The sequence below is a fragment of the Stereum hirsutum genome, assembly GCF_000264905.1.
Source record: "Stereum hirsutum FP-91666 SS1 unplaced genomic scaffold STEHIscaffold_17, whole genome shotgun sequence".
In the NCBI taxonomy this organism is placed as follows: Eukaryota; Fungi; Basidiomycota; class Agaricomycetes; order Russulales; family Stereaceae; genus Stereum; species Stereum hirsutum.
Window position 1 is genome coordinate 1,011,556 of NW_006763147.1, and position 127,220 is coordinate 1,138,775.

Below are 127,220 nucleotides of genomic sequence, written 5' to 3' on the forward strand. Positions count from 1 at the left end.
GCCCGGTTTCATGAGTGGCGAAACCATGCCACACTGTTGTCCCCTCTCCTCTTCCTCTGCAGGATTCGTGAGCGAGTTCGACCTATCTGGAGTACTATCCTCAGAAAATATGACAAGACGCAAAGGGCTAGGAAGAGACATCGTGATAAATGATTAGAACAAATCGACAAAAATTGCAAAACAATTTGATGATAATATGGAGAAAGCAAGACAAACAAATCAAGATATAGGAGTACAGGTCAATAGTCAGTAAAGAGAAGTTAGCTTCTCCATCGACAGCAAAGTTGCGACACATAATATAGCTAGAGTCATCGTCGGGTTCCCGATAGTGAGCGTGGAACAGGGGAAAGCAGACAATATGACAAGACTGTCGAGGTGGACCCTCGTAGTAGGCAAAGCTAAGGCGACAAGGGTAATGGGCGGGAAAGGTCATCAATCAGCTCGCAATCGTGCCCAACCTCTCTGCCATCCCTTCCAAAAATGCATATCCATCCTTTGTCAAGGTCTTGTTTGCGTTCTGGTCCACTATTGTCCCGAATTCCGCCACCATCTTCCCCAGCGCAGCATTGCTTCCCGCCCCCTTCACACCGGTCCGCAATAGCCAAAGCTTGCTCCTCTGCTCCCTCAAAGTCGACCCTACCATCCCCGTACCCGTACCACTCACCCCACCAGCACCAGTGGCATCGCTCGCATTTGTGACGGTTGACCCTTTCGACCGTGTCCGCCGCTGTTTCGTCTGCCGTAGTGGGCCGACGAACGTTGATGGGTCGGACAGTTGCTTGTGTAGCGCGTCGAGGAAGGAGAACGCTTCTTTCGTGAGTGTGCGCGAAGACGTGTCTTGTAACACCCTCACGAAATCAGCAACCAGCTTGGCAAGTGTCTTGTTATCCGACACGTCGTTGGCCTCCCGCACCAACTGGTTCAATTGGCTGGCCTTGCCCAACCTCCCGCGCATCACTCTCAGACCACCACGACTGTCACTCCGATCATCGGAATCATCGCTGTCGAGAATGATGACGGGTTGTTGGCCATAAGTAGGTGGTGTAGGTTTTTTGTAGGGGATGGCAGCCGGAAGCGGTCGCTGGGTTTTGGAGGGACTCTGCTGAACATTCTTCCTGTCGCCGAGAGGGGGTCGGGGGGTATTGAGATTGAGATGAGCGAGATCGTGGAGTATGTTCTGCATGCGATCGTCCGATGCTGGTGGTCCGGTAGGTACAGGTGCAGGTGCTGGTGGGAATTGAGCAGGTACGAGGTTCGGGGCTGGTGCACGCTGGAGTAATTGCGCATAATCGGGCTGCCGAACCCGAAATATTAGTACTCATGCAACCATAAGTGCGTTGAAAGATGAAAGATAGAAACTCACAGCTTGCCACTTGGGTTGAGCACCGGACAGAGCTAGCAACGGGTCCACATAATTCTCTATGTCCGTGAAGCCCCTCTCCCTCGCCAACTCCCTAAAGTTTTTCTTCCACAGCCCATAGTTTGGCTGTTCGGTGAATGTCAACCGTCTGCAGTACCTCAAAAACCCCTCAAATTGCTCGGGCAGACCTCTGCAGAGATCGTCTGGTTTGGTAGTGCGCTTTTGTCGCTTGATATGATCGTGAGCTTTTTCGGTTTTTGGGAGGCCATTGCGGGTCCAGGGCAGTCCATTGGGAGTAAGAAGATGTATGAGGAGAAGAGCGGCGGCTTCGAGATCGTCTCGACGGGAAGAGGCTAGACGTCCGACATAAATCAATCAGTTCCGGTAAGAGGTGGTGGTGACAAAACTTGACTCACCCTTGCCTCGACTATGAACGTTTGCGCTGCTGAACCAGTAATTGCCTGTATTCGTCACGCATAAATAACATTGAATCTATCCTAGAATAAGATCAACATACCGATGAAGCAAACCGGCGGTGTATCCGGTACATGCCTCTTCGTTTTCGGGTCAATGTAGAGCTTGGAGAAGCCAAAGTCGATCATGTAGAACGTTTGTTCATTGGGCTCGCGACCCAGACAAATATTACCCAGTTGGATATCGCGATGAAGAACACCTCTTGAATGCATCCACTCTAACCGGTCGATCTTGAACCGAGTGATACGCAGAGCAACGGTGATTATGTTAGAGGTTACGTCACTCCGTTGTCGAACGTGTATGTCGGAAGGCGAAAGGTGGAAGATGGCAGAAGAATACAAATGATCAGGACTCACCAATTGGATGGCAAGGCATACGGTCGTCCTCAGATCCAGAATCCGCCCTTGTTTCTTGTAGATCCCATCCAAGCTGCTCCCAAGGAGGTCCAAAGCCAAGTAATCGTTCTTTCCCTCGATACCATGAGCCCACAGTGTCGGCATTCCCTTGCCGCCCTGTATCCTAGAGTAGATGTCACGCTCGCGAGCATTCGTCGGATATTCGATGTCTGTTATCATGGATCAAGCACACAAGACCGAAAGATATTTCAGCACGCTATGAACGTGATGTATCCTGGGAGAGGTCCTTTACCGACGTCTTGGACTTTGAGAGCGACGCGCTGGTTGTTATGGATGTGTACAGCTTCAAATGTGGCTCCTGATGGCAGTAGGCTCACATTAAGTAGGAGCATAGGGAGATTGCATAGTCTTCTACGCACCAGAAACACCAGAACCCAATGGCTTGACGAGGAACCAGTTGCCGACGATATCGGGAATAGGTGCAGGCATGTCGGATGTATAGATGATAGATATGAATATAGCGTCGTGTTGATTGGATGTTGAGGTATGAGTGGTCCAGTGTATGTCGGTATGAAAGATGCTTCAGACTGAAGAGTTGTGGTAGGTCGAATTCGGATGTTGCGATGAGCCACGCTGTTACGTAGGCCGAAGTAAGTGTGAGCACGAGACAGAGTCTCAAGTGCGTAAACCAGAGATGTGAGGGGGTCGCGCGCGCGTGTGGTGTGAGTAGGACGCTATAGGAAGATGTCGACGAAAAGGTTGAGGAAGAAGGGGGATACTGGTTGACCGTTGAACGGCCGTCAATCTAATGATCACAGCGTCCTACACGTGATCGCGATGTTCAAGTCGCGTCGGTGGCGCAGGCGGCAGGGATTGTCTTTAGGTCTGTCTTCAAGTTGAATATTTTCTGAGAACCGCCTTTGGAATGATGGTATTGTGAAGCCAGCATAATCGGGTTCCTTTCTGACAGTGATGAATTTCTGTATCGACTACGAGCACTATACTGCGGAGTCGGCCTCTTGTCTCAGCTTCCCCCTCACCCACACCTCATATATGGACCATTCCTCAACCAAGTCCTCCATGAGTCTTACTCTAAAACGCCGCGCATGTTGCTCCGGAGAAGCATTATTCGACATTTTTACGCTGCACTCCTTCAATCGTGTATGTTCCCTTTCCTTCATCTCGTCTGACACAGTTTCAGCTGACGGGTGTAAATTTGATGGATCGACGTCGAAACACATTACTTCTGTTGGTGATTGCATCTGGGGAGTGAACAAAACAACTCAATAACATACCAAAAAAGTCAATAGCAGCCACTCGTACCCATGTATAACCATCTTCATCCGACGATGATTCAAATATGCATGAGCGGAGGATGGCTTCCGTGGCGTCATCTACGAGCCAGACCATCTCTGTTTCGGACAAGTCCCATGATTTCGAGACATCGACGAGTAGGTCTAGAATGACTGCATCGAATTTCTTCGCATCTGTGTGGGTAATGTTAACGTCAGCGACTACCCTGCTCAATGCAGTGAATAATGATAGAAGAATACGAACGACCAAAGCTCCTGAACCTTGTCTCCGGCCTCCCATCGACGGCATACTTTGCAGAATAGTTCAAATACCTCTCCTCCCCTTGCGCTCCCAGTCTCTTTCTATTATTTTCCTCTAGTTCCAACATGCCTTCGGCGTTTTTCGCTGTGTGCTCTACGACGGGATAACCAGGCAGGGTCGAAATTGTCGTTTCGAAGAGGCAAGGTCTGCCGTAACAGGGGCCACCATTGACGATATTTGTGGCATGAGGATAACAAAGCCAACCTCCCGCATCTGTAAAGGCGGCATCTCCTATCGGGTCGTCGGGGTAGCCTGAGGCTGGTGAGGCTCCCATGGGATAAGAGGGACATTTTATGGTAGGATCTCTGATACTTCGCATGTCGCAGTCCTCGATCAAATCGAGATATTGACCCGCTCTGCGCTGTAACCGCATGATGTGAAAAAATCAAAAGCTGGCGAGAGGGAGAGAGAACCTACAATATGACGCCTATTCCTTTCGTCCCCCTCCGTTCCCACTGTGAACGCCTGTCCGCCGCCTAATTCGATCCCTTGATCCACCCACGTTTGAGGCGGCTTTCCACTTCCTTGGAGAACACTGAAGTAGTTATCCGCCATCTGTTTCTCCTCCTTCGTCGCATTCAGAAATTCCATCCTCTCAAGAAATTCGACAACTCTGGAGCGGTGCATCATCGCACCGTGGCCGAGCCAGGCAAATGTCGTATGCATGTCGTTGGAAGTGTGGTCTATGGTGCGGAGGGCTGTGGTGAGATGCTCGTGAGGAGGGAGCAGGTGAATCGAGTAATGAGGCTTCCGCGGACTGCTCGAAAGAGTCCTATGCATTGTTTGTATGATTTCAGGGAGGACGAGGTAATCGTCGTCCTGTGTGAAATTACCTGCGTGAACTCAATTGAAGGGGAAAATAAACGCAACACGAACCTGGGTAAAACAAAAAGTGGTGTTTGCCTGCTCACAGCCCAGAAAACGGCCGTAGAAGTAAGTGTTCTCGGGAGAGTTGTATATTCGTAGTTTGGTTTCGGAGCACGTCGTGTTGTGGAAGTCCTGGAGAAATTACCATGTTAGATAAACCATCCCTAGAATCAGAGGTCATAATTGTAAAGTAGCATACACTGTAGAAGATCGGCGTTGGATTATTGTTCCATATGAAGACTTCTTTTATGACGTGATCTAAGTCAGGGGAGCAAAGGAGCGAAGCTATGCGTTGAACATTGGGAAACCTCGACCAGTTCAGAACAACAGCTGTGGTATCGGGAGGTTCCTTGGATGCATCTGTCCACGATCGACTTGCCAGATGAGAGTAGGATGCGTCGAAAGCTACTGACGCCGAGTCTGTGCGATATGTCAAAGGAGGCAGCCGCGAGGTGTCCTCCACGAAGACTTTGATATCTCGTTTGATATTTAAAGAGGAAAGATCGGGTATAGTTGTGTCCAAATTCTTCACGATTGCTACAGCAAGTGCAACAGCAAGAACAAAGAACGCTGACAGTGTTTTTCCATCCAGCATGGAGAGGATCGATAAACTAGAAGTCTGAGTGTTTTGATGACCCGTCGGCGTGGTGAAAGGGCTGCTCGACGACGTGTAGAGTCAATGGTATTTATCTGATGCGGCTTTCAGGCGAATATCAAGTAGCTGAGCTCCAGGTCGTGCCACGACTCTGAAGAAGACGAGAGCGGGGAAGCGGAGTCGATTTGCGCCACGGTTGCCACTCAGGAGTCAGAACGCGGTCCCGTGACCTCGCCACTCGTGTTTGTTTTCGGCACGTCTTTTGTTCTTGACACGGCGACACTGTACACATTTAATTTACATCCTCTTTTCCCGTACATTGATTCAGGTATCATCCTTTCGCCTCCCAGACCCTATGTCCCACTCGTCATCCAAAATACTCATGAGGATAATATCGTCCCACTTGCCACCTACCCAGTTACACTTTCGCATTCTACCTTCTTCTATGAACCCACTGCAGATACGAAAAGCTGATATTATTATCCAATACCATAGACACACGCGAGGTACTCACATTTTTTCGTAGACGGTATAGGCCGCCTCATTTATCGCAAAGACTTGCAATGAAACCCTATGCAGCCCTAACTCTTTGAACGCAAAACCGAGCAACCACGTCAACACCTCCGTTCCGTACCCATTACTCCTCCAGTCCTTTCCCAGAGCGATACCAACCACTCCATCTCGGTTCTTTGAGTTTTGGATGGTCATCGTGAGTGAACCCATGAAGGCACCGGATTCTTTGTGCTCGATGATGACTGCGAGCTTGTTACCCGCGTCGACAGCGAAAATAACGTCTTCGAGCGTCTTGCGAGTCATGGGGAAGTTGTAAGCGTTGGACATGAGACGATTAGTTTCTGGATCATGATAAAGAGAGAGTAGGCGTGGTATATCGTCGGGTGTATGTGCACGGAGGCGGAGGCGGCTGGTTTCGTACATTGTGCGCAAGTGAGACGACGAGAAGCGCAGACGTGCCAGTGGTAAGGAGGGCCGAAGTATGAATGAGCGGATGAGCAGGTGAGATGACTCTTTATACATTCCTTCCTACTGTCCATTTCACACTGAGCGATTATTGTCTTGTCTCCACTCGACACTAAAGGACCCAGATCGACGTAAACATGTTATCTCCTATTTGCACGTTGACTCGTCTTTGACTTCACGCTGCGGCGTGGTTCACAGTCGAAGATGACCAACGCCTGCAAGATCACCTACGAGGATGGAAAACTGCCTATATGACTGGAAGCGCGAGGCGTGACTGCGGTGAGACGTGAGATATGAACCTTGAAATGACATAATACGGCGTTCACTAGAAGGAAGATGACATCGCACCTTAGCGCAGTCTCATATAGCATAAGTTCGAGTCAAGTGGCTTGCAGCCACTAACGAGACATGTGAACAGTAGTATAATATAGAGCTGTGATTCACCAAGGGAGAACAAACCGTTTGCGTGAGCGACTGGGAAAGCCGCTTTTCAGAATCGGAAATACCTGTCTGAGCAGTATCCCCCCCTTCCATAAGCAAAAAATGGTATCCTAGCGTATCCTACCAGACCATGCCTCGCGCTCCAGCAAAGTCAGAACAGCCTCCCGGGCCACTTACGACACTCGTAATGAACCACAATCTTCGCAGATCTCACATCCTTCTCCTAGCGCTTGTCAAAGCGTCTAGAGTACGCGTATTCGTGCGGGAGTGTGTCTACCACGTCACGGTGCAGCCATACGAGCAACGACTCGATCTCATCGACGCTTGGCCATTTGCATTGTTAAGTTATCAATGTACATCTGCAATGTAGCATTGCCCGAAGTAAGCTTGTCGACATCGCTTTCTACAGATTTGACCTTGTCGAGGAGGACTGCAGGGAATACACAACTCAGCATGCGGGTCCAGAGATGGAGTTCAGATGAAATTGGTTAAATTCGTACCACGAAGATCATCCTGCGCGGCAGTTATGTCCCTGTTCAGCAGTATCATGCAACGACCGTCAGTAGAGGTAATGACCCAAAGAGCGCAATGGACGCACTTTATGAGTTTCTCCTTCATCATAGCGTCTTTAATGATATCGCCGGTGCCACCTGGTTCAGGAGTGGCCCAGGCAGCATTCTCTTCTTCGAAAGTGAGATAGGAAGACATTTAAATCGTGCACGAAAAATGAAGAACAAAGGATAAGCCAGCAGGCCTAGGGATGTGGTGGTGACGACACTTCCACGGACGACAGCTTCTCGGCCCGGCTGCCCCGGCTTCGTGGGCCACAAGGATGTGGCGTAAGTACGTGCAGTGACTACTGACTACTGCTTGCATAACGACCCAAAACACATATATTGAGAAAGGATAGATAGCAACGTTCATGAGGGTACCATGAATAGAAATACAGTGTAAATGAAGCATAGCGACCAAACACGAGAGCAAAAGCAACAGCATGAAAACCGGTGAGAAACTAGATGAAGCGTTGCCTCTCGATGACGGACTTCTGTCTGGCATCCCTTGAGACACGCCTAGAAGAAAACATGTTAGTCTACATTTGAAGTGAGCAGTGACGTTGCGGCTGCCTACCAGTAGTACTCCATGACATCGCTCTGACCTAACTTTCGGAGGAAGTTCTCGTCGTGGGTGATGATGATGAGCTGGAAGTTCGCATGACCCTTGCGCTCGTTGATGATGCTACAAATATAATTCATTTTGTCAAAATCAAGGAAGTGAGCAGATTATAGATGTACGCACTCTATCAAACTCGCGGCGAGGGCGTCGATGTTCTCTGTATCGAGGGCATTCGTCGGTTCGTCCAAGGCCAGGATACCACAATTTTGTCCAAACGAGTCCGAGAGAGCGAGTCGAATGATGATGGATGCCAGCATTTTCTGGCCCGCTGAACAGCGACCTCGCATGTCCATCTCGACCTGGTCCTTCGTCATGACAACCTAGAAGACTTTGGCATAAGATTTGGAAGTTACGATCATGTGTGAAAGGAGAACGAACGCGATAATTATACGATCTCTTGGTCGCACCACCCTCGCTGTCTGAGCGAATCTTGATGCCATCGATGTCTGCGAGCATTGTGAGTACGACGACAAGATGACGCTCAGATGTGAACCCACCTGTGCCCTGATACGTCTTGTTCCACAAATGCCGCATGATGTCGTTCACTTCCTCCATCTTCATCGAGTGATACTTCATAATGGCGCTGAACACAACTCAACTTCGTGCAGAAAACCTGAATGTTCAAACAACACTCACTTGTCCAAGGCCTTAGCGTATTTCTCCAAGTCCGCGTTCGCCATGTCTGCCAGCTGCAATCCAGGTGTTATCATGTAGGCCGAGTATCTATATCCAAAATAAAACTTACCTTGACTTTGATGAGCTGATCCGTGTACTTCTGGTTGATACCTTTGAACTCTTTGAGGTCCGATTCGAGTTGCTTGACCTGGTCCTTAGAAGCCTCCAATTGTCCACCAATAGCAGCAACCTGTCGGAACGTGATTAGCGACTGGCTACACGTTGGGCATTGTCAAATAGGACGACAAACCTTGTCTCCTGCGTCCTCTTCCTTCTTCTTCTCGATACTGTACTTCTCCTCAAAGTTCCGCTTAGCCCTAGCCGCTTCGTCCATATCAATAGCATCGATGTTCTTCTGCGCCTCCGCGATCTCACTCTTGAGCCTGCGAATCCGTTTGTTTTCGCGCAGATGGAGTAGTCGTGTACCAGCTTCATTGAGTTCCTTCTCGATCAGCACGATGGCCTCGCGAATGCGTTCCTCGTTCTTGGAGAGCTGCGTGATCTCGGCTTCCTGGGACGTAACCTTGTCTTCGCATTCTTGCAGTCGGCGAGCTTGCTTATTGCGAACATACCTGTATCATGGGATGAGCGAAGTGTCTTGAGGCAAGGGAGTACGAGTCTAGGCAGTCTTACTTTTCGATGGCTTTGGAGGTCTCGAGAAGCCTGTCAACGCTGCGATTGACTTCCTGTGCTTCGTTCATCAACTTGCTCAGCCGTCCCTGGAGGTCACGCTCAACCTCCTTGAACTGCTGCTCAAGAATCTGGATTGGCGCAGTGCTCTCGGAGATCTTCACATCGAGTTCCTACAAGGATATGAAAGACGTCAGGAATTGTTGTGCATTCGGAAATCATCCGACTTACCTTCATCTCTGCTGTCAATACCTCGATTTCCTTGCGCTTGTCCTTGATGCTCTGTTCCCATGCCAACTTATCTTTCAGCTGTCCCTGCTTCTGGCTCTCCGCATACCGCAAATCTTGCCATTCGCTCAGGTATCTCTGAGCTAGAGTCTGCTTTCGTTGATGTTCGCCTTCGAGGTTCTTGAGGTCCCTGGCCATAGAGGTGCTAGTGATGGAAAGTCAACACCACGAAGCCCTGCCAAGATGGACGAAAACATACTATTCCGCCTTATTCGCTTCGATCTCTTCCTGAACTTCCGTTGAAGACTTGGTAGAACCACCTGCGACTGCCAAATCACTCTCAAGGTTCTTGATCTCTCCCTCGAGACGTTTGACATCTTCGTGGAGTCGATGGACACTGTTGGCAACTTGCCGCAGAGCGGTGATATCCTTCTGCTCCTTCTTCGCAGTATTCACTGCCTCGGTTGCCTGTAGAATTCGCCGTCGTTGAAATGGGCAGATTTCGAAGCGCTAGGATGGTGTAGACGAACCTTGTCTGCAGCCTCCGAAAGCGACGGGACGAGGGCGTCATATGCTTGGATCTGCTTCCGCAACGATGGAATCTCATCGTCCTTCAGACGGTCCCTTTGTCGCTCGACAGGGATTAGATTTTGCAATGACTCCACCTCGGCCTCCGCGTCTCTGACATCTTCCTCTTTTTCCGCAATCTTTTCTGCACTCGTTGACTTCATCAGGGTTGTCAACTGGACACAACCACGGACATTTTTAGTACCGCAAGAGCAAAGGACGAAGCAAAACACGTAAAATAATAATATGCTTACAGTGGCCTCGTAAACAGCGAGTTCTCCAGGATGCATGCGGCGATCACAGAGTCTACACTTCTGCTTCTCCTTGCCTTTGTCCAGGAAGAATTGGTACAATTGGCGACCGCCTCGAGAGATTCCAAGGCTCCTATAGAACGGTCAGCGTCGCGCGCCAGAGCAGAGGTTGCGGACTCTCGAGACATACTCCTTCAGCACGCTGAGCTCGTTGGTGGCAGTCCTCAAAGCAGCATCGACCGACGAGCCACTCTCGATGTTGTTGTCTCTTAGCTGTTTCTCAAGGCCTGCACAAGTGGGCTATCAGCGCATTAGCGCAAGATCATATAAATGGACGACAAACCCTTAAGCTCGATCTCCTTCTTCTTGACTTGAGCTTGAAGATTGGACTGTGAGAGCTCCGTGTCGCTGAGCTTCCGCCTAGCATTGCCCAGTTGCCTCTCAAGGTCGACGATCTGCTGCTCTTTGTCTCTACATGCAAATTAGGGTTATGTCGCGTAAACGTCGAGAAACAGAGGAGATGACACACTGTGAGGCATTTGCAAGCTCTCGCTCCATCGTCTCGGGTGTTGCATCCTTGCCGGTGAAGCCCTTGAACTTTGAATTGTGGGTCTGCAGACTGGAATGGCACCAAGATTCAATCAATACCCACAGAATAATCAAGTTAGAGATGATAATAATGCAAACGTACACGATCCTGATCTCTTGCGTCTTAGCTTTCACGTCCTTCCTCTTGATATCCACAGATGCCCTCGACTCAGACTGCAAGCTCAACGCCTTCTGCTCCTCGTACAATTTCTCACGCAGTTCCTCATTCGCCTTGATCTTGGTCTGCCACTCCGCAATGCGAATCGCATACTTTGCGTCAGCGATCTCCTTTTCCGTCTTCTCCTTCCTCGAGTTCTTCTCCTCCATCTCAGCAAGAAGATTCTGGATCTCCGACTCAAGCATCTGAGAGGCCTCGACGGAATCTTCGAGTTTGGTGACTTCGGATTGGAGTCTCGTCTAATGTGAATGTTTTTCAGTAGCATATCAGCGAGCGAATCATAGGAAGGAAGATCTCACTTACGACGCGGTCACGATTTGACTGGCGCTTATGCTTGTAGCCTTCGAGAATGTTAGATAGCTCGCGAGCCTTCTTGTGGTACTCGTCCGATTTTGTCTTGTTCTCAATCTGCGAGGAAGAAACGAGATAGCATCGACAACACACATCAAAAACAAATAGATCCAGGGCCTGACCTGCAAGTCTTTCTGCTCCCGAAGCTGCTCACGCTGTAAAGCCTCCATACGTGCGGTAAAGTCGGCCACCTTGTCCTTGTCCAGCGGCGTCACGTCGAAACCCTTGATATCATACATGCTGGCCATGTCGTGGATGAGCCGTTCCCGGGCTGCCAGACGGTCTTCTTGAGCCTATCGTCGCATATTAGCCAACAACACAGGGAAATGAATGGGGGAATGGCAAACCTTAGCTTCAGCCGTAAGCCGCCCTTGCTCGTTGATGAGTTCCACGTGAACTTTACGAGCGGCAGCCATCTCGTCCTGGAGATCTTGCAGCCTGTTCTTCTCCTCTTGACGGGCCTGCTTCCTCTTCCGAATATTATCGTCGAAGCTGTCGCACTGTGCGTCCAGTTCCTCCATAGTACCTGTCATACCGATTCCGCAGACGTCAGCCAACCATCCAGAGAACCTCCTTCTGAGCACGGAGACTTCTCCGCATAGTGAAATCACGCGTACCTTCAATCTCCGGCGTATTCATCTTCGCCTCCTCCAAATCCCTCAACCGACTCTTCTTCTGCTCCTCATACATCTCCACATCCGCATACATCTGCCTGAACTTCTGCGACAGCTCGATGAAGCGCGTGTTCGCTATGACCAGCTCCTCGCGATATTGCCTGAACTTCTCATGCTCGACTTGCTTTGCCGCGATGTCAGACTGGAGGTCCTCGAGCCGTCCCTTGACTTTGTCCGAGTGTTCCTTCTCTTTCTTCAGCGACTGAAGCCGCTCCTTGTCCGCCTTGAGGTCGGCAACGCGGTCCTTGCGCAGAGCCTTGATGTTGTCGAGGGCTTTGGTGTACCTGTAAAGTAAATTGAATGGACGGGTTAGCGGTTGACGTAGTGTGGCGCGCGTGATGCGGATACGAAAACGAACTTCGTTGCCTCAAAGATATCGTCGAATTTCTTCTTGAGAGCAGCAGGCTCGGCCAGAGGCCAATACGAGTCCTCTTGGTGACAAAAGATGACATTCTCCAGTACAGACTTGGACACTCCCAGGAGGTGCGGAATCTCCGTATCCATCTCCGCACACTTCGTAGAGATGAGACCTCTCTGCATGCACAAAAACCAGACCCCAAACACATTCCAAGACGTTGAGTTAGACCACGTTCCTTTCGCATTCAAAAATTTAAAGAGAGGCGAAAAACGCACCTTGCCCCCCTTATCGACCTGGTCCGCAATCCCCAATATCCCCTCAAGCGTCTTCATACTCATCGTCCCATTCTTCTTCAAGGTCACGCTCAAATTCCTCACCGCCAACATCCTCGTCCCATTCGCCGCATGAAACCTCAACTTCACCTGCGCCTTCACCTCCTTCTCATTCGCCATCTTCGGATCGTGGATGAACGCGCCCCCGCGCGTATTCGGCGGCTGGTCGCCCGTGGTGGCGTACTTCAGACATTCGATGATCGTGGTTTTGCCGGAGCCGTTGTGGCCGACGATGACGGTGACGGGGGAGAAGAATTCGATGACCGCTATTTGTTTGTCATCGAAGGAACGGATGCCGCGGATGGCGAGTTTATTCAGACTCGACATGGCGGACAGTGACGACCGTTTTTTGAGGAAAGCTTTTTGCCTAGTGATGTTCGTGGGGCGACGAAGGCAGGAGAGAAGGTAGCGGCAAACTGACGAGGTGATAGTTTGGGTCTCGCTACCCGAGTCAACGCGGTCGGACTCAAAAGAACGCGCGACCGCGATGAGTCGCGTAGCGTCACATAAAGTGACATTGTGACATTCGTGACATGTCGCGTTTGAGGGTAACGCTGACAGGGGCCCGGGTAGCATAGCACACAGATATCAACAGGCGGAGAAGTCTATAATTTTATTAAGTTACAGTAAGGCATGGAGGGGACGTAAGTAAAGAGTATAGGTGCCTAGGAACAACACAGCCGACACAAGGTTACGCAGCGTCGTAACTGACCACAAGACTACGACAGCGAGTATCGAAAAACCCTGTCCTAGAAAATAGCCAGCCGAGACCTAGTCCACCGATTATAACGAGATAGAGATCCAATATTACATAGACCGCATTGCGGCTCTTCATGACTTCACACCAAACGACGACCTCCAGACGATAATCCATGAATCCCGCTTACTCGCCGGCTACCTTCTTCGCCACAACCTCTCCATCCACGCCCTCCTCATCATCGTCCCCATCGCCCTCCACATCCACTCCCTCTCCATCCCTCACATCCGCATCCATCATCGTATGATTCCCATGCTGCCTCTCGTCCTCATCCTCCCTCTGGATCTCATCCCGCATATGCGCAACCTCCTCGTCGACACGGGGAGTAACACGTTCCACGCCGGCGGCTTCTGCGAGCGAGACGCGAGCGCGGTGTTTGGCGAGGTGGGCGGAGCGGCGGGGAGGACGTTTCAGGCGGCGACGAGCGACCATGACGGGCACGGAGCATTTCTGGGAGCACACCAAAGTATTGTTAGACAACTTTGACGAGCAGTATGCGGGGCGGACATACCTGGATGAGGTAGTGAGAGGTTGAACCTAGGAGGATACTGGGAGTGAGGTGTGCAAAAGATTAGTTTTATGCTAAGGCGACTCGGGAGTCGGAGACGCGCACCCCTTGATCTGGCCTAAACCTCGAGAGCCTACGATGAGCATGACGGGATCGACGTGATCAACGATATCTAATCGCAAAAAACATCTCAGTAACACATTTCATAATGAGTCTATGACCAGAAAAGACGCACCCAAGAGCATATGTCTCGCATTCTTCGCATGCCATGCTTCACATTGCACCGTGACATGGAGCTTAGTGCGCTGCAAGAGACTGGTAGCCTGGCGACACAGTATATACGCCATGCCTTGTCGCTGATAGACGAAAAGTGGCAATGACGTCAGTTGGATAAGAGGAAGATGGTTTCATGATCAAAACAACCTACTTCTTGCTGAGATCTCAGCTTAGTTGTACGGTCGGCGTTATTTGGAACGGGTGGGTCGACCTTGGCCTCGTTCTCAACAACAGTGACGATCAACCTGGATAAGAAGACATACGCCACATCAGCAAAGGCTATGATGGACAAGAGAAAGACGAGGGACGTACAATTCGTCACCATCGCGCAGCACGGTTCCGATGCCCCATTCAACCGCATATCGACTCTCATCACTCATATCACTTCCAATAATATATTTCCTGCTCCTCCTGCTTGATGCTGCAAGCTGTCCCACTGGATCGCCGTTCGTGACCGTGATAGTGCACCTATCCCTCTTGAACACCGGTCTCGACGTCGCGAGCGGCAACGGCTCTTGTCTCACAGACTTACGTCTCCTCGGGTTCCTCCCGCTGGTGTGATTGAGTGTCGATGGGAAATATGGCTCGGGAGGAATCAGCACATTGACGCCCTCGCCAAGAGGATCAGGAGCATCCAATCCATCAGCGTCAGGCATGTCGGCGGGCACCACGAGCGCATTACGTTCAGTGTTCCGCTCAGTGACCGGGTCAAACTGATCATCACTCCAATCGTCCTCCGACTCGTCCGAGTCAAACTGCGACTCTCCCTCGTCGTCGGAAGTGTACGCATTCCGGGGACGAACGCGCGAGGGTTCAGAGTCGGATTCGGCGTCGGATTGGGAGAGCGCGCCGACGGTGGGCGAGGGGTCTCGTGTGCGGTTACGACGGAGTCGAAAGGGAGAGGTACTGCGGGAACGTAAGGAGGTGGTTGGCTCGGCTGGAGCGTCTCCGGCTGCGGCATGTGATGTGGACGAGGAACGAGCGCGCTGCCTCTCTTCTTCTTTACTCTTGCGTCTCCCACGATCTCTATCGTCGTTGGTGCTGGTGCGGGAGAGTGAGAGGGAGGAAAGACCACCCATCATGGAGGAGAACGACATGCGGCCAAAGGAGCCCGAGGCGCGAGTACCACTGTTCACGTCGGCAAATGAGGCGGATTTGGGGTCTGTCTTGGATGAGGTACGTTCAAGAGCATTCTGGTTAGCCTGCTGTTGTTCAATCTGCTCTTTAGTCAGTATGTGGGGACTGGACCAGCGAGCGAGGGGAGTAGTCGGTCGGGAGGACGGTGGAGTGGAGCCTTCGGAAACGCGGGAACTGGCGCGGGAGAGAGGTGCACCAGCGATGGGGGTGAAGGGGGTAGGAGAAGCAAGGCTGGTGGCAGAATTCCGCGAAGTCGAGGCGGCATACGAGTGGAGCTCTTCACCCTCTTTAGGTGTGACAAGGCCACTGGCGGATGGGTCCTTGCCCTTGTTGTGGAAGGGCTTCCAACTGAGCCTGCGCGGGACCGTTGGTCTTTCCTTTGGTCGGTCGGTCATAGGTCGGTGGTAATCGTGCATGGATATGGGAAAAGGGAAGGGGAGATGGGAGAGGATGATGGGAGGAGGAAAAGAAGGACTGGGTCAATGGCTCACCTGTGCCTTTGGGTAGACACCAAGCAAAGACTGGAACAGGAAATGAAAAGAGAGACGTCAGCTCCAGGCTTGGCATATTATAATCATGATTCTCGTTTGGGCGCTGAAACCGTTCCCTCGCCCGTTCCCTTCATGACAACCGACGAGCCCCTTAATTGGCTCCCGCCATTCGCCGTCCAGATTGAGCCAACCACTTGTCCTCCTTCCATCACAAAATGGACTCCCTGTCCAGGCTGCCCCGCCCTATTCGCAGCCTCGGCCTCCCACAAACTGGGGACGAAACAAACGAAACGAAACACGACCAGAAAGGATATAACTCACCGAATCCGACGCCCTCCCCTCTGCATTCCCAGCCCTTTCGTACCCGTTCTGCATCTCTATATCGTGCCTAACTCTTCGTCTTGTTTCCGTAAACGACTTCGCGTACGTTCTTCCCTCTGATTTCCGTAGCGTTTACCCTGAGTCGAAAGTCGGCACACGACGAGCGATTCAGATGATACCAGATTAGGGCGCCCGCAGCCCTCGCGGCAATTCGCGCGACGATCCGGCACATCCCCACGCCAAGCCCTCGCGGGGCCAAATTCTTGCCGTCATCACCGTCCTCCGGGCCGCGCCGCAGCGTTTCCCCGCCTTTGCACGGTTCAACCTGGTCCATCATCGGGTCCGCACCGCACTCAAGGGCCAACGCATATCAGCCTTTCCCTCACCAATCCTCGTCTGGTTCTATAGTACTGACCCTGTTGCGTATCGAGGCACAAACCGACTCTGCCGATGTTGGCTTGTACACGCTCATGGGCATCTTTTTCTCCTTCAGGATAAACATGATCCCCATTTTGATGAGAACTTCGACGTGTGGCCGAGGACGAGAGGGGTTTCCCGCCTACAGGCTACACACCGACAATTGACGAATACTTACCTAGCCCCCCGCAACGCAACCTCTCCACGAACGTTCGATATCACAAGGAAGTGAAACATGAAAGAAGATGCGATATGTGGATGCTTGCTATTTATACAGAAATTGCTATGCACACCGTCCACTGCGTCGTTCGTCACTAGAGCCCCGTCACCACGCATCCACCCGTTTGTAATTTACCTACCATACCCACCCCATCCTGATGCTGATAATAGAACGAACCGCCGAAACTCTCACCAACGCACACAAACCGAACGCACGGTCCCACCCGCCAACCACGATTCGCCGGTGGGGAGATTCAGAAACGGGAGAATTCGCGGATGCGGATACTAACTTTGAACTACCATGTCGGTGACGGGAGGAATTTTTCGGATGCTAACCGCCAACTTGCAAGCTGAATGGAATGGAAAGGTTCGTTCACACTTCACAGGCTAGCAGCAGTCGAAGCCTCCGTCCCGAACATCTCCTTCATGAACGCCTCCGAGTTTGGTGGCCTCCCAAGGAACGCCTACATAAATTAGAATTAGAACGACCCGACGATACGATACAGCCTATGTTTAGCATCGGAACAGCCCAGAAGTGTACGATGAGTAGAAGACGAACTTTGAGTGATTCCGTTTCTTCCCTGCTTCCTCCCGGCTTCAAGATACACTCCCTGTACTTCATCCCAAGCGCAGGATCCAACGGATCCTTCTTGAATACCGTCGCATACATATCCGCGGCGAAGACGAGGGAATAGGTGTATCTATATACCCGTCCAACCCAGTGTTAAGTTTTGCCTTCCGTGCTAGAGCTTAAAGAAAAGGAACGCACCCGTAATACCCAGCGTCATATCCGCCGACGATATGTCCAAAGCTTCCCTGTCCAGGCCCTGGCTTACCGCCCTTCACGAGCGAAATATGCTCACGGAGATTATTCCACAGCGCTGTGTAATCTTCCGCTTCTAGACAAGCCAAACATTCACGAATGAGGAATTAGATCAACACCAGGCCAGAAACACGGAGGAAGAAGTAGGGGAAGATGGGCCGAGGAAAGGAGAGACTGACTGTTGTCGACGTGGACCTTGAGGTCGAACTTGGCGAAGAAAAGTTGGCGGAGGTAGAACAGGCCTACGTTCACGTAGCGGCTAAAACCCCGCAGGACGTGCGTGAAAGTGTGGGTGTTAGTCATTTATCCGTATGGGTTGTCGGCGCCACAAATGGACCGTAAGTGGACAAAAGACGAGGAATGAGTGAATAGGCGGGTAAAGTGAGGCATAATCGTGTCTCAATCGTGGGAAGCGATGGGCGGAGATGACGGTGATGAAGGAGAGGATGGGATGGGGGAAAAAAACATGTGCATTTTCAAAATAGTATGGAGCGCGGAAGAAATAACGGGTTCAAGGGGATATCGAGGGCAATACGCTGTGAGTGGCGGTAGATCAACACGCACCTCTTCACAATCTTTTCAATCAGATCCGCCGAGAGTGGTTTGCTCGTCTCGTAATGGCTTGACATCTTCTCCAGCACTTTCGGCTCCCAGCACCAGTTCTCCAACATCTGCGAAGGCGCCTCGACGAAATCGCGCGCCACACTAGAATCGACCGAGATTCAGTGACGATTGAATATGCGCAGGCAGAACAGGAAACAGACGGTAAAGGAGAGGAGAACGTACCTCGTCCCATGGAACCTCGCAAATTGGGTCTTGCTCAAAAGCCCGTGGAACACATGTCCCATCTCATGGAAGAATGTCACGACATCATCGTGCCTCATCAGCGCCGGGCGATCCGGCGTCGGTTTCGCGAGGTTGGCCACCATGGCTGCGATCGGGTACTGTCGCTTGCCTGAGGAGAGTTGGTAGCCGGGGAGAAGAGGCCAGACTGCTGCATGGGAGTATTTTGAGGCTACACAAAGGGTCGGATATATCAGGTCCAAGAACAAAACGACGACCATGGTGAAGAGGAAGAGGCGGTAGAGGAAGGCTAAGGACGTACCACGGGGGAACAGATCCAAGTAACAGTACCCCACGAACCCAGTCTCGTCCTTTGCACCCTCCTGCCAAACCTCAAACATCTGCACTTCCTCAAACCAGGTGCTCGCTTCCTCCTTCTTGACCTCCTTGAACCTCACGCTCAGCAAGCTCTGATAGATCTCCAAGATCACCGGCACGACAACAGATACAGGGAAATACTCCTTCACGAGCGAGTCGTCCAGAGAAAGGGACTCTTCGATAAACTTGCGGTCGTAGTAACGGTAGTCCCAGATGTTGAATTCACCGTCAAAGGGCAGACCCTTGGACGTGAGCTCTTCTTTTTTGAGTGCGAGGAGGACTTCGCGTTCGCGAAGGCCAACAGGACGAAGACGCTGTTCGAGATCGTCGAGGAACTAACATCGATGAAGGTAGGTGAATGAGTGGTAGCTAGACACGGGCAAGAAGACAGACCTCTTCGACACCTTGAGCATTCTTGATCATCTTGACCTCCGTGACGTAGTCAGCCCATGTTTTGTACCCAAGCAAGGCGGCGATGTTGCGACGGAGTTCCAAGGCCTTTGATAGCAAAGGAACATTGATCGAAAGCCTGGCCTCGTAGCTCTCGTGCGCTCGTCGACGCGTATCGGCGTTCTCAGCGTACTTGAACTATCTCATCAAGAAATTAGAACACCGCGAGTTTCAAATGATGGGAGGAAGCAAATCGGGAAGGACATACGACAGGGAAGATGTCAGGGGTCTTGTGAGTGACGTCGTAGAGTTCTTTGCCGTTTTCGGTGCGTTTTGTGTAGCCGGAGACGACATCGTTGGGGACGCCCTTGAGCTCCTCGAGGGTGAAGCTGACGATACCCTGATGAATTCTGTTCAGTCACACTTGCCCACATATACATGTGTGAAGATGATACACACATTCTCCTCGTTGAAGTTTTTCTATTGCACAGAAGTCAGAATTTACACCAAAATCTACGTAGCACACGCATCACCACGACGACACGGAACGCTCACTCACGCTGAACTCCAAGCAAACCTGCGACAACTCTTTCTTCAAACCCATCAACTCTGTCCTCTCCTTCTCCGGCAATGCCAACCCAGCCCTCCTGCCTTCCAATAACATCTTCTCCACTAGCCTCTGCTCCTCATCGTTCAGTTTCTTCCCTGAAGCTTTGATGTTCGCCTCCGCAGCTTGCTTGGCGGCAAATACATCGAGACGCATAGATGCCTCGACGCCATAGTCGCGTGTGAGCACTTCAGCTTCGTTGGAGGCGTCGCGGAGTTCCTTCGAGGGTGAGACATTTTGGTAGAACGCGAGCGGTTCGGCAATGTTATCGAACTCGGCTTCTTCGTTGGCGAGGGCGAGCTGCGTATGTGTTAGACATGTATGATCGTAGGGAGTTAGCGCCCCTATTGGGCAATAAAACACTCACGAATACCTAGAAAACGATCGCGCGATGTTCATGAGTACGAGCATAGAAAGAGTACAGACGACGATGGCTCACTGTCTCAAAGTTGCACTGATCCTTGGGCAACTTCCCGATCCTATCCATAAACTCTCTATCCTTCTGGATCGCCTCCTTCGTCAACTTCAAAATGTCCTCCGCCGAATGGTTCCACTTCGGCGCAGACTGCGGCGGGGTCAACGTCAGATCGGCCATACTTGAATCGCTTCTTGGGTTGAAAGTGAAGGTACTTGAAGGTAAGGAAGAGAGAAGCGAGCAAGAGGACGAGAAGGCGCGTGTCAGTAGAGCAGGCGTGACAGCACGGCTATATCCAGCAATCGATGTCCAGTGCGCCTTGGGACCTGCAGTCAGCGATGGAGCATGGGAGCCATGGTACGTGGCGAAAGCGGCGACGGCGACGGCTGCGCTCCAGCCTAGCAGAGGTCGTCGGTGTGCGCTTGGAGAGCGAAGACAGGCAGACCGCCCAGCGCGTGAGGCCAACGACATGTACTTGAGCAGCAAGTATTTGGCGGAGAGTCGAAGAAAATTGCAAATTGGTGAGTGGTGTTTTTGTACCACACTGCGCCACAGTGGCACACAGATGACCTGAATTTAAGACTGAATATATTGTAACAGATCTCTGACGACTATGTATGCTAGTATGAGTGGTGATTGTATGTGTGGTAAAAATGAGCATGTAACAAACAATGCAAGAGAAAGCGTATGGGGAAGCAGGATCATGACGATCCTTCCTTAGGCTCTGGGGTCGGTGAAGGCGACGAGGATGCAGGTGATATCGGAGAGGCGGTAGCTACTTGAGGGCTCTCTGCTCGAGGCGGCTCCTGATCATCAGCCTTCTCGACAACTGGAGACTGAAGAGGCTCTCCATCCGTGACCTTCGAATCGCTGAGCGGCACATCCTCACCATCAACCTCCTCGATAACCTCCGATGGTTCCTTCTCCGTCGCGGCAGCGGACAATGGTTGATCTTCCGAAGGTGCCGAGACATTGTTACTAGAAACCACGTTAGAGTGTGTGGCCTCGGTACTAGGCGTCGAACGATCCACCGTCGAAGATGTGTCGGAGGAAGAAGACGTTTGTTGGTCTGACGAGGAGGAAGCTTTGTCTTGAAGCGACGAAGTCTCTGGATGGGAGGATTTCTCTTCGAAGTATTTCACCGAGGTTTCCGCGAGAGGCGCGAGCTCTGCATCCGTGGTCGAAGTAGCCGGTGTATCAAGGATATCCTCAGCAGCACCTCCCTCTTTCACAGATTCCTCCGCCTCCGCCAAACTGTCAAGCCCCTTCTGCTTTAACTGCGCCACGAACTCCATAAAACCCGCCCGATTCGACTCTTTTCCATCTTCATACAGCATGGCCGGCCCGATGACCCCCCTCTTCTCAGCCTGCTCCTTCGTGCCATCCGCGTTCGAATTCACCGGCTCTTGAGTTTGTCCCAGCTGACGGTCCGACGAGAGCGTTTTCCCGAGCGCCAACAATTTCTGTCTCCGTTGCCAGGCCTTATTCAACCTCTTCATCTCCTCCGACTCGTCACCCAACCTCTTAAACTCCGTCCTGCCCTCCCCCTGTTCTACCCCCTGTCCCTGAGCCCCTTCCACAATCCCCACCTCCTTCCTCTCCTTCGCCAGCAATGCCTCCCTCGCCATCTCCCTCAACTGCTGAATGCTCTTCGTCGCCTCCATCCAATTCTCCGGCACAAACGGCACCGCACTAGCCAAATCCGGCGGTTCTGCACCCCCAAAGTTCAAGAACTTATGCCAACGCTCTTCTGCGTCCGCTAGAGTAGCGCCAGTGGGGAGGAGCATGTATCTGAACTGGCGCATCCGGGCCATGCTCATGTTCTGCTCGATTTCGCGTGGTGGGAGGGCCGCAGTGGAGATGGCCCAGAGGATTGTCCCTGTTGAGTTGCACGCGTAATTGAGTTCAAATAGAGGGGTGATGAGTCAGAAAAAGAAGGGAAGGGCTTACAAGGATCTTCGGTCTTGGACACCGCCGATGAACCGCGGACTTCGTTGTCTCCGCTATAGTTGCTTACGGAGACGTCAAGTTGAACGGTGGGAATGTCCCCCTGTGTTTCCTTGTCCCAAAGAGCAGGCTGGAGGAAAATGTTCATCACGTCCTTCTTGTCCTGCTTCTCGGCTAGCATCCGTATTGACTATGATCGGCGTGACAGCATCAGTATGCATACTGCCACCCTCAGCCAGCCATGAAGACCGTGAAACTGTGTAGCGTACCTGCCTCGGGAAGTGTTCCGCCGCCTCTGTGACGAGGACCTCTAGCAGCTTCACGCACTTCTCGAACACCCTGTCACCTCTCCCTTCGGCCCCGAACAACCTATCGTCCATTTCCGAAAGCGGTATGTACTGGAAACCGAAGACCTGCTCTATGTTGTGATACGCGACGAAGACGCCGTCCATGTTACCTATCCGACATTGGAACCTATAGCGAAACGATCACCATATAATCAGTATCGAGGCCCCGAGTAAAATCAAGGGCAGGAGGAATGAAAGAGAAGTAAAAGCAACTTACTGATATTTGAGGAACGCCGACCTGATCATGTCATAGTACTCCTTTTCGAAACTGTCCAACGGACCCTGGATCGCCTTCAGTGTATATCCAACATACGCGTCGTAATTTATGTTATCGTGACGAATGGGATACACTGCGCGAGTCTTGAGGTCGAAGACGCCCGTGCCGGGAAGCCGAGGATCTACACAATCGAGTTGCGAGCGCATGACGAATTTATCTGACTGTTTCCGCATCGCATCGCGTTGAGGTTATTCATAGGCGTAAGTACTCGATGAGGAGGTTAGTGGGGATGGTTGAAAGAGTGCGCACCATAGCGTAACGGTATGCTTCGCGCTTAGGCTTGCCACCTTCACCTTCGGGGACGAAGGGGTTTTCTGACTTGCGCGTGAAACGTTCGAACTCCTCCGGGGTCTTCGTGAAGAAGTTCTCCATCAGTGTGCCCTGTATACCGATGTAGCGGGGGGATTAGTACGTCACGGTGTGAGTTCCGGTTCATAGACCGCGAATAAAAGGCGCACTGACCATCCACGTCAACACATTCTTCTCTGAGATGTCATTCAACTTATCAGAGTCGATTGTGTAGACACCGTCAAAGTAGTTGAGCACAACACCAGCAGGCATACGCTGACCCGGCGTAAAGGTAGTTGGCTACACAAGAGATGGAAGATAAGCATGCATATGTGTGACGTCAAGCAAGTGACGAAGGAATTAACTTGATATTACCTCGTACTGGAAATGCCTGCTCAGACTCGTTGTGTTCACATCCTTATCCGACGAAATAAGGAAATATATATGACTGAGAAGACCAGACAGAGAAGACGTTGATCCAGCGAACGTCCTTCCTTCTCGAGTGGCAATTGTGCGTAAATCCTGTTCAGAATTCATGTTGTGAGAAGAAGGAGATAGAAACGGATCTCAGTACCGGATTATTGCCAGTTTAAAGTTTGTGGTAATGAGAAGGGAAGAAACTAACCTCATCACGCGAACTGGGAATAAAACCAGCCAAACGCTCGAATGCGAAATCCTGCGGTGGTGGAAGCTTCTCAAGGTAGGATGAGAAGTTATACACCTGCGTACGGAAGTCTCGAAGTAGATGTACGCCGGGGCTGTATATCTGGTGTGAGACGAGGGACGGCCGTATACCAAAATTCGGGATGAATCAAGACGCACTTGAAGAGTACACGATCAAGGTTATGGCTGAGTTGTGCAATGGGGTTGTGCTCGCTTGGAGGGAGAGTGTCTGTGAAGCGTGAAAAAATCAACATATGACTATCAAAGCAGGTGTGGCGCAATTATGCAGACGCAACTCTGTGCATGATGCGCAAGAGTTGACATAGGCTTACCTTGTAAGATCGAGGTATCCATAGGCGGAACGATGCCTTCGACGCGTCGCGTGTAGAGCAGAGTGCGTGGAAGGTGAGGAGCCCGGTCTTTGCTCAGGTTATCACGAATTCTTCCAGTCTCGACCGATGCGACTGAAGAATCCCTCGACCCAGACTCAGTACCCATTAACTCCTTCCGCGTTATCGACTGACTCGATGCGCTCTTCTGTCGATCTATCATATGGTCTCCTAACTGCTGGGATAACAAGTTTTTCTTGAGCTTCCTCCTCAGCTTCTTCCTTTGATGTTTTGTGAGTGTTTGGGGCTCTTGAGGTTTGGGCGGGCCTTTCTTGTCTTTGGCCTTCTGTTTGTCTTTGGGTGTCTGTTTCATTTTGCCATCCTTGAGCATGTCGAGTACATGACCGGAACGATCATAACTTCCCCCAAAGGCGAGCTCTGACTGGGAGAGGACACTGGGATCTTCGTCCGAAAGGCTGCCCTCGACCATGATGTTGCGAAGGCGCTCGCTAGCGGCTGCCGCAGGTGTAGTCGTCCCATTGTTACTGCTAGGTGCAGTGTCTGTTTCGGGTACAGGAGCAGATTTCTTGCGCTTGGAGAGTGGTGAAGACGAGTGGAACAACGCAGAGCTGGAGCCGAGACTAGGCGAGTGGTTGAAATGTGATGTGAAGAGTCGTCGAGAGCAGGAGCGTTGCAGAGCTTTCATCTGAGCGCAGCGTAGACAGAGTTTGCTCACCGTCAAAGTCGACGAGCACAGGCAAGACGCGACTTGGACGCGAAAATCCAACGAGAGGATCTCGATTGATGGTTGGCTTATGTCAGCAAGCCTTCAGCACACTGCCACAGCAGCGATGATGATGGCGACTGCTCCCCGCCATCCTTTTACCTCATCGCCTTCTCCGCTATGTCTGGCTTCTTCACAAATCTGTTTCAATGGTTCAGCGGGTACGCTTTAGCTCTTATGTCAAGCGGTTGCAGCCTTTGATTGAGCGTGAATAGGCTGTTCTTCTCCAAGAAAGCGGAAATATCCGTTGTTGGTCTTCAGGTACGCAGACTCCTCATCCTCAAGCTGCATGCTCTGACTGGCTTCGTGTCTGTTTAGGCATCTGGGAAGACTTCGTTTGTAAATGTCATTAGCTCAGGTCAGGTGGGTATACGTATAAGCCGTTTCAAAGCGCGAACCTAGGTTGACTTGCTTGTGTGGCGCGAAATGTGCCTCAGTGGAGCGAGGACGTCGTGCCGACAGTAGCCTTCAACCTGAGGAAGGTGAGGAAAGGAAACGTGACTTTCAAGATTTGGGACGTTGCTGGTGCGTGCTCTCTCTTTGGTAGAAGGTCTCGGATGCAATATTTACCTTTGAATGTTGGGTGGCGCATCCACGTAGGGCAACCAAAGTTCCGCTCGATGTGGGAGCGGTATTGTCATGGTGTTGATGCTGTAGTGTGCGTCCTTCAATGTTTTATACCCAGGCCTATTGCATTTCTCATATTATCGATCGAACAGTTTTGTCGTTGACTCAACAGACGTTCGTCCCACCATTTACGTCCCGTACTATCACACCCCCTGACCACTTACACATTCATAACAGCAAGAGAAGTTCGAGTCTGCCCGTTTTGAACTTCACTCGCTATTGAATCAACCAGCTCTCTCCGGTGTACCATTACTCGTCGTAAGACATTATCACCTGTTTACCTCCATCATTCCAGTCGGTCACAGAATGGCGCTCATTTCATCATTCGCTCTAGCTCGGAAATAAGAATGACATCGATGGACATGCTCCTGTGAATGAGCTGATTCGATCGCTGTACGTGCATTCTTTATTACCATAAAACGCCGGTGAACTGGTGATAATCTTCCGCATGTAGGGAACTGAGTAAGATCCAAGGACGACCTGTCTCCGTGAGCTCTCCCTTATTCCTCTTTGCCTTACTCCTCTCTGACTGTGGTATTTTGAACGATACAGTGTTATTCCGTAAGTCCTTCATTTTCAGCGCCACATTCTCACAAAATTCACAGTCTCTTCAAGTGTTCTATGAAGAGCCAACACAATCTGTACGCCCCTCTCGCATTGAGTACTTCTACTTCTCTTTGTTATCCTTACAACCTCTCCCTTCCCTACCCACAGAGATATTGTGATGCAGTGGCTTGCTGGCCGCAGCCATTGATCTCATTCTCCCATGTTCTCCACATATTCCTCGCCCCTCGCCTCTACCTCTCCCTCCAACGCGTTGCACCTCTGTCATCTTACCCTTCCACTCGCTCGATATACTCTCACGCCGATTCCCTCGTACCTTTCATAACACCATCTAACAATCCTTTACATCGTCTCCTCTGTCTGTTTGTATCTTACTTAGCGCCTACACACATGTCAGTGGCCCTTATCGTGTCTCGCCTGGGTTTTCTTTTATTTGTTTCACGGGTCATGACGGAATGCATGCATCAGATTGTGCATCGCCTCCATATCTGGGAAGTTTATTCAAGATGACGGAGAATTCGAAACACAGAGTAGCTTGGACTACAAGTTTTTGAAATCCGACTTACAGTACGCCGCAGCCACGGTTACATCGTACATCAATATCGAAATCAACGTGCAGACGCTCAACGCTCAACCCACGCCAATACGTTATATGTAGCCACTAGACTCTCAATCCGTATCCATACTTTCACCCTCTCCGCCCCCCTCTCGTCCCTGCTCCGCAACGGCCCTCAAAAATGCCTCGACGCCCAACCCCGCTTCCTCCGGCAAACCCAATTGTCTCACCAGACCGCCCAACAAACCCGTCCTCAGTGCCCTATCCAGGCTGACTACAGCTTGTCTGAATTGCGGACTTGATGTGATGTCGCGGAGGACCTCGGGGGAGGGTGGGGTGGGTAGGTCCGCGGGGAGGTGGGGAAAGAGAGTTGGGATTAGAGTTGGGTGGGAGGTGAATAGAGGAGCGAGGTTAGCGGGGGTTAGGACGTCGGTTAAGGAGAGTTCTGGGAACACAGGTGAGGTGAGACTATGGTCTATAAAAAGTACATTGGGAAGGGTATAGCGAACCTGGTTCAGTGGATGCTCCGGCACCTGTGGACATTTGAGAGACAAGAGAGCGGAGCTGGGCGAGTTGGTCAGAAGTAGGTTGCCCGACACCACCCGCACTGTTAGTACCAAGATGTATCAGCTGGCATTCCGTGAATAAATAAAGTGGTTGTGTGGATGGTCTTACCTAGGAGAGGTCGAAGTGGAAGCTTCGGGCTGACCGCTGGAGCTACCACTTGGGGTAGCGGTGTTCCAGACAGGGATGTATCCCGGAAGACGGAGGAGGTTGTTCAAGTGGTAGACAAACTCTTCGTCCTTCTCCGCAGAAGCATCCTACACAACGGGAGACAAATCATGTCCGGTCCACCGGCAGTGTATATGCAAGAACTGGCGTACCTGCATCCAGAACTATAGAGTTTGACGTGAGTGAGAAGTATAGAACAAGAGAAGATAGAACGGCGTACGAAATGCCTCTGGTTCGAGCTCGAGAACTTCAATACATATACCCTTCCGCCGTCTCCTGCTTGCGACACTTTCACGAATGTCGCATCCGACGGGAAGAGTATCAAATCCTGTACCGCAACAAATAATTCCGTCAGCATTCCTTGCGCATTAAACTCATTCCAGAAACACAACCGCATTAAAAAGAAAAAAAAAGTGAACCTCATCGGTGATTCCAGTGTCCCTATTCTTCCAATAAAAGTGCAATAGCTCGTCCTCTCCGCGATCAAGAACGATGGCACCTTTTGCCGGGTTAGCCTCGACGGTGTTGGTACCTTCGCGGCGGAAGCACCGGCCAGCTTTGAAAGCTAAAATAGTGTTTTCGTCGATAAGCGACATGATCTGTTTCGTAGTTGAAGGAGTGTGAGGTGGCGAAAGACGCGACGCGACGCGCGTCCTGTTCAAAGGTAAGATCCCGGGAAAACGGGCCGGGGCTACCGTTCAGCTTCAACTTGCAAGCGCTCCGTTCAGTCCAGCTCTTTTTCCTTCGAAACCTTGATGTCCGACCAAGAACCAGAAACACAATCCTCTGCCCTCGGGAAACGCGCTCGAGATGGAGAGGCAGACGGGGATAGCACCATGGAACCACCGGCAAAACCTTCCGACAATGGCGCGGCAGTCGACGAGGACAGCGACGACGACGATGTGGGTCCCATGCCTATGCCGGACACTGGAGCTGCTGCTGGAGGGGTGAAGAAGAAGCGGAAAGGTGCGTCCTGTCGACGGATATGGCTCGTTGATAGTTATACTGAAGTATTGTGTCGTTCCTCATAGTCTTGCCACACGAACGGCTATACCTAGACCATCTACCCAGTGCTGACCGGTATTACAAGAGTTTCATGCACCGAGACACCATCAACTTCTGTGTAACCACAAAGTGTGTTCATATCTGCTTTTCATTATATGTGATTACATATGAACGGACCTCTATAGGACAGACTTTCTGATCACCACATCCGTGGATGGGCACCTCAAGCTGTGGAAGAAACAAGACAAGGGTATCGAGTTCGTCAAGCATTACCGTGCACATGTCTCCCCTATCGTTGGGGTCTCTGCAAGTGCCGACGGACAACTGTTTGCGAGTATCTCGGATGACGGACATGCGAAGGTGTTTGATGTCATTAACTTCGGTCCGTCTCAGTCGCTCACTTCCTTTCGAGCTTCAGAACCACTCATGCATTACTGGACGCGCGTAGATATGATCAACATGATCAAGCTTGGGTATATCCCAAGTGCGTGTTGTTGGGTCCATAGGCGAGGTCAGGCGCAGGGTCTTCTTGCAGTGTGCGTCCCTCTCATACTCCCTTCCATGACGTCGCTAACATGTCACGCGAATATTTCAGCTCTGATTCGACCAATGGGACCATTCATCTCTATGATGGTCGTGGAGATGGAAAGCCTTTGGAGACTATCACGAAACTTCACAGGTCCCCTGTGCACCTTATGACCGTGCGTATAAGTGTTATTATAGCGCCGAACATCAATACTGAGCGAGACTTCAGTATAGTGACAGGTATGATTGTGTCGTTTCAGCCGACGAGGCTGGCTTTATCGAGTACTGGCAACCATCAGAACCATTTGACCTACCGAAGAACGTGCCGCATCTGTGGTCATTCAAATCTAAAACGGACCTCTACGAGTTCAAAAAGGTAACAGCTCGCACCTCCTATATCACAATATATTCTATCTCCAACTTTCAAGATCTGAAATATGTCACAGAGCAAATCAACACCCACATGCATAACCCTCTCACCCGACTCTTCCTCCTTCGTCACCTTTTCCCTCCCAGACCGTCAAATCCGCATCTTCTCCTTCCTCACGGGCAAAATGACGCGAAAGTACGACGAGTCACTCGCTGCGATCCAGGAAATGCAGCAGGCCGGGACGGCGGTGTACAAGGTTGAGGATATGGAGTTCGGGCGAAGATTGGCGATGGAGAGAGAACTCGAGCTGCCACCGGCAGAGGGAGGGAAGATACCTGGGAGTTGGATTAATGCTGTGTGGGATGAGAGTGGCGCCCTTGTGCTTTATCCGACTTTACTTGGCATCAAAGGTGCGTCTGGACGTAGGGCTACATATGGATTGCTCTGACCATTTTCTATTTGTTGGGCAACAGTGGTGAATACCGTGACGAACCGGGTAGTGAGGCTCATGGGAAAGGACGAGACCGTGCGGTTCTTGAACCTGAGTTTGTATCAAGGTGCACCAGCGAAGAAGGGATTCACGACGGCTGCGATGGCTGCGTCTGCCAACCCCATCTTACAAGAGAAACAGGGTCGCGATCCTACCCTTTTCTGTACCGCTTACAAGCGCCAGCGTTTCTACATGTTCACTCGGGACGAACCAGAGTGAGTCTTCCATCCCATCCGGCCCACGCCAGACCATGAAGTAATGCTGACCCCGTCATTTGCTATATCCATCAGAGACAATAAATCCGGCGACCGTGACATTTTCAACGAACGTCCCACTCGCGAAGTCCAAACTATCGCCTCCTCAAACCATGCCCTCGCCAAACCGCTCAGCACTACTCTCGCCACCTCCGCCACCATCCACACTACCCTTGGAGACATTCATATGCGCCTCTTCCCCTCCCAGGCTCCTAAAGCCGTCGAAAACTTCATCGGGCATGCGAAATCAGGGTACTTCGAGGGCGTCATCTTCCATAGGGTCATTCCGAAGTTTATGATCCAGACGGGAGACCCGTTAGGTGATGGGACAGGAGGAGTGAGTATCTGGGGAAGAGAGTTCGAGGACGAGTTTGACGATGACTTGAAGCATGATCGGTGTGTATTTTCTTTGACTGCATATTGAAGTGGGATAGAGGGCTAATGGTGCATGGTTAGGCCTTATACCGTTAGCATGGCGAACGCGGGACCCGGAACGAACGGCAGTCAGTTCTTCATTACGACAACGGCTACCCCGTGGCTGGACAGGAAACATACCATCTTTGGGAGGGTGTTGAGCGGGCTGGAGACGGTACATGCCATTGAGAATGCGAAGACAAACAAGACCGACAAGCCGTACGAAGATATCAAGATCACCAATATTGACATCGAGTAGGGCGGAGATATTTTATGGTTGTGGATGTGATGTAGTGAAGTTGCTCCTAGTTAATGGCAACGACGAAGTGAATAGCGGGTAGGAGGTCACAACGCGACGCGATCGTGCACTTCGGTGTGGTGAGACACCATGACCGTGGCATCTAGGCAAGCTTCAGCTACGCGAGAGGCGAAGTGATTTTCGATCCGATGTTTGAGGGCGTCTGGCCTGAGGTGCAGATATTGGTCCGAGATCGAACGCGGACAGGAGAATTTGAGGAGAGTATGACCGTTCGGGATCCATGAGCTGTCATCGCCGGCAGTGGAAGTAGGATTGATGGTGCATTCGTAGACGTCTAGAGGCACCCCGCTCAAGAATCCGGTCAGAGATGGGGGAGGAACATAGGCGACAGGATATTCGAGCAGAACAGCTGCAAAAGGGACCAAGGATTCTCCTTCATCGTTTGTTGCAAGCTGGATGGTCGTTGCATCTGGGTTGTTCTCGATCGATTCATACAACGCAGTGAGGAGACGTGTGACGTGCAATGGAGGTGTAGAAACCTTTAAATGAGGTTATTAACCATTTCATGCATCCCATCAATTAGCAAAGAGTAGCTTACTAGCGTGGGTGAATCTGCAAGGTCAATAAAAGAGTAGGCATTTAGAGAGGCCAGTTCGTAGCGTAGAGCCTGCAGCAAGACCGTATTCACGAAGAACGATTGCTCTGAATGCGGATCGTATACATGGATCACATGCATAAACATTGGAATCTTCTACGCGGCCATACTTCATCAGCAAGGGTGTAATTATCAGGGCGGTGAAAAGAGCCCAACCTTACGAAGATGCGTGAGCAACTGTGAGGCATCTTTTGGAGGGTCAACAAGCGAGAAGGCATCAAACAGATAGGCTAGTCTAGAGTATGCATTCATAAGCCAAATTGATGAGTGAGGGTTCCATTCGTCGAGCATGCAGAACCTCACCGGATTCCAGAAGCTACCATACAGAGGTCAGAGCAAAACAAACGAAGCCTCGAAAGAGCAGTTTTTTTGGCCAGAAGCAGACTCCTGACTTCATTGTAGGCTGCGTGCATGATCAAGTAGTTCTGATGCCCACATTGAAAGTTCCTGGATAGAGAAGTTCCCGTATGGTATCGTACCGCGATGGATGTCGATACGTAGCTACAAGCTGAATACGGATGATCATGTTCTTTGTGAGCAGCGTGGGAACCAATCTCGGAGCTGGCCGGGATGACAAGTTGTGGCGAACACGGTGTTCTCTCCGTCATTCTTGACCACCAACTCGAGGCTGCTCAGCTCTCTCATTTCTCATCACCAGGGAAATCATGGAATACTACACGAGACGGCCAAATGCGAATTTTTCGTCTATCACGTCCAACCCTTCGCGGTCAGCCTCTGACGCTTCTGTGGAACTTGAAGACGATGCTTTAGCAGCTGCATTCGAGCAATCCATGTATCTCTTCCCCAATCCGCCATCTGCACCACCCAGTCCCGCACCGTCGTCCTCACGCGCATCAGCATCAGCCGCCATATATTCACCTCCTCTGAGTCTCTCAGTGTCTAGAGAACGAAGCCTGACAGAGAGTTCTGGTGCTACTGGTACGACCAGTGCGGGAGAGTGGGAAGATGTAGGCACGCCATTGAGCCTGAGGCCTAGCGATGGCGGGTCGCCTGTACCTGACTCTCACGGGCAAGGATTGTTGGACAGAAGTGATTGGGATTGGTCGCCTATGGATGAGGCAGAGGCTTCTATGCTGGAGGAGCAGATAGTGAGGGCGAGCAGGTGGGATATGGCTGCTGCGTTGCGCAGGAGAGTGGATTCCTTAGGGGATGCAGAAGCGAGGCGCAGAGCTCAACTGCAACTTCAGCAATCATTGCAGTCACAGCAAGCTGTGGAGGGAAGGCTGGACTCGCGAAGGATATCCTATGTTCGCTCGAGAACAACGTCGACGGTGACCACTCATGGCCCGACGCCACTCGGTCCTACGCCACACCCGCGAATATATATTCCGCTTCTGTCTTTCTTCGCCTCGCTCCTCTCTCTCGACAGTTCGACGCTTCACTTGTTATCGCATACCCCCGCGCACTCTATCTTGTTTCCTGGATCCTCGATTGTCGGGGACAGTTCACCTGGTGTGGAGGACCCTGGTTGTTCACACGGACTCGGGAGCTTATTCACACCCGCGAGTGAGCGGACGTCGGTCAAGGAGGGACTCAATGTCGTTTGTGATCAGGATATCGTGCCTTCCAGCCCTTTCTTGATTTCTCCGTTCAGCTTGAGAAGTATCTTCGGGACGGCCAAGGTGATCTGGCCAGGAGAGCGGACTTAGACTGTGGTGTGGGGATCGTCGGACAATATTCATTAGACTGCATCGGACTTTTTTTCACACTTATGATGCTATCGTCTCATTGGAAGTCGGCTGTTAAGGTCGCTGTTATATCTTGCTTCAGTGATGTTATTGCCCGGTGGTCTGTATCCTGCAGCTATACCATCATCTGCTGTCTCATCATTCTCTCACTTCTGTTCAACCTGTGTATCACTAGATGTGTAAGGTATCACTGTCATAGTCTCGTTTCGTTTGATGGATCCCTGCTCAATACACGTAGAATACAAAATCCTCGCTTTCACCAGATGACTTGCAGCCAAATACATCAAAAGATACAATGTACATAGATCTGATCTTACCCATACACCTACATCCTAGCCTTTTATCTCGTCTAATTGAGCTCGAGTAAGATCTAAAGCGGGGTCGAACCCCTTCGGGAACACCTGCCTCACGTTCACGTTTATTCGGGTCGTCTTCATATACTCCGCATATGGTGCCCAGTCCCCATCACCGTCTTCGTTCCAGTTCAGCGCTGGTGAAGAAGATGAAGGGTCGTAAGCAAGATGTTCTGGGAGGGAGTTTTCCAGTATCCGTGGGACGCCTGTAAAATGGAACCGTAACCGACAAAGTCAGTCTACATTTGAGCAGTCAGGCTTGAGAGAATCGGACCATGATATGCTCTCCGACATGCTGGGCCTGACATGATGAGGACATCGCCTGATCTGAGAAGGACGGGTACGGGCTCTACGTCGCGGGTAAGACCTCCTATAAGGAACACGGCAGCGTTCCCTAGTCTACATTTTATGCGGATGATCGTCAATATTAGGTTCACCCGCGAAACCCAGACAATCCAAAGTACACATACGATATCGAGACTAGAGGCGATGTGGCGCAAACTTCTGACCGATCGACGTGGCCCATCAAAGTGTCCTTTGTCTGGTAAAAGTTCACGATACCTGCGTCTGGCTCTGTGTTGTGCATTAATTCAGCGTGTTCGGCATAGGACTCAAGAGAAAATATCCGGCGTACCGTAACTATCCGTCCACGTATGCCAATCCTGTTCACCGTCGCCCCAGCCCTCACCACTGGCCACACCGGATACGTCTCCGGCAAAGACCTCTTCCCATTTAACACCTTCCACGGCATGCTTACAGAGGTCCCTCACAGTATTTCCGACCTCTTGTTTTCCTTTGCTAAAGTCGTATTGCTTCGTTCCCCAATGGTAGAACCATCCGATATTTGCCCATCGAAGTTTCGGGAGTAACGAGGATGTTGACAAAGGAGGGACCGTGGGGGAGGGAGCGTAAGGAAACTTTTCAGCGGAGGTGAGAGATTGAAATGTTGAGGGAGAGGCGGGAGTGTTGGATATCAAGGTGCGAGGACCCGGTGGCGAAGAAATTGTCGGAGCAGCGGATGGTGTGGCTTGCAACGAAGTCGAGGAATCAGAGGATGCCCGGGGTTGAATAATTTGCTCGGGCCCAGCATTATGAAGATCACGAATATAAGCGTTCCAGAGACCTTTTCGAGGAAGGATATAATGCGTGTCGAGGTTGGTCTCATTTGGTTGTCGAGCATGATCGCGAAGAGACCACTGAACGAGAGTCCTCTGCTCGTCATGCGAGATGAAAGACGGAAGAATGACAAGACCTGTATTAATTCAGGGCCCTAGCATACGTTAGTCAGTATTCTCTACCCATGAGTGCACTGCATCACCCACCTGGAATCCTTGACAAAATATACGCCTTCCTCCCGCTCCCCGCTCCAGCGAAACTGACCTCCCTGTATCCAACATTCGTGCCTTCAAGCCCGCCTTTCCAGTGACCCTTTCTGATCTCATCCTCCATTTTCTCATCCAAGAGTGCCAAATCCAGTACTCCTGAGAGATCGGGCGGCGGAAATTTAGCTTTGTACTTTTTCTCTGCGGCGCGGAAGGGAGTCCATTGATCTTCAATGTCTTTCGGGCGGTTCCTTGTGGATTTAAGGAACTGACGGCGAGCTCTCTTATAGGCTGGAGATGTGAAGTTGGCAGTTGCTGAATTGCTTTGTACCGGTTGTGATGAAGGAGTAGCCAGTGTCATGGTAGTGGATGAGACAAAGCAGTGTGGCGCTGGAAGCAGGGGCAAATAGAAGTGGCGTGTCAATGAGGTCAAACCCAAACGGGGCGACGATGGATGTAGATCTATCTTGCTCTTGACTTCCACCTTCCGGTCCCCAAGAACACTCATCATCCACTGGCTTTATCTCTATTGCTCGTAGATCACGTAGCGCAACATCATCAAGTGCTATAACACGATGACCTCCACCTTTTCACGGTAAGGCGTTCACTCGTTTCTCAATGTCCGTTGCGTCTTACGACATGCCCGTGTTCTCAGTGAGGATTTTTGGCAGGAAGCGAGAATCTCAAGAATTTGCCCGCTCTTCGAGGGCGCTGGTAACCAGTCAGAGCTCATAATTAAAGCTTGTGATGACGAGATTGCCATGGCCCAAGCGTACATCCAGGCCATCAGCGCTCGTCGCAATGCCTTGCTTCCCGTCAACCTACTTCCGTCAGAGATCATTGGGTCTATCTTTTCTCAACTTCTTCCTGTAATCAAAGTGGAGAACCAACACGATCCAGCTTACGACGACACCGCCAACGAAATAGCTTCAGCAACACGATCCATCATCGCCGCTTCCCATGTTTGTCAGTGCTGGCGCGCCGTTTCAGTAGGAGTCTCCGCTCTGTGGGCGGTTCTCTGGATGGGTAATGGGCCATGGATGCGCGAGATGATCAGACGTTCCAACGATGCGCCTCTCACTATCATACAGGATTCTCGATGGGCCCACCATCCATTCCGAGTGTCACGAGGATTCATAGAAAATCCTCGCTCTGTACATGTAGACTATCTCGAGTCCATCTCTGCCGACCTATTTCGCAGCAAACAGCCGAAATATCTATGTGTAGAGGCTCCCCAGACCGGTGGTACGTCGAACTTCGAAGAGTTCATCACACGAGCCGCTCCTCGTCTCGAAACTCTGGTGTTACATGCTATGATATCGGACGGCGATCGTGGCGCAATGTCTATTCCTCGGGATCTCCTTGGAAGATGCGCCCCAGCATTGACGACCTTGGTCATCAGGGGCTCTTTTACCCATGAAGCCCTATGGACATCGCCTGTCCTTAGCGGGCTTACTAGTCTCACACTATACACGCAGCCCAGTGCGACTGTAATGATGGTGCTGGGCTCACAAAAAGAAGTAAGCCTGTGCGATGTTCTCGATGCATTGCGGAATATGCATAAATTGGAAACTCTATCCATCGAGTTTCCCTGTCTCAGTGCCAACATCGCCCAACCATTATATTTTTCGCAGTCCGGTGTAGTCGATGGCGCTCGGGTACACCTCCCTCGACTCTCAACCTTGCGTTTAATGGGGAATGAAACCGATGCCGCGCGGCTCACAAATCACTTGACGATACCCCCCACTTGTTCGATGCGTTATCGTGTAGATGCGCACAAGGACCGCCCCGCCCATTGGCCCAGCATGATGTCCGCTGTCGTCAGCCCTGCTGAACCACTTGGACCGATCGGCACTGTCGAGCTTCTATTATTCTCTACCGCCAGCCATCTTCTTCAGATAAGATGCTGGAACCACGATGCGGACGAGCAAATACGATTGGCCCTGCAATTGCGTTTAATTCCTCAGCCCGGCCAACAAATTATTTCAACTACGCCAGCTGAATTCATGCAGGCATTTGATGCGATAACTGCGAGCCTTGACCTCAGTCGTCTGCACCAACTCCGATGGGCATACAGTTGGCTCGACTTCGTCGGGCCTCCGGTCCAACTTGGAATTGACGATTACCGCCGAGTGCTCGGAAGGTTCGAGATGGTGGAGAGCCTGCATTTCGATAGTCTTATTGGCCATCAACACGAGTTGGACGCGGTGGCCATTGACCGCACCATTCTTCCACGAGTGAAGAAAATATGTTTTGTTGACAAACGTCAAATATACGATGACCCTGCTTGGCAGTCGGCCTCGCCCTTCGACTCGGAAGGGGACCTCAACGTGGAAGAGGAAGTGCAGGCTCTTGTTGAGGTACTTCTTCGTGTGGCGCAGGCTCGCGATCTCGAGACGTTGGAGTTTCGTGGATACAAGCTTAGTGAGGTCCAAGTGAACCCTTTTGTGGGTGTCGTGCGGCATATCATCATGACATGATGATCAGACCTTCGGTTGAATGACGATATTGGGTAAGCTTTCGTCCTACGTTTATTTATTTATTTGCGTATCTTGTTAGCTGATTTTGCTAGTCAGATCTGTCTTATGTGCACAGAATGCTCCTTGTTCCAGAGAATATCAATGCCGTGTGGGCCTGCCTGTTTGGATGATGAAGCTGCGTGTCGTCTTTTCATGTATATTAGCATGTATCTCCGGTAGAGTATCATCTCAACGTCCAATGTGTATCATGGCACATTAGGTATGTCATGATGGCGTCTCCTCTTTCAGACGCGTAAGTCGTTTAACCAAGAGCTTGGATCTAAGGATAGAGTGCGAGGAGTACGCTCGAGTTGGCGCTGAATCTAAGAGAGTTCGCGGCGAGTGTCTAAGAGCGGCTCTTCTGTTTGAGAGGTCTCCATAGCAGAGAGCGTGAAAAGAGAAGCTCAATGACACTCATGATATTGACTCGAAGTATCCAGGTTTAGGGCAGAACGGATAATAACTTTAGCTTAGAACATTTACTCTGTTGTGGCACGGTTTTGGTCACAGACCGATCGAAGCGAGTCAAAGCTTCCAAGTGGCTGCGCGGGAATTCCCGGAAGGCGTTCTCGGGCATAACCACGTCACCGGTAAGGGTATTTGTATGCCGGTGGGCAAGAGGCCTCCTGTGTGCGCGGGTTTGCAGAATGTGGTTCCTATTTCTCTGTGCCCATGCTTGTGTTCCGCCGTGGTCCATTTCTATCCTGTCGCTCTTTCTCTCGTACCACCACCATCTTCCATCCTAGGCAGAGCTCCTCCCTCGGTCAAACCACTTACAAAGCTATGTCTGAGAACGAGACAAACGCCACGCAGGACGTCGTCGCTGCACCTGAAGGTGGGTGGCGAAACGGCGGAATGTTGGCTCATGAATAAGTAGTGAGCTGATGGTGCTCTGTTGTTGTTGCATTTACCGCGCTAGCTGCCAGCACGGCGACACCTTCTTCTGGGTTGGTAGTCCACCATTTGAACAATTCGAGGTGAGCCTCGAACTCAAGCTGTGAACTGTCCAAAATGATCCGAGACTGACCCGATTTCGTTGACCAAAAATAGGTCTCAGCGTGTTCTCTGGCTCTTGGTCAGTTTCCCAGATTCTCACGGTTCAAGCACACCTTGTCCAACACATTTTCGTTTATATATTATTAGGAGGAGCTGCAAGTTCCTTATGAGATCAAACACTACCACCGTACGCCCGAGATGACGGCACCCAAGGAACTCCTCGAGGTCCATCCTCTCGGAAAGTCACCTGTGATTACTGATGGCCCGCTAACTCTGGCCGAGAGTGGGGCCATCGTGGGTAGGTTTCCTCTTCGTGAATAATTATCATATGCCCGCTCAACCTTTTCGTCCACAGAGTACGTTATTTTGAAGTACGGAAACGGGAAGGGAAAACCGATTCCTGCTGGCGAAGTGGACAACCTCTACTGTAGGAATTATCTTGTTTTGTTTTCCACCGTCATTGCTGATCGATTTATCGGACTAGTCACTCATTATGCCGAGGGCTCGCTCATGCCACTGGCTGTGATGAAATACATCTTCCAACTCATCCCCAACCGCCTCCCCTTACTCATGCGTCCTCTCATGCGACCCGTCTTCTCCGGCATCAGCTCCCGGTTCGTGGACCCGCAACTCAAGAAGCATTCCGAACTTGTGAGTGCCGCCTGCCACAGAGAAAGCCGCTCCCCTTCGGACTGCATTGACATTGACATTTCTTTGGTTTAAAGATCGAGACGCACTTGGAGAAGACACACGGTGATTTCTGGGTAGGTGGCCCGGAGCCGACCTCCGCAGATTACATGATGCTTTTCCCGTTGGAGGGCTTCACATCTCGCGCCCCTGAGATTCTGGGTCCTAAGACGAAGGCTTATATTCAGCGTATACATGCTAGGTAAGCAAAATTCGTCTGCCCTTATTCAAGGATGTGTCTCACTTTTGCGTTAACTTGTGAATCATGCAATAGGGATGCCTATAAGAGGGTGGGTTGTAATTTGCTGCAAATATCACTTAGGAAATACTGACAGGATACAAACTTGTTTTCTAGGCTCTCGAGAAAGGCGGCCCGTACGACTATGCGTAAAGCTAACCTTATCAATATACACGTCGGTGATCGCTGCATGACCCGTCGTATTCTGTGTTTCCCAGTACTGTCATATGTGTTGCGTTGTTGTTGATGATATGACCTTGTCTGATTACCTGTGATATTCTTGCTTGGAAAACTATATCTGTATTCACAATTCCAGTCAAGTTCTGAGCCAGGCGGCATCAGTGATCACCGTCGGCATAGACATAGATTCCTTGTCTCATGAGTATATGTTGAAGATATTGCTCGGCTCAATGTACACCGTCATATATGATCGAAAATAATCCATTCTGAGCCAAGAGTTAGACTATCCACGATCAATGTGCTGTTGTAGAGATCTCGGGACACAAGCCATTGACCTCTGATCCTAACACAACCAAACAACCCATTCAAAGCGCGTCGACTCGGAATTGCGAATTCGGCGCGACGCGTCACTTGTTTCCCCCTATCACGCTCGCCACACTCAAGCTTCCGATCCTTCACATAAGCTGAACCTCTAACTTTATTCTTTAAACTCGGCCTCCACGTTTTATTGCAAGACATGGGATACACTCTACCGTCGCCAACGAGCCCTGCAGAACGAGTACGGACGCTCATAGCACGAAAGGAAAACATCGAAGCCGAGATCGACGCGCAGCTTTCGATATTACAGACGAATGGAATCACGGACATGCGTGCGCCTCTCGTCGACGCGGAGGGGTTTCCTCGTGCTGATATCGACGTCTGGAATGGTCGGTGCATCTTTATAACCTTACTACCATACGGATGAATCTAGGAATGCTGAAACGGTGCGTAGTGCGACAGGCCCGTGTGCGGATTATTGAGTTGCGGAATGACTTGGATTCTTTGATGGGTGATATTGGGAAAGCGTTGGAAGGAGTGTATAGTCCGACTGTGGATGGTCAAGCCTCAGAGCCTGCATCATCATCGAAACCTGATGCCGCTCCCGCATCGAAGGACGAAACGATGTTACCATCGGATGAGGAGCTGTTACCGTTCGCGAAGGTGAATGGTGTGGCTCCAGGGAGTCCTGCAGCGGATGCGGTACGTCTCCCCACTCTGTTGCTCGTAATGCATTAGAGGTTTATGTATACCGACTGAACGATAGGGATTGCTCCGAGACGATCTGGTGGTGAAGTTTGGACACCTTCATCGAGGCATGTTCACGGGGTCGGCTTTGCAGCCTTTGGCGAGTTTGGTTGCTGCTAATGAGAACGTATGTGCTTTTACACACCTTCTGGTTTCGGGAGGTTTCTCATGGCGTTCCACTGCATTCCCAGAAGGAAATTTCTGTCTTGGTGCGAAGAGGAGAAGAAGGAAACAAGCCGCTAAAGTTTACCCCGAGGCAGGGATGGGGAGGGCGAGGAATGCTTGGGTATGTCGCCTACGACAGCATCTTTTCCCTTGCTTATTGATGAGACTAACGTGCCGGCTCGCCAGATGTCATATTGTTCCATATTCATCATAATTGGTTGACAACTTCGAGGATGTCTGGGATCCTCCTAATGTACTACCACCATCGAGAGATTGAGAACTCAATTCTTGGCTGTAGCACCATGTACTTATAGCATCGACCTGTATCTCGTACTCCCTCTTTCCTGTCGTACAAAGGCTTACAGGCTTATTGTGGCCCTGTGCGGCTGTCTCGAAAGGCACCCGCGCGACGGCGCCGGGGCCGGGACTGGTGATTGAAATTCGGGTGGGAAGAAGGACTTGGCCGGAAGGGGGAAGGACCGAGCGACGGTCACAGCAGCATTCAATCTTGGCTTCGAACACCGTCCAGCACTGGCACCGTCTGCCACACCGCTACCAGTACACTATCTTCTTTCCATTCTCGTCGACTCCTTTGTCTTTCTCCCTGCCGCTTCCTGTCCACTCTTTTGTTCCTTCCTCTGACACGCCAGGCTCGTATCCGACCTTTACATTCCGCCTTCTCTTCTTTGTTCCCGTCTACGCAGCTACTCCCACAGCCTACCTCGACCACACTACAACCACTACCACCACAACTACTTCAACACCTAAACAAGCAGCAGCTATGTTTCGTACGTTCCGCAAAAAGCCCAGACAGCAAGAAGACGCAGAGCCGCTCCGGACCTCTCCTTCTCTCCCCGAGCTTTCTTCACAAGGTGTCGCCTGGCCCGAAGACCTCGTCGACGTACGCGCCATCCGCAATCAAGCGTCCGAGAATGACCAGCTTCAGTACCAACAACAGCAACAGGCCCAGTCGCCCACACATGGTGCGACCAAGACTTCTTTCCAGATCTCTCCGAGTAACCGTACGCCGATACCCTTTCATAAACCCTGGCCTGGCGGTGCCCCTCCTTTGACAGACCCGAATGCTCCTGTTCCTCAAGGTCACGGTCAAGGACCAAATGGGACAATCTCATCGTTGTATATGAAGCAACACCACCCGCCGAGCGCCTTTGATAATAGGAGGCAGTCCGTCCAGAGTCATGGCAGTCGGACGAGGCAGACGCAGAGGAGGACGAAGGTCGCGCCGACCTTCAATCTCATGGTGCGTCTCTTTTGTTTATACTCTCACCGTCGTCGATGTTCCTTTGTTATGATGTCGTCGGACCCTATGTATTCTATATCATGGGCGCTCAATTTGCATTCACGCGTCATGTTTGATCTTTTTTGATGCCAATCGCTTTTGCAACAATAGGTCGTAGGCGGCCAAGGAACCGGCAAGACCTCCCTCCTTCGTCTTCTCCTCGATACCGCAGACATCTCTCCCACCGCCACACAAGACCAGCGCATCGCCGTCGACCGCTTCATGCGCGGCGGAGCGAAGCCCACCGAGACCATACAGGCTGCGTGCGTCGAGATCTGCGAGTCGCGGTTCGACAGGGTGCTTTTTTCTGTGATCGACACGCCTGGGCTGGACTTTCAGGAGGGAAGGGAGTTGGTGCTTGAGAGGCAGTTGGGGAGAGTGGTGAGGTATCTGGACCAACAGTATGCGGATACGATGAGCGAGGTGCGTCGGCTTCTTTTCATCTTTATTCTGTCTGCTATTTCGACTGTCAATTCCGAGTGCATTGAGGTTTATTGTGGGGAGGGGACCGTTCACCGAGACTTCTTTTTCGCTTGCGTTTACAGGAATCCAAAGTCGTTCGCCAGAGCAAGGGAGACCAACACGTTCATCTGTACGCACCTTTTCTGATTCGTTCTCCCTTCTTCCGTCTCTCTTAACGCGAATTATCCAGATGCATATACATAATCGACCCGAACACCATCATGTCCCCCCAAGCCCGCCGTCAACTCTCCTCCCTCCCCTCCAAAACCCGCTCCGAAGCCACGATCTCCCGTGCCCCTCCTCCCCCCGACACACCCACCCTTCCCTCTTCTTCCTCCCACCACTCCACCTCCGACCCCGACGCCGAGGACGCAGAGGACAACGCCCCCGAGGCCACCCTGACGATGTCGCCCGCCGAAATCCGGGTGATCAAAAGGCTGAGCGCGCGGACGAACGTGTTGCCGATCATAGGTCATGCCGATTCGTTGACGGATGAGAAGTTGGAGAAGGTCAAGGAGACGGTGAGGAGGGAGTTGGCGAGGAGTGGATTGGGTTTTGGGGTTTTTGGGCCGGCTAGGGTGAGGAAGGGCGATACGAATGCGAATGGGGCTGCTGGAGTGAACGGAGACGAGGCCGATGATACGACGCCGACGCCACAGGGGAGTACGCCCGCTTCGCCTCTGGACATTAACGGGAAGGCGATCGCGAATGGGAATGGGAACGGAAATGGCCACGGTCGAGTCTCGTTCAGCCAGAACGGGCACATCGCCTCCGAAGACAATAGCGACAACGAAGACGACGAGGACGAAGACGAAAATAATTCGCATACTCCCTCCGCCGACGCAGGTTCACCCGAACCCGAACGTCGTTCCCGTCCCGTCATCAAGCTCCGCACCGGGCGCGGAACCACGACCTCGCATTCCAACAATGCCAGTCTTCGCCGGTCGCGTTCGCGCCAGCGTGAGGCCATTCGCGGTGAACTCGAGCCGACGACGCCGGACCCGACGGATATGGAGAGCGTGCCGAATGTGAGGTTTTCGGCGCATATCGTGGCGAGGGCGGATTTGGGAGAGTTGTTGCCGTTTGCGGTTATTGCGCCGGAGGGGTGGAGGAAGAGGAAGGGGGTGTCGAAGGGAGAGAAGGGAGGGAAGAAGGGAGAGGCGGCGGAGGTTCAGGCGGAGGGCGCGGAGGGTGGTGCTAATGCTGTCGATGCGAATGCGAGTGGTACGAGCACGCCAGTGAGTCCGAGTTCGCGAAGCGTGAACCTCAAGGCGACCGCGGTGCCTTTGCCGTATTCGGGTGGACCTCCTGAGGATTTGAAGGGCATTTTTGTGAGGAAGTTTAGGTGGGGGAGCGTGGATGTGCTGGAGCCTGCGCATTGTGACTTCGCGGCGCTGAGGACGGCGGTGTTGAGCACCCATCTGAGGATGCTGAAGACGCATACGAAGGAGGTGCTTTATGAGAAGTATAGGACGGAGAAGTTGTTGGCGAGAAGGGCAACGAGGAATATCGGGGAGGTGGAGGCGAGGAAGTTGTTGGAGGGTGAGTGGCTCGCTTGAGTGCTTTCGTCTGATGCATCTGTGCTGATTGATTGACTTTTGATGATTTGTTTTTTTTTTCTGTCCCATTTTTGGGACGGCTTCTGTTCTCTGTGGGCATGCAGATCTGGGGCTATAGCCTTTCGGCGCTTCTGTTCCATCACCGACTCCACCGGTCTTCTCTCTTGGGGCTTCGTCTTCGTTAAATTTGGCCCAGTACTCCCGATCACAAGTGCTCCATCGTCGCCACTGCCACTGCCACACGTCTCGACGTCGACTCAACTGCGTTCTCACTTCGGGCTCTTTTTCCCTTGGATTTATTCTGGATTTCGTTTGGCTCATCTGTTTAATTGTTTACGTATATGCCCCGCTTTGCTTGATTGCTTATTCATTTTTTTAAACGTCTCATCTATCCATCTACTATGCCCCAACTATACCTATTTCTTTCCCTCGATCGTTTGATTTTCCCCTAGCCTGAGGCCTACCTTCGCCCACCAATCCACGTCTCGTCGCAGCTGCGTCGAGCTTAGAATCCGATCGGCGTACCCTTGAAGCTCGACATCTTGCCGCGCTATTCGCCTACTGACGAGACCCTGATACCACACGCCGCACTTGGCCGCTTTCTTCTCATTCACCCGTTGTTCACTGTCCAGACGCATCCATCCTCGCCGCTTCCCTTCACCGTGTACCAATTATCCTTCTCACGCGCGTGTGTCGTCTGCGGGCCAGGATCGTGCACGGTTTGACCTTTTTTGTTAATTCCTGTATGCTCGTATCCCGGGCTCGCGATACTTTGCTTGAATTTTAAAGTCCACTGTTCCCCTCTTCTGAATCTCTCTTGTTTGCTCGAATTGGTTCTCGGTTGGTTATTGCAGACTACGTACTTATACACTCTTTGCGGCTTCTCTGTTCTCATTGTTTTTCATCGATCGGCTTGCTTCATGTCTACTGTGTTCCTCTGAATATCGAGCATCGAGTTGCGATGATCGCTCAGTCCTTTATTCTCTTATAGCGCTTAGCCACGCTCTGGATCCGCCTTTCTTCTATTTCATTCGCATTTCCATTCATACATACACCTACTCCATCCGAGATATGTCTTGAATGACCCGGACTGGCCTCCTCATTCGTAAGTCCACCAGCTTGAAGCTTTGAAGCCCGCCGCTGGCTTCACATGGAGGATCCGCCTATGCATGAGGCATATGAGCATGGAGCTGCTGTTCTCGAAGCTGCCTCGCGTTTGCTGATGATCACGGCGATGACAGTGTGTGTGGTCGTCCGAGGAAGCTCTGGGTAAGTTACATACTCCTCGCGCCGGCCGCGTCACTTTCCTCTGAAGGAAGGCGGAGACTCGGATCCCAGTATTACTACTTGGTAGGGAAGTTTTGCAGGTTTTCCCCGGGCTCGAGGTCTCACTGGGCGAGTCGATGAGAATCGATGGGTGAGTTCGGAGTTGAAAGCTGTGGTTGTTCTGTTCTTCACCTTTTGATAGCTTAGCGTCCTGCGTCCTGCGTGCTCCGTGAGTAGTTGAGTGCTTGAGTGGGAGAGACACTAACCCTTAGGCCTCGTGTTTGAGTTAGAGACGGCGCAGCGGCACCCTCCGTCGTCCCACCGCGCAAAGTTCTTCCTTTCCGATGTCTCTGAGTGCGGCGAAGAGTGTCCCGATCGGTGGTTGTGAGAGCCTAACCATAACAACCTTAATTTGGATGTACAGACTCTGCTTTAGGACACCGCTGAAGCTTTCCGGTCCGGGCTCTAGCGAAGAGCGTATCCCTGGTGTTGGCAGCAAGTGGCAGTTGGTCTGTTCGTGTTGCGTTCTAAGGAGGTAAGCGGCATGTTCGTCGGCAGTTTCCTCGGGCTATGTGTAAGGACTGATACTCTGTGGACTTTGCATTCTACAGCGGCACTTTCTCAGGGTCCTCAGCCGACTAGCAGCACTAGCTGCTGCCAACGGATGAGGCATCACCTACTCTAGCGGTGGGTGCGAACGTCCAACTCCGTGAAGCTGGGCGGCGGCACCTTGAGTAAAAACTGTTAGGGTCTCTGTGGTCCATAAGCCTCTCCGCGCCTCGAAAGGTCTCGGTATACCTCTTCTCGGCCTTCCTAACACGCCATTGGCGACGTTTACCTTGATGAGTCCCGTACAGGGACGTTTTTATTATTGTGGACCCCAGACCCGCGAGCTATGTTTGGCTTTACTCGGCAACGCAGCGAGATGTCATATGTGGTGGGGGACGGTGCAAGTGTGGACAGGTTGGAGCGCCCTGCACTACGTCGATGTTTATAAAGAGTGCTCCCCGTGCTGCTTCACGCAATCCACTTTCCCCTCCTTCTCCTCCCGTCCTCCTCGCTCTCTTCTCCGGCTCACACCTCCATTGCTCGCTTTCACATTCGACCCTCGCTCGATCCTCTTTCCTTGTAAGGCGAACACATTCTAGCTCCGTATCGACCATTCAAACTGTCCACAAGTTCCTCATCGGTCCGTTACGATGCGCACCGCGCAAGTCGCGCCGCAGAGCTCTCTAGCGCCTGGCGCCCTGGCGTTCGTGGGGGTGGTCGAAACCGCTGTCGATGCATTGCGCCTCGTAGCAGCCGCCAGGTGAGCTATAATTCCCTCCGACACTCCACACACTCCGTCAATCTCATCGTGGCCTGGATATCCGTCACAGGGCGGGCCTCATCCCTCGGATCGTCCGACGCCTGAGCGACGCCGAACGCAGGTCGATGATCAAGTCTGGCGCCGTCTTCGTCTTTAGTGTGGAAGAGAGTGGGGTGAGGCGGTGGACGGATGGGCGAACATGGTCGGTCTTTCAATTTTCCTCCATCTGATAGGGCCTACTCGCATGTGTACTGATATAGATTCAGGTCACCCTCGCGCATTGTGGGAAACTTTCTTGTATGTGTTGATCATCCCTCCGTATTATACCAGCGTCCATGAATGACTAATATCAAACCGCTGCCACCACTTCTACGTCCTCCGAACCGAACTGGATCCAACGTCGATAGGTGTATCGAGAGTATGAACCGACCGGGCGTAATGTGGATAGTGGAGAGGTCTCGGCGCCACAGACATCCCAACCGGTGAGGGCGAGCTGGTCGGAAAGGAAGGGCCACTGTGCCGAGAGACCAAATGGACTGTGCAAGAAGGTGAGCGGTTACAGCGGCCATCACGGTCAAATATTCATCCACCGGTTTCTTTGCAGACCATCACCGTCGTAGCTGACGGGACGGATCACCATGTTGTATCTTACTACATCGAGGATGACGTCCTATCCGGTCGGCTGCAGAGACCTGCGAGTAGAGCGGATCTAGCCAATGTCACCGTCTCGCCTTCGATGGTCCGGGCGACCAACTTTCGCTATCCACCTCATATTGAGATCGGGCTGGACGGTCAACAATACGTGTGAGTACGAGCCCCTCTAACGCCGACGAAGTAATTACCTTCGCGTTCACTAACGACCGGTGTCTCGTTAGTCGTGAAAGTGCTCGCGACGAGGACGAGGTGCTGGAACATGGGTCTCCTGGGAACTCTGTTCCTAGTACTCGACGAGGCTCCCTAACTAGGCTATCAAATGATCGAGTGGCCGGTGGTACGACAGTGTCGCCGACGTCGTCGCTTCACAGGGTCGATGCCGCACCTTACGCACTGCATCGCTGGACACTATCGTTGACGAACAACGTTGAACCGTTGAATCCCTCTCCCGCCACCCCGACGACGAACAGAGCGTCGTATATAGACAACCAGATCAACAACAACAACAACAACAACAACAACAACACTCTCGCAACCTCCTCCCCTTCCTCCCACGACAGATATTATCCGACCATTAACGATCATCACGATCCATACCCCGTCAGCTCTGGGTGGGACGCAGCCCAAATATCCTCCTGGACTCAATACACTTCTCGTTAACCGCCTTCCTCTCTTGGCCGTTGGGTGGCTACACTGCAACACACGCCATGATCCGAGTCACTACCGCCGGGGCCGTGAAAGGACTAGTACACGCATGTTCCGGCAATTGTTTTTTTTTTTACTGAGATACCACCAGCCGTCATTCAGATTGTACTACTACGTTATATTCATGATAGAGCTCCATAGGACACCCTATGAGCTACGACCACGCAATGCTTTCAATCATGGACTCATCTGGTGATGATAGGGATAACTACGCGCCCATCATGCGTCGGCGCTGCTGTATTATTTTCTTACGGTTACTACTGTATACACGAGGGTTTCGATGGACTTTCAGCTTGTTGGGTTTGAGACTGTATAGTACCTGTTGTGAGATTTGATCGTCATCCATGTGCTAATGTAGATAAAAATTGAAGAATACTCCATATGCACCGTACTAAATATCATGTACATCGTATACTTATCGTCGGCTGGGGCTCACCGTTCCGACTCGTCCCAATATTAGACAGCAAAGGCTTCTGTATACAGGCTAGCCCCCACAGTTCGACTTCCGCTCGACATCTGCATGCATATGTTGTCGGAAGCACAGAAACCCGAATTCATAGAAGGCTCAACATCAACAGTGGAGCACCGAGAGCAAGATCGATGAATACACTCAAAGAAGAACTTTACTCTAGCGCCTGACTAGCTCGAACTTCCTCGTTCATTCCGGTACCTCATCCACACTCCCCGCCTTCGACAGCCTCTTACTACCACCCTTCGCCATCGCTGTCGAATACCCCAGACTCCGTGCCCTCAGTCCTCTTTCTCTTCCAATACTCCCGACCACCGACGAGCCCTTCTCCGTCACAGGGGTCTCAATCTCACTGGGAGCTCTGCTGTCGGTCGTGGAAGGATGGTGCGCGGAGCTCTCGCCGAAACCGAGGGGGCCGATGACCCAGTAGGATTCGAGGAGGGATTTGATGCTCCATAGCCAAGTGAGGACGAAGATGGGAGTGCTGAGGAGGACGTTGAGGACGGGATATAGGTCTGGATATCGATTCGGGGGAGAGAATAGTATCTCGAGGACGTGGAGAGTGATGCATCCCAAGTATACCGCCTATGAAAGGAGGCAGCATTGGTCTCTCAGTAATGGAGGAGGGACGTGGAGACGAAGCAGGGACTCACAGCCGTAAAGAGGTCGAACAGGGTGGACTGCCTTATGCGGAAAGGATTGTGGCCTACGAGTCGGTTCCATAGTAGTGTGAGAGCGATGTAAGGTACCGCTAATCCGTCTCTGTTCAACAGAGGCCACATGCTGTGTCCTTCGTCAGCCCATGTTGTACGATAAACCACAGCAGTCAATTCATTATATGAAATGCTCACCTGAATACACCGACATTGTTAGCTAAAGCACCAATCTTGAACCCCGTACTATCCTGGGGCGCAGTCGACATCAAGAGAGTCAACGGCATCAACGGGACCAGGATCGTCTTTTCGTGCACTTGAAAAGAGAACAGGAAGAATGACATAGCGCTAGTCAACAGCGCATGCAGCAACACGGGCTGCAACGTAACCGGGACCGCGACAGCAGTATCCATCTTAGCCTTGGCATCTTTGTCCTTGTCCTCGTCTGTGACAACTGTCGAAAACTGTGGTTGACTTTGCCCCAGGCGGATCCAGGAAGCGATCGCCGCAACTACAGCTGGCGCGAATCCGAGCGCGGTGAGTAGGGTGGATATGCGAACGAGCGTGGCGGCGGAGGCTTTGAATTTCCACTTCATGAGGACGTTTGATGCGCACCAGAAGTTGGCGACCTTGTCCTCGAAAATGCCACGGTTGAATGGGAAGATACGAGTGATGGGATCCATGATGGCACTGAGAGGAGAAAATGGTGGAAGGAAGGGTAGGAAGAGAGCGACGAAGGATGCGACGGTGACCACTCCTAGGCGAACGAAGAGTTTGGTGCTATAGGGGGGATAAAACGTTGTTAGTCACGGTAACGACACCACATAAGAAATCTGGCAGATACCCTTCTTTTGGGCCTAGATGAAGGCACTTTCCTATGAGATACGAGCCTACTGCGGGTGCGTAATATAACGCCATTTGTTTAAATCCCAGGCTGAGAACGAAGAACACGGCTCCCAGAAGATCGTATCCAGAGATGAAGCAGTTTATCGCGAGTATAGCGAAACCTGGACGTAGAGCGATAATTGGTTTCGGCTGATGTGACCATAAGAGAGAAACTCACCAAGCATGACCGAGTTGTATTGAAAATGCCCGTTGTCGATGAGAATCAGCGCAGGCTGCAGAAGGAGTACTAGGAAGGCTAGATTCTTCCAACCGCCAAGTCAGGGGACAACTCAAGCGCACTCAAAAGGCATCGTACCTGTGTCCTCTTGGACCGAGTAGCATGCCAGGTTCGCGAGAAGAGGTAGAGTGCGGGGATGTATACCATATAATCTAGAGCAAATACAGTTGCACGCATGTAGATCTTGCTATTCGGAGACTCGATACCGCGTGATTCATCGAGAGCGAACCAAGAAGGATTGATGTGGGATCCTCTGTAAGAGCCATGGTGAGATGTTGACGGGTGGTACAAGTGAACGCTCTCACAAGATACCGCAGAGCCAGGAAACGTATGCGGTCAATGGTGGGTAGTCAAGGCCCCAGTATTGAAGGTCGTATTTGTACCAGAGCTGGGTAGGCAAATGGATGGTGAGTTCCATCCAGTGTCGTTGTGCCTCATAATCTCCATACATGGGTGGTGTACCGTGGCCTACACACCTCCGCAACCTCAGTACCCGAGTGCAGCCTCGATATATTCAAAGCGAGAACAACGCCACGCACCTGAATAGGAGCCTAACCCAGTGGCCCACCGCACGCAAGCCGATGCCAGTAACGCACTGGGCACAACCCATCTCCTCATTCCAAGAGAGTGCATCCATCTCACCCAGCGCTTTCCCAAACCTACGTCCTCCCTTTCTCGCTCATGCCCTTGTCCCAACCCATTCTCGCTCTCCCGCGTGATTCCATGTCGAGCCTCCAGTTCCATAGCAGAGCCGAAACTCATAGGCCGCGGACGACGATGTCCCGTCCGCGTTGCAGTCGAGTTCGCTGGAGATATTCCTCGTGATGAGCTAGGTGAGGGCGTCCGTGCCCAAGCTGGAGACGCTAAGTCCGGGTGACGACGTGGAATAGGTGCAATGATTTCCGGTCTGAAGGAGTGGATATTGTTGAGCAAGGCTCGTAGAACAGAAATGAAAACTGACGTTAATGTTGAAGATGAAGGCCAGTCACGCTGACCAGGGGGCCTGAGCCGTGATTTCGTGGTATGGCTACCCAAGGAGGACTGCGAATTGATGGAAGAAGTTCGTAGACGTAGTCGCTTAGTGGACTTCTCAGGAAATACATCTTCAGCTTCGTCCATGTGATTTTAGATTCGATTAGATGCAAACGAATGTGGACCAGTAAAATTGGGAGGAAACGCAGGAGTTTGAGGCTCAAGTGCAGGTCCAAGTACAGCTACTGCGTCTGCTGTACAACGCGCTTCCTTTGAACCTTCATGGTTCACACGCGCCTCGCCACACAACACGACCATCGCGCATGTTTATTCGCATATAACAATTCTTTCTAGGTTATTGCGAAGCTATCTAGGAGGATACTCCGAGCAAGTTCCAGCCTCAGAAATAGTCCGAACAATCCACGCGTTCCGTCTCTGTACGATGAAACTATTAATCAACATCCTTGCCCTCAATGACCGTCTCTCCGTCTGCAGAGAACTTGACATTGTCCTGGGTACATAGACAATTAGTTTTGCGCGCATTGAACGATGAGATAGGAAGACACCAACCGCATGACCAACGGATTTGCCGATGTACTTCGTGTGGTCTATAATTTCAGTGGCCGCAACGTCAGCCGAGCGTGTTCAGACATTCAAAAACCGAAACACCACTCACGACCGAAGGCAACCAGATCACCGGCAGGATTCGTGAAGTCCACTCGCGTATACGCCAGAGATTTACCTTGTCGCCAAAAGAAGCCGACCGTCAATGACATTGACACGAGGAGGTGCAAGAGTGTGGCACTCACCCATTCCAGTCACCGTGGCCGCCATGTTTAGGATGTCTCCCGGTTTACCTGCTGGCTTCACGAAGGTAGCCGCAAGATCGGTAGAAACGCCAGTCATGTATTGGCCTTTCGTGGCGAGTGCAAGAGATCCCATGGTGTCCGTCAGAGACATGATGAGTCCGCCGTGGACAGTCTGTCCGAGGTGTTATAGAGGCTACTTTAGTGATTCCATGTAAATCAGGGAGTAGTAGTGCGCACCCCGACTCTATTGACTTCGGTATCTCATAAGTATGGGAGTAAGGTGTCATACACACGAAATGCGTACCATTATAGGGCTCAATCTTCAAAGAGGCCTCAAGGGTGCCAGGATGAGCACGGTGAATGTTTAGCTGGAAAGATTGGCCGGATGAGTCTTAGCAAGTAATTCTCCTTGACTAAAACCCACATTCGGGAAACATTGAGCATCATGACCTATAGATGTTCTCCAGCCATGAGATATCCATGAATATCGTCGGTAGGGGCAGAGAAACCTTTATTATCCAGGAATGACTTCCAGACCTTAGCATATCACAGTTTCAGCGATTCGAATGCGCTAACACAACAAGCTGCAGTACAAACCCGTCGAGTGAAACGAAGACAAGCACTCATGGTTTGGTTCGAGGTGGACAGTTCGAACGAAGTCGCGACTCAGGGGTCGTGTGAGCCGCCATCGAAACCATTGGGCCAGCCGCTCGGGCAAATTCGGAACATTCCTTCAACCTGGAAAGTTGAATCTTTGAGTGACGGTCGCCATCGCTCACACTCTCCAAACAACTCAATGGCATGGCATTTTATAATGCGTTGGGGGCGACTTCTACAACTAACGAATACTATAATATAATGCTACAAATCGTCGACGCAGACGATGAACGAATGAATGTAAGGAGGCAATTACTGATAGATTAGTCCACTGCTCCGACGCTCTAAGGCATCACGAAGTACAAGAAAATATGAACGCAACTCGTATCTGCAATACGACAAAGGCTCGGATAGATCAGGATGAAGGCGGTGGGATCTGCTTCTGGGAAGAACCCTTCCACCACTTTCCAACTTTCTCTGAGGTGTACCGGAGTGTGGTCCCGAGACCGCCGCTCACTATGCCTTTCAATGTCTGTATCGTAGCCGGGTAACGAACGATGTTGCTCATTTCTGCGGGTACGAAGGCTCCAGTCAATACAGGGACAGGAGCACATGTGAATTGGGATGACATACCTTCCCTCAGAACAATCGGAAGCTTCTCGTCTCCTGCCACCTTCGCCCAATACGTGCTATCGTCCACGTCTCCCAGCTCCCTCGAGTAATGCGTCTTTAACATCGCGTTTAACTCCTTGGGCAATTTCCTCAAATGTGCCGCCCTCGTCTGTACACTCGTATCCTGCTCTATCCTGCCACTTCCCGATCCGTGCGGCCAATGTACTCCAGGCAATCCTGCCACCAGCCTCTGATACAACTCCTTGAACTGCGGCGCCTGCTTACTCACGATGTTGCCTACTTTGCCTCGGTTCTCGGCGGGAAGGACCATACGAGGATCGCCACCGTATGAGATTCCAGCGATCGTCTCGAATAGTTCGGTTTCAGAGAAAGAAGATGGGAGGGTGAGAAGGGCAGCACGTGCGGCGGAGGTGAGATTGACTTGTTGTGTGAGACGGACGCGCGCGTCATCCTTGATGATCCGGAGTGGTTTATGCATGCGGCCGGCAAGATAAAGGGAGTTCCAGTTGAGCAAGTCCGAGCAGAGGTCGTCAACGCTGACGACTCCGTATTTAATGGTCTATCAGGGGCCAAAATCGCCGATATATAAGGTTCGTCATCATAGTCACGAGACTCAAGTAATTTCCAAGGACTCACCACACCTTTCGTCTTGACGAACGCGTTGAACCACACGCCGGGCTTTACAGCCTGAACTCTCGTTACGAAGTCACTCCCGAACATCCTTGCGTGCATAGCGTAGTGGCTTGGATGCTGGTGCATATTGATCGAGTGAAAGTGGTCGGGATGCGTCACGGCGAACATGAAGTCTAACATCGGACCCTTCTCATCCGGAGTGTACCCGTCCTGCTCGAACACTCCGGAGCCGTAAGCAAATGCGTAGCGTATAGGGGCATCGAAGTCGGCCACTACACTTTCGAGCAGTGCGCGCGTAGAATTGGATACGGGTAGGAGCTGGTTCTGACCGAATGTGGGAGGGAGATTCGGTGTTGCTTGACGCCGGCGTGAAACTGCAGGGCGAGGAGAGGGTGTAAGATGACTACGTTTCTTCGGCGCTGGGTGCTTTGATGGAAGAGGCGGGGGTGGTTGAGGTGTGGATGAAACATGTTCTGTAGAGGGGTAGTAAAGGGTGGCGGCGCTGTGAAGGAGGCGGCGACGAGGAGCGCGTACTGCTGCTGCGAGCATGATGTGTAGAGAGGGAAAAGGAAGGGTATGGATGAAAGAGGAGACTAGGAAGATGCAGGGTGATGAGCGTCAAGACGAAGGAGGGAACAACGACGACGCGGCAAGCCGTCACGAACGGCTTCACGCCACACCCACGTGCCCTGTTCAAGCCTGGGCCCATCAAAGTGGCGTTCTCAGGACCCTCATTTATTCTGTCGGGTTTCTACGCTGGTATAAATTTATGTGAATCGTGCTGAAATTGACGCTATTTCTCGTGTGATTTTGTTTATGTACGGATGTAACGAGTACGAAACATTGATACAGACAGAGATCAACCAATGGTCAATCATCAAATGTGGCCCACGATTCCCACGATATCAAAGCGTTAGAAACTGTTAGAAACTTACGCCACACCAGCATCCTGTCTTCAACTTTTTTCACCTCCTCGCGTTCGAGATTCTACCTCATTCTACCCGTCTTTCTCTATTCTGAATTTGTATTAGACACCTTCTAGGACTATAAGGGCTCGATATATCTTGGAGAGGCTCAAAATACCGTCATGCCCATGCCTCCAGTTGCAGAGCTAACTATCGAGGACGGCCAATTTGACGATGCTCCTGAGGAAGTCTCTGGTCTTCCGTCATCTCAACCTACTGTCCAGCCAAACCTACGTGACGGACACAGCTACGTCGACGAAGCCATCCTAGAGTGGTCAGATGAGAGTCCCGATGAAGTGGAGGACACGGAAGACGAGGAGGGATCGGATGAGTTCAACAGAGTCGAGGACGAGGACTGGGAGATCGCGGAGAAAGGTATGTCTCAGTCTGGCGATTTTCTTTCATCGTTGAGAAAGGGTTGAGGCCCATCTTTTACGAATAGATTTTACGAAGCAGTACAATCGACTGAAACAACATCTGGCCGTGCATTCTGGCAACGCACAGGGAACTACGTCCGCCACGAACCATTCCTCCGCCGTGGCTTCTCTTCCTGCGGTCAATCGACCACGAATCGCGCCTTCCTCCAACCCCGTCACTTCGCAGAAGCATGACAAGACTACCGATCAGCTTGCGGCGCTTGTGAAATATTCTTCGAGGCTGGCGAAGATCGAGCAGCCGTACCAGATGGGTGTGGGTGTGAATAGGAAAGGACCGAGTTCGTATGCGAATCAGAAGGATAAATCGGACAGGGCGACGAATGAGCAGGTGTTGGACCCGAGGACGAGGATCATTCTGTTCAAGATGATCGGAAGAGGGTTGATCCATGAAGTCAATGGATGTGTGAGCACGGGTAAAGAGGTATGTGGCCCAACCCTTAACCGTCACAAGCTTTACTCACGACTTACATTGGCAGGCTAATGTATACCATGCCCTGACACCCGAGTCGGCACACGTAGCTCTCAAGATATACAAGACGTCCATCCTAGTCTTCAAAGATCGAGACCGCTACGTTACGGGCGAATATCGGTTCAGACGAGGTTACAGCCGTCGTAACCCTCGCAAGATGGTCAGGCTTTGGGCAGAGAAAGAGATGCGGAACCTCAAACGCCTGATCACCGCCGGTATTCCCTGTCCTGAGCCAATCGAGGTTCGGGAGAACGTCCTGGTCATGACCTTCCTGGGGGACAAAGAGGGCTGGTAGGTACCCTCCTTACGCCACTCCGTCAACTCTCCAGTGAACTAATTATAATAATAGGGCATCACCGCGGCTCAAAGACGCCGATATCGAGCAGTCAGAATACACGTCTTTGTACGAAGAACTGGTCCTCAACGTCCGCAAACTCTTTCACCAATGTAAACTCGTCCACGCCGACCTCTCGGAGTACAACATCCTCTACCACGAAGGCCACTTGTACATCATCGACGTCTCGCAAAGCGTCGAGCACGATCACCCCTCCGCCTTCGACTTCCTCCGGAGTGACATCAAGAACGTCGAGGACTTCTTTGGCAAGATGGGCGTGCGGTGTCTCGGGATCCGGAGATGCTTCGAGTTCGTCATCAGCGAACGATTGGGGTCGGGGTCTGGACAACAGCAACAGGACGAGGATCCTGCAACCGTGCTGAAGAAGTGGTTGAATGAAGAGCTGTCGGAATCACCCGCGGGCGAGGGTGAATTAGGACCTGGGACTACATCTACGGGTGCTGACGCTGCTTCCGCGACCTCGAACGTGCCGCCGTCCGGCTCGAACAAGGCACACGAAGACTCCGTTTTCATGCAGTCGTATATCCCTCGTTCCTTGAACGAGGTCTATGACCCTGAACGAGACGTGGATGCGGTCTTGCGAGGAGAGGGTAAGCAGCTCATATACGCCGACAGTATCGGGCTCGTCGACACCTCGTCTTCGGCTCCCGCTGTCGTTTCGTCATCGGATTCGAGACCGGACGGGGAGAAAAAGACGTCGAGAGTAAGGTTTGGAGGTGACGTTCCAGGCGGGAGTGACGAGAGTGAGGAATCTTCGGAAGGCGAGGGTGGGGAGGAAGAAGATGAAGAGGGGGAAGAGGACAGTGGGAGCGAGGACGGGGACGAGACTAAGCCGTTTGAAGAACGGAGGCCTAGAGGCCATCGACACGAAGATCGAGAGGAGAAGAAGGTTCGTAATCTTATCTATCTTCTGCACATACATACTCTCAAGCAAGCTTACTGACGTACGCCCTTTATCGTGCATTCATTTCACGTTCACAGGAGAGAAAGAAAGCCGTCAAAGCGGAGAAGAAAGAGAAGCGGAAACATAAGATGCCCAAAGCGGAGAAGAAGAAGAAAATGAAGAACGGTCGGCCATGAGCGGGTCGAGCATCCACGTTTTAACGATATACATAGGTTTGGAAGCGAAGTGACGGAGTTATCGTCTCCGACCTACACTTTTCTTGTATCACATCATGCATCAGGGCCCGTCCGTCTCGTTTGTCAGCCTCGCCTCACTGTAGCCTAACACTATTTCACTATATTGTATGTCTAGAGTACCGTGCAACTCTATTACAGAGTTTTTTTTGTGGCCCTCGCCCTCCTACAGCGACTACGAACGACCTCCTCCACGTGCGTCCCCGAGCATGAAGCATGAAGGTTGAACACGACGGATGATAAGAATACCCCTTAAGATCTACGCCGAGCCTATCCATGCATCCGCGCGCCCGTCCACCCGTCCACCCGCGCTCCCACTCACCCAATCAAGCTCAATCCCCTCCAACTCCAACTCTCAGCACTCACGCATCCGTAATACACCCATGGCTCGCATCCGTCACGAGCTTCGTATACTTATACAAAGTGCCCTGGTTAACCTTAAGCGGGGGCGCCTTCCAGGCCTTCCGTCTCCTCTCGAGTTCCTCCGCGGGAACGTCCATGTCCAGCGTGTTCTTCACCGCGTCGATGTTGATGATATCCCCGTCCTGGACGAGCGCGATCGGACCTCCGACCTGGGCCTCCGGGACGACGTGGCCAATTACGAAACCGTGGGAGCTGGTGATGGGTGATGGACGGAAAGGGGGTCGTGGTTGTGGTCGTGGTCGTGGTCGTGGATTGAGGCGATTGGGTGGGTGGGTAGATAGATAGGCGGTGGAACGATGGTGACGAAAGACGAAGACGAAGACGATTAGAATGGGGATGGGATGGGAACGAGCGGGAGTTCATATGATAGTGACGGAAGAAGTTGGACGTTAGTCAGTTAGTTAGCTCATCGACAAAGATACGATACGCAGAAGCAGCAACATCAGCAACAAGGGAGGGAGCGCAAAGCGGAACGGAACGCCAACGCGACCGAAAACGTAGAACGCAGAAAGGACCGAGACCGAGAACACCATAACAAGAGGCAAGGCACGGAAGCGGACGCAGCCAGCGCGAGAGTGTGTACGTAGGAAGACGCGTGTGAAGGCGAGCGCGGACGTGGATAGGGATAGCGAAGATAGAGTGGGACGGAGGGAAGCGCGGGCCTGGGTATTATCGTTTACGGTTCATGGAGGGGTCATGGCTCGGGAGATGTTGTAAAGTAGCGTAAGAGCGTGACCGGGGAAAGTACTCGTGTGTGGGAGTCATATGTGAACGTAGAGTGCGAAGGTCAAGCCAAAAACAGGCCTCCTCCGGCCATGAACGAAGGAAGGAAGTGCAACGCGACGCAACGAAGATGTGAAATACATGAACTCAAGGACTGCAAGCACTCACCCTCCGCTAAACCTTCCGTCCGTGAGACAGGCGACGTCGTGACCGAGACCGGCGCCCATGATCAGACTCGTGGGCTTGAGCATCTCCGGCATGCCTAATTTCGCGGAAGTCGGACATTCCACGGAGATTGCATGTATGTATGGAGGCGAGGTCCGGAACGTATGTCGTTCAAGCCAATCAGGTCCACCGTGCGAGGAAAAGAATGAAGCGGGACGAGAGCGAGTCAGCGTCCGTTCGGTTAGTCGATCAACATCCAGGTTCGGCACCCCAGATTCAAAGAGCAGAATGGAGAAAGAAAAAGATAACGGGTAGTAGTAGGGAACGCAAGCGAAGGAAGTGTGATAGCCTCATAAAGGCAAAGCAGGAGTGTATGCGTGTGTGATAGGGGATAATGCTGAAACACGAGGGAAAGCAAGCAACCAAGCACATATAGAAAAAAAAACAAGGGCAGAATAAAACACGCACCAGGACCTCCCTTCGGGCCGAGATACCTCAGCACAACGACCGTCTTCTCTCCCTTCTTGATAGACCCGCTCTCGACCGCATGCACAAAGTCGTCCTCCGAATCGAACGCGCGCGCCTTGCCCGTGAACCTGAGGCCCTCTTTTCCTGTGATCTTCGCGACCGCGCCGCCCGGGGAGAGGTTGCCTTTCAGGATGCTATGGGCACGAACACAAGTCAGTTTAGACGGTCACCCTCGATCGGAAAGCAAGGGTGGTAATGGAAGCAGGGCGAAATCGGCTCGCTGGCCAGAACGCTGAACGAGACTAAAACCGAAACCGAAACTGAACATGCACACGCACCGAATGTGTCCAGTCTCCTTAATAGGTTTATCCAGAGGCCGAATCACCTCTTGGTTGGTCAGTGACAGCTCGCCGTGCTTATGAACCCATCGCTCGAGGTTCTCGCCCATCGTTTGTCCGGTCACGGTCATGCCATTACCGTCGATGAGGTTATTCTTCATCAGGTAATGCAGGATCTCTGCTCTCCCGAACAAGCATTGTTGGGTGATGTGATTAGGGGTGGTGAGTTAGAGAATGGGCCAGACGGGATCCAAAGCGCAGTTTTTTATTAGTGAGATGAAATAGACGGAGGAGAGCTTCGTTCAGAGTTCAGGTCCAGAGTGTTCAAACGCTCCGATGGCCAAACAAGAGCCTTCATTCGGCATGGCTCCTGATTGGCCCACGAAGGAGTGTTTCGCTGCCAACTCTCCGAGACTTATTCAAACCCTGTCGTCAGAGTCTCTGAACACTCCCTCGACCCCAACTCCGAACGAGGCTAACGGCAATAAAAAGAGCGATGAAGATGGAGAACGTACTAGGAATACCACCGATCTTATAAACGTCCTCAAACACATATTTCCCGCTCGGCTTCAAATCCGCAATGAACGGCACCCTGTCCGACACGCTCTGGAAGTCATCAATAGTCAATTCTATACCGACCGAATGTGCGACGGCGATCAGGTGCAGCACGGCATTCGTCGAGCCGCCGAGGATGATCGTCAGAACCTAAAACCCCCCGCAAATCACCCAAAAACCTTGTGAGCGAAATTGAACAGCGAAGAGAGGTGGAGTGAGGGGAGACGACGTACCATAGCGTTTTCGAAAGCGGAACGGGTCATGATATCCCGCGGAAGGATGTTTTTCTCGAGAAGGTTGCGCATGACAGGACCAATGGAATCGCACTCGTCTAGTTTTTCGGGGTATTCAGCAGGGAAGGATGAGTCTCCGGGGAGACTCATGCCCAGAGCTTCAGCGGCGCTCGCAATCGTGTTCGCGGTGTACATCTGATGAACCCGTCAGTACCATGATTAGTAACTCACAACTCTGGAGATGGGGTAAGGAGGGGAGGGGGGAGGTGGGATGAGAGGGGTGGGATGAGTGTGTAAGAGGGTGCTTACACCACCACAAGCACCAGGCCCAGGACAACAATTCCGGATAGTGCGCGATCGTTCGAGTTCGGCACTCTCTGTCTGTCCGTCCTGGAGGTATTTTCCATATGATTGGAAAGCGGAGACGATATCGAGCTGGGGTGCGCCTTCGCACGAGCCTGGCCGGATCGTTCCTCCGTATACCATCAATCCCGGGCGATTCAGCCGTCCCACTACCAACCACCCAATCAGCCTCGAACCTCTAACCGTCGACGTCGAACGCGATATTCACAAGAGGGAGGAGGAGGAGGAGGTACTCACGCGCCATCAAAACGCCCGGCATATTCTTATCACACCCCGGCACCACAACCATCCCATCCAACCAATGTCCCCCCGCGGCCGACTCGACCTGATCCGCGATGAGGTCTCGGGATTGGAGGGAGAAGGACATGCCGCGGGTGCCCATGCTGATACCGTCGCTGACGCCGACGGTGCCGAATTGGTAGCCTATTATGTCGGATTTTGTGAGGGAGGACTTGATGCGCTGGCCGAGGGCGAGGAGGTGGCGGTTGCATCTGGATGGAGGGGGGTGGGATGGGGGTGAGGAGGAGATGGAGAGGAAGGAAGGAGGAGAGGGAGAGGAAGAGGAAGATGGAGGGAGGGGGAGGGGGAGGAGTGGGAGGGAGAAAGTTGCGTACGGGTTTCCTTCATACCTGTTGATGAGTCGTTGAGTTGAAGTCAGAAAGAGAATTGAACATTAAACGCGAAGCTATAAATGACTCACCATACACTCGCAACACCAACCATAGCCTTATTGAAGTCCTCCACCGTATCCACGCCTTCCGTCGCGAACAGCATGGCCTACGTGCCACAATACAAATCCAACAAATGGCCATTAACAACTCTCGTAGCGGAACGAGAACGACTGGACTGCAAGTAAAGTACTCGCCTGACTCGCGCCCTGATCCTTCGGCTGCGTAATAATCCTCGAATACCGATTCATAACCGGCTTTTCCTCCCATCTCGACACCGAAGTCGACAGGGAACGTCTCGTTATAGACGCAGCACGCAGGGGGTGGTGGCGTGTCGAGGAGGCGAGCATCATGCTGCTGCTGTGTGGCGTCAAACAAGAGTCCGTCCAAGTTCCAACAAAATTGAGCGGAAGAGGACAGACGCGCGCCAAAACACGGAACGGCGCGAGAAAATCCGGATGCCGTAATCCATCACCCATATCCATGCACATATTCCCGGCGACGCGATTGGGCCGTCTCACCTTCGTCGCCCACGTGGCCGACCATGCGAAATTATTTGATTTTCTGAGTTCGGCCGTTGCAAATTCGAGATCAGAGCGTCGGCGCTACCTCTCCGGACTCGGAGGAATGCTCCGGGGCGGTGCTGCTGCTCTTGCCAGACGTCTGACGGTCGCGATCGTGCAGTTGCGTGTGCCATTGCCATGCCTGGGCTACTACGCATTATTTCTTTTGTTTTGTCTTTCTCGGGCTTATAGACTTGGAACGAATGGTACTCATCCATACGATAAAACACGCTGATCGGAGTACGTGCTCTCAGACTGACAGACCGCCTCCCAGACAGGAGCTTTTGCTTTGTTTTTTGTTTCGTTTTATCGGAACAATCAACCGTCTCCATTCTAACTCGCCGAACCGCGGTCATATGGGCATGCCACGGGCTAGCACTTACAGGGACTGCGACGTGCGTGGAAGGAAGAGGCTTCCGAATGTGCAGCTGGTTGAAAATTCGTCCTCGGCGTCTGAGCATGACCTCGAGGCTCGAGGTGAGACAGCCGTAGGCTGGCTGACTGGCGATGATATTTAGTGTGATGGTGCCAATGGCGGGTTTGGCCTGAACGAGGAGGATGTTCTCAGGGGTTGCAATGAAGAGTACGTGGCTTGGACAATCATTTGTATGGGTGTAAGTAGACGACGGCTGGAGGGGATACTTATAAAGGAGGGAGCGAGGGACAGAGAGGGAGGGAGGGAGAGACCGGCGGGCTTAGGGCCCAGGTATAGGACATATATGAGGAATAGAGTTGGTGATGGGAACCGGGCTGACGGTGCAAGTTCACCTGTTACGGCACTGGCTTCTGCTTCTGTAAGGGCAAGAACGAATTCTCGAGGAAGGTAAGATCGAATTCGCAGTAGGACGTGCATCATGTTCGACGTTCGAAGGAAGAACTCTGCCTGCCTTCCCCTCCATTTGCGCTCGGATCCCGAATACGCGAAAAAGCGAGCGAGGCTGAGATATGGATGTGGATGTGGATATGAGCGGAGTGTAAGTCAGTCTTCGCCTATTCCCTTCCCCTCTAGTCCCCGTCCGTTCTTGTCTGTCTTCGTTTCAACTAGCGTGCCACACGGATAGCGACGTCGGTCAGCGAGCAACTGACTACCAGGACTACAATACTCGCGTCTCTTGTCTCTGCTGTGATACATCCGTCTCGTTTGTCCGTTTCGTTCGTTCGTTCGTTTGTCCGTCCGTCCGTCCGTTCCTTTTGCCCCCCGTGCCTCGCTCCCCCGTCCTCGCGTCTCATCTCGAAACAAAAGAGAAGTAGTAGAACCGGGAAGTAAAAAGGAGCGGAGGATCGCAAAAGAAAGTAACGGATCATCTTAGTCTTAGCTTTAGGTTGGCGAGCGAGCGACGGAGCAGGACAGGGCCCAACCTCGGTTTTTGCGTCCGCCAATGTCATCGGCGGAAGCAAACCTTACGGAGCGATTTGACTTGATCAGTCGACGTCTTCCGTCGCCGCCCTCGTCTTCTTTCCCTGCCTGTCCTTGCCTCCCTCGAGTCCTCCTCTCCCTCCCTTTTCCTCTTCGTCGACGTCGACCCCGTCTCAGCCGCCACTATTACTACTGCCCACGGATGTCCCCCCTCTCTAGCTCTACAACAACAACCTAAAATCACCCATCCTTCCTGGAGCATAGCCATCACAGAGACCAACGAAGCGACGCGACGCCGCTGCCGAAGCCGACTCGAAATCGATCGACGTTCCAAAACGGGACAAATCTCGAGATGGAGCGGCGGGAGATGAAGAGGCCTATTAGGGACGAATCAGCTGAAGAAGAACAAAGGCAGCCGGCGCAGAGTACTCAGAGTCAGAGTCAGAGTCAGAGTTCACAGAGCTCATCGCTTCCCAGCAGTCTCATCAGACATCTCCGTTCGCGGCCCCAATCTCCCGGAGGCAGCATCTCGAGCGCTACCGCTACGGATCCGCCGCTTTCTTCCGCTGTCGACAGTGCGGATGAGGGCGAGCACGAGCACGAGCACGAACGCGACATTGGAACAAACGAACAGAACGACGGATACGAGGACCGCGACGATAGCTACAACGACAACGACGACGACGACGAAAGAGAGGACGGGGCGGAGCGTGGACATCGACGCCGACACCGACACCGACACGAACTTGTAATTGACCGCACACGGTTCGAGCGATCGCCACCCGCCGCCTCGGCGGGCGTGCCAGTGCCACTCGTCCCTTCAATTCGAGCAGCAGCACCGGTGGTCCCAGTCCCACCTCCGCCAGACTATAATACATTCCCTGCAGCAGGCCCCTCCCGCTCCCGTCCCGTTTCTTTTTCTTCCTCTCCTCTCATGTCCGCCTTTCCTCTCCGTCCCATTGTTTCCCCGCCCGTGACGACTTCTTCCCCGATTTATTCACAAGAGAGAGATACGGATAGAGAGACGGACACGACAAGGCGCATAGACGCAGACGCGCCTGATACAGCGGCGGTAGACTTGGCGGGAGTAGAAGCGCACGAACACGAACGTCCTCCTCTTCCTCTTCCTCATTCTCTGCCTCCTCTTCCCGCCAGCTCCAGCACCAGTACCGAACGCGTCCGTCCCGGAACCCCCCCTTCTTCCGCCATGCCACACCATCTGCCTCCGCATCTCCACGCTGCTCACTCTTCCATTTCCTCCTCTTCTTCGCATCATCATCATCATCAATTGAATCCGCCCCTGCTTCCTCCGCATTCAGTCAGACAACAACATAATCCGCCTTGGACAGGAGACGTCATCCCGAACCAGAATCCAAACACGAATCCGAATCCGAATCCGAATCAGTACGCTTACCCGTATACTTTCCCGCCGCCCACGCCGCGTTACTCGCAGACCGCCCAACATCCCGCCCATTCGCAGCTTCCCCCGCCGCCTCCACCTCCACCACCACCACCTCCGCCGCATCCACATTCAGCTTCGAGTTACTGGTCCGACGTCGATCCCCACGCACACAGCAGCGGCGGTCCTTCGTCCTGGCCACCTCAACCGCAAGCCTCGAGCAGTCGTTTCGTGCCCGAGTGGCGTGAGCCTCATTCGCTCGGTGGTATAGGAGGAGGAACAGGAATAGGAATAGGAACAGGAAGTGGAATAGGAGGAAGTGGAAGTGGAAGTGGAGGAATAGGAAGTGGAGGAATAGGAAGTGGAAGGATGATGAGCGAGGAGGCGTGGCGGAGTATGCAGCAGTGGGAGGAATATGATTCGAGGATTGGGAGGGCGGAGAGTTTTAGTAGGGGCGAGGCGTGGAGTCATCATCATCAGCAGCAGCAACAACGAGAACAGTTACAGCAACGAGAACGAGAACAATTGCAACAAAGGGAACTTCAGCAGAGAGAGAGGGAGAGGGAACTGAGGGAGAGGGAACAGGAGAGATATGGGAGGGTTGGGGATCGGAGGGGGAGTTTTGGGGAGTGGGGGATGTCTGGCGGGGTTGGGGCGGGGTCTGGGTCTGGGGCTGGGTTCGGTGAATGTGAGTTGCTTCTCTTCAATTTTGACGTTTGGGTGGATATATGTGCTTTGATTTGATTATCCCAGTCAACGCGTTCACTCACTCACTGATTTTTTTTCTTCTTCCTTTCCTTTTCCTTCTCGATCGACAACAAAAAAAACGAAATGCAAAATGAATAGTACCTCCCTACGCAACATACCCCCACACCCGTCCTCACTCCCTCCAACCTCCCCCCATCCAACGCGGAATACCATACGACTACGCACGCTACCAAGCCTCCCTATCCGCATATCCCGACCTTCCCCCTCCCCCTCCTCCTCCCCCTCCTCCCCTTCCCCTCCCCTCCTCGTCGTCTTCTTCTTCGTCCCTCGCACATGGGATGCATGATCCGCGTTCGGCGGGGTTGAGCAGTTCGGCACCGCCAGGGCCGGGTGGGAGTCATTATTTTGCGTATATGCAGCAGCAACAACAACACCTTCAGCAACAACAGCAGCAGCAGCAGCAACAGCGCGCGGGATCGGGAGGAATGGGCGATCCGTACGCGTTCGGTCCGTATTCGTCTGCACAGTTCGGGCCTGGACCTGGGCAGGCTGAGAGGGAGAGAGAGATGTATAGAGAGTATAGAGGACGGATGATGTCCGGGGAGGATGATTATCTCAGAGGAGGAGGAGGAGCGGGAGGAGGAGCAGGACGGGGTGGGTATAATGATGATGTGATGTTCGTGGAGGGGTCTTCGACGGGTTTTCAGGCCGGGTCTTATCATGCACATGGACAGAGGCGCGGACATGGACAACGTGCGTCGGCGGGATCGGATTTGGAAATGGGGAGTGAGGGGGAGAGGGAGAGGAAGCCTGTTATTTCGAGAGGGTCGGGTTCAGGTGGGGGAGGAGGAGGAGGAGGAGGTGGGAAGAAGACGAAACGGAAGAGGGTGAGTGAGGACGCGAGTGCGAACGCGAACAGGGGAGGTAATGATAATAATAGTGGAGGAAGTGGAAGAGGAAGAGGGAGGACGAGCGCCGGAGCAGGAGGAGCAGGAGCGGGAGGAGAAGAGGACGAACCGACGTCTGAGCCGACGACGAAGAAGAAAACGGCGGTCGCTTGTAATTTCTGTAGAAGTGAGTTCTTTTCTTTTCTTTCTTTCCTATTTCTGCGTCTTCCCTTCCGCTTCGAGCTCCTCGCCTTCTGCATTGGAGTGTTCGCCTCCCGCATCGGGCATTTTGCCTTTTGGCTTTGAGCTTTGAATTTGCATGCCGCGCGTGGGCACACAGCCAGCCCGGATTCGTTCATCCTACTCCCATATCCCGTTCCCTCCCTTCCATTCATATATGTAACATCCCCCCGCGCTGGCGTTCCGAGGATTCGCATTCGCGCGTGGCATGCCATACACGTAAAGGACGTAAAAAGATGCAACCGATGAATGGATGAAGGGCGGATCGTCTGACTTGTGACTAACGTGTGTGGTAATGGGTGATGTGTGGCGTTTTCTCCTGTGGCGCGCTTGCCCTTTGATTCAGAGTGAACTTTGATTGATTGAGATGGTTATATATTGATACTGACGAAATCGCTTTTCTTTGCTTTCTTTGTTTGCGCGTTTGCTTTGATCACCGAATGGACCGACTCGATCATATCATATCATATCATGATTTTCGGTCTCGTCATCTCGTCACTTTGACACTTGGACGATCATATCATATCATATCATCTCCCCGCCACCATCATCATCTCTCCACTCACTCACTCACTCAACACTCACTCACTCACCTTCCGAACACCCTTCAAACAACTCACCCACCCCCACCCACCCCACCCAACACAGCCCGAAAACTACGCTGCAGCGGCGACAGACCAACCTGCACCTCCTGCGTCCGTCACGAACAGGTATGCGAGTACGTGCCTGTGATACGCAGGCGGGGGCCGGGGAAAGCGCCGAAGGGGACGAGGAGGAGGGGGGTCAGTTCGGGGGCTGGGTCTGGGGTGGGGGGTGGGGAGGGCGGTGGGGAGGGTGGGAGGGGAGAGGAGGGGAGAGGAGGGAGTGTGCAGGGACGGATGGGAGGGGAGTACGTTGGGATGCACTTTCAGGGTGGCGGTGGCGCGCCCAGTCTCGGATCAGGATCAGGATCAGGGCATGAACAATATCCGTATCCGTATCCGCATTCGGGACGAACGTACGCGCAGGAGACACAGGGACAGGGACGAAGAGGGGGAGGAGGAGGACCCCCGTTCGCGTTTGGACCTCGGTCGGCTTCTGCTTCTGCTGCTAGCGGACCTTCTTATGGCTATGCGCACGACAACGGAGGGGAGGGCGAACGTGGGTATGGATATGGGGAAGGGGATGGAGAAGCGGAAAGAGGGAGAGAGGGGCAGGGACGGGGACGGGGAGGGGGACGAGAACAGGAACGCGGAGGAGGAGGAAGAGGGATGCAGGAACGGGGACGGGGACGGAGGGTTGGCTCGGGGGTGAGTGTTCCGGGGGGATCGGGGCGTGGGAGAGAGATGTCGGAGGAGGATTATGACGACGATGATGATGGTGATGAGGATAGTCAGGGAGAGGAGGAAGCTGAGGAGAGCGAGGAGGAGGGTCGGGGGAGGAGTGGGCGACGGAGGGGACAGGGACAGGGTAAGGGCAAGGAGAGGGCTGAGGATGCGGAAGAGGGCGATGATGGGGAGTGAGTGGCCTGGGAAGCGGAGAAGCGGGAGAGTGGGAAGTCGATGACGGAGGTCTGGACGGTGACGAGAGGACGGAGGATGGTGATTCGCTCGCTCGGAACGTCGGATGTGACGGGATTGTTTAGGTTTGGGACGCTCGGTGGGGAAGGAGCGGACCTGGGCTGGGTGGGTGTGCTTATCGCTTTGGCTTTTTACGTTTACGTTTCGGTCGGACAGACGGAGGGGGTGTTGATCGCTTCGCTTCTCCCAGCCTTCGTTCCTTTCGATCCATGCATGCACGCAGATGTCTTATTTCTATTCTTATTCGCCTTTCTGGACAGTTTCTCGCCGTATGTAGCCGCAGTTGACAATGACGAGCCCCGCTTTGAAGGACGCACACGAGTCGATTGGCCGGCGGACGGGGGCGGGGATGAGGCTCGGCGCGGGCTTTGAAGGGGAAATGAAAAGCGAGGGTGAGTTTGGGCGGGGGCCTCGACCCGATCTTGAGATCCGGGGCCGATGGAGCGGGGTGGGAGGTGAGATCCGCGCGGGAGTTGTGATTTGGCAGCTGAAGGGAGGCCTGGCTAGGCACGCGGGGTCTTTCACCAACCGGGTCCGTTCACCGCCTGTGCGTTTCGTTGCGGGGATTCGGAGTCGGAAGATCGAGCGTTGTTCGTCGAATGGCCAGGCCCTCCCTGAACACTCACCGTCCTCCTGCGTTCCCTCCCTTCCCTCCCTTCCCTTCCCTCATCATCATCATCACCGCCGCCGCCGCCGTCACCATGGACGCCAACGCCTACACGCTCATGGTCGCCGGCCACAGCGCCGGAAAGACCGCGTTTCTTCGTCTTTTACTTGATACCGCCGACGTTGCACTCTCGGCCACCCATGACCAGCTCACGGACCTCGCAAAGTTCGTCCAGGGGTCCGCGAATCACACACAACACCTCCGTTCCGTGTCCGTCGATGTCGAGCATCCCGATGCATCGCATGCGACGCCGTTCACGCTTACGCTCGTCGATACGCCGAGCCTCGATTCGAGGGAGGAGATACAGGCGGAGAGGACGATTGGGGATATTTTGAGGTTTGTGGATGAGCGGTTTGTGGAGAGCTTGGAGGAGGTATGTATTTTGTTTTGCTACTTGGTTTGCTTGTTCAGTGGGTACGAGCTGACGCGAATGATAGGAATACTTTGCTCAGACGGGCGAGCACCATGTCCACCTGTGCGTACCTACCGCCGCGCCCGGCACATCCCGCTTCTCTCGTTCCTTTCAGCCAGTCCAGCCTCTCACTCACCCACTTATGACTACAGCTGCATCTACTTTCTCGACCCGCATCAAATCGTTCCTCCCTCCGCCACCGCCACACCAGCACCTCCCCCCGTCCCCCGCACCCGCACCAACAGCCTCTCCTTCTCTCACTCTCACTCCCACCACCCCTCCCTCTCTCACCCGCACTCCCTCTCCCTCTCCCACCCCGCAGACGACCCCCCTCTAATCCTCGAACCCCCCGTAACGACGAACCCCTTGCTCTGCAGGCCCGTACTCCCCCCCGCCGAAATCACCGCCATTCGAAGACTGAGCGCACGCGTGAATGTCCTTCCCGTTATTGCGCGCGCCGACGAACTCACGAATGAGAGATTGGCGGCGGTGAAACATGCGGTTAGGCGGGATCTTGCGGAGGCGGGGATTGGGTTTGGGATATTCGATGCGGATTATCCGGCACCTAAGGACGACGAGCACTCCCACCCCTCCAACAACTTTGTAGGGTCGTTGCTTAACGGCCAAAGTTCCGCGGCGTCGTCGAGCTCGTCGCCTACGAGCCCCGTCGCCCCGTCGTTTTTGAGATTACCGTACGCGCTCATTTCGCCGGATTGTTATTCGCATGGGGATGGAGTGCAGAGGGCGGTGGTGTCGAGACATGAGATCGTGGGGCAGTATACGCCTATTGGTGGACATGGGCATGGACATGGACATGGGCATTATAGGTCGACGAAGTTGGTTAGGGGACGGTTTGTGAGGCAGTATAGGTGGGGGTTTTTGGATGTGAGTTTTTTATTATTATTAGTGACGGGTGGGGACTGAGGAGGGGGAGAGAGAGAGAGAGAGAGAAGGGTGCTCATGTGTTTGTTTTTGATTGTTTTGTTGTAGGTCCTCGATCCGACGCATTGTGATTTCCTTGCGCTTCGACAGGCGGTGTTTCATCATATGGGGGTATGTGTTCTTCCACTCCCTCCGCCATCTCGTTCCCTTCCCTTCCCTTCCCTTCCCTTCCTCCCCTCTCCGCTTTCTAGCACTTTTCCTTCGTCTTTCCTCCTTCCCTTCCTTCTTCTTTCTTCCTCCGCTTTTTCGCCCCTTTTTCCTCCGTCCTCCGCTGATCCGCTTTTTCGCCCCTTTTGACGTATAACTCCCGCTGATCCGCTTTCGTTCCCTCTTCGTTGCGCTAAATGAATGACCTAATTGGACGCGACAACAGACACTGCAGAAATACACGCGCGAATATCTATTCGATAAATTCAAGAACGAAGTCCTGAGGACGACGGTCGACTCCCATTCACGAGCACAGTCGATCTCCCCGCACGGACATCTTTCACTTTCTGGTGTTCCTATCCCCACGTCTTCTGTTCCTGGGTCATCCTCCGCTGTTAATGGGAATGGGTCATCGTCAGCTATGGCTATGGTTCCCGTCCCTATGTCCTCACAGCTCGCACTCCCCCACCATCCCCACCCCCACCCACATCCGAACGCACCGCGTCCGATATTAGCCATTGAGGCGTCGAGGCCTTCTGTGCCCTCATCACGACATAGCCATGGCCATGGCATGGGAATGGGCGGGATATCGGGGATGGGGATGGGGGCGGGGATAGGTATGAGTATGGGGGGGATGGGGATAGGGATTGGCATTGGGATGGGTGTGGGGGGGATGGAGGATGAGGAGGGTGCGGGTGCGGGTGGGAGGAGTGGGTCTGCGAGTTAGTGTTTTTTTTTTCTTTGGTTCTTTCTTGTTGGTTTGATTGGGGTTGGACGGTCCACTGATGTTCGTTTTGCTCGCTATCATTTAGAGTCGACCAATAATGGCAACAACGGCAACGGCAATAACAACGGCAACGGCAATAGCCATAACAGCGGCAGCAATAGCAATAACAACAGGCAACGCAGCAAAAAGATCACCGTGGCGTGTAATTTCTGTCGATGTGAGTGTCTTTTTTGTTCGAGGACGCACCGCACAGGCTTTCGTTCTTTCTTCGTTTTCTTTATTTCTCTCTCTCTTTTGGACAGTCCTTTTTCTTTGCTCGTACACACCGAGGTCAGCCTGGGTCATTCGGTCTGCGTTTCACCCTTCGGTTTTGGGTTTTAGGTTTATCTCCCCGTCCGCACGAATCGCTTGTGCTCCTTGGAGCAGGACACTATCGAGCGTTCTGAGCGTTTCGTGTTTCTGGATTTTGATTGCGCTTGTGCTCGTGCTCGTGCATGGTTTCTTATGCGGTTGCGGTTCTTTACGCGCGTGCGTGATTCCGAAAGCACTTGTGCTTATTTGCTCGTTTCCGAGCAAGACGAGCGTTCTGAGCGTTTTTGTGTTTCCGGCTTTTGATTACGCTCGCGCTCACTTGCGGCCTCTGATGCTGTTGCGGTTTTTTACGCTCGTGCGTGGTTCTCTACGCACTTGCGCTCATTTCCGAGCGAGCGAGAGGAGCGGACTTTCGTGTCCTCCGTTCATTCCTTCGAGGAGCACAAGCACAAGCCCAAGACCTACATAGGTCGTTATCGGACATCCGAGCGTTTCATGTTTCCTATTCTCCTCTGCGGTTCCTTTCCGCACTTGCGCACTTGTGGTCATTTCCGAGCGAGGCGAGTGGGCGTCGTCTCCTCCGTATGTACCTTCGAGGAGCACGAGCACGAGCACGAGCACAAGCACGAGCGCGAGATCTAGGTCGTTATCAGGCGTTCTGGGCGTTTTCATGTTTCATGTTTCCGGGTTTTTGCTTGGGCTCGTTTACGGCCTCTTATGCGGTTGCGCTCATTCGCGGTTCATTTATGCACTTGCGCACTTATGGTCATTTCCGAGCGAGACGAGCGGATTTCATTTCCCTCCGAGCGAATGAACCTGCGACAAGAAGAAGAAGGGCCTAGGCTCTCTATACCAGTCCGTGTTCATGCGCTTTTTCATTGTACATACACGATGATGCCCGTCAATCGAGTTCAACATTCCGCGAGGAAGGAAGGAAGGAACTTGAAGGATGTTCAAGCTTTCGCGGGTCATCGAGTTGAAGCTTTCATGAGTCATCGAGCTCAAGCTCGCGAGTTGATCCGTCGCTCGAGATCGTTTCTTGTCTCTTTTCCTCTTTCTTGTCTTTCCTCTTCTTGTCTTTTTCTGTTTTTGTCTTTTTCTGTTTTTGTCCGTTATGAATGAACGAATGAACGAACCCCATCGACCGATCACCTTTCGATTCGATTCATTAATCGTTGAAGCCCGTCTTCCATCTCCGTGCCGCCGGCTTGTTTGTCTCGCTCGCGTGTCGAGTGCACGACCAGACACACTCTTTGAGCGTGTTATGTCTTTCTTTGTGGAACGTTTGATAGCGATAGCGATTTCTTTGAGCTCAGTCTCCAGCCTCGGAAACGATTGGAACCGTGGCTGAGTGCCGAGGTTTTCATGTCTTATTTTATTTTATTTTCGTGAAAGGCATGCCTTGGCTTTGGTTCGATCCCTGTACTTGCTTTTGGTTCTCGCCTCTAACCCGCTTTTTCTTTTCTTTTCTTCCCTTGCCCCTTGCCCCCTCTCTCCGCAACCCCTCCGCAACCACCCACTTACCAACCTTACCCGTTCAATAGCCCGGAAGTTGAAATGCGACGGAGGTCGCCCAGCATGCCAACAATGCGTCAAACGTTCACATACGTGCGATTACATGCCGGCGCAGAAACGACGGGGAGGACCTCGGACGCGGAGGGCGTATGGGAACGGGAGCTCCGGTTCCGGTGCCGGTTCTGCTCCTGGTGTCGGTGCTAGTGGTGCCGGTGCGAGTGGTGAAGGGGGAGGAGGGGGTGCTGGTGGTGCGTTGAGCGTGAATGGGAGAGAGAGCGGGGATAGTGAGGGGGATGGGGAGGGAGAAGGGGGTAGCGATGAGCAGGAGCATAGTCGTGATCATGAGCAGGAGTATGAGCGCGAGATGGAGGGCTCGGCGGGGGAGATGGGCATGGGCATGGGGACGGGCACGGACGCGTCGTTGAGCCCGGAGGTGTCGTCACGCCAACAGGTTCCGTCGTACCGAGGACGCCATTCCCATTCGCTTTCGCATTCGTCACAGGCGGAGAATGGAGGGGGGTATGAGTTTTCGGGTGTTCGTCATTCGCATTCGCATTCGCAGTCGCACCATGGAGAGTTTAGCGGTTCGCTTCCGCCACCACCATCCCAATCCCAACCCCAATCACTACCACCACCACAGCAGCAACAACAGCAACAGCCAATCCTCTCACTCCCGCCCATGAACGTCTCCCCGCTACAAAAATCGGACATGGACGTCGCTTCGTCATTGGAGAGGATGGGGATGGGGCCCATAGGAACGAATCTGAATATCACGTTGCCACCTGTGCCGAGCGCGACAGGGATGGGGACGATGGGTTTGTCGTCGTCGTCTGCAGTGGGGGGTGTGAGCGCGATGTCGTCGGCCATCACGGGTTCGAGCGCGCCGTTGCCCCTGCCTCTGTCGGGGAAGACGAGTCCGATGTCTGCGATCGGCAAGACGAGCCCAATGTCAGCTATGGGCAAGACGAGCCCGATGTCCGCGTCCGCGGTATCGAGCGGAGTGCCTGTCGTTCCCCCTCTCGCGTTCCCTGGCCCGCATCCGAGTTCGTCGATGGGGAGGGGTATGGGTATGGGTATGGGTATGGGTCTACCGATGATCCGGACGGCGGACGAACGAGAGCGGCAGGAGGAGAACGAGCGGTTGGCACATTCGGCTTCTCCGTCTGCGGCTTCTGTGGGCCATGTGCCAGCCTCGCCGCCGACGGTGATGATGACGACGATCTCGTCTAGGAAGAGGTCGTCGACTATTTCGGGGGGTGTGGCGGCGGGGGGTGCTAGTGCTAGCGCCAGTGCTGGGAATGGGAATGGGACAGGGACAGGGAGTGGGAGTGGGGGAGGAGGGAGAGGGAGGGCGTCGTCGAATTATGGGCCGAAGGTTGTTGCGTGTAATTTTTGTAGAGGTGAGTTTTCGTTTCGTCTTCGCTTTTTTTCTTCTCTCTCTTTCTTGTCGTGTCGTGTCGTGTCGTGTCGTCCTTCATTCGGTCTTTCCTTCTTTCTTTCGTTTTTTGGGGTAACCACCCGGATTATTGGATGGGGCTCTTTTCTTGACTCGAGCCTTCACGGATAGACTTTCGTGATTTGATATCGGCGAATTGACGCTGCCGATCAGCTGCTTGTTTCGCTCCATGCTGCAGTTGACCCTTCTCCGTCTTCTCCGCCTTCGACGTTCTGCCTTCTCCTTCCCTTCTCTTCTCCATGATGTCCATCACGGGATCCGATCGTCTGATGACTGACGTCTGGCGTTCGTTTCCGTTCTTTTTTTTTGTTTCTTTAGCGCGCAAGACGAAATGTGATGGCGCTCATCCGAGCTGCTCGAGCTGCGCGAGAAGGTCGTTGGCGTGCAATTATGTGAACGATCCGAATGGAGGGCCGGGGAGGAGGAAGTCTAATGCTGCTGCTGCTGCATCCGCTTCTTCTGGGGCTGGGGGTGCGGGATCGAAAACGGGGAGCACGACGACGGCGTCGAGTTCTGGATCGGGATCGGGACAGATGTCGTCTTCGGGGAGTGGGGGGAGTGGCAGTGGCAGTGGGGGAGTAGGGGCGTATGAAGAGGCGGAGAAGGAGAAGGAAGAGCAGAAGAAGCAGAAGCAGGCTGGACCGTATGGCAGGGGCGTTTATGAGGATGTTACGACGAGTGTTAATGGGAAGAGGGGAAGGGACCAGGAAGGGGACCGGGACGGGGGCGATGATGAAGACGATGATGAAGACAATAGAGATAATGATGAGGAAGACGAGGATGAGGATGAGGATGAGGATGGGACGGGTGGGCTCGGAGGGATGAGGGGATTGCCGCCGAGGGTGAAGGCGAAGGTCATGGAGAGTTCGAGGACGACGAGGCCGGCGATGAAGAGGATTAGGGTGGCGGGGCCGAACTCGATGAGCTCGCCGGTGGAGGTGATCAGTGGGGTGCGGTGAATTGGTTGGTTGCTCGTGTGGTGTGGACGGACTCGACGGACTGTGTTTTTTTCCTTGCTTTTTTATGTGTCTACCTATCTGTGTGTGTTTCTCTCTTCCTCCCCTGCCTGCCTCTCTGCCCTTGCCTCATTCTCACCTATTCTTTTACCGTCTCGAGCGCGCGTTAGAATGTGCCTGTCGGTAAAATACGACACGATGGGCCCGCGCGTCACGTCGTGGCTGTGATTTCCTTTCTTCCCTTTTCCTTTTCCTCTCGTTTCCCCTGCCAGTGATTCCTTTTCTTTTCTCTCGATTCCCTCTCTTTCCCCCTGATTTCTTTCTTCATCTCTGGGTTACATAGCCGGGTCGGATTAGCATTCATCGTATTGCATCGCATCGCATCGTATCGCTTTGGGATCCATTTCGAGATTTTTCTCTTTCTCTTTTCCCTCTCTCGGCTCTCTCCTTGTTATTCTTTCCTTTTTCGTCATTTCCTTATTGCACTTCAATTGATTTTCTCTTATTTCTGTTTGTGTCCACGAATCATCATCCCGGATCCCCCTTTTTTCCTGTCTCATTCCTAGTCTGCCAGTGCGCTCCGAAATTTCGACCACCATTTCCCCGTTTCCTTTTCTTTTTACATTGCCAACACCCACCGTCCACCATCCATCACTCACCATCCACCATCCACCATCCACCATCCATCCACCAGGTCTTGGTTCAGGTTTCAATTGTCGCCTATATCGACCTCTTTTCTACCGTCGTCCCTCGTCCGTTGCCCCATGCCTGCTTTTTCTCTGTCCTCTGCCCCCTTTCTCGCCTTCAACTCGTCAGTTCGCCTTCAACTCGTCAGTCAGTCACACGCTCCACGGACTGTACTCGGTGTACTTCTAGTTTTATTTCTCCTTTCTTCTCCTTTTCCTCCTTTTCCTCCTTCGTTTTTTCCTCTTTGCTAGTGATGTCAGGATAAGTAGTTCGGACACTGTTTGATAAGTTCTCGGAATGGCTTGCGATACAACTTATATTGCGTGCCCGCCGTCTGTGTTACTTTTTACTTTTTCTCACCTTTTACTACTCCTGACTTTCGGGTTCTTTGAGGAACAAAACGAGTGCCTGAGTGCTTGCGTCTGTCGGTTTGCGATTGTGAGCGGTATGAATCTTGCCATGATTCGTGAGGTGGGGCTGGGGCCACGGGAGTGCAAACCTAGGAAGGAAGCCGTGAGAACGAATGTGTTTACGCCACTTCTTGAGTTCTTGTTGGACACATTTAGACCAGCATCGGGTTGCAGGCTTTGGTCAAGTAAACCATTATTTCTACATTCTGCTCGGTAAAATTGACTACCGGCACAGCGTGCTGGGCAGACGAAAAACCGTGTATGCGTTGTGTAAAACATTTCAGATGCTGTCTGCGATTCGTGTAGTTCTGTCCTAGGCGTTCATATACATTTATTCGTATACACGTTTCTTTTTTGACAACGAGACCCGTTGAACGAGTCATCAACGGTGGTCTCTGTGGAATATTATGGTTAACAAGAAGAAGGGTAGTACGAAAGAGCCCAGACGAGAATACAGCTCAGAACATACCCAAGGTTTTTCGACATCCAGCCACCATCAAAGTTCCCAGACAAGTTCCTTCGCGATGCCCTCGAACAAATGGACGTCTTCCCGGCGAATGAGTCTTCCGCGCAATTCGAGGGTCTGGATATCTCTAGTTTCCGCCAAGCGGCGAAGTTTGGTCGCAAGCTCCCGAAGATGCTCCAGTACCATCGCCTCCGCGGCTGGTGATAGTGCAAAAGGCCGCTGTTGTTCGCGGGCGAGCTCTTGTGAGGGACTGAAATGAATATTGGAAAAATGGGGGAGAAGGGTGCTATCAGACACCAACACCTGTATAATTCCTTTGCAGTAAGAAGTGTCACCGAAGAAGAGTCGTTTCGTATTGGGGAAAACATTCAACAGCTCGTTGTATACAGGTTCGTAGGCGTCGATGGCTACGTCCGAAGCATATGTTTTTTGCAAGTCAGGATGGCTAGTCCACCGTAGGTCGCGTACTTGATCGAAGGGTAGGCACAATGAGACCATGTGCAAGATTTCGACGAGCTTTTGTATTCTGCGTGGTACAGTCGGGTCTGGTCCATAGTATCGAGATAGGGAACGGATTCTGAAACTAACTGCAAACCGTGGCTCGCAAAAGTTTTCAAGAGAAGAAGCATCCGTAGGGAGAGTATGGTCCCAGCACCGGACATGCAAGGTGCAGTCGCTTTTGCTCATTAACGTGAGCTCAGAAGTCCTCAGTCGTGAGAGTGGAGGGATAACAGGATGTAGGAGCTGTGCGATGTCCTCCGTGAGTCCATCATGAACTCGGTCCTCACGAAGGGTCACCGCGTATCGTATGGCGGCCCCACGAGGAACGACCAGGTGTCTTGCGAGCGCAGTGATGTCCGTCAAACCCCCAAACAAGCTTAGGGATGAGAGTCGAGGAAGCTGTGCGGGAGTGTGCTCCTGTTCGCAGTGTGGAAAATATGGAGGCCTCTCCGGTGATGACTTGAGATAAAGCGACGGGAAGGTGAGAAAGAGTGCCTCCAGCTGGCGCATTTCTCGAAGTGCGCCGAGTACGACTCCGAGAGGCACTCTAGAATACTCGTCGGTACTGTTCGAGCCTTCATCCAATGTCAAACTGACAAGTTGACGAAGGATCGCTGATGACCACAGAGCCTCGCATGAGAAACACCCCGCCAAACACAAGTGCTTCAAAGCGGGTGCACATCTGCTGAACAATTGACCAGGGATGGACATTACGCTGGTGTAAAAACGTCCAACTATTTCAAAGGTCTCCAGATGAGGCGCGGGCCGCAGCAGCACCTTGTCCCAGAGCGTCGTCATATCCGCGTTGAGTGCGGGTGACAAGTATAGACGTTTTGGCTGGATTTCATTGAATAGTCTGGAGGTCAAAAATTCTATGCAGCGTAACGGTTGCCGTGACTGTATGATGATAAGAGGAGCACCCTTCGAACGGACGAGCATCTCGCGCATGCAGGACGGATTTTGAATCCATAGGAGGGTCCATAGCGCAGAGTGCTCGAGCGCTACATTGCGCCATCGTCGACAGACATGGGATGCCGCAATAAGAGACCGTGTGCCAGCAGCAATCTTGGCGTCGACGTCTTCGCACGGTACGTCAGGAAGGTGTAACTTGAACACGGGTAGTAGGAAGCGGAAGATATCCCCAAGGATTTCGGAAGGGAACTGAACGACGGAGAGCAGGGTGTTCCGGCGCGCTCTGAGGCCTTGTATATAGGCCTGAGCGAAGGCGATCTCTTCATCGCAGGCTTTGATCGCGAGTTCGGCGCGTGCGACAGAGCGTCGTTCTCCATTGATGGATTTGTTTCTCAAAAAGGCTCACATGGACTCGGTTTTTATCGTACCGATGAACTTCAGGATATTTAGAACTTATCGAGAACTGATCTCTATATAGTTCAGGCCCGGTCCTTGATCCGCTGCAATTCGGCCGTACAGCTCCCCTGCCTTTGGTATCACTCACAAAAAATGTGGATACAGGATACTTGGACACATATCAAGCTCATACATGAGCCTAGCTCATTGTTGTAAGGGAGAATCGTGCGGTGCGGGTTTGAATCAAGGAGAGGCTTTTTGTGGCGCTCGGTGCCATACCACCTTTTGATCTTCCCATAATGCATATCCACCTCGGGGGTACCCTGTGTATTTTATTCTGAGGACCATAAATAATAGGTACTCTCAACCACAAAGCCAACAACTCGAATGAGTATGGTGAGGGACGTGAGAAAATGATTTGACCCAAAGTGGCGGATCAATGAGTGCATGTGGGCCTACACTGTACAGGTTACGTTCAGCGTAAATTCGTTATCACGCATCCAAATATTTCCTAGAATAAGTTTCGATGAATTCAAAATATAGTTAACGCTATGACTGTCGGGGCCACAATATCTTCTCGCATCTGAACTTCCTTTGGCCACAGCCATGGCCTACGAGGCAGTCGCCCCAAACCCACCACCTCGACTCGCCGAGAGCTCCTGGCCTAGCTTATATCCTAGCACCTAAATCACATCCCAGTCCACTCAGTCGAAGCACAGGGCAAACAAACGGGGTGGAGTGAAGACGAGACGAGACGTACCTTATCCCAATCGATTTTCTGACGCGTCAAAGGCAGAGCTCTCCTGAGCCCCTTGAAGGTCTTCTCTCCCATATCCTGATACGTATTGTTCAACGCTGTCTGGTACTTGCTTTCTTCATCTTCGATGAGTGCTAAGATCTTCGAAGCCGAGGGACCAGGCGAAGAGGAGGATATTGTAGGTGGGAGGGAGATGGAAGCGGTGTGTTGGGTTTCGAGTTGGACCTATCGGAGATATTTAACTCAGTTTGAGTACCGAGGGAGCTGAACGGACGAGTGGAAGGAACGTACATTTCCCTGCTCGTAATAATGGACGTTCAGCAGAAGCCGACCCGAAATTGTCTTCGCCTCCAGATCGACAACGTACTCTGACCGCCACCGACCTGACCAGTAGTTGTTAGGGTTGTACTTGTTCGCGACGACTTGGATAGTGAAATGCGTAGATGATCCTGGGGTAGAGAAGACGGAGGCGACGCCATCGTGGAAGTGACCGAAGAGATAAGTGAGTGTGGAAGATTCAAGTGCGGCGCTGAACAAATGTACACCGCGTTAGATCACGAGTGTATGGACCCAGGGATTCTAGGACAGAATGTTACCGGAATGGCTCTGATTCAGGGTTAGGTTCATGGGTCTCCGGTTCTGAGGATTCCTGATGGTGGACGTCGATGAGTACAGTAAATAGGAGAGATAGTAGGGGAGACGCACTAAAGCTACATGGTCAAACACAAAGGTCGTCTTCGATCGTGGATCCAAGAATCTGTTCTCCTCTCCTTCAACCTTCGCAGCGGTGCTGACGATCGACTAAACCAGAAAAGTTCCATCCTCAGCATGTCATGCCAGACCTGTCAGCAATGCGCGTACTTGATGGTTGACGCCGGGCACATCTGCCACAATGAATTGTGCGAGGTTGTACTCTTGAAGGGCGGGGTAGACACCTCCTTGAAGACTCTCGTCGTCCGAGATAATATTCCGAACGTCTATGGATAGTTCACGAGTGAGTGAGACCTTGAGACAGCGTGTACGCGCAGTTGCTGACCGTTTAGCACATCATTGATCTCTCCCGGCGGAGATTGGAGAAGAAAGCGGGAGACAGCCTCAATTCGATACTCTGTATCCATGATTTACGAGTGATAAGAGACTGAAAGCAAGTCGAGAGAGCGGAATTGGAGAGCGTATGTGGTGGTGGTGGTAAACAAGAAACAAGTCGCGCTCCGAACGGATCTAGTCCTGCATAGCAGTTTACCTATTTAGGAGAACCCATCATGTCTCCGCCTCGATTCCAACGTCCAAGTCCACGGTGCATGCCGACGAGTAAAGATAATGTCGTAAATCTGCACAGTGCCGTGTAGATGATCAAGGAAAGATGCAGCAGAAATTACAGTACAAAAGATGAACAATTCCGACTCTACATATACATGTGGCGCGCCACGCAATAGAAGACAAGTCCATGCACGTCGACGTGGCTCTACCGCCTCACATCTTACTCTTCGAGAACTGCTCCTCCGTCACTCCCTTACCCATGGCCGCAGTAGACGAAACACCGCCCGTGACCGTCTTGAGCAAGCTGTCGACATACTCTGCTCCACTCCACTATTATGCATCATTAGCTCTGTGGCCCAACTGAAAAAGTAAAGAGGGAACGGCAGGCTAACCTTCTGGTGCGTCAACATATCCGTGCCGAGTTCTCGTTCCTTCCTCTGGACAAGCTCGACGTAGGCCTTCATACCCTCCTTCGAGTACTGTCTTGCGAACAGGTCCGAGATGTAACCGTTCGAGTGCAGACCACCGAGCTATCACGACCAAGCAACATTATCAGCACACGTCACGACAAGCCATGAAGCACAAGAAATTGAGTGCTAAGAACTCACTGTGATGAACTGCCAAACGAAGCCAAGCTTCGCCAACTGCCACACGTAGTCCTGCATCTCCGTAGTTCCCAAGCCCGCCGCGTCCCAGTTGAAGCTCGGACTCAGATTGTACGCCAACCACTGCTGCGGGTACACGCTATGCACACCCTCCGCGAACTCTTTCGCCTGCGCCATAATCGGACTCTTCGTCTCCATCCACAAGAGGTCGGCATATGGGGCGAAGGCGATGGCGCGGTTGATAGCGCACTGGGTACCGCCCTGGTAGCGGTAGTATCCCTCCGAAGTCCTAGGCGCGTCCCAGTCCCAGAACGGAACAGTCTTCAGCCCGAATTCTTTCTGAGCGATGGCGAGAGCGGTAAGGTAAGATGCGTGGGAGATGCGCTGGGAGAACTTGGAAAGTGTGTCGGGTGAGGCGTTGGTTTGGGATTTGAGTGCGTCAGCGAGAACGGTGGTGAAAAGTTGAAGACCAGCTGCCGCGATCCACTCGTCCTCGATGGCTTGCAGTGTGTCGCCAGTCTTCCCCTGTGCCTCAGCTTCGATCATCGTCGTCACCAATGGCTTGAGACTAGCGTTCGTAGAGCCAAGAATGAAGGCGTGGTCCCGCTCGTCGACGTTCGTCGTGATTAGCGTCGCCGCCTCCGAGTCCGTACGCGCAATGACGAGGTTCTCGACACCCATAATATCGAACTGGAGCCGGATCGCCACGAGTCGGTTGATGTGCTCCTGGATGGGTACGAGCACCTTTCCAGCCATATGACCACACTTCTTCGTTCCTGCGGCCTGATCCTCGATGTGTATTCCGGCAGCACCCTTCTCGACGAACATCTTGGCGAGCTTCATGACGGCAGTGATGCCTCCATGACCAGTATCGGCGTCGGCGAGGATAGGACGGAGGTAGTCGATGGGTGGTGTGGAGGAAAGTTCGGAGTCAGACATGCGAGAACGGGCTTCACGTTGTTTTCGGTCGTGGAACAGCTGAGCCATGAAGAGGTGCTCGACTTTGCCGGGCACGGTACTGTATGGGTAGTCTGAAGGAACGAATGATGAGATTTCTTGAATCGCTGGACGACATATTCCTGTGCTTACCAGCAAGATCGGGACCTGGCTCATTCGAACTCGAAGCAGTACTCGACGACTGCCAACCCGAGACATAGACGGTCTCGAGGTACTTCGCCATCTGCGTAATCTGCACCGGATCTAGCCTAGCAAATTGTGCTCGGTATCAACACTCTATTCAACGAACGATGAAAGGAGAAAAGAACGTACGCTCCGTAGGTATGCGATGGTGTCCCATTCTTGAAGTGTTCCGAGAAAATACTGAAGGCCTTCTTGCCTTGGAGATCGGACGGGTAGGATATCGGGATCGTGCCACGCTTTGAGACGACTTGGGCAGCAGTATAAGGACGCTTGACCTTAGCGAAGCGAGGGCTCTGTATGTTCGTCGTTAGCCATCAGGGTGATAATAGCATTTGTAGTTTGGACGCACCTGCCACCATTGCTCCACTTGCTTCACCTCCGCTTCGAATTGTACTTTTTCAGCGTGCGACATGGTTCACGATACTTGCTTCAAGATACCCGAGGAGTGTGTGATACAGATTTGGGATGTGCAGAGAGTTTGTTGAGCCAGAGATAGGAGTATGGCCGGGAGGAAGGATATTCGAGTCGTGGAGGGGTAAGCGGGTGTGCCATAGATCAGAGCGACTCAGCCTTATATACAAAGCACTCAAAACCATGTCCACAGATGACCGAATCCCTCGTCCTGTCAGTGAATTGCATCTGTTTCCGGTTTGTGGGGTCTGGTGCGGGACCAGGCTGGAGGGAGGCATCCCGCATATGGCATGTGATTCCTCGAGACCAACATTCGCTCCTTTACCCCGCGTCAGAAAATTTGAAATTGGCTCGCTGGTGCGGAGATTACCCTTGAGATCACTTCCGTGGGTGCCACAACGCGCCCCGCATCCCCGTCCCCGACCGTGTGCGAGGGAGACGCTTCCCCAGTCCCGCTCCTTGCTCCTCCGCGATCGTGGGCGGGGAGCCGCATGTCTTCGATAACCACAGAGCCATATCCGCAGAATGTTGGAGGCAGCCGTGAACGCACTACTTCATGAAGTACACGCTCCATAGTCGTCGTCTGTGGGGGCGAGAAACAACGCCCGAAACAGTGAGAAAAGGATGCTCTCGAGAGCGTCGCATGACTTCTACGCCCACCTGTCACTGCTCACAGACTCAAAAGCGTCACCAAGTAGGACGGAACCAACGATGCATATGATACTATGAAGTACTCAATTAGGCAATGCGGATAAACGGAAAAGGCGTGCCGTGGTTCGTGCTCGCGCCTCAAGAGTGAGAGTTCCGAGAGCGCCCGCCCAGAGAACCAAAAGAGACGGAGACAAGAAACCATGGGTTTGAGCGGCGCGAAAGGACATCGCGCTCCGCAACTTGCCCTCCGCCAAGTCTGTTCATTATCTGTAGTCGCACAACCAAGCATGCACACGCTGTCGTGCACTGAGCGTATATGAACGTGACAGCAACTAGAGTCGTTTCGTCAGAAAGGAGCCCAGTCACTTTGCGCCCCTGTGGCGAAGGCTGGAGCGGTCTTCCGAATGAGTCCGATCCCGATGGCGATCAGTAAGGAGGCCCGACAGAACAAGGGTAAGGAAAGGAAGGCGTCAAGCGAGAGTCCCCCGGGAAGACGCGGACGTTGTCCGACTGTACAAGAATGCGCGTATAATGTATTCCTTGGTTCCGTGAAGAGGAAAATCATCACCGTCTGTCTCCGTCGTACACCAGGCCTGCCAATCCGTATCTGACCGTAAACGCAACCACACTCCCCGCGATCTGAAACAACCGAGCGTAAGCGTCTTGACTGCACCCTGATGTCCATAATGGCGAAGTGTGTAGATAGGTTCACTCGCCTGGACGCAAATTAAGACTTGCACGAGCCTCTTCTCGCTCATAGGCCCGAACCGTAGAAGTAAGAAGTTGAGGATCGTGAGATTGGTAGCTTCGAGGATCTGGCCCGTGCTCGGATGAATCGTGAGTTCCGTGAGGCGGAGAGCGGAGAGCGTGCGGAGGACGAATGTTGTGAGGTTCGAAGGTGCTTTAAGGAAGAGGACCTTAGAGGGGTGGAGGACGTTCGTGTCTGGGTCGAATCTGGTTGTACCGGTTCATCGGATGATTCGTGTACCAAAATACAAGAGTACCGGAAAAGAAAAACAAGTATGACAGCGGTTGTGCCGTCAGAAAGATAACGGTGGATAATATGGCCAGTGAGCAACTCTTGGCTCTTCTACCGTGAGAGAAGGGAAACCTGACATACCGTGGGACACGATGGCGAGGACAAGGCACCAGTCCGAAAAGCTGTGGACATGAAAGCACGAAGTTGAAAATTTGTGGGAGGAAGAACAGCAGGAGTGTCTTGGAGAAGTGGGCCTGAATGCCAACGACTGAAAACGCCATGCCGGTGACATAGCAGAGTGTATCTCCTGGGAATGCACGAGCGGGGTACCTACAAGATCCAGTCATGTCAACTAACTGGCTAACTGGTGTAAACAGAGAGGAGGCTAAACGATGAAAGACTACGTACCAATTGTGGTACAGGAATCCCAGGCAAACACCCACCAGTGGCAACATGAAATAAAGACTGAATAGATGGCGTTCAACGAGTTCCTTGCTCCCGTAGGACATGCCCGCGCTCCATACACCGCCGACCTCGACTTCGGACGGGCTTCCGAGAAGGTGCATGGGTATGCTGAACCCAAATGGCCAAGGCAGGTACAGAAGGTCATTCAGAACGACAGAGAGTGCGATGATCAAGGCTTGCGAAACCTCAGATCCATTGATTCCCGCAAGGATATTGATGCTGTTTGTAGTGAAGGTCGAAAGGAGGGCCATGTAGGCATAATATAGAGGGCCTGCAAGATCATGAGAAATGCGTTCAATTAGCGGGCACATATTAGTGCTTACCTAGGTTTAGAAGTGTGCCAAATATTCCACGAAGAGGTATTGGGACAACCACGTTGGTATTACCTTTCTCGGCGTAATATACCATGAGGAGAGGGATGGAAGCGATGATTGGTATGGGTAGTTTGTGGCGCCACCGAATGTCAAACACATCGTCCAGGAATCCCAGTAGAGTCGAGATTAGGAGAGACAGTAGGGACGAAAGATACACAGAGAGCTACCAATCAGATTGACATCAGAAGTCGGACAGAAATAGCAGAGTGAATCGGTGTGGCACCCACCTGGTAGTGAGGAAATGTGTTGATGATTATGCCTTCGTGGACCGTGAATTGTGGGCGAGATTCCGAGAGTGATATGGACGAGAAGGCGAAGGGTATAAATATAATGAGAAGTAGAATGTACACAGATGCACAGACGAGGCCCAAGCTCTCTGGGCTAAGAAAGTACTTCAATGAAATCGTGTGGCACAACAAAGGGCAGACGTACGCACATTTGGGTGTTATAGGTCTTCAACAAGTCTCTTCCTCTCAGGTTAGCATTGATGAACGTCGGCCCAAGAGCAGGTACGAGATAAAGTGTTGCTAGTAAAGCAAATATCGACAAGCCGATCGAAATGTAGAGGGCTGGTACAGAGGGAAAAGGCTCTATAAAGGGCCGAATAAAGAACCATGATGCGACTGGTACCAAGGAGAGCAGCAGAACTGAAGACAGTTGTCTAGGTGCAGTTGGACTGCCCATAGTCAACTTTCACCAGACGAAACGATGGTTGTGATGGTCCAGATGCAAGAAATATCTGAAGAATTTCGCAAAAATAACGTTGAAGACGTGTCTGCCACGTCGCGGACGCGACTTGTCGAAATACGCGTTTTGATCACCTGATGTCAGACCTTCTTCCCACCACCATCGCCGACGACGGCAAGCTTTCCCAAACAAAATCTCCAAATTCCGAAAATAATGCGCTCGAACATCTCAATAAGACAGGCTGCTATGTCAGGAGTGTAGAGGGAAAAGGGAGAGGTGTTTTTGGTGTGCTTTTCCTACATTTATTCCCCCATGATGGCATACTCAAGCAGTTGATTTTTTTTGATATTTTGGGCAGCGTCGGATGTCATACCAGCATGGACGGTTATTGAAATAAGCCCGGTCCTTTTTTTCTCGCCAGAAGAGTATGACTTGCACGGAAGGCATACCATATTAGACCACTATACATTTAAGTGGCGAGATGGTCGGATGGCCTTAGCTCTTGGTCTCGGTGCGTATGGGCATATACTCTCTGAACGAACTGTCCATCTAACCCAGGCGGCAGGATCCTTGTTTAATCATTCGCAGTCACCCAACGTCTCCTTCACCCTCGATCCGACGACGGATTCCATTAAGTACACCACCAGTCGTCAAGTTGAGCCTGACGAAGAACTCTGCATCTTTTACGGCCACAAACTATGGTTCGATGCGATCGATGCCGGTCCCAGCTCCACTGCAGTTTTATTTCAAGAACCAGATGACGGTTGGGGAGGTCTCGGTCCTTTGAGCGATGCCGTTGAAGGTTCAGATCTCGACGAAGACGAATCGATGCTGGACGGCAATCCTGACGAAATCATCCTCGAGGAAGACCTTCCGTTCTCTAGAGTCAGGATCACACCAGATGAGGATGAAGAAGAAACTCCTGAATCCATACGCACAAGTATGTGACTGGATGAATTTATTCGATGTCAATTGTACTGACGAGAGTAGTGCAGGTATGGGTAGTAGACATACCTGACCCTCGGCATCTAGCTGTCATGTTAAGGTACAGCCTAACGATAGCTTTTCATCCACCTGCAACCACTGACAGCGTGTTATTAGATGGCTTAAAGAAGCGAAACTCGACGCGCCCGAGCTCTCGCATCTCAAACGCATCCGCAAAGACCTTCAGAAGGGAACATCCACTCTCCTCATCAGCACCTCCCCTGATTCTCCAATGCTTCCATCCGACGCTGGCTTCACTCTCCCTCCCCCTTACCAAATAACGGTTCCGCGTACCCCCGCCCTGACACCCAATTCCTTGAAGCTGAAAACTGCACTGTGGCCCACCATCTTCACTCCTCGGCGTAAAGGCGAACCGGAGAACTGGCCGCGCGCAAAGTTGCGCTGGGCTCGGCGGGCCATGCGAGTCGTCGTCTCTGAAGCTCTGAAAGCTAAGGTCAAAGGAGAGGTACGACTTGGATCTTCATCCTACGTTCAGAGTGCCCTTCCGCTCATACGCCGTAATTAGTTGCCGATTGTGGCCCATGTGCCTACACCTTATGAGGACTCCAGCGAAGAACCGTTACCGTCGTTCACTGCACATGACACACGTAATTCAGCGCAACATCCTCTGCGGCACTCTGTACTCAACGTCGTCCGTCAAGTCGCTGACTTCCGTACGGAATCAAAAGCCACCCCACTCCTACACTCGTCACCTCCCCCCTCGCCTCTCTCAATGCCGACTCCGGCCACTCTTCTGGATTCAGCCCCAGAGACCTCACATTCCGTCACTACACTCTCGTCCACGCACTCGGGCGCAGGACAAACCGACGCCTCATCCAAAAACGGCCAGCACTACCTGCTCACCGGCCTCACTCTCTTCATCTCACACGAACCCTGCTTGATGTGCTCTATGGCGCTCACACATTCAAGAGTGAAAGAGGTTTATTATCTGATCCCGACGAGCAAGACGGGAGGGTGTGGTGGTGTGGCTTGTGTGCCGAAATTGGAAGGGGTGAATCATAGATTCTTGATTGGAAAGTGGAGGAACGATGAGGGGGAGACGATCAAGGGGACAGAAGGGCTGGTGATTGGAGATGACATAGACGCGTAAATTGTGTCGTGGCGCGCAGACCAACCATTGCGAAGGTCAGAGCGTGCTGGTGCTCAATCAGAAGTTATTATCAATCCCGTCATTCATCAGCCTCGTCTATCGTCCTGCATATCAACTTAAACTGCCTAAGGGCATTCTGCTCTGGCGCTTGGCGTGTTGTGTGGCGACTCAGTTTTCGGGACTTTACGCCTTGATCTCAGCCCATGTTCATAAAACGTGTCCACCAGATGACCGTAATATGGTGTCTATGCGGTCACCTAGATAATCGATAGAGCTTATTTCCACAGCCGTGTTTCTCATGGATCTATATTTGGACTGTATATATGCCATGCTCTCGAACGGGGTGCGCCACAGTAATTCGTCGCTACTCCCGCTTCTCGAGATCAACGACAATGGCTCATCCTCTTAACTTCCCTCGACACACTTATTTCTACCCCGTCGGAAACACATCTCCGGTTTGTCTTACTCAAGATGTCGCCCCAGAGCAGTCAGCCAGTATCCTTCTGCTCGGATGCGGCGATCCAAGGAATATACTCTTCACCTTGTACTCAGCTGCAGAGGCGCAGAATAAATGTAAGTGCAATCTATACTCTCCCGGTATACGCTCTCTAATCACGACTCCTCAGTCTCACGCACGTTAGATATAACCTGTTGCGACGTCGAGCCGGCAGTCCTGGGTATGTGATTCGAGATACTACACGATTCCAATGCAGTGGACTGAGCACGAAGGGGCTTTAGCAAGAAACATCCTCCTATTCACGCTCATCATGGATACTGAACCCATCCTCGATGGCCCCCTATGGTCCATATTCTACGATTTTTACATCGACTCCTCTGCCATGCGCCTGCTAGTAGACCAGTGCCGTCGGCTCTCAGAAACCTCGACGGACATTGGCGCCTGGCATGCGAGCAAATATGGCTCGCTTCTCAGAATTTGCACGCAGCAAACACTCTCAGAACTTCGTCGTCATTGGGCCTTATACGCAGGCTTCGAGAGCTTACCTACTCGGAGAAAGGCCGCCGTCGAACGTGCATTCTCCACTGCGCTCAAGTCTAAATCCGACACATATGAGCTTAACATTTCTTCGGCTCGCTCAGCCGGCCCACTCCGCCTAAATGCGCTACGCCTCGTCTCAGACCATTTCAATCGATTTTGGTCCTCCGGCGTGAATACACAAGACAAGGAAACGTTGGCGTCTGCTACTCTACTCAACCCGACGTTTGTATACTCCATCACCGGTGAAGGCTTCTCTGTCCACTATGGCACCGACGCATTCTCTTCCTTTCATCTCGCTCCGGCCTTCGCGCATTTGGAGGGATCAATGGATAGCCCCAACGGCGAATCCGCTGCCAGTCTCTTCAACTTCGTACGAGGCACATTCCAAGACTGGTGTCTCTCCTTCAAGGAGGTCGCAGAGAGAAGAACCTTGATCTTACGGTTCGCGGCGGGCGATGCTCTCGCTTTTTGCACGCTACTCCACCATCGCAACCTTGATCCTCATGCTGAAAGCACAGTGTACGCCACTCGTTGGAAGGCTGATCTACTCGAGCTCGATGGCGGGGACTACTCGTCCGGTGCAGACAACGCCGCGCCTCAAGTGTTCGATGTTATTGAGACGTCCAATCTCACAGATCATGTCGGACTGCAGAACATCTTAATCATCACACAACCCATCCTCTCGCGCACCCCATCGGCCGTCGTCTATACCGAAACTCTACTCCCAGCTTCGAGGGACTCTATCAACGGCTTTCGTGAACTCATCTGCGGCGATATTACCACAGTATCTGTACTACTCGACCTCGTTCCATCATCTTTCGTGTCCAAGTTCACAACCCTCAATACTGCGCAGGAGGTAGTCTCACAGCACATGCATGCCGATGCCGGCCAATACCACGAACGAATGACATGGAAGGTCATGTCGCTCTCAGAATCGAACACATCTCCACCAAGATCTCCCACCATTTCCTTCGAGCCAAAAGCGCTGGGCTGCTTACTCTTTGACCTCTATCTTCGCATGTTCAGCGACGAAAATATGAATCCTTTGATGCAGTTCCTTTCGGGAAAGGGGGACATCAGCAACGTTGTGTCAAAACGCATCCGACTCATTCACAACACCAGAGCAACCTTCGTTGAGTTCGCGAGGATCGTCAAAAGTAGAACCACTACAAACTGGGCCCCAATCATGAACGCTTTCTTGGACCTCGTATACGCGGACAAGACTCTCCTGACAGGTTCCAACTACTTTCAGGACATGGCTTGCCAACTCCACCTAAACGGCGTGCACTCCGTGGACGTGCTCAAGCCCAACCCTTTGCGTGGCCGAGTAGCGTCGTTGCCGGGCTGGACAGACACACCGTCTATTGTTTTTATCGTTTTTCAGATACCTCGCCATCGGTTGAAACCACTTGAGGACTATCCCCTAGAAGAATTAGGAACACCAATCCTACAGTGCGAAACTCAAGGTTCCAACTTTCACAACGCCTTCATGTCCATTCAGACGGCTTTTGGTTCTGTTACCAACGCTGCCAAGGCCGGTCAGGAACCGTCCCTCATTTTTCAAGCGGACGACGAAGGGTGGAATAGTGCGGCAGATCTGGTAGTCACTTTCGCGCATCCAGCCTGGATTCTCACCATAGATCCCATGAGTACTCGCATCAGATTTGGGCTCAGATCGACGCCCGCAACCGTGCATCTCACGGCTACCTTGGGCTTCGAGCTCCTCATCTTCGATACCTCTATCAGTGACGAGCAACACGTCTTCCTGAGTCGTTCACGCTTCAGCACCCAGAGGCGGCCGGACACAGTCTATACCATACCACCCACCATGAATCCGCCCGTTCCTTCTGCAACAAATCACTCAACTGTTACCCTCGACGGTAGCTCTCAGAAAATCGCCACGTTTACCGTGAAAGCAACCATAGACGATCCGCGAGAACAGGCAGTATTGGAGGGTCCCGCGCAGGTGAAGGTTGCTAGCACACAGATCTCGCCTTGTCGGATAGCGCTCAAGTTCGGTCAAGTGGAACGTGTTGTCCAATTTCCTTTTCCCGTTGACGGGACGCGGACCAGATTGCGAATAGCCAGAAAATCTCACTACATTGAGGTATGTGACCTCTTTTGAGAGATAAGTCTCGTCTAACTGGTGCCTTTTGACAGGCCACCGTTCCTCCTGCCGGTCATCGTACTCCTGGCGGTTTCTTCGTCAATAATTTCCCTCTCGTGCTACAAGGTGTTACGCCCATTCCATGGAATATACACAGGCTCGTCCTCGATAAACTACCGACGGTCACGATCAACAAGCGGCACGAGTGGTTCAATCCCAGTATTTCGCTCATGATGAGCGATTACGACCGTTCGGTTATGGGGGGAGGACAGAAAATTACGCAAGATGGATGGAAAGCGCTGGCGGACCTCAAGGAGTCAATCCATAGTCTCTTCGTTCGTCACACTGGAATCCAGGGCAATGGACGCTTTTCCATGTTCGCATTACGAGACCCATCGGTTGGCCCTTATGCTGTCGTCTTCATCTCTGACGTGCGATTCGACCTCGCTTCGCACACTTTCGTCCTGAATGGGTACCTCCTCCCTTTCTCAAGAAAACCAACCGTTGTTCGCGCGCTCGAAAAAATATTCTCCAGTCCTATCTGTTCGGTCAACACGGCTGGAGAGGAAGTCGTCATGTGGCGCCGGCTCCTTCCTGCGTTGGCGGAACGCTGTCGCCAGACGTGGAGGCACCGTGCCACTTGCGAATACATCAAGACGGGCAAGGTCCCACTTTCGCTCCTACCTCTCGAGAGTCCGATCTGCAGTTGTGGTGAAGGCAAAGACGTAGAAGGGATGCATAAAGTGAAAGGTTGGAAGGAGTTCGCTCCCCTCTGCACACGTATCGCCATCAGTCCCCTTTTCGCTGTGCCGTACATGGAGAGCGTGGCAGGATTTGCTAAGGATGCAGGTGCAATGTTCTCCGCGTTCCTCAAGGATCAACAGGGAAAGGACGCAACTGGGTCGGTGGATGGCGAAGATGCGACGAGACGGGCTATGGAATCAATCCAAAGGTTCGCGGAGGCGTCGGATGCGATATCGTCCCAGAAGAGATGCGCCAAGTGTGACCTCGGCGGGGATCTGAAGGTCTGTGGTCAGTGTAAGCAAGTAAGTTATTGTTCTCCTGCTTGTCAAAGACAGGATTGGAAGAAGCACAAGCAGCAGTGCCGTCGAGCTTGAGTCTGAGGCCGTCGTGGATGTACTTTCGAGTTCGTACTATACAATGCGGGTCCCTTCGAATATCTTGGCATGATACAGAGGCATTTACTTAGTTCATCGAGCACGCTATTGCAATCCCTGTAGTGTCTCTATATTTGTCCTATATCTCAGTCGGATGAAATTGCCGTAGAATCCCAATTAGCAGTGGTTCGCGAGCAGGCGTACTACGGTATATGGTGCAGTAGTTCCCTTGTGGAGACCAATAAAAACGAGACCGTCTAAGGATGGTAAAGCCCGAACCGAAGCAGTACAAGTAAAGAGAACACACGAACAGTGGAGAGCGAGACTCGAAGATTCGGGGCCGTGGCCTGTCAGCGATTCGAACCGAATCTATAAAACCAGTTGATTCAGTATCTATGACTTTGTGCTCGCCAGCTTGAAACTGAATACCATTTCATGACGACGAGGTGACCACGGATGCCACGACGCCACACATTATAACCACGCATACCACCAAAACACAATCAAAAATTGCGCATATATCCCAAACCCAACAGCGTACTAGTACAGACGAAAAGAGAATCCTGAAGTAGTACAACGCGTATAGTAGATTGTACAGTACTCCACCTGTAAAGAGAAATAAATTGAAGACCGTCTGAGGATGGTAGAGCATAGATATAAATAGTTCGAACAAGCACGCAGAACGAAGCACCACAAGTGTATCTCACAGAGTACGTCAAATATAAAGCGAGGTAACAGAGCAAAGAGGAAGGCAAGACACAGGCAGCGAGCGAGCGAAGCTTCACATCTTCGTGTCACTCTTGCTAGGCTGGGGGCTCCACATCTGCTCCTTGATATACTGCAGCAGCACATTGTCCGTCACATGCCTCAACTGGGGCGAGTTGTCGACATACTATTTCACATCGTCAGCTCTCCAAAAACAAAGAAGAAGAAGAAGAAAAAAGACGACGAACCGAGTTCTGCGCCGCCCGTATGACCGACATCGCAATTTGCGCACTGATATCTCTAATCCTGTCCAGTCTGGGGTACACCAACCCGGACTTCGTCTCCTCCTTGTCCAACGAACCAGCAAGGGCCACAGAAGCTTGTTCGATCATCGAGTCCGTTACGCGAGACGCCTTGGAAAGGAGAGTGCCGAGGCCGATGCCTGGGAAGATGTACATGTTGTTGCCTTGGCCTGGTTCATGGGTCCTGCCGGTTGAGGGGCTGAAGTAGGAACGGTAGGGAGAGCCAGAGGCGAAAATCACGGAGCCGTTGGTCCTAAGGGAGGAAGCGGATGAGAAGACATAGTACAATGAATGGGAATGATGTGGGGACAGACCATTCGACGGCGTCTTCGTAATCTACCTCGCTCATAGAAATAGGGTTGGACAGAGGGAGAACAATAGGGCGAGCGTTCAGCGCTGCCATGGATGTAATAACTTCTTTCGTGAACGCATTCTGAAGCGTGTACCACCGCGGTCAGTACACGCCAACACTCGTCACGAGAGTGTAAGAGAAACAAACACGAATGGTGCTCAGTCCGAGCAAAGCGGTCGGCTTGACGTGGTTGATGATGTCGATGAGGTTCGTGAGTGGAGGTCCTTCATAATTGGTCCTCGCGAAGTCTGCGAGATATCATAGTCAGCTCACAGCGCACTGGACCAGGGAATCTCATCGGGCACTTACACTTTTTGTGTTCTTGCAAGCCCTTTCGGTCCGCAGTGATCAATCCTTTCGAGTCCACCGTCTAACACGACCACGATTTCGTCGTCAGCATACAATCGGACAGAGCACGATGCGAGTTTTAAGACGTGTGACAATGCTCACCCAGATCTGCTTCTTTGCCTCCTCCTCACTCATGCCCATGAACTTGAAGAACGACGTCAACTGCTTCGCCACACCGATGCCTGCAGAGCCTGCACCGAAGAACAAGATCCTGTGGTCCTTGAGTGGGAGACCGGAGGCTTCGGAGGCGAGTCTAGCGGCGTTGAAGAAACCGCTGAGGACGACGGCACCGGTGCCTTGGATCTAAACGAAGAGTCCCAGTCAGCAAACGTGTGGCGCGCCACAACATGTTGATACCAGACGTAGCAGGGTAGAATGGGTGGGTGGACAGAGGATGGAGAATATACGAACATCGTCGTTGAAGCATTTGTACGTGTTCCGGAACTTATCGAGGTACTTGAATGCATTGTCGGTTGAGAAATCCTCGAATTGGACGAGCAGGTTGGGGAAGACTTCCTTCATCGCTGTCATGAACTCTGTCATGAACTCATCCATCTGTTACACCATCAAGTGGTTAGCACGTCGAAGGAGGTTGCCTTATGGCACAAGTAGGGTATAGCGAAAAGGTTGGAGACTCGGGGACGAACCTCTTTGGCATCCGGACGCGGACGGCGGACACCGATATAGAGCGGGTCCTCCAGGTATTTTTTAGTCGAAGTACCAAGGTCGAGACATATCGGGACCTGCGACATACAACGCACACGATCAGTCAATGCTCAGAATAATGATAAGTCCTCAGGAAAAGAGGGAAAAATATAAACTCACCGTCGACGTCGGCCTAATGCCGGCACCGGCAATGTACAAGTCTCTGCATACAGTATGCATAATCAGAAACTGAGCATTGGATGTTGGCCTGAAGGGCTTACAATTTCCCGATACTAATTGGTAGCCCATTCGCGCCGAGGTCTCCCAATCCCAAGATACGACTGCCTACACATCCATTCCATCAGTCATTTCAGCGACCAATCCTAACTAACACATCATGCCTCCAAGGAGGAACATACCATCCGTGACAACAGCGATCCTAGCATCGCGGAGGTTAGGCCAAGTAGCGAGGACCTCACGAATTCGACCTTTATCCCCAATGGAGACATAGAGACCCTCTGGCCTGCGCCAGATGTGGGAATAGTTTTGGCAAGCATCACCGACCTAAGTACACGGGGAAATGCAAAACGTTAGCAACCAAAACATGATTCAGCAGGAACATAGCATCGTGCCAGCTTGACAGTAGTAGTGGTTCAAGTGACAGATGGGGATATGACAAGAGAGTTGCTTACGGTGGGCGTGTAGAGGATGGGAACGATTTCCTATGGGCGTCAGATGTTTGATCAGTACAAGTCATCAGCGGGGATATAAGCGACCATGCAGTGCTTGCGTTTTCAAGTGAAGAAGACGACTGACCCGCATGTTATCGTACAGAATACTGTAAAACAAGTTCGGGTCCCGTTCTTTCAACCCGTTCAAGAAGATGTACTTCTCCAGCCCGTTGCTCTTGCTTCTCAGCTGCGTGAGACATCTGGCCCTGTGCGTGGCGCTAGAAAAGTTCGGTGGCGGGATGCGTGCGAACATACGGGGGAGAGCACGAGAAGCGACATTAAGCTGAGCCTGCATATTGAGCTCCTTCTGAACCTCGGTGGTGTTGCTCGCAGTGTTGGTGACAGTGGATGTAGCGCCGGGGCGGAGGTGAAGGGGGAGATCGGCGGGGGCTGCTTCAAAGATAGAAGCCATCGTCAGAGTGAAGTGCGGGTATTATATGTGTTGGCGGTCGCAGCGGACGGTGAGATTCAAGAGATGCGATGAGACGCGAAAAGAACTGAAGCTTGAAGAAGCGCTGATCCGTGTACACAGCTGGATTTGCGAAACGTGGTGCGATTGGCTGCAGCTGATGTTGGTGATGTGTCAAGCTATAAGTAAGGGCCAGAATAACAACCGAGCGGTGAGTAAGGTGGTCCAAGTTTCGGGCGCCTGTACCTCCGTGCGGGCGGGAGGATTGCAAAGGTAGTGCAGGATGATTGAAAATAGGGAAATGATACGATACTCACTATGATACGATACCGCCTGGGATTGAGACTTAATTGAAGATATGGGGATGGGATGTGGTGTGGTATGCGGGGAAGATGCTATAGTCTTTGGGGCAGCGGATTGGTGGGGATGGAAGGGCGCAAGTCCGATGACACAGTACCGTTCGTGTTGTGCGGTAGCGAGATCTGATACACGTCTCAGAGCACAAGAGATAACAAGGTATGGTGGCGAACTCGAAAGAGGAAGCGAAATTGGGAAAGGCTCAAGAGCGTGGGGGTGACACGAGTCTTGGACGATTATATGTATGCAGGAGAATTGAGACGCGGAATGAATGACCCCTGTCTGTCCTTGAGCGGAGTCCCTCGGGGGCTCCTCATTCGTTCTCACCGCGCACCCGTTCGCTACGTGTGATGATATCATATGTTTTTCTGGCTCACAGTAATTGATTCACGATCCTGTCAACGCAACGTCGAGTCAGCATACGAGGAATGCTATTGGCTACAAGCGCGGACGAGAGTGCGGACATACTGTACAACCCAAGTCAGCGCAAGAACATGCGATACTTCTGGACCCTCCGCGTCCCGGCGCAGGTCGGAGAGCCATCCTAAAACAGGAACTCACAATGTCCTGGGCATCGAGAATAGGAAGGAGGACAGGCGTTCGTGGACGATCGAAGAACACGGGCCTGACGGATTTGGGGCTAGTCTGAGAAAGGCTGAAAGGACGCCGTGGCCCGATTAGGGTGATGGTCGGGCAAATCAGTAGACCAGAAGCAAACAAGCCTCCGAGTCGAGTTGTAAAAGTGGTCGTGTGCTCTGTCTGGCTAGAAAATAGATGTCAGTTGACTGTGAGGGCGAGTCAATGTGCGGAGTGAATCGGAGAGGCATCGCGTGTCTGAGGCTTGTGTTAGTTGTCAATTGTGGATGGAGAACGTTCAGGCCTGGTCAGAATCATACGATGAACCATGAGAGATGCACGTCAGGTCACATTCATCGTCTCAGTTTCGTTATTCTCACTCCTTGTGCTTCCGGGGATGTGCTATTCCAACTGGGGCACGAGCGAAAGTGACTGAGATAGATAATTGTGGCCCCTGGGCGTCACGGCGGCCTATTTGGGAGCTGTGTCCTGTTCTCGAGTGACGACCAAATCTATAAAGAGGGGAGAGATAGTTGGCGCGAGAGGTGTTCCTTAGCCTATCTTGCATCCTGGAGGTGCTGTGCAGATGCAACGGCCGCAAACAGTTTAGTAGCGGCCACAGTGATGCAAAACGGAGGCACTCACAGTCGTCAAGATACATACGAGGAACCAGAACACTCACGACTGCAGCCGCCCAGGACTTGGTGATAAAGTCATATCGTAAAGGCCCTTGATGCAGGCAATCCGTCGATACACTTCCACAAGGAGAAGTCAGCTGAGACTCGGATGGAGAGACGACTCAGAACTAAGACCTCTGTCAACTGCGATGTTGATGGAAAAATATGAAAGTCAACATGTTGTTTGTGGACGATGTTGCGGCGAAAAGCTCCGGCAGAACGAGGTACTCACCCAGCCAATAGAGATTAGGAGATTATGTGATTGTCACTGGACCAAAGAGTCGACGACTGGGCTTTAGTTCGTTCTCGGCCTAGTGGACTTCACTCCGTATGGACCCGACTAACTAATTCAACGAATTTGCTGTGACGAGCATGACACGAGACCTGTTCCACAATGCTTTCAATAATAGTGTCTCTCGCACCCGACATGTTCGCACCCGACATGTAATGTCACTAGTAACCGCAAAGAATCAGCGAAGCAGTTTGGAAATTACACGTGCGAAGATATCGTACCTCCCAGCTCATGGACGAGCATTTGTTTTAGATGCAAAGGCAGGCTCTCCCCGGCGGTCGCTTTGCACAAGCCGAAGGAGGAGAATCACGTAGATGGTTGTACTTCCCGTAATTGTACCAGTATGACGACGACTACGACGCCACGAGACCTCTAATAGTAGGCAGAAGGCTGGTTCTTCAGCACTCTCGCCAACCTACTTTGCGATACCGATACCCATTAAGCCGAGAACATGACTGCTCGAGCCGGACCCTATTCCAGCGAACTCAACGCATGCACATCCGTACGATGGTGCGAAGGGATTGTGGAGTAGAATTATATGGCCCGATCGGCGAATAATATTGTGAAAGTACCAAACAGTGCGGCACGAGGTCGAGTACTGAAATACAACCTGTTTGCGAGCGGCTGACCGAAACACCACTCAAAATGGGAAAAAAAGGTTGAGCGACGATGGAGCATGGCAATGAATTGGACAAACACGCGACGCAAACAACATCTCTCTCCTTCCCTCGTCCTATTGTGCATGAGTAGTCCAGTCTCCACCTCGAAAGTCCCCACAACCAAGAAACCTATGGCCGACTTCCCGCAACCCGCATCCTCCAAAGTGAGATCACCAAAACTCCTTCCTCTTCGACCTGATCTCCTTCGCAATCAACTTCCTCTCACCCCACCTGCTCCTCATCTTCTCATGGTCTTTATCCCTCTTCTCCAACGCCACCCTCTTCTGCCCCTTCGAAAGCCTCGCAAACTGGCCCACAAAAATCGGTGAAACGTTGAACTTCTCCGCCAACTTCCCTCTCGTCCAGAGATTCGGATTTTGCGCCCTCAACTCCTTCATCTGCTCAATATCCTCGTCCGAGAGGTACTGATATTCCTTCACCTGGCCTTTCTTCACTGGTGGGGGGAGCGGTACGTCTACGGTCGATGCCGATACGGCGGGTGGTCGAAGGAGTGGTGAGACGGGGTTTGTGGTGTATGAGAATGGCGATGGTGCGGATGGGGGTGGGCGGTGAATGAAGACAGCATTATCGGGGAGTGTGGTGGTAGTAGCGTTTGGGCTGTTTGTGAGGGGGTCTCCGTGGGTCATTGGTGGTCTCTCGGAGCAATGAGACGCATTTCGGGGGCGAAGCGCGTTGCGGCCGTGCGTATGCCTGTTTTCTGTGGCATATGTCCGCGCTGATGATGGGCGGAGAGGTAGCCGTAGCTGTTTAGACAGCCTGAGGGACATCGTGGTGGGTTGCTCGAAGAGAGCAGAGCGCGTCGACGACGAACGGCGGCGAAGCTTGAAATTCCCACGGTGGAGGACCCGAATATTTACTCGCCACAGAAGCTGCAGTAATATTTCGCGCGTCACTCTGCGGACTCGGTTCTTGTACATAGGTCATGATAGTATATATCGGTCGTAAGCCACATCGGATACACAAAATTCCATCCAACGCCGTCATCCAAAACAACAACAACACATACTCATACAGACTACTCATAAGGGTTCTGCTATGGCGCGCCACACTAGTTTCGTCCATCATTCCCAGTCACTCCCACTATCATCATCATCATCCTCCGTCCTCCTCGCCCTCTCCTTAACCTTGACAGGAGGTTCTCCAACATTACTTGTGCGACTGCTTGACAACATGTCGTAACTCTCCTCGCTACTCTCCCTTGGACTCCCGGTTCCTGGAGTGCTGGCGGTAGCGGGAGCGAGAAGATGCTGCTCTGTAGAAGGGGCAGCGGAATCACCTGCAGTGATGGCGGTCGTAGAGGGGGCTTCTGATTTAGCTTCTTCTTGTTGAGATTGATTGCGGGAGGGGCCGGTAGCTGTGGGAGAGGTAGCCTCATCGTCATCGTCTTCCCAGCCGATGTCCTCTTCTTGTTCAATAGAACCTAGAACCAATGTAAGTTATAGAGACCAGGTGCATAAAAGAGTAGTATTTACCTTCCAAGAGTGCCTTCCGCCTCTCTTCATCCTGCTCAATTTGGTATTTGCGGAAGAAATATCGCATCCAGAACTCGTTCTCAGTCAATGCTGGGCCCTCCTGTGATGCTGTGGAAACCGTCAGAATTCCATAAATAATGCAAACAAATGGACCGTAAAAGATGGAACTCACTCAAGGTATCCCTCGTCGCCGTCAATGCATTCATATCCGTCTCCAGCTCCTTCTGTATCTTCTCAATCCAAGCCTCTCCCTGAACCGTACCCTCCAAGCTCTCCACGTCCTTGCTCTCCCACTCCTCAAACAAAACCTTCGTCCTCGGCTCCGCCCTCGGATCGACCTTCAAAATATCCGGATTCGTCCTCAAAGTCCTCAATATCGCCTCCTTCCTCGTCGCTATCGCCTTCACCTCCCCACTCTTCCTCGCCTTCGACCCTCCTGCATCCTGTCCCTCGGCCGCGGACGTAGGTGTCTCTGCACCTGAACTCATGGGTATCATCCATACGTCCATTCCGTCCCACATAATACCTTGCACGCCCGAACCACTAGAAGCACTCGCCTCATCCGGGGGCACGACTTTAACAGCCTCCTTCAAGAACTCCGTCGCACCTCTCAAAAACTCCCTACTCTCGGCCGTCGCAGCCGTCACCGCCGCGCTTGACTTGACGCGCTGCAGTTCGTCGGAGAGGGCAGTTCGGAGCTGGGCGAGGTCGACGCGTTCAGGAGCGTGCCGAAGTTGCTCTGGGAGGTTCTGTTGGACTTTCTGTAGGAAGTCGGGGGGGATGGAGGATTGGAGGCGGGTGAAGAAGTTCTGGGATTGAGAACGTTGGTGTGACTGTGATGATGATGGGTCCGGGGAGTCAGGGGAGTCGTGTGCGGGGAGGGTGGAGGTCGATGCAGTCATTGAAGACGATGAAGATGATGTGGATGAAGGCCCTGCTATAGAGGCTTCGCCAGCATCCCCAGACAATTCAGAGCCTCCATCCCTTGTGGTCGTAGAAGATTCTGCTGCTCCAGTCGTGTTCTCCGCCGCCGTAAGCTTCGTGAGCTCCTGCTGCGCTTGTGCCACATAACCGCCCAAGTCCTTCTTTGCCGCTTCCAAAGCTGTCTGACTCTACACCCATAAACCGACATCGTCTCAGATATACTTTCATATTCAAGGATAGAAGCCGAAGTGTAGTAATACGCACCTGTTTCCTGAATCCACCCCAGAACTTCCCGAGCTGCCCCATCACTTCAGACACCTCTTCGTTCAGGCTCTGTTGTTGCGGCTGGGCAGCCTGCGGTGGTGGTGTAGGCGACGCTGCCGGAGCCTCGAAGGCTGCATCGAAGAAGTTCATAATGCAGGGCTTATGGGGAAGGAAGATGAATACTTGTCGAGGTCAGAGGTGGGAGGGAACTTGGAAGGGACCGTGATTAGGTTGTGGCGGCTTTGCCGTGATGTTGAGCCAGGCTATCGGTAGTGCTGCCAACCGGAAAGGACGGTCTTTTGCGATGAGGCCTCGTAACCACCTCCATCTTAGTTTTCGACTTTGTAGGCGTCTGTGCTTATCTTGGGGGTCTTTCTCCGTGAAATCGAAGGGAGCTGAAGGACTCGTCCGCCCACAAATCTTAGCTCAGCGGACTCGACGTGCCTACCATCGGCATATTAATCGCCTCAGGTCGAAATATTCAAGAGTTTTGCCCTAGTCGTGACGGCAGTGGATTGGACTCGTCCCTTGCGCCTTAGACGACGCCCGGATCAGTAACACGACATAGCTAGTCAGCATACATCTCCCCAAAGCGCCGATTCGTGTTTTCCACACGGGCAGAAACGAATTCACATGGGCTCTAGTATGTCGTCTAATCGGTCGTCTGGAAATTCACGGCATGCCTTTTCACTTTATGCTTGTTAAAGTAATCAAGGAGGGTGTAACGCAGTCTTATTACTTTGACACTCTCACAGAATGGGTACCGAAGGGAAGAGGTTGACACCGGGCCTAGACAACTCGCATGGTCCGTGCGCTTGCTCCTGCTTGCCGCCAGTGCTCGTGTACTGGAGTGCCATCTCCATAACTTGTTGGCACATAAAGCAGGCCGCGTCGTCTCAGCAACCGCGGTAAGAAGCGCTCATCCAGGCGTGAAAGTCCCAAAGCCAGTGCCCGATTTGGTCACGGATGCGCGATCGATATTGCCAGACTGTTACGTACGTTGCATTGGCACGAACAAAGGACCTTTGTCTGCAATGTGGTCATTCGTCGCCTCGTGTATTCCATTGCTTCTCCGTGTCAGGTTCTGCTGGCATATATATAATCTGTCTGTCCTGCTCCTTGACTCTTCTCAAACCCACAGCCAGCCTCTGCAGTCGCCTCTCGCCGACCACCTCTCGTCACTAGCGCTCCACTTGTATCACTTCACCAACGTCTATCTCGTCAACGATGTCCAAATCGCTCTCACCATTGTCCTCTCTGTCTTCGGTATCTTCGGAGTCGTCTGTGTCCTCGTCCTCGGAATCGTCTTCGAAGTCATATCCATATCAATCTTCTGACTGGGCCTCTGAAACCTCTTCGGAACCGTCCTCGGAATCGTCCTACCAACCCACCACCACGGACTATGAAACCTCATCAACGTACTCCCCCGAGCCCAAAATCCGTAGCCACGCTGCAATGCCCTTGACTCAAGACCAAGTGGACACGCTTCGTAATAGGTTCGAGTACTGCTCCAAGATGCCGAGCAAGAAAATTCGCGAAATATGGGCAGAGCAAATTGGGCTGTACGTGTCATCTATTGCACGACTCTTGGCTTCCGCGACATGAGTGCTGACAATTGGGAACTGGGGTCTGTGTACATGTAGACCTGGTCAGGAACAAAAGATCCGCAATAAGTACAGGAGTGAATCCAACAAGGGCGGCGAGAAGGCCGAAGGGCTTTCGGAGGAGGATTTGATGGGCGCGTCGATTCTTGCTGGAATTATGTGTTCTGCTAAGAAGTATGCTGATGAGTCGGAGGCTTAGAAGGATGGCTGGGCCATTGTCTCTCTTTGCTCTTTTCGTCGCTGGTGACGCGTGTGTTTCTTCCCACCGGTCATCCTGTCTTATATGGTGCTGTGTCACGGCATCTGCACGCCACTCGTTCGATATGTTTTCCTTTCAATTTCCATATATCCAATCCTCCATGCTGCACACATCTATCCCATCACTTGCTCACCCAGAATACACTTTACCACAAATACATATCTGTCCTCGCTTTCCGCCTCCGCTGGACGAGTTTCGGTATGACTGCACGCATATGAGCCGTGCTGTCGGGCCCTGACACAAGCCGGAACAACCCGATCCTCGAGGCCACATCATTTTTCGTTCCTTTCTTCGTGACCTCGCGTTGGGTCGCTCCTCCCCCGATTCGGCCCAAGTTCATCCACACCCTGGAACTCCGGAGTACGTAAAGTCCCAATGTCCTCCTCGAGGCACTTGCTCGATGAGGCCAAATAATCATCGGAGGCGAGTACAACTGTAACGGTCGGGCTTCTTTTCGAGTCACTTCGAACGCTGGCACGTATCTATGATCGAAACGCATGTTCGTCCCCGAGGCTACGTTTTTTTATTACAACATCAATTTGCTTCCCATCTAAACAAAGAGCCAGGAATGTTACCATGGACGCGAGATCCACTGCGTCACCGACGGGTTCATTGCCGGTCAGGTTGCGAAGAGTAACGTACTTATTTCCATGCGTACACATCTAACGCCTCATGGCTCGTGCCAACAGATCTGGATAGGTCACAGTGCTCGATGCTGACCATGACTATCACACAAACGGGTCGTGTTTGTCTTTGGACACCGTCTTGAACGAAGAGGCACTCAGACGTGTTGAGAACTGACACCAACGACTCAGAGAAACAAAATGGTTGTCGATCCAGGATTTCTAGTCCTTCGCCTTTAAATTTGGTGTGCCTCGGTTCTAGTCGAATGCGCTGATGTATACACATGTCTTGTTGGAGTATTTTGTAGTACGCTACACCATGAAAGGTATATTTTTGGCCCTTACGGCAGACAGTTCTTTGTCCTGATTATTCTATCTCACACCGATATCAGACACGTTCCTACGAACAAAGGGCATGCTCGGCACCCTGTCATCACCGGCACAGACGTCGTACGTGGCATCGAAAGGCGCGTCCTAAAACGGTCGGAGGCGTGTCTCGTGAGCCTCATCTCTACGTAAAATGGGGACTACGCTCTTTGTTCTGTATTGCCTCGCCTGTTGCATCTGACCTCCTGTTCAGACACATAAATACCCACCGTTGACGATGCTCGGATCCCCCAACGTCGCAATCTCCCCATCACCTGCGGTGGACTTGGTCGTCTCCCACTTGGTCTTGTACTCTTTCTCGCCGGCCGATATATTTGCGGGTATTTCTTCTGCCGCTGGACTCGTTTTTATCATACCTGCTATGCGATCCGCATCTTCTTCCGTTTCCTCACTTTCCCCCATCTTCAAGGAGACCTCGCTCTCGTCCTCCCGGCCGCGGTACGGAGACCCTGACTGGGATGGACGCAAATACCCTATAGCCGAAGATAAGAAGGACCACCTGAAACTACTAATGGGGGATAGGAAGGACAGGCCAAGCCACGATGAATTTACGAGATGGGCCGTTCAAGTCGATGAGTATGTCTCTCCACTTACTGATCTAGCTATCCCACTCTGCTTGGACTTAACTCTTCTCTCGCAGGCCCTTGGAGAGAATCCAAAATTGGTATTATAACAGTATTGCGGCCCCTCGAAGGGCTGCTACCCGCGCCTTCAACACTGCGAATAAGGTGCTAGCGAAGGCCAAAGCTGACTTACAGGCTGAAAAGTCCAAACGTAGGACGGGCACTTCGGCGATCCAGCATCATGCGAGGACTCTGGAGCTCCAGTCGGTCGTTTCCTTACAGGAGAAGGCGGTAATGGAGGCGAATTTCCGGTTGGAGGAGGTAATGGCGGAGTGGAAGGAGCGGCGAGTGAGGAGGTATTCACCGAGGAGGCCAAGGATGTCCAAGCGAGGGAAGGCTGTGAAGCAGTATGGAGGGGCTATCGCTGATCAGATAACTGTGTTTGAAGTTGAGCCGAGCGAGGATGAGATGGCTGCTGTTACTGCTCTTCTCAATCTGAAACATGTATGGGTTATAAACCCATGAGTGCTTCCGTGTGAATCTAGTACTCAACTATCACTAATTTCTTGGATTTTTTCCGCTTTGTACGCTCATACCAATTTTATTTCCACTTCATTCTGACTTCTCGATAACGTTTGGATAGACGAACTGTTGGGGCGCGTTATCAAAATGAAGTGCCATAGGCTCAAAGACTGATCAATTGAGGACGTTTCTCATGGCTGGCCGCTACGCCACTGTGGCGTGCGCCGTATTCCCGGTTGGGTCGGCGCATGTTCTTCCAAAATCTGGGGCTAGGCAGCGTGAACAAAGAGTGACGTAGGGATTCGCCCAGAGGAAGGGCGACCTCGAGGCAAAGGCAACAGGCTTCGCTGATGGCGCCGCAGAGCCGGTCAGCAGGACGAGACGCGAAGTTTGCGCGAAGTCGTGAGTGGCGCACAGAGTCAAACTAAGTTTGCGAGAGCTTGTATCAAATCGCAAGCTCAAAGTAAGGACAATAAGTATGAATGAATCATTAATACTGCTAGATATATACATATGTGTTGTGAGATTTGTAAATTCAACCATGAGGAAGCTTGATTTGCATTGAATTTGCGGCTCGACCGGCGTGTGGCCCAGTACCTCAGTTGGCTGGATGTTCATAGAAAGGGAATAATGCACAGCAATGCTATTTAAAAAGACTCGTGAGTGGCTAAGTTCTCTACACAAGCCTCAAGCTTAATCTGTAGTACTACAGAGTAATACGTATATACATATTCAAAAACTTTTCACGGACATCAATGTCGCAAAGGACGAGAAGGCTCTCGGTAGAGAAACTCAGGGCAAAGGTACATAAAAAGCGTGAGCATGGCAAGGGTTCGAGCCAACCACCTCATGGACAGCACGGTAGTCACAAGCGTACAAATAACCATTCGGCCAAGAGTTCTTGTTTGACTACCTCGCGTAATTTTGTATAACCGTCATTCCATAGCCATGAATGATGTGGTTTCTCCACCCCCCCAGCCCCGAGACCGACTTCAGGCCATTTAAAAATATTCACTTTTCGCAGAAAGCGACATTTTGATTTGTTAGCAATAAAAGTACCCAAAATGCCCGTGACAAGTCTCGGCCAGGCCATCCATGAGCGAAGGAAATGGCAAGCCCAAAGCGGGCGGAGGGTGGCAGAAACTGTCAGCCCGCCATTCTGGCGATGCCTGCAGGCAGCTGCAGGCTTGCGTCATACTTTGTTCACGCTCACTTACCAAAATCTGGCGCGCCTTGTTTTCTTTTCGCTCCCGCTACCTGGACGGTCTGTTGTCTTGCTCACCTTCGCTTTACGAATTGCTTGCATCGAATGTTTTATCAATCATACCACTGTCGGGGAACGTCGAACGATTCCGTTACACAAGCAGTTTTCACGAAAATGCTGCCGCCAGACCACTTATGCAAGGTTCTCACACAGCGCCACACAAATACCTTTGCAGGCGTCGACGTTATGTATCTGAGGCTCCCACCATGGGCGTATTACGCTATCTGAAATGTGCTAATGACCACGCTTCGATGTCCACGCCGCGCTTCCACTACTTGGACAGTGCTGAACGTGTAACACCTTACCCTCATCTTGTTCGTCGCCTGCTCTTGCTCGGAATTTCAGAATCTTTTGAACTGTCAAGTTTCAGATGCCTCTCTGCACACATTTCTCTTCTGGACACTGTCGCTTGGGCGATCGCTGCCCGCTCGAACACACTCGTATAACCGATATTAAAGTGCGTAATTTGCATCATTTCAACTCTTGATACTGACTAGTACTCTCACTAGGTGATGCAGACGTCTCAATCCTTGCAGTCTGAGGTATTCAGAAGGGTCCACATACGGAAATTCTTCGCCAAATATCCCGTGTTCAGATACGACGGCAATCAACCCATCATGGCTCAGTTCTATACGATGTGTGCGTTGCTGCAGTGGAATACAGACGATCCTGAGAGGGAGGACGCTATAGTCGGTCTTCACGGAGCGGTTGCGAACACATTCGACATGATATACGGCATCGATGTAGACGATCTCAGTGCCTGGCAGAAGTTGCACATGGCGTTGTATGATGGACCTGTGCCGGAAACCTTAGAGGATTGTCGCGACGTGAGTTGTCTGTCCTTATTCTCCTGTATTGCTTAGATGGACAGGTCGAAATCTCCCCGGTGTAGGCTGTTACCAGCACATATTTCAACATCTATGACCTTATCGATGCCACCTGCTCCTGCGAAATGACCGTATCATTCGGAACCCAGGACGACCTGTTGCAGCATACAAATTCCACTGGACAATGGTTCGACTTCGAAAAGCAGCCTCTGAGCGATCTTCTCCGCTTTCTCCTGGAGCACATAACTGTCTTCGAGGCCTCCACGTCAGACGCAATATATCTGGAAGAATTATCTGCAGAGCGTGCCAAGTTCATCTATGACTATTCGCAGCTCTGCATGCAGAATTTCTATCGAATGTGTACCTTTTACGCCTGGAGCAGGAACTACGTGGGAATGGTGGCGGGTAACGGCTTTTCGGGTGCCACAGCACTAATTCCTCATATCGCCCCGACTCCACCGTTGCCTGCGACGGTCCAGAACAAGATTGACACTAAGGGCAAGAACAACGAACCACATGTACGTCCAAATCCCCTGTTTGACCGAATAAGTGTGCCGCCCTAATCATGGCTTTTCCCGCTCGCAGCGTGCTGCACCCCTCCCCTCTTCCCTTCCCCAAGCCGTAAGAATTCAGCAGCCAGCAATACTACCAAAAGCAAAGAAGGGAAAGAGGAACAAGAAGGTGCGTGTTTAACTTTTGTGGTCTGGCTATCTTGTCGCTGAGCTTCCGATAGGCGAAACCTTCGCCACCACCTTCTCAGCCCGCGAGGGTTCACATTCGACATTTCTTCGCAAACCATCCTTGGTTCAGCTACGATGTCTCGCAACCCGTCATGGCTCAGTTCCATACGATGTGCGGCCAGTTGCAGTGGGGTGACGAGGAGAAGGCAGCTGCTGAGATGGAACTCAGGGCAGCGGTCGTGAAGACGTTCGACAGGATATACGGTACCGACGTTGACGATCTTAATGCCTGGAAGAAGCTTCATAGGACGATACACGACAATGTCGTCCCAAGCGACTTGGAAACTTGCCGCGCTGTGAGTAACTTGCTCCTATCCTATAATTTTTCCTACTCGTGGCTGAAACTCTGTTCTTATGATATAGGCCGTGATAACGGCATACTTCAACATTTATGACCTTGTCGACGCTGGTGCAGCCGGGGAACGAGTCATATCATTCGACACTAAGGCCGACCTTCTACAACATACAAATTCCACCGCGCAGTGGTTCGACCTCGGCGGGCAACCCCTCAGCAGTCTTCTCTCTTTCCTTCTCGAACACATCATCGTGGAAGAGGATTCAGAGTCAGATACCAGGCCAGGTGGGCTATACCTCGAAGACTTCTTCGCCGAATATCCCGACTTCGACTTCGACCCTTCTCAGCCCGTCATGACGGAGTTCTATCGCATGTGCGACTTCTTCAAATGGCGCAAAGATGACCAGCAGAAAAATGCAGCTCGCCAAGGTGTTCGAAACGCCATAGCGCTCACGTTCAATGAACTTTACGGTACCGACTTGGACGATCTCAACTCATGGCAGGGTCTTTGTCGGGCGGTACATATTAACTCGATACCCGACGATGTGCAGAAGTGTCAGACGGTGAGCTCGGGCTATTCTCCGCGCTATTCACAGTATCGCTATCTAGCCTTGATCTCATCGTGAACCTGACCCTCCAAAATGGTAGCTCATCGATGCAACCTTCGTCAACATCTGTGACCTCGTCGATGCTCCCCGTACCGGAATACCAGCGGAAGTCTTCGGGTGCGAAGAAGATCTTAGCGACTACACCAAGGCCACTGGGAAGTTCTACGAGAGGGAGAATGCCCACGCTGGGGGGCTGCTTCGTTATTTGCTACGTCGCATCATGAACCCACGGAGGGGTCTCGAAGGACAAGCTAGTTACATCAAGGCTCAGGGAGGGTCAAAAGGTCGGGGTGGAAAGCGACGACGCTAACCGGAGTTTGAACCTCCACTTTCATCAAAGGTCTCGTAGGCTACATAGTTTCCGTCCGAATCTGAGTAGTAGTCGCTACTACCCAACTCTAGTATTTGTCAGTTTTCGCTTTCCAGGGAGCTTCATTATGTGTTGTGTGATTAATGTAACACTTTGATGGATGTCTTCCCAGAGTTCTATCGACAAAAAATTGCTTGAGAAACTTGCAGTATAAACGGGTGTCAGAGTCAAGCCACGATTGTGGCCCAGTAACGCCGATGTACCGGTTCCAACTCCGAGCATTGCATGTGCGGAATTTTCCGTTGAGGTTGCTGCTCAGCGCCATCTCATGCTTGAACGTCAACCTCCTGCCTCTCTCTTCCATGCTTAGCTCAATTCCTCGGAGATATCTCCTCGTGACGACAGCGTGTGATTATACGTGTTGCCGCCCCTTCATGATATCCGAAGGAAAGCTAGTATTTGGATAATATAGTGAGTTGTCGTTCATATGGGTGCTGATGATTTGTCTCTGAACCATCGACTCGGAACACACATAAGTTGAAGGCCGTCCTTCTAGAATCCCTTACTGTACGGTCCATGGTCACGTCCTTGCTTGTCTCCAGTGGCAAGAAGTACCTACCGTAGCTCATATAGCGCCACCGTGGCTTATACCGATCCTGCCTCGCCTGCTTACCAAAGCGTCGACATCTTGATATCAGCCTGCTTGTGCATAATCCTGAATGTGCTTGTGCGGCGTGTTCGCGCATGCTGGCACTCGAAATAGTGGTATTGACTCCAAAACGCCCTTCTTGCTCACGACTTATCTCCTGGTCTACTCCCATCCTACACGCATCATGTCTCTCTTCTATACAGCGCGCAGAGTCGCGAACATTCTCCTACGGGGATCGATAGAAATTAGATCTTATAGTACCTCTGCCGCTGGGCAGAAAAAGAATCCCAACAGCAAAGCGAATGTGAAGAGCAAGAAGAAGGAGCAGAAGAAGAAAGTACGTTGAACTCCATCTCTGAACGATATAAGTACTTCGTTATTGACAACAACTAAATTCCTGGGCGTGCCAGAAGCCTGATCCACCCACATACTTCGAAGATTTTTTTTCCCGTTACCCTGAATTCAAGTACAATCCCTCGCGACCCATCATGGAAGAATTCTATCGCATGAGTGACTTCTTTGCATGGCACAAACGCAGCACAGAGAAGAGGGAAGGACTCCAGGGTGTCCGAGACGCGATTGCGAAGACGTTCAATGACATCTATGGTACGAACGTGAGATGCCTTCGTTCTTGGCATAACCTTTGCCGGGCCGTATACATCGACCCTCTTCCTCAAGACATACATTCGTGCCGCAAGGTATGTTTTCCCTTGACCATCCCTGTTTCTTGTCCCTCGGCAGTGGGATGGCGGCGTGCTCTCCGCCATAATGATGAGTTCATATTGTTGATTTACGTAGCGCATGGATGCTATCTTCGTGAATATTTGCGACCTGGTCGACACGCCACGTACCGGACAACCAGTGAAGCTTTTCTCGTCCGAGCGACTCCTTGCCATGTACAGCAGAAATCGACAGGATCGGAAAATTTACCCCCGAGAGAATGCGTACGCGAGAGGTCTCCTTCGCTATCTTCTACGTCATATCATGAACCCCAGGGAAGGTCTTGAAGGTGAATCTAGTCACATCTTAGCGCAGAAAGGGAGTAGCAGGTCTGGGCAGAGCAGGAGACGACGCGGCAAGCGCTGAGTATCTGAAGTGCGTGCTCTGCCTAATAGGTTAGGTGAGTCGTTACAACCGTTCTTGTCAGGTCAGTGTACACTACGCTCATTCTTCCTCTCGTATCTTCGGGTTATTGCGCGGACGTCTTTAGGCAAATTGGTATTGCGTCCTCTCGTTCTGCGATCTTGGACATGTATTTATGCTGACGCCTGTTGACTTCGCACCAAGGTTGCATTTGCAACGTTCACTGCTACCACTGATGTGATCACTTTACTTCTCTCTTCTCGTCGGTGCAGGTTATTGCTGTTCGATGATCGACCGCGATCATCGTACTATAGAGGCTCTTAGACTTTCGCTTCTCTGACCGGCGCCATTCAGACAATATTCAGAGTCATGCGATCTTTTCACACGCGACGGCTCTGGAGAGGGAACTGTTGACCGAGCCCTCTCAACCCGCTCCCACATAGCGCCACAAAATACTGCTTCTGGCAGTTTGAGCAGCTTGATGCGCATGATGATCCTTCGATAAACTCTTGTGAGCGTGCAAGTGCGTTTACTTCACCCGTGCTGCAATGATGCTGGTCTTCGATTTCCACGCAAGGTGCGGAGCACCGTAACATCGATATAGACCTGCTCTGACCATCAGCGTTCGCTTCCCGTCCCTTTTCTATCGCAGCTCTTACTGCCATGGCCTACCATTCGACTACTGTCCGTCACAGCCAATCTGGCCAGGTTGACCAGCGTCGTCCCATATTCATCGGACAACGACAATTCGGGACCGTGCCAGTTCGTCCGGCAAGCCTGTCTCAGTTTGTAGTAAACCCTCCGGTAAATCAACGTCAACTGGGCCCGCTCACCTGCCAGAGCTCTGCAGGGCAACTGCCAGCTGCTCCGTCAAAAGGGAAGAAAAAGAAGACAGTAAGCCATCCCCCTCTTTCGCTACTCTCACTTATGATTCTCATATGTTCGGTATGTGAAGGTGACACCCCCCTTCCCGCCGCCGCCGTCGCCTCCCTCCCTCCCTCCACCGCCGCCTCCCCCTCAAAACTCGAAATATGTTCATCTCCAACAGTTCTTCTCTTTCTATCCAGAGTACCGGTACAACCAGACAAGGCCAGTCGTGGAAGAGTTTTATTCGATGTGCAAAAAGCTAGGCCTGAAACCGGACGAGGAGGCAGAGGCTGTCAGGGATCTTCAAGAAGCAGTAGCGAAGACCTTCAACATGCTTTACGGAACTGTAATCGACGACTTTTCAGCCTGGGAGAGAATGTACCGGGCGTTATACGCCAACCCCGACCCAGTTGATCTGAGTGACCTTGACATATGCCGTTACGTGAGTTGGCATCCCAAGCCGGAATGTTTTCTGCTTCCAGTTGCGTTTGCACGCTCATCTGTGTTGTTCCGCAGAGAGTCAAGACGACGTTCTTTAATATTTACGACCTCATCGACGCCAGTTGCCCAGGCGAAATCGTCCTTTCCTTCAGCAATCTGCAAAAGTTAGACGAACACACGAACACGACCCAGCAGTAGTTCAGCACCGATACACAGTCCCTCAGTGACCTGCTCCGCTATCTCCTCCGCCACATAATCACCGCTCCCAACTCTAACCCCGAAGTGTACATAGAAGCGTTCTTCGCTCAATATCGCCCCTTCAAGTTCGAGTACTGCCCCTCGATGCCCGTCATGGCTGAGTTCTACCGGCTCTGTGAACACATGCACTGGACTCGTCGTTATCGAGGCCTCGTCTTCGGTGGCCCCACGACTTCGATTGAGGACGAGGAACAGCAGAAGGTTAAGGACGAGGAACGGCAGAAGGCTAAGGAGGGCATACAGAGCGCTATTGCGAAGACATTCAATGACACGTATGGGGTCGATAGGCACGACCTCCGATCTTGGCAAAAGCTATGTCGTGCTCTACGTCTAGATCCCATCCCGACCACCTTGAATGACTGCCATGATGTTGAGTCAATTTTCCCACAACGGCTTGTTTGAGCGATCGTGCTTCAGCCAACCTCATTATTGTACTGGGCGCTGACATATCCCCTTCTCTTTTTGTGCTGTCATATAGCATATCAGGGCGACTCACGTGAACATATGCAATCTCATCGACGTCCCTCGCACTGGGGAGCCGCCGAAGCTTTTCGAATCCGAGAAAGCTTTGAGCGAATACACCAAGAGGACGGGGGAGTATTTCCCTCAGGGTCATGCAGAGGCAGGTGGAATCCTTCGCTTCCTGCTCCGATATATCGAAAACCCGAGGGAAGGTCCCGAGGGAAGGTCCAGAGGGAAATGCAGGTCATGGAGTCCCTAGATACGGACAGGGGCCTAAAGTTCGTAGGAGAGCGAGGAACGCTGCGAGGGTGCAGTCGTGAATCTTTTGGGACTGGTGGACCAGTTTGTGGCCATCTCGCTCTGTTTTTAACTTTAGATCGACGATGCTTATATTACATTCGCTTTTAACAGCTGGTCCTACATGGTAAGCAGTCGCTTATCAGGGCGTTCGCCCTTCAAGCTTCGATTGTCGCATTCGACGGTCGTCGAGAAGTGTACTACGGCAGTCCCCGCTCTCTACGCAAGTAGAAACGGACACGGAAGAGACTCATTTAGTGTCTTCTGCGCTCGCGGACTTCGTCGGAGCACAGATGTCGTCTGTTTTGCACGGGTAGAATCTGCGAGCGCAGAAAAGAGGATACAGGCGGGGGAGAGATGACCGGTGTTGTTGACACGGTGGAGATTCCCTTCTCGACTGTGTATACGAAATTATGCGGGCATGCATGTTCACCTTTTGAAGATTTATACACGCATATTGTTACTCGAACAGAATCAGCTCTAGCATACGCTATAATTGATGCGCAGGCGTCACGGTTGAAAGGCCAAGCGACGAGGACTCAAAGAGAGTCGCTCGATTCGTGATAAATTAGGGTATTGGTGCAGACATGATAGAAATACAGTGAACGAAGCAACGGCAATAAATACGAGAAGAATGGGCGCAAAGAGCTGAATGTCCTTCTTTCTCGCCACAGGTGTCAACAACACCTTCACTCAAACCTTTTGATCGCCTACCATAGATCCCGGCCGTACGAATCCCGACGGACCCATCACAACACCATTGCTGGTCCCCTCATACGCTGGCAACCCGGACGCATCGCCCATCGTACCTGCCGCTGCCGCCGCTACAGACGCACCAGAACTCACTCCCGAGCTCGAGCTCCTGTTCCTATTCGTGAGCGTAGGCGGATTCGAAGGTGTAGCAGCAATCCCAGTGGGCGGTCCATATCTCAGCATCAAGCCCTGCTCCGTCGGTATCATCTCCTCTCCAACAGGGCTCGTCAATGCATGTATGCTGTGCGTGTCCGTCTGTGTGGCGTACTCTGGTGGTGGAGCTTGTGATGCGAGGTGGTCTTGTGGTTCCGGCCCAGGTGGAGGTACGGAGGCGTAATTCGAGACGTCTGTGTCTGTGTAAGAGGAAGGCGCCGGCATTGGCATTGGCATTGGAGGTGACGATGTTCCGGGAGGTGGTTGGCCACGATGTCTCGCTGGGAGAACAGTCACACCATTCGAATAGAAGTCATGCGTGAATGTCTTGCCTACAGCCGTGACCGCTATAGATGCACGCAGATAATGCGTATTCGTGATCGAGAACGAATGGTACGTAGGTGCGAGTTGAGGCATTCTCGGTACTTTCACCCGAACCTCGACAGGGACATCAGGCAAGATCTCTACCTCGCGTAATGTCGAGTTCGAGCCCAGCGCGGATGTATATGGCGTCGGTGCAGGATCTGGATTCTTGTGGGTCCAGTTCGATTGGAGCGTGAAGGGGACGGTAGTGTCTCGGACTTTGTCAGAGAGGCCAAGGAGACCTGACTTTGTGGCGCGCACCGCAACGTCAGCTTTCAGACGCACGGATTCGACTTTGACGGTGAACCGTGGTGGTGCGACGGCCGTGGATGCAGAGTCGTATGTCAGGACGATGATGAGTTGGAAGGGTTGGCCGATGACGATGACTTTAGGGAGCGAGACGTGCACGTAGAATATGATAGCGGGTGTAGATGAAGAAAATGTATCACGCATTAATTCTTTGAACGAGCGCGAAATATCTTCATGGCCTGGTTGTAAGCGTGACGACGCATACTGAAAGGGCATCTTGGTTGTGACGAGGGATTCGTCCGGGATGGCTTCTTCGCGGAGGGGAGAAAAGGTAAGGTACAACTCGTCTGCGAGTGGTCGGTACGATGGACGGTTGGTCGTGGCTTCCAGTCCGTATTGAATGTAACCGTACCCGTTTCGGACTTCGATATGAAACGAGGGTGGAAGGGGATGTGGACCGGGGACGAAGTCGTAAGGAAGATGTCGAGGGTTTTCGCATTCCTGAGTACGATCGAACATTGTCCATTCGGGGAAGATGAAGGAGAAGGGCCATTCGTAGACCGTGTTTCGTTTTAGGGTGTAATGGTTGGGGAAGACAGGTTGGGTGATTCTGAAGAGGTCGAACCTATTACGGTAGTAATGGGTGGAATTATTAGACCGAATAGAGATCTTGCTCTTGCTCCTGCCCCCTGAACAGGGGAAAGGAACGAGAAAGATCAGCAACATTGCTATGGACACAAATTGGGATGCCGACGCACAGAACGTGATAGCTACATTGAAGACTTCCTCATCTTCCGGACTATGCAGCACAACTTTACCAGATACGATATCCCCAGGATAGAACACCCCCGGAGGTCTATCCATGACGATTCTGAACTTCTGAGACATAGTGAACGGCACAGACTAGGGAGAAGTTGATGCGACGACTCAGTGAGGGAAGGGGTCGTCGAGGTCGTCCGTCGAGGTCGTCGAGGTCGGGTCGCTCGCTAGAATGGTTGTGGTACTTATACTCTCGGAAGGCGGTGCACACTAGCGCTTGGGGTGTTTGATCAAATATTAGTATCAACAAGAATGATTGATGGAGGTCGTCGGCAAAGTGACGTCAAGGTAAGAGCGACTCGGACATACTTGATATGGAACAACATTGAACCTGCATATACACTTATAACTGTAGATCTACAGCTCACCGTTGGACTTCAGGCTCGCCGTCTGGCTAAGAGTACGGGCAACGTTAACTAACGACGAAAACATTGACTCGGAGGTGCTTCGCAGTGTGGCGCTGTTGATCTGTACATTGTTTGGTCGTGTTAGGATCGGAGGCCATTGCCTTCCGTCGGAAGGAAGGAAGGAAGGAATTATATTCAGGACCAGGTTTCACCGACTCTGTATGACTGACTGAACTCTACCGGTGCCACAGCTGTAAAAGGCCGTACTTTCCCTGACGGTGCGACACCTCGTTCTGCATGGAGGACAATCCGTGCAGTAACTCCTTTACCTGTTTAAGTCTTACATGAAGTAATATGGTGCATTTATAACTGTGTGACACCACAGGCTGGGAATATGACGACTCGGGCGCCCTATAGCGTATAAGAACCTGCAGAAATAGCTCAGCGTGAGCGAGTCTCCTTTGACCCACATAGACCACCTCTCTTTGCGCAATATACCGATGCCGGACGCTAATATCTTCCCTTACGCAACCAGCGAAGCAGCAAAGACGGCAGAGAAACACCAGGAACCGCAAGATCTTGTGTTCTGGTCAGGATGGGTAAAGTGTGCGCACTGTCCTCCCCATTTCAGTTCTGCTGATACGATATAATGGCCAATAGTTCTGTCCGTACAATCAACGAGTATGGATCGCCCTCGAGGAGAAAGGTATTCCCTACCAGTACAAGGAGGTTAACCCCTATCATAAAGAGGAAGATTTCCTTAGTTCGTCTTGTTTATATGCCCTCTGAGAGAATAGCCGTCAATATCTGTGTCACAGAGATCAACCCTCGAGGGCAAGTTCCAGCATTGGAATATAAGAACAGACCAATCTATGAGTCCCTGATCATCTGCGAATTCCTCGAAGACGCCTTCCCAGAATACAAGCCCAATCTCCTCCCCTCCGACGCGTTCAACCGCGCACACGCACGTCTCTGGATAGACCACTTCACCAAATCCGTCGTGCCAGCATTATTACGCCTCCTTCAAGCACAGGAAAAAGATGGCCAGGAAGAGGCGCTGAAGGGGGTCAACGGCGCGTTGGGGCCGTTAGTGGAACAGGTGAAAGGACCGTATTTCCTTGGTGAGGAGTGGAGCTTGGTCGACACGGCGATCGCACCGTTTGTGGTGGGGGACTATATTTTGACTGAGCACAGGAGGTACAGGAGGGAGGATGTTGGGGAGGGCCAAAGGTGGAAGGAGTATGTGGAGAAGTTGACGAGTAGGGAGAGTGTGGTGAAGACTTGCAGTGTAAGTGTCGCATCTTACTATTGTTTCTTTGTTGGGAAAAACTCTGAACAATGTTTCCCTTCGTAGGACAAGGACAAGTATGAACAGCTATACAGTCAGTACTTGAAGAAGGCATAGAGTGCTGTGGCGAACGCCACACCAGCTGTTTCCCTGAAGAGGGCCGCAAGTACTCGTCAGCGTTAGCACAAAGCAAGCCCTGCCTAGGTGTCCGATGTTTGTACTTGTAGCGTGTTGCTTTCTGTGAGAACAATCGATGCCTTTGAAACCTACACCACAACGTCCGCACCCAAGGCGCCTGTCGGAGTCGTGATGATGGTCGACTTCAAAACGCGACCAACTCAGTCTTCCCACGCCTGCTCGCGTTCGCGCCCCCACACAAAGGTTTGCAATGAACCTCAGAGACAGCCTCCTCGACGCCCTCCGCACGCTCCCCGGGACGCGTCACTTCCACCTTCACGTCCTCGTTACCGCTCCCAAAAAGAACTCGAGTTTATACCCGTTCGCGCACCCACGTCCACGAATTTACGCACAAGATATCCTTGTTCTGCTCTCTGAACAATCCCCAACGCTCGACTCGCCTCGCATCCTTGTTTCTGCAATCGAAGCTGCTTTATATCACGTACCAAACACTAATGCTGCGATATTGTATATCTCGAAGGTGGACGGGACGGGCCAAGGATTAGCGCCGTCGCCGACTGCGACGCTCGTGAACGCGTTCGTAAGGTGGTATGCGGATCCAGAGACAAGACCTATAACCGCGAAACATCTGTGGGTCCACCTTTTTGCGCGTGCGCAGGGACAGTATTTGTTCCCAAACTCGGCGGATTATGAGGGGAAGAAACCTTTGAATGATGTGAGACTGTGCGCGTGGTGGAGACGCGTTCTTGGGAAGGTGGCGAGTGAGGTGCAGGAGAAGATGCATGAGAGGGAGAAGGAGGAAGAGGGCGCGAGTGCGGAGGAAGGAAAAGGGATTGTGCGGTTGTACTACGTCCTGTCCGGATATAACGAGCTCGAAGCATATCAATCGCTCGGTGCGGTTTCTTCTTCCTTCCCTACTTCTTCATCTGGCAAGTCTTCGTCTGCTTCGACATCTGTTCCCTGGACATACGGACATCACTACGACCAGCACGAAATCCCACTACCATGTCCTCCACCCCCCGAAGGCCTTCACAACCTCGGACATTACATCCCCTCCTTCGAAGACGACCCAAAGAACAGATTCATGGACGAAATATCAGTCATCGGGGACGCAGACACTGTCAAGTCTCCGGTTCGCAAGCGACCACGCCTTCTATCCGTGAGTGAGGAGAGGGAGAAGGAAAAGCAGCATGAGAAGGACCTCGAGAAGGAGAAGGAGAAAGAGAAAGACAAGAGCCCGCCAGGGGAGCTCAAAACCGTTACACCCGCAGAGTTCTGGGAACGTATGTCTTTCAGACAGGAATGTATTGCTGGAGCCGTTACTGGTTTCTTCGTCGCTGGCTTTTCTGCTCCATCGCCTCATCCACCACCTTCTACCACCTCTCATTCGTCTTCCTCCAAGCCTGTATCTTCGGTTTCGAAACCCTCGCCACTCGCGCCACAACCTGGTCAAGTCCCCGTCGCAATGAACAAACGCATCCTCACGAGCCTCATGACAGGGAACGAATTCTCTACAGTCGAGGCAGCCAGGAAAGCGACAGAAGTAATCGAAGGCGCCATCCGTGGTCTCTGCGAGAACCTATCCTCACTCCTACCACCTCCTTCCTCATCCTCTGGCCGTCCGCCTTCATCTCGATCCGGAAAACCACCATCGTCCGCGCGGACTCAGGCTCCTCCATCTACTTCGTCCAAGGAAACTCGATCTTTGACATCTGAGGCTAACGCGGAGGTGAAAGAGAAGGAGAAGGAGAAGGAGAAGCCGACGTTGCTCGAAGTCCCGCGTACACCACCGCGCAAGAACTCCAGCCTACCCTCCGTGGACGATATCTCTCCCAACCCGTTCGATGAGCCAGAGACCACGCTCGAGACTTATCACGCGCATATCTATGGGACTGTCTACGTCGATAATCCGCCGCTGGTCAAAAAGACGGCGCGTAGTGGGCAAGAGTCGGGGAGTGTTGGTGGAGAGACAGGAGAAGAGAAGCCGAAGGTGAACGTGCTTGCGGTGAGGAAGAAGAAGAAGAAGGTGGAGGCGGCGTGAGCAGGGAAGTGTGGGTAGTGTTGAAAGGTGTACGAAGGCTAGGTTGGCCTGGGGCTTGGGCTTCGGAATAGGATCGTCATTTCTTGGTTGTGAATTGTTCTGTTGTCTTTTTGGTCGTTCTTCGGGTTGTAATGAGCGTGTTTCGGTTCTTCGGTGCGTCTTGCGATTGCCTTTCTTCGATTTGACACATTCCGCTCACATTCTTTCTTGGCATAGGCGTCAGTTGCGACAAGATGTCCACACATAACGTTCTGTATGGTATTTCCCTCTATGTACCTTTGATTTTCTTGATCATCGACCACTGTGAGCACGAACTGTGTTGTCAGCGCTAGGCTCAGCCAGAATTATATTATGGTGCGCCACCTGCGATGATCCAGGTGCCACACGAGCCAAAGCCCCTGTGGCGTCGTTTTATTTCTCTCGTGATTTTCGCGCTCATCGTCACGCAACTCGACCGTTCGAGAGGTCGACGTCTACTGATGCTATCGGTACAAATCCTCGACTTTGTTCTCATTCTCACTAGAAATCTAGATCCCCGCCCCCTGTTATCGATTTTATCTTTGCTCACGAATCCTTCCTATCGACAATCCTCAGTCTCGGCTCTCGACTCTTGGCCTTCTTCTCTGACGATCCTCGAGGCCTCCTCGTGCCATTATCCAGTCCAGTTTAGAGTTTCACAAGTTTCAGAATCAGTCCTCAGAGCCCACGACAACCCAAAGTTACATACATACCGCGACGTCGACGCTATACCCGATTCTCTCCTCTTTCCTCTCCCTTCTCCTCTCTTCCTCTCTTCCTTATCTTTCTCTCACACAGATAGTAACACACGCCCACGCCCACACACACAACCCACAAGGAACAAAGCTCCGAGCCGACTCTCGTCATGTGTCCCCGAATTCAATTAAGCACATAATTGAATCACAATTGAGCTCTCTCCCCATTCGTCACTCCGACCTCCGTTCCGAAGCGCGACGTCCAATTCCAATTCCGATTCCAATTCCAATTCCAATTTTAACAACAATGACACGAGGATGCACAGGGAGGCACGCGGAGGCAGGAGGCAAGGGGGCACGAGGCCGCTGGTTTCAGCTTTTCAGGAATTAGAACTTAGAAGCTTTGACCCGGTGCGTTGCCTTGTGTTTTTTTGTGTGATCGTGTCGGAAGGTTTGGTGTGTTACGGCATGTGCATAATGAAAAGCACGACCATGGGACACGAGACGGGGCGGGATGTCATGAGATACTGAAACGGCTTCAAGTTAGATCATGGACTCGGAGTCGGATGGGGTAGCGCGGACTTAGAATTCGAAGCAGGATGCTTGAGGGCTGAAGGACTGTATTGAAGTCTGCAATAGTGCGATTGCGATAGCGGAATTCGGTCTGAGTATTGTGTTTATTCTATGTACAGTGATAAGTGATAAGTGATTCAAAGCACTGACACAATCGATGAAAAGGACGAACGAACGAGCGAACGAACGAACAAAGAAACGAACAAACGAACAATGTCCTCCCCTTCCTGAACCCTCCCAGACCAAGCTCAGCCTTCCCGAACTGCCCGACCCGACCGTCTTCGACGCAAACGAACCCGCTCTTCAAGTTAACTGAAAGCTATCTACTGAGGCTATCTTAGGCTGTATAAATTGCTGACCATCTAGCTTGCATGCGTATCTCTTTGCACTTCTGTATGTGAGTCCATGTTTATTTAAACAAAAGCGAAAGGAGGTAGCAGAACTTGAAAGAACCTGACCGAAGTGAGATAGACTCGGAGACGCGAGAACTTCAAGTTATAAGTTAGCTTCTTTCTCTTCTGTTCTCTATGCCGGCGCCAGGAGAAGAAGAACGAAGAACCACAGGCCGGTCGAAGCGATGGGTGTCGTGATGTATTTGTACCGTACTGCAGTATAAGTATGCACCTGTCTTTGAAATCGCGCCGGTATAAGAACCCGTGGAGACACAGGGTTGAAAGGACCGGTGCGGGTGTACGAGACGAGACCTCCGAGTCGTTGCATGCATCATTGTACATGTATGCCTGGACCATGAATGAGGCCTAAGGAAGAGTGCGGATGGGATGGTGAATCCGATGGGGATACTCTCCTTCCTTCCTACCCTTACGAGGAGAGAGGTGACTGGTGATACGACGTCGATAGAGGATAGTCTAAGAGGATAGAACAAAGTTCGCGGCGTTAGACACTCAACGTTTAGGATGCTCGATCCGTGTTGGACGGGTACGATCACGAGGTTTTGAGTTGGAGGATGAAACGAGCTAGTGGTGCTATGTACATGGAGGAGGGAAGGAGAAGAGGAATCGGAAGGAAGGGATGAGAAGGAAGGAAAGGAGGCCATCAATGCCAGTGACAGGATTCGAGGCTAGTGGGTTCAGATGTCGTGATGAGAGGAGAAGAAGAAGGAGAAGGGAATAAGTACGGATGAAATAATAATTAGGCAGGAAGCATTGACACTCTTCCCTGTCATGATCAGTCATCACTATCACGGTCAAGAATGAGAAGCTAACTTGAAGGACGATGCAGAGGAAGACGAACTGTCTGCAGGATACAGTAACGCGAATCAGAGAACGAGAAAGAAAGTGCTGTAATGGATGTTGAATGATGGTCATCGAGCATCTTTTTAACCGGAACGAGCTCGAGGATAGTATCACCTCGCCAAGCTAAGCTGACTTATCCGGCGACAAATACATACACGAAACAGCCTAATTGATTCGATTCAAGCGGCCTCAAATTTGAATGACAGCCTTCCACGTTCCACGTTCAAGGATTCAGATATGTACAAGACTCGCATCAGATCGAGGTTTGAGAGAACTTCCCTGAACCAGGATTTCGAAACGTCCAGACTTGTACTTACTTGCTACTTATCCGTGCGTACCGTCTTCTCAATGCAAGAGATTGCGAGCCTTCCATTCAAGTTCAAGTTCAAACGAGGCATACAGTCGAAGAAGAACTAGGAATGGCATCGGATCAATATTTCAAGCGCATGCATAGGAAGGAGTGGAATGGAATGGGTGCGGTACACTTTAGAGAGCGAAGGGATTGGATGGGGTCAAATTGACCGAGTCCGTTCACAGATTGTTATGAGACGTCTTCCGTCGTGCATGTACCGAAAATAAGCTTGTATTTAGCCTGAGCGGGAGCTGTGAGTATGGATATAAGTAGCAAGCCCGGCGAGTTGATTAGGTTGGAGCTGAGGGTGGACATGACTATAGCGAGTGCGAAGTTGCGAGGCTTGTACATACAATAGACCTTATATGTTTCAAGTTTACTTGGAACTCGTTGGCGGAAGATCTGTCCGATCCGCCAATGAGCTATCGCAAAAAGCTCTAAGTTTTTACTAACATATAAGCCCTAATACGTGTAGTTGAGATCTGAGAGGTGCAAGCTGAAACAGCTTCGAATTCCATACATATGCCAGGCTGTTCGCAGTCGTATAGAACTCAACGGTCAAGACGAGAAAAGCCGAAGAGGGGTTCGGGTTCGGTGATTTCGTGTCAGGCCGCTCGGCAGGACATAGACTATAGTTAACTTAAGAAGTGTGGAGCTTGTCTGGCTCGTTCGCGTGAGGTCGGCTTTCAGAACAACGAGCGGTGTAAATAGGAGTACTCCATAGTCGCCAAGGAGTACCACGAACCATAGGCGAGAAAAAGGATTCAGATGGTCGATGGTTGCGACTGCTTCAAGTTCGGATGGAAGGTGCAGCTGTGATGGAAAGACGGAACGGAAGGAGCATGCGCGTGCATAGACGAGAGGACCAGTGAGCTGAACAAAAATTCACTGCTGTAAGGGCAGTGAGCAGGCAGCCCCAAGCTGTGGTTGACGTTGGTGCAGATTTTATTGTCAGGCTAGAGACGTATCGGTGCTGTGCTCCGGAGTTTAAGAAGCCTAGCGCCGACGATACTGTCCGACCTATGCAGCTAAAAGTAAAGGACGTCCGAGGCCGTATGTTTTTTGTTGGTGTGGGTTTCGTTTCGTCCGCTTGTGCAAAAGTCGGTACGGCTGTGCATGTTGATGATGATGATGTGGAGCAGGGGTTCATACGTTGCAAGCTATGTCGTGTATCTCTATAGCCTCTATTAGGAGTAAAATAGATAGATCAAAACAGACATAGCCAAGAACGTAAGATAGATAGACGGAAAGAGCCGCGGCCGAATGTGTTTCGAACGAACAAACAAACTGACCGTGTGTCGTGCGAGGCATGTGGGACGTTGTACAGGATGTGTACGCGGATGATGATGGCGGATGAGATGATCTGGGGATGACAGGATTTTTCATCGTTTGATTTGTTGTTGATGACGGGTGTTTGCTTTATACTCGTCCTTTCGTTGTTGTGGCGGTCAATTGTGATCGCTCAGCCTGGAGGAGCTATGTAGGAGAGGACGAGCGTCGCTGATGGATAGATCTATGATGGATCCCGCGGGACCGAGATAGAACGAGAGTTATTCACGGCGAGGATTGGGTTGTGGATGCAAACCTCGGACGAGTATAGGTAGATGAGAGAGGGCATCCTAAATGAAGGCCGAGTGCCAGATGGAGTGTGACGGAGAAAGGAGAGGGATTAGTGAGAAAGAAGCGGGGGAAAGCCGAGAGGGAAGGAGTGGCGGAAGAGAAGAAGTCGAGGCTGAGGCTCAGGTAGGGTGTCACGGCGAGGATGGATTTCGAGGAGGGATGGCGGTGCATGGGTAAGTTAGCAGAGCGACGGCGTTTGACGAGATATAACTAAATGAAATGTGGTAACCTTCCACCGACGATTCCACTCGGTAACGTCCCCAATCCGGCCTTTATACATCCAAGTCCTCGTCCCCGGTCCCCGCCCTTCCCTTTCCCTTCCCGTCCGCGACGTCGACCGCCCCCAACGACCTTCCCATCCCCCTCGACGTCCCCGTCGCCCCCAACGACGACGACGAGCGCCATGTCCGTCCGGCACTCCAACACGGCCGCTGCCGCGTCCCAGTCCCTGCCGTCGTTCGCACAGGCCTTCAGCAACACCTCCCTCGACCGCCTCCCAGGCCACAACGCGCTACCCCCGATCCACCGCCCGTCCTTCGAGCGAAGCACAAACACCCAGGGCTCACACGAGTCCTCGCAATCGTCCACGGCAGCGCCAGAGCAGCAGCAGCAACAGCACGACACCCGACGCTCCTCTCGCTCTCGCTCGCCAAACGAACAACACGCCCCGACCGCGCGCACGCTGAGCAGGAAACGGTCGTACACCGAGGCGCAGTCTGCGTCGAGCACCCCGCGCGGCGAGGATCGTTCGAGGTGAGTCTCCTGGCGCTTACTCTTACTCTTACTCGTCCTTTGTTTCCCTGTTTCGGGTCCTCATTCGTGCGTTTGCAGCAGATCGCCGCGGCTAGTGCGTGTTAAGGAAGAGGAGGACGAATTGATGGACGACCGCGAGCCGTACCCGCCGCCGCCGCCGCCGCCGCCGCCGCCACAACACACGTCCCACTCCCAGCCAGCGAGCACCCTCCCAGCTCCCGCTCATCCGCCCACAATATCCATCGCGACGACTCCGACTCCGACGCCCGGTGGTGCCACACCGAACAGCAACGCCGCCGCACCTCCCGCGAAGAAGCGCCGCGTAACCATCAGCTCCCACCCGCTCGCCACCTCCCGCGTCGTCTCGCCCTCCATCCCCAATGGCAACGGCCACGGAAACGGGAACGGGAACGCTTCGACTCCGATCTCACCCGTCGTCATGGGCTTCACCCTCGCGAGGGACGACCCGAATGCACTCGAACAAGTACGTTCCATGCTCTCCATCAAACAAAGCCAGAAAGCCCTCATCGAACAGCGCCGTGGCTCGCTCTCCGCCCTTTCTTCTTCCGCCTCTTCCCCCCCTCCTCCTCCACTTGCCATTGCCCCACCCCCACCCCCATCGGCGCCCCTCGTCGCCGTCAATGTCGTCAATCAGAAAACTGCTAACAATACTCCGAATTCGTCGGTGCCTAAATTGTCGCAGCCTCAGCCCCCGACCCCGAAGGAGAAGGATAGGGCTTCGGTGACTGCGGGACAGGGACAACAGAGCGCGATTACGACGGTTGCGAACAGGGCGAGTCCTGCCACGAGAGCAAGGACGTCTTCTATCGTCGCATCGGAAATTCACTTGCACCGGCCTCCGTCAAATACCAACCTCACGACCACAGCTGCTGTCACCACCTCCACCAACAACAACACCACCACCAACACCACTTCCACGAACATGACCTCGAACAGGAGCAGACCACCCAGCCCGAGTCCCATGATCGTACCGAGTCAACAGGCACATATACAGGTTCCGTCGCAGCAGCAACAGCAACAACAACAACATATCAAGATCGCGCCTAGACAACCCTCTCCTGGGCCACATACTAGTACTGGTACACATGGCCGTACCAATCATCATGGAGGTCTGAATCCACTTCCGGCACAGTTACCGCCCCCGCCGAATCCTCATCCTCATCCTCATCAATATCCTTCTTCGCCATCCCTCTCACATCGTCCTTCGTCCCAACCGCCTGCCCAATCTCAAGGTCAAGGTCAATCGCACCCGCCACCGCCACCGCCCCAATCCCAACCTTCCTCTTCACAAGCTGCCTCGCAACCTCACCCTCAACCACCACCATCAAATTCCTCTCCCCGCTCCACTCCGAACAACAACACCGCCAGCACTGCGGCCGCTACGGCAACGGCACCAGGAGCAGGTGCGGGAGGTGCAGGAGTAGGCCCAACCACGCTCCCCACACCACCCATCTCCTTCGCCCGTCGTCGTGCAGCCCTCGCGAGCACCGGCTCCGGCTCCCACACGAAAAAGAAACCAGCGGATATCGTTATATCGCCCCGTGAGACCGCGAACGCTTCCACCACCACCTCTACCAATCCGAACTCGGGTGGGAGGAGCGGAGGGGGGAGAGATGGAGGGAGGGATAGGATGCAGCCGGTGGTACAGAGTGCGCCGCCGATACAGGGGCAGTTTACGTTTACGGCTGGGGCTGGGGGTGGGTATGGGGGGCGGTATGGTAGGGAGGGCGTGAGTGGAAGAGACAGTGGGAGGGAGGGTACGAGGGATGTGAGGGAGGGTCTGATGGCGATCCCGACTGTGCCCGTTATTGGGGCTTCGACTTCACAGGGCTCGACGTCGGGCTCGGGACAAAACCAAAATCGGGAGCGGGAGCAGGTGCAGACGCCGGTACGGAGGGGGATCGTGCCGCCGACTCCGACGCGTCTTTCGATGCGGGGGGCGATGGTTTCTGGACAGGAGACGCATCTGACCGTGCCGGGGCAAGCTGGCTCTAGTGATAGGGAGAGGGAAAGAGAGAGGGAGAGGGAGAGGGAGAGGGGAACGGCGAGCGTGCCGATTTCGAGCGTGTTGGCGAAGGGACCGCCGACGCCTGCGTTTATGCATCATCCGCATATCGCGCATTCGGGTTCGGGCGTGGGCGTGGGCGTGGGTATTTCTTCGTTGAGCGGATCGTCGGCGGGGGGAATGTCGGGAGGGTTGCATGGACATAGTAATCTGCGTGCGCCGCCGCATACGGCGAACCCTGTCGCTTCTTCGTCGTCTATGGCGGCTTCGCAGTCGTCGCTTCGTGGGCAGGGGCACGGTTTGCTCGACACGCACAGAGATAGAGAGAGCAGAGATAGAGTGGGGGAGAGGGACAGCAGGGAGGGCCAGAAGGCTGCGTTTTTGGCGCCGTTTGAGGTGTTTTATGATGCGTTGAGGGATTCGAGGGAGTTGAAGGGATGGTTGGAGGGACAGGTGGGGAGGGCGACGGGGTTGATTAGGGTTTTGGAGAGGGAGAGGGAGGAGGGGAGGGGGGAGAGGGAGAGGTGGGAGGAGAGGTTGGGGAGGTTGGAGAGGAGTGTAGGTTTGAATTCAAGTTCGGGTGCTGGTGCGAGTAGTGGGCCGGCGGGAGGAGGGGGAGGGGGGGACGAGATGGAGGAGAGAGTGCAGAGGGAGGTGGAGAGGAGATTGGAGGGTCTGATGGGTGAGGTGTCTGGGATGAGAAGACGGATTGAGGAGTTGGAGGCTACACAGGGACACGTTCCTCGAGGACATCAATCGCATATCATCCCTATCCCTTCAGCACCGACAAATTCGTATCCTTATCCTCCCGCGTACGTCCCTTCGTCGTCGTCGGCAGCAGCTTCAGCGAGGAGAAGAAGCAGCCTCGCGGGCGAGATCCCGTTGCCTTCTGGGTCTGGGGGGAATAATGCGGGCGCGGTGACGATCGCTTCGAGCTCGAGGAGGAATAACGCTAATTCCAACGCCTCTACTACTAACAACAATAACGCCAACAGCAGTGGCGGGGCGTTGACGTTGACCCCGCCTATGCCGCATCCCCCTCCACCAGCAGCAGCAGCATCCTCAGGACCGTCAGAATCATACACATTCCCGCCTGTCCCGCACGCAGGGGCCCCTCCTTCGTCGTCGTCGTCTGTAGGTGTGGGT

General features: G+C 52.3%; 39 protein-coding genes across 39 annotated transcripts in view; 19 read left to right on the plus strand and 20 right to left on the minus strand.

Annotated features, from left to right (window-relative positions):
• Window positions 1-135: 135 nt before the first annotated feature.
• Window positions 136-2,865, minus strand: STEHIDRAFT_171929 (kinase-like protein). The gene is made up of 6 exons (XM_007309385.1): window positions 2,610-2,865; window positions 2,483-2,548; window positions 1,878-2,399; window positions 1,777-1,821; window positions 1,364-1,713; window positions 136-1,294 (listed from the first exon to the last, which is right to left on the minus strand). The coding sequence occupies exons 1-6, from the start codon at window positions 2,677-2,679 to the stop codon at window positions 437-439; spliced, it is 1,911 nt and encodes a 636-aa protein (XP_007309447.1). The 5' UTR covers window positions 2,680-2,865; the 3' UTR covers window positions 136-436.
• Window positions 2,866-4,137: 1,272 nt separating this feature from the next.
• STEHIDRAFT_66294 (uncharacterized protein) lies at window positions 4,138-5,266 on the minus strand (the record flags this gene model as incomplete). Its single annotated transcript, XM_007309093.1, has 3 exons — window positions 4,138-4,623; window positions 4,681-4,803; window positions 4,913-5,266. 3 exons carry the CDS (start codon window positions 5,264-5,266, stop codon window positions 4,138-4,140), a joined length of 963 nt encoding a protein of 320 aa, XP_007309155.1.
• Window positions 5,267-5,590: 324 nt separating this feature from the next.
• Window positions 5,591-6,202, minus strand: STEHIDRAFT_115031 (acyl-CoA N-acyltransferase; the record flags this gene model as incomplete). The annotated part of the gene is made up of 2 exons (XM_007309386.1): window positions 5,591-5,720; window positions 5,781-6,202. The coding sequence occupies 2 exons, from the start codon at window positions 6,200-6,202 to the stop codon at window positions 5,591-5,593; spliced, it is 552 nt and encodes a 183-aa protein (XP_007309448.1).
• Window positions 6,203-6,666: 464 nt separating this feature from the next.
• STEHIDRAFT_171931 (uncharacterized protein) lies at window positions 6,667-7,395 on the minus strand (the record flags this gene model as incomplete). Its single annotated transcript, XM_007309387.1, has 3 exons — window positions 6,667-7,115; window positions 7,186-7,217; window positions 7,284-7,395. Coding segments are annotated over 3 exons (260 nt in total), but the record flags the coding sequence as incomplete, so codon positions are not given.
• Window positions 7,396-13,573: 6,178 nt separating this feature from the next.
• STEHIDRAFT_66629 (uncharacterized protein) lies at window positions 13,574-15,763 on the minus strand (the record flags this gene model as incomplete). Its single annotated transcript, XM_007309118.1, has 6 exons — window positions 13,574-13,897; window positions 13,959-13,995; window positions 14,061-14,127; window positions 14,191-14,311; window positions 14,383-14,476; window positions 14,544-15,763. 6 exons carry the CDS (start codon window positions 15,761-15,763, stop codon window positions 13,574-13,576), a joined length of 1,863 nt encoding a protein of 620 aa, XP_007309180.1.
• Window positions 15,764-16,827: 1,064 nt separating this feature from the next.
• On the minus strand, window positions 16,828-20,531 carry STEHIDRAFT_125164 (metallopeptidase MepB). Its single transcript, XM_007309388.1, has 13 exons — window positions 20,235-20,531; window positions 20,210-20,213; window positions 19,750-20,097; window positions 19,650-19,670; window positions 19,459-19,590; window positions 19,194-19,388; window positions 18,745-19,135; window positions 18,426-18,654; window positions 18,204-18,344; window positions 17,819-17,898; window positions 17,586-17,715; window positions 17,376-17,517; window positions 16,828-17,280 (listed from the first exon to the last, which is right to left on the minus strand). The coding sequence occupies exons 1-13, from the start codon at window positions 20,390-20,392 to the stop codon at window positions 17,197-17,199; spliced, it is 2,055 nt and encodes a 684-aa protein (XP_007309450.1). The 5' UTR covers window positions 20,393-20,531; the 3' UTR covers window positions 16,828-17,196.
• Window positions 20,532-20,841: 310 nt separating this feature from the next.
• STEHIDRAFT_125165 (Pet127-domain-containing protein) lies at window positions 20,842-24,811 on the minus strand. Its single transcript, XM_007309389.1, has 10 exons — window positions 24,067-24,811; window positions 23,894-23,963; window positions 23,697-23,829; window positions 23,447-23,593; window positions 23,246-23,371; window positions 23,033-23,164; window positions 22,724-22,944; window positions 22,429-22,633; window positions 22,163-22,349; window positions 20,842-22,091 (listed from the first exon to the last, which is right to left on the minus strand). Exons 1-10 carry the CDS (start codon window positions 24,767-24,769, stop codon window positions 20,914-20,916), a joined length of 3,102 nt encoding a protein of 1,033 aa, XP_007309451.1. The 5' UTR covers window positions 24,770-24,811; the 3' UTR covers window positions 20,842-20,913.
• A 131-nt stretch (window positions 24,812-24,942) lies between these two features.
• STEHIDRAFT_86022 (Arl8a protein) lies at window positions 24,943-26,418 on the plus strand. The gene is made up of 12 exons (XM_007309390.1): window positions 24,943-25,008; window positions 25,063-25,108; window positions 25,166-25,210; window positions 25,285-25,372; window positions 25,448-25,505; window positions 25,567-25,588; window positions 25,652-25,732; window positions 25,809-25,867; window positions 25,929-25,962; window positions 26,027-26,035; window positions 26,090-26,115; window positions 26,189-26,418. Exons 1-12 carry the CDS (start codon window positions 24,968-24,970, stop codon window positions 26,226-26,228), a joined length of 549 nt encoding a protein of 182 aa, XP_007309452.1. The 5' UTR covers window positions 24,943-24,967; the 3' UTR covers window positions 26,229-26,418.
• A 65-nt stretch (window positions 26,419-26,483) lies between these two features.
• Window positions 26,484-27,934, minus strand: STEHIDRAFT_104122 (adhesion regulating molecule). The gene is made up of 6 exons (XM_007309391.1): window positions 27,746-27,934; window positions 27,547-27,654; window positions 27,479-27,490; window positions 27,270-27,415; window positions 27,104-27,201; window positions 26,484-27,039 (listed from the first exon to the last, which is right to left on the minus strand). The coding sequence occupies exons 1-6, from the start codon at window positions 27,920-27,922 to the stop codon at window positions 26,708-26,710; spliced, it is 873 nt and encodes a 290-aa protein (XP_007309453.1). The 5' UTR covers window positions 27,923-27,934; the 3' UTR covers window positions 26,484-26,707.
• Window positions 27,935-28,081: 147 nt separating this feature from the next.
• On the plus strand, window positions 28,082-31,779 carry STEHIDRAFT_104125 (uncharacterized protein; the record flags this gene model as incomplete). The annotated part of the gene is made up of 13 exons (XM_007309392.1): window positions 28,082-28,292; window positions 28,358-28,460; window positions 28,517-28,713; window positions 28,780-28,867; window positions 28,927-29,032; window positions 29,086-29,232; window positions 29,303-29,636; window positions 29,700-29,931; window positions 30,007-30,366; window positions 30,427-31,182; window positions 31,242-31,394; window positions 31,455-31,533; window positions 31,602-31,779. 10 exons carry the CDS (start codon window positions 28,082-28,084, stop codon window positions 30,641-30,643), a joined length of 1,995 nt encoding a protein of 664 aa, XP_007309454.1. The 3' UTR covers window positions 30,644-31,182; window positions 31,242-31,394; window positions 31,455-31,533; window positions 31,602-31,779.
• A 152-nt stretch (window positions 31,780-31,931) lies between these two features.
• Window positions 31,932-35,043, minus strand: STEHIDRAFT_142212 (uncharacterized protein; the record flags this gene model as incomplete). Its single annotated transcript, XM_007309393.1, has 5 exons — window positions 31,932-33,566; window positions 33,635-33,759; window positions 33,831-33,933; window positions 33,995-34,612; window positions 34,683-35,043. 5 exons carry the CDS (start codon window positions 35,041-35,043, stop codon window positions 33,340-33,342), a joined length of 1,434 nt encoding a protein of 477 aa, XP_007309455.1. The 3' UTR covers window positions 31,932-33,339.
• Window positions 35,044-35,219: 176 nt separating this feature from the next.
• On the plus strand, window positions 35,220-36,407 carry STEHIDRAFT_125169 (uncharacterized protein; the record flags this gene model as incomplete). Its single annotated transcript, XM_007309394.1, has 2 exons — window positions 35,220-35,277; window positions 35,338-36,407. Coding segments are annotated over exons 1-2 (889 nt in total), but the record flags the coding sequence as incomplete, so codon positions are not given.
• Window positions 36,408-37,887: 1,480 nt separating this feature from the next.
• On the plus strand, window positions 37,888-39,456 carry STEHIDRAFT_149986 (thioredoxin-like protein). Its single transcript, XM_007309395.1, has 9 exons — window positions 37,888-38,036; window positions 38,121-38,178; window positions 38,252-38,276; window positions 38,345-38,495; window positions 38,553-38,624; window positions 38,682-38,848; window positions 38,923-39,086; window positions 39,159-39,174; window positions 39,240-39,456. The coding sequence occupies exons 1-9, from the start codon at window positions 37,985-37,987 to the stop codon at window positions 39,273-39,275; spliced, it is 741 nt and encodes a 246-aa protein (XP_007309457.1). The 5' UTR covers window positions 37,888-37,984; the 3' UTR covers window positions 39,276-39,456.
• Window positions 39,457-39,730: 274 nt separating this feature from the next.
• On the plus strand, window positions 39,731-40,908 carry STEHIDRAFT_86036 (uncharacterized protein). Its single transcript, XM_007309396.1, has 5 exons — window positions 39,731-40,009; window positions 40,075-40,322; window positions 40,387-40,494; window positions 40,559-40,653; window positions 40,719-40,908. Exons 1-5 carry the CDS (start codon window positions 39,820-39,822, stop codon window positions 40,744-40,746), a joined length of 669 nt encoding a protein of 222 aa, XP_007309458.1. The 5' UTR covers window positions 39,731-39,819; the 3' UTR covers window positions 40,747-40,908.
• A 153-nt stretch (window positions 40,909-41,061) lies between these two features.
• Window positions 41,062-44,911, plus strand: STEHIDRAFT_104137 (uncharacterized protein). Its single transcript, XM_007309397.1, has 5 exons — window positions 41,062-41,793; window positions 41,944-42,255; window positions 42,378-42,424; window positions 42,485-43,836; window positions 43,958-44,911. The coding sequence occupies exons 1-5, from the start codon at window positions 41,314-41,316 to the stop codon at window positions 43,969-43,971; spliced, it is 2,205 nt and encodes a 734-aa protein (XP_007309459.1). The 5' UTR covers window positions 41,062-41,313; the 3' UTR covers window positions 43,972-44,911.
• Window positions 44,912-46,318: 1,407 nt separating this feature from the next.
• Window positions 46,319-47,742, plus strand: STEHIDRAFT_115041 (uncharacterized protein; the record flags this gene model as incomplete). The annotated part of the gene is made up of 6 exons (XM_007309398.1): window positions 46,319-46,428; window positions 46,499-46,630; window positions 46,695-46,725; window positions 46,836-46,976; window positions 47,033-47,232; window positions 47,304-47,742. 6 exons carry the CDS (start codon window positions 46,319-46,321, stop codon window positions 47,740-47,742), a joined length of 1,053 nt encoding a protein of 350 aa, XP_007309460.1.
• A 703-nt stretch (window positions 47,743-48,445) lies between these two features.
• STEHIDRAFT_66046 (glucosyltransferase) lies at window positions 48,446-50,665 on the minus strand (the record flags this gene model as incomplete). Its single annotated transcript, XM_007309075.1, has 8 exons — window positions 48,446-48,841; window positions 48,910-49,039; window positions 49,108-49,689; window positions 49,754-49,916; window positions 49,973-50,057; window positions 50,111-50,285; window positions 50,338-50,500; window positions 50,563-50,665. The coding sequence occupies 8 exons, from the start codon at window positions 50,663-50,665 to the stop codon at window positions 48,446-48,448; spliced, it is 1,797 nt and encodes a 598-aa protein (XP_007309137.1).
• Window positions 50,666-51,302: 637 nt separating this feature from the next.
• STEHIDRAFT_104142 (Thioesterase/thiol ester dehydrase-isomerase) lies at window positions 51,303-52,453 on the minus strand. The gene is made up of 9 exons (XM_007309399.1): window positions 52,411-52,453; window positions 52,323-52,350; window positions 52,238-52,263; window positions 52,118-52,181; window positions 52,051-52,064; window positions 51,814-51,985; window positions 51,681-51,746; window positions 51,575-51,612; window positions 51,303-51,515 (listed from the first exon to the last, which is right to left on the minus strand). Exons 1-9 carry the CDS (start codon window positions 52,438-52,440, stop codon window positions 51,456-51,458), a joined length of 498 nt encoding a protein of 165 aa, XP_007309461.1. The 5' UTR covers window positions 52,441-52,453; the 3' UTR covers window positions 51,303-51,455.
• Window positions 52,454-52,611: 158 nt separating this feature from the next.
• Window positions 52,612-54,225, minus strand: STEHIDRAFT_149991 (Mmp37-domain-containing protein; the record flags this gene model as incomplete). The annotated part of the gene is made up of 4 exons (XM_007309400.1): window positions 52,612-52,980; window positions 53,044-53,602; window positions 53,680-54,149; window positions 54,198-54,225. The coding sequence occupies 4 exons, from the start codon at window positions 54,223-54,225 to the stop codon at window positions 52,826-52,828; spliced, it is 1,212 nt and encodes a 403-aa protein (XP_007309462.1). The 3' UTR covers window positions 52,612-52,825.
• A 449-nt stretch (window positions 54,226-54,674) lies between these two features.
• STEHIDRAFT_104147 (dihydroxy-acid dehydratase) lies at window positions 54,675-61,360 on the minus strand. The gene is made up of 15 exons (XM_007309401.1): window positions 61,173-61,360; window positions 61,008-61,084; window positions 60,922-60,936; window positions 60,545-60,798; window positions 60,254-60,456; window positions 59,945-60,139; window positions 59,672-59,861; window positions 59,157-59,334; window positions 58,819-59,012; window positions 58,354-58,447; window positions 56,882-57,654; window positions 55,897-56,789; window positions 55,555-55,838; window positions 55,084-55,499; window positions 54,675-55,016 (listed from the first exon to the last, which is right to left on the minus strand). Exons 1-11 carry the CDS (start codon window positions 61,326-61,328, stop codon window positions 57,402-57,404), a joined length of 1,809 nt encoding a protein of 602 aa, XP_007309463.1. The 5' UTR covers window positions 61,329-61,360; the 3' UTR covers window positions 54,675-55,016; window positions 55,084-55,499; window positions 55,555-55,838; window positions 55,897-56,789; window positions 56,882-57,401.
• A 1,887-nt stretch (window positions 61,361-63,247) lies between these two features.
• Window positions 63,248-67,631, plus strand: STEHIDRAFT_171947 (uncharacterized protein; the record flags this gene model as incomplete). The annotated part of the gene is made up of 4 exons (XM_007309402.1): window positions 63,248-64,982; window positions 65,141-65,889; window positions 66,778-66,839; window positions 66,869-67,631. 4 exons carry the CDS (start codon window positions 63,248-63,250, stop codon window positions 67,629-67,631), a joined length of 3,309 nt encoding a protein of 1,102 aa, XP_007309464.1.
• A 656-nt stretch (window positions 67,632-68,287) lies between these two features.
• Window positions 68,288-75,494, plus strand: STEHIDRAFT_171948 (uncharacterized protein; the record flags this gene model as incomplete). The annotated part of the gene is made up of 8 exons (XM_007309403.1): window positions 68,288-68,728; window positions 68,793-68,830; window positions 68,920-69,652; window positions 69,758-69,820; window positions 70,083-70,578; window positions 70,669-70,800; window positions 72,440-73,810; window positions 74,185-75,494. 8 exons carry the CDS (start codon window positions 68,288-68,290, stop codon window positions 74,823-74,825), a joined length of 3,915 nt encoding a protein of 1,304 aa, XP_007309465.1. The 3' UTR covers window positions 74,826-75,494.
• Window positions 75,495-78,511: 3,017 nt separating this feature from the next.
• STEHIDRAFT_86055 (F-actin capping protein alpha subunit) lies at window positions 78,512-80,136 on the minus strand. The gene is made up of 7 exons (XM_007309404.1): window positions 79,988-80,136; window positions 79,813-79,928; window positions 79,657-79,752; window positions 79,548-79,600; window positions 79,243-79,480; window positions 78,955-79,176; window positions 78,512-78,877 (listed from the first exon to the last, which is right to left on the minus strand). The coding sequence occupies exons 1-7, from the start codon at window positions 80,067-80,069 to the stop codon at window positions 78,806-78,808; spliced, it is 879 nt and encodes a 292-aa protein (XP_007309466.1). The 5' UTR covers window positions 80,070-80,136; the 3' UTR covers window positions 78,512-78,805.
• A 2-nt stretch (window positions 80,137-80,138) lies between these two features.
• Window positions 80,139-82,486, minus strand: STEHIDRAFT_86057 (isocitrate lyase). Its single transcript, XM_007309405.1, has 6 exons — window positions 82,306-82,486; window positions 82,086-82,249; window positions 81,906-82,021; window positions 80,820-81,847; window positions 80,604-80,741; window positions 80,139-80,541 (listed from the first exon to the last, which is right to left on the minus strand). Exons 1-6 carry the CDS (start codon window positions 82,366-82,368, stop codon window positions 80,425-80,427), a joined length of 1,626 nt encoding a protein of 541 aa, XP_007309467.1. The 5' UTR covers window positions 82,369-82,486; the 3' UTR covers window positions 80,139-80,424.
• A 1,075-nt stretch (window positions 82,487-83,561) lies between these two features.
• On the minus strand, window positions 83,562-85,546 carry STEHIDRAFT_125179 (N-acetylglucosaminephosphotransferase). Its single transcript, XM_007309406.1, has 7 exons — window positions 85,273-85,546; window positions 85,064-85,217; window positions 84,786-84,999; window positions 84,406-84,733; window positions 84,139-84,327; window positions 83,735-83,972; window positions 83,562-83,657 (listed from the first exon to the last, which is right to left on the minus strand). Exons 1-7 carry the CDS (start codon window positions 85,518-85,520, stop codon window positions 83,583-83,585), a joined length of 1,446 nt encoding a protein of 481 aa, XP_007309468.1. The 5' UTR covers window positions 85,521-85,546; the 3' UTR covers window positions 83,562-83,582.
• A 143-nt stretch (window positions 85,547-85,689) lies between these two features.
• Window positions 85,690-87,232, plus strand: STEHIDRAFT_86063 (uncharacterized protein; the record flags this gene model as incomplete). The annotated part of the gene is made up of 5 exons (XM_007309407.1): window positions 85,690-86,034; window positions 86,089-86,463; window positions 86,514-86,568; window positions 86,625-86,973; window positions 87,034-87,232. Coding segments are annotated over exons 1-5 (999 nt in total), but the record flags the coding sequence as incomplete, so codon positions are not given.
• A 4-nt stretch (window positions 87,233-87,236) lies between these two features.
• On the plus strand, window positions 87,237-91,840 carry STEHIDRAFT_104162 (uncharacterized protein; the record flags this gene model as incomplete). The annotated part of the gene is made up of 5 exons (XM_007309408.1): window positions 87,237-88,191; window positions 88,245-88,295; window positions 88,357-90,722; window positions 90,776-91,533; window positions 91,651-91,840. Exons 1-5 carry the CDS (start codon window positions 87,942-87,944, stop codon window positions 91,838-91,840), a joined length of 3,615 nt encoding a protein of 1,204 aa, XP_007309470.1. The 5' UTR covers window positions 87,237-87,941.
• Window positions 91,841-92,621: 781 nt separating this feature from the next.
• On the minus strand, window positions 92,622-95,176 carry STEHIDRAFT_66625 (malate dehydrogenase; the record flags this gene model as incomplete). Its single annotated transcript, XM_007309117.1, has 13 exons — window positions 92,622-92,732; window positions 92,794-93,100; window positions 93,162-93,280; window positions 93,347-93,447; window positions 93,509-93,569; window positions 93,650-93,850; window positions 93,959-94,102; window positions 94,195-94,290; window positions 94,373-94,415; window positions 94,474-94,533; window positions 94,608-94,756; window positions 94,885-94,914; window positions 95,009-95,176. The coding sequence occupies 13 exons, from the start codon at window positions 95,174-95,176 to the stop codon at window positions 92,622-92,624; spliced, it is 1,590 nt and encodes a 529-aa protein (XP_007309179.1).
• A 2,581-nt stretch (window positions 95,177-97,757) lies between these two features.
• On the minus strand, window positions 97,758-98,681 carry STEHIDRAFT_171956 (uncharacterized protein; the record flags this gene model as incomplete). Its single annotated transcript, XM_007309409.1, has 1 exon — window positions 97,758-98,681. The coding sequence occupies one exon, from the start codon at window positions 98,679-98,681 to the stop codon at window positions 98,064-98,066; it is 618 nt and encodes a 205-aa protein (XP_007309471.1). The 3' UTR covers window positions 97,758-98,063.
• A 142-nt stretch (window positions 98,682-98,823) lies between these two features.
• Window positions 98,824-100,770, minus strand: STEHIDRAFT_125184 (uncharacterized protein). The gene is made up of 4 exons (XM_007309410.1): window positions 100,575-100,770; window positions 99,559-100,498; window positions 99,387-99,494; window positions 98,824-99,334 (listed from the first exon to the last, which is right to left on the minus strand). The coding sequence occupies exons 1-4, from the start codon at window positions 100,722-100,724 to the stop codon at window positions 98,976-98,978; spliced, it is 1,557 nt and encodes a 518-aa protein (XP_007309472.1). The 5' UTR covers window positions 100,725-100,770; the 3' UTR covers window positions 98,824-98,975.
• Window positions 100,771-101,801: 1,031 nt separating this feature from the next.
• Window positions 101,802-102,377, plus strand: STEHIDRAFT_161843 (uncharacterized protein; the record flags this gene model as incomplete). The annotated part of the gene is made up of 2 exons (XM_007309411.1): window positions 101,802-102,136; window positions 102,218-102,377. The coding sequence occupies 2 exons, from the start codon at window positions 101,802-101,804 to the stop codon at window positions 102,375-102,377; spliced, it is 495 nt and encodes a 164-aa protein (XP_007309473.1).
• A 1,287-nt stretch (window positions 102,378-103,664) lies between these two features.
• STEHIDRAFT_161844 (uncharacterized protein) lies at window positions 103,665-104,535 on the plus strand (the record flags this gene model as incomplete). The annotated part of the gene is made up of 2 exons (XM_007309412.1): window positions 103,665-104,023; window positions 104,088-104,535. The coding sequence occupies 2 exons, from the start codon at window positions 103,665-103,667 to the stop codon at window positions 104,533-104,535; spliced, it is 807 nt and encodes a 268-aa protein (XP_007309474.1).
• A 2,731-nt stretch (window positions 104,536-107,266) lies between these two features.
• Window positions 107,267-108,687, plus strand: STEHIDRAFT_104175 (uncharacterized protein). Its single transcript, XM_007309413.1, has 4 exons — window positions 107,267-107,304; window positions 107,357-107,659; window positions 107,727-108,221; window positions 108,307-108,687. The coding sequence occupies exons 2-4, from the start codon at window positions 107,456-107,458 to the stop codon at window positions 108,574-108,576; spliced, it is 969 nt and encodes a 322-aa protein (XP_007309475.1). The 5' UTR covers window positions 107,267-107,304; window positions 107,357-107,455; the 3' UTR covers window positions 108,577-108,687.
• Window positions 108,688-111,568: 2,881 nt separating this feature from the next.
• On the plus strand, window positions 111,569-113,086 carry STEHIDRAFT_104178 (uncharacterized protein). Its single transcript, XM_007309414.1, has 3 exons — window positions 111,569-111,617; window positions 111,692-112,243; window positions 112,353-113,086. The coding sequence occupies exons 2-3, from the start codon at window positions 111,959-111,961 to the stop codon at window positions 112,593-112,595; spliced, it is 528 nt and encodes a 175-aa protein (XP_007309476.1). The 5' UTR covers window positions 111,569-111,617; window positions 111,692-111,958; the 3' UTR covers window positions 112,596-113,086.
• Window positions 113,087-113,157: 71 nt separating this feature from the next.
• STEHIDRAFT_171960 (uncharacterized protein) lies at window positions 113,158-115,369 on the minus strand. The gene is made up of 3 exons (XM_007309415.1): window positions 115,280-115,369; window positions 114,910-115,186; window positions 113,158-114,840 (listed from the first exon to the last, which is right to left on the minus strand). Exons 2-3 carry the CDS (start codon window positions 115,037-115,039, stop codon window positions 113,327-113,329), a joined length of 1,644 nt encoding a protein of 547 aa, XP_007309477.1. The 5' UTR covers window positions 115,040-115,186; window positions 115,280-115,369; the 3' UTR covers window positions 113,158-113,326.
• Window positions 115,370-115,817: 448 nt separating this feature from the next.
• Window positions 115,818-116,722, plus strand: STEHIDRAFT_134608 (glutathione S-transferase-like protein; the record flags this gene model as incomplete). Its single annotated transcript, XM_007309416.1, has 4 exons — window positions 115,818-115,916; window positions 115,978-116,080; window positions 116,136-116,605; window positions 116,672-116,722. The coding sequence occupies 4 exons, from the start codon at window positions 115,818-115,820 to the stop codon at window positions 116,720-116,722; spliced, it is 723 nt and encodes a 240-aa protein (XP_007309478.1).
• A 265-nt stretch (window positions 116,723-116,987) lies between these two features.
• Window positions 116,988-119,168, plus strand: STEHIDRAFT_125188 (uncharacterized protein). The gene is made up of 2 exons (XM_007309417.1): window positions 116,988-118,937; window positions 119,001-119,168. Exon 1 carries the CDS (start codon window positions 116,994-116,996, stop codon window positions 118,782-118,784), a length of 1,791 nt encoding a protein of 596 aa, XP_007309479.1. The 5' UTR covers window positions 116,988-116,993; the 3' UTR covers window positions 118,785-118,937; window positions 119,001-119,168.
• Window positions 119,169-123,698: 4,530 nt separating this feature from the next.
• STEHIDRAFT_171962 (uncharacterized protein) lies at window positions 123,699-126,545 on the plus strand (the record flags this gene model as incomplete). Its single annotated transcript, XM_007309418.1, has 3 exons — window positions 123,699-124,048; window positions 124,127-124,532; window positions 124,704-126,545. Coding segments are annotated over 3 exons (2,598 nt in total), but the record flags the coding sequence as incomplete, so codon positions are not given.
• A 68-nt stretch (window positions 126,546-126,613) lies between these two features.
• The window catches only part of STEHIDRAFT_125189 (uncharacterized protein), a 1,936-nt gene continuing 1,329 nt past the window's right edge, over window positions 126,614-127,220 (plus strand). Inside the window, exon 1 of the mRNA XM_007309419.1 lies at window positions 126,614-127,220. This exon is cut by the window's right edge and continues 1,329 nt beyond it. Coding sequence (XP_007309481.1) covers window positions 126,705-127,220 — 516 coding nt within the window. The 5' untranslated portion in view covers window positions 126,614-126,704.

Excerpts from the sequence above, each read along its gene's own strand:
- STEHIDRAFT_171929 (XM_007309385.1), bottom strand. The coding sequence starts at position 2,679 with ATGCCTGCACCTATTCCCGATATCGTCGGCAACTGGTTCCTCGTCAAG. Across the intron at positions 1,822-1,877 it reads ACCGCCGGTTTGCTTCATCG|GCAATTACTGGTTCAGCAGC; the intron begins GTATGTTGATCT and ends TGACGAATACAG. Across the intron at positions 1,714-1,776 it reads CGTTCATAGTCGAGGCAAGG|CCTCTTCCCGTCGAGACGAT; the intron begins GTGAGTCAAGTT and ends TCGGACGTCTAG.
- STEHIDRAFT_125164 (XM_007309388.1), bottom strand. The coding sequence starts at position 20,392 with ATGGCCGATCTGACGTTGACCCCGCCGCAGTCTGCGCCGAAGTGGAAC. Across the intron at positions 19,136-19,193 it reads ATGCTCAAGGTGTCGAAGAG|TTCCTCGACGATCTCGAACA; the intron begins GTCTGTCTTCTT and ends CATCGATGTTAG. Across the intron at positions 17,518-17,585 it reads TATGACGCTGGGTATTACGG|ATACACCTATTCCCTCGTCT; the intron begins GTGCGTTCCTTT and ends ACGGGTATATAG.
- STEHIDRAFT_125165 (XM_007309389.1), bottom strand. The coding sequence starts at position 24,769 with ATGAAAGCTCTGCAACGCTCCTGCTCTCGACGACTCTTCACATCACAT. Across the intron at positions 22,945-23,032 it reads AAGCATACCGTTACGCTATG|TCAGATAAATTCGTCATGCG; the intron begins GTGCGCACTCTT and ends ATGCGGAAACAG. Across the intron at positions 22,634-22,723 it reads TCGGCGTTCCTCAAATATCA|GTTCCAATGTCGGATAGGTA; the intron begins GTAAGTTGCTTT and ends GTTTCGCTATAG.
- STEHIDRAFT_86022 (XM_007309390.1), top strand. The coding sequence starts at position 24,968 with ATGTCTGGCTTCTTCACAAATCTGTTTCAATGGTTCAGCGG. Across the intron at positions 25,009-25,062 it reads CTGTTTCAATGGTTCAGCGG|GCTGTTCTTCTCCAAGAAAG; the intron begins GTACGCTTTAGC and ends GAGCGTGAATAG. Across the intron at positions 25,109-25,165 it reads TATCCGTTGTTGGTCTTCAG|GCATCTGGGAAGACTTCGTT; the intron begins GTACGCAGACTC and ends GTGTCTGTTTAG.
- STEHIDRAFT_104122 (XM_007309391.1), bottom strand. The coding sequence starts at position 27,922 with ATGTCGCTTATCGACGAAAACACTATTTTAGCTTTCAAAGCTGGCCGG. Across the intron at positions 27,655-27,745 it reads ACACTGGAATCACCGATGAG|GATTTGATACTCTTCCCGTC; the intron begins GTTCACTTTTTT and ends GTTGCGGTACAG. Across the intron at positions 27,040-27,103 it reads CGGAGCATCCACTGAACCAG|AACTCTCCTTAACCGACGTC; the intron begins GTTCGCTATACC and ends CTGTGTTCCCAG.
- STEHIDRAFT_149986 (XM_007309395.1), top strand. The coding sequence starts at position 37,985 with ATGTCTGAGAACGAGACAAACGCCACGCAGGACGTCGTCGCTGCACCT. Across the intron at positions 38,179-38,251 it reads CACCATTTGAACAATTCGAG|GTCTCAGCGTGTTCTCTGGC; the intron begins GTGAGCCTCGAA and ends GACCAAAAATAG. Across the intron at positions 38,625-38,681 it reads CGAAGTGGACAACCTCTACT|TCACTCATTATGCCGAGGGC; the intron begins GTAGGAATTATC and ends TTATCGGACTAG.
- STEHIDRAFT_86036 (XM_007309396.1), top strand. The coding sequence starts at position 39,820 with ATGGGATACACTCTACCGTCGCCAACGAGCCCTGCAGAACGAGTACGG. Across the intron at positions 40,323-40,386 it reads GGAGTCCTGCAGCGGATGCG|GGATTGCTCCGAGACGATCT; the intron begins GTACGTCTCCCC and ends ACTGAACGATAG. Across the intron at positions 40,495-40,558 it reads TGGTTGCTGCTAATGAGAAC|AAGGAAATTTCTGTCTTGGT; the intron begins GTATGTGCTTTT and ends CTGCATTCCCAG.
- STEHIDRAFT_104137 (XM_007309397.1), top strand. The coding sequence starts at position 41,314 with ATGTTTCGTACGTTCCGCAAAAAGCCCAGACAGCAAGAAGACGCAGAG. Across the intron at positions 41,794-41,943 it reads CGCCGACCTTCAATCTCATG|GTCGTAGGCGGCCAAGGAAC; the intron begins GTGCGTCTCTTT and ends TTGCAACAATAG. Across the intron at positions 42,425-42,484 it reads GGAGACCAACACGTTCATCT|ATGCATATACATAATCGACC; the intron begins GTACGCACCTTT and ends CGAATTATCCAG.
- STEHIDRAFT_104142 (XM_007309399.1), bottom strand. The coding sequence starts at position 52,440 with ATGAGTGCTTGTCTTCGTTTCACTCGACGG. Across the intron at positions 52,351-52,410 it reads GTCTTCGTTTCACTCGACGG|GTCTGGAAGTCATTCCTGGA; the intron begins GTTTGTACTGCA and ends TGATATGCTAAG. Across the intron at positions 51,613-51,680 it reads TGATCTGGTTGCCTTCGGTC|ACCACACGAAGTACATCGGC; the intron begins GTGAGTGGTGTT and ends CTGAAATTATAG.
- STEHIDRAFT_104147 (XM_007309401.1), bottom strand. The coding sequence starts at position 61,328 with ATGATGCTCGCCTCCTCGACACGCCACCACCCCCTGCGTGCTGCGTCT. Across the intron at positions 60,457-60,544 it reads GCCGGGCGTTTTGATGGCGC|TGGGACGGCTGAATCGCCCG; the intron begins GTGAGTACCTCC and ends GGTGGTTGGTAG. Across the intron at positions 58,448-58,818 it reads CGGCCCGAAGGGAGGTCCTG|GCATGCCGGAGATGCTCAAG; the intron begins GTGCGTGTTTTA and ends CCGCGAAATTAG.
- STEHIDRAFT_86055 (XM_007309404.1), bottom strand. The coding sequence starts at position 80,069 with ATGGATACAGAGTATCGAATTGAGGCTGTCTCCCGCTTTCTTCTCCAA. Across the intron at positions 79,601-79,656 it reads TGTTTGACCATGTAGCTTTA|GAATCCTCAGAACCGGAGAC; the intron begins GTGCGTCTCCCC and ends GTCCACCATCAG. Across the intron at positions 78,878-78,954 it reads AGAAAATCGATTGGGATAAG|GTGCTAGGATATAAGCTAGG; the intron begins GTACGTCTCGTC and ends GATGTGATTTAG.
- STEHIDRAFT_86057 (XM_007309405.1), bottom strand. The coding sequence starts at position 82,368 with ATGTCGCACGCTGAAAAAGTACAATTCGAAGCGGAGGTGAAGCAAGTG. Across the intron at positions 80,742-80,819 it reads TCGTTTGGCAGTTCATCACA|CTCGGTGGTCTGCACTCGAA; the intron begins GTGAGTTCTTAG and ends TGGTCGTGATAG. Across the intron at positions 80,542-80,603 it reads ATATGTTGACGCACCAGAAG|TGGAGTGGAGCAGAGTATGT; the intron begins GTTAGCCTGCCG and ends GATGCATAATAG.
- STEHIDRAFT_125179 (XM_007309406.1), bottom strand. The coding sequence starts at position 85,520 with ATGGGCAGTCCAACTGCACCTAGACAACTGTCTTCAGTTCTGCTGCTC. Across the intron at positions 83,973-84,138 it reads CCTCGCCATCGTGTCCCACG|ATTCGACCCAGACACGAACG; the intron begins GTATGTCAGGTT and ends CGGTACAACCAG. Across the intron at positions 83,658-83,734 it reads AAGTCTTAATTTGCGTCCAG|ATCGCGGGGAGTGTGGTTGC; the intron begins GCGAGTGAACCT and ends CGGTTGTTTCAG.
- STEHIDRAFT_125184 (XM_007309410.1), bottom strand. The coding sequence starts at position 100,724 with ATGAACTTCTTCGATGCAGCCTTCGAGGCTCCGGCAGCGTCGCCTACA. Across the intron at positions 100,499-100,574 it reads GGGGTGGATTCAGGAAACAG|AGTCAGACAGCTTTGGAAGC; the intron begins GTGCGTATTACT and ends TTATGGGTGTAG. Across the intron at positions 99,495-99,558 it reads GGCGACGAGGGATACCTTGA|CATCACAGGAGGGCCCAGCA; the intron begins GTGAGTTCCATC and ends CGGTTTCCACAG.
- STEHIDRAFT_104175 (XM_007309413.1), top strand. The coding sequence starts at position 107,456 with ATGGCTCAGTTCCATACGATGTGCGGCCAGTTGCAGTGGGGTGACGAG. Across the intron at positions 107,660-107,726 it reads ACTTGGAAACTTGCCGCGCT|GCCGTGATAACGGCATACTT; the intron begins GTGAGTAACTTG and ends CTTATGATATAG. Across the intron at positions 108,222-108,306 it reads ATGTGCAGAAGTGTCAGACG|CTCATCGATGCAACCTTCGT; the intron begins GTGAGCTCGGGC and ends CCAAAATGGTAG.
- STEHIDRAFT_104178 (XM_007309414.1), top strand. The coding sequence starts at position 111,959 with ATGCCCGTCATGGCTGAGTTCTACCGGCTCTGTGAACACATGCACTGG. Across the intron at positions 112,244-112,352 it reads CCTTGAATGACTGCCATGAT|CATATCAGGGCGACTCACGT; the intron begins GTTGAGTCAATT and ends GCTGTCATATAG.
- STEHIDRAFT_171960 (XM_007309415.1), bottom strand. The coding sequence starts at position 115,039 with ATGTCTCAGAAGTTCAGAATCGTCATGGATAGACCTCCGGGGGTGTTC. Across the intron at positions 114,841-114,909 it reads CAATGTAGCTATCACGTTCT|GGGGCAGGAGCAAGAGCAAG; the intron begins GTGCGTCGGCAT and ends TCCCCTGTTCAG.
- STEHIDRAFT_125188 (XM_007309417.1), top strand. The coding sequence starts at position 116,994 with ATGAACCTCAGAGACAGCCTCCTCGACGCCCTCCGCACGCTCCCCGGG.